The sequence below is a fragment of the Lissotriton vulgaris genome, chromosome 7, assembly GCF_964263255.1.
Source record: "Lissotriton vulgaris chromosome 7, aLisVul1.2, whole genome shotgun sequence".
Classification (NCBI taxonomy): domain Eukaryota; kingdom Metazoa; phylum Chordata; class Amphibia; order Caudata; family Salamandridae; genus Lissotriton; species Lissotriton vulgaris.
In genome coordinates, this window is record NC_141695.1 from 1,572,135,438 (window position 1) to 1,572,279,616 (window position 144,179).

The following is a 144,179-nucleotide window of genomic DNA, read 5'->3' on the forward strand; positions in this document are numbered from 1 at the left end:
ATATGCACGAAGTATACCTTGCACTCTAGCACCAGAGCGTTCCACACTGGAGGGGCTAATCCCAAATAGGGCGGGCGAGGGGCAGGTAAGGGGCCCCAGGGATGAAGAATAAACAGATCAATCAGGAATATGCCACTTCTGTAATTGCCTGGATACCAGCACAAGTCTTCAAACAAAAATGCCAAAGTGCCAAAAATGCAAGTCCTAGAACCCGTCTACCAAAGCGCTCTTCTCTGGAATCTGTTGGTCAGACGCATTCTCTGAACGACTATACATCATTCGCTAAACATTCCTCCATGTGGCAGTAACTAAGTAGGCAAAGGTTGGTTTGGTTCGCCATGAAATGGACAGATTTTGTAACATTAAATTGTGAAATGTTGTTTTACTCAATGAGTTTCCTCTGGAAATATTCCTGCAGAGTGTGCCAGTCCTTTCCATGGCCCATGTGCTGCAACCGACCTCAGCATATGAGCGATGTTTTGCTCACCCACACACAACACGTGAATACATCCCGGATAGGCCACACTGCAGTCAACACTCTACAAATCAAGGTCTTATCATGGTGTTGTGTCCTACCTGTCGACTGATGAGCTTTATTAAGTGTCTGAAGCGCTATATAATTATATACATTTTAATGTACTAGGTGTGGGCTGTGATCTCACCTCCTTCACTCTACTGGACCAGGTGTGACCTAATGAGCTTCTATTCCAAAATTTCAATCCAGGGATCACCATTTGTGACAACCCCAGAGCTCCATTTCCACTTCCTAGCTGACACCCCTGCGGGTAGATATCCTAAATGAACATGCACCGGTGGAATCTGAGCTACAATTATTCCCACTTGGACTGCTCTTCTACAAGGGAAGGAAAAGTTGGATGAAACCTGGAAGCCTGCAGCATTAAGGAGTGGCTTAGGGACCTCAAGTGTGTCATTCTGGAACCATGTAACCTCTTACTTATTAATGTATTCTTCCATAAACATGGTCGCAGTGAAATATGCTGAAATTGTTCCAGTTTAACTTTCCGACGCCTGGGCAGATTCATCAGCACCCACCCTTTGCCTGTTTTCTGTTCGGAGCAGCAACCTGAAGGCGGCGAGAGGGATTCTTATTTTCTCTTCCAGCTGGGTCCAAATGAAAGGCCTGATTTAAAGGGCCTACAGTGCTTCTTTTCTTCGAGTATGATCCTCGCTGGGTCCTACCTTGAGCCTAACACTTGGATGCCACACAGCTTGTTGTCATTTCGCAAGTACTTAAGAGAAGCTAATATAGGGAGGCAGGATTTGACTCTGCTGTACTCCTGTACATAGAGGTAAGCATGCACTGTAAGAATGTCAGATGTATTGGTTTGTATAAGAAGTTGCACAAATACAGAAAAAAAAATAAGTTCTAAACCAATGCCTTGCAGTTTGATGTAGTTTGAGGGTGGTTTATAGCTCACTGTGCTACATTACCAGTAAGTAACAAAAGTGCCTGTGTATCGAAACTGGAACCCTCTTACCTATCTAAATAAAATATAGATCTGTGACCTGCATGTTACACAGTGTGCAGTGCAGCATGTATTTTAACCCACCGTGCTAGCTTATGAGTCAAAGAGGCGATTACATAAAACACAGCTCTCTCGAGCAAGGGCAATAACCACCAGAGTCATCTTTAAAAATAATCATAACTATTATCGTTATTATCCACTGAAGTTTGCTGGACGTACACAGATCTGTGCAGCAGGTGATTTAACCCCACAAGATATCTTAAAAGCAGCATCTTTGGAAAATATTGAGTATAGCAGAAGAGATTTACTGTAAGGTTTGTTCTTATTGCTAATTTTTTGTGGCAGAGTTTTTTAAAAAATGAATGCCCGAGTTCACCGTCAGACTCTGTTTTTCAAGCTCCGCCCCTGGTGACTTCACCTACTTTCCTCTGACATACCTTGATCCTCAGTTTATGGGTTCCCGAAGTACATTTTTCCAGTTCAAGCACTGGTGGAACCGCGATTGTAACACGTACTTATATGCCTACTTCGGTGCGCTGTATAGCGACAACATGCTGTTTTACAGACACTTAAGTGTGTATTGACACCCTGTAGAGAGGCAGAGAAGGGACGTAGAGGTGCTGAGTAGAATAAGCAGGGCTTTAAGTGGGATGAAAACAACTGGAGGGTCTGTCAAAGGGGTATAGCCGATGTGATTAAGGACGTGCCTTAAAAACACACAAAATAAAATTCTGTGCTTAGCATAGTGTGCCGCCCAACTGGTATTTTGCTGCTTCTGTCACTGCATCCAGATATATAATACAAGTAACATTACACCTTCAGCGAGCCAGGACTTGGCTTTGCCAATGGTTATTAGTTGCATAAGATAAATAAGCAAGAACTATGGCTTCATTACATATAACATTGAAAATGCTTCCGTTCTGAAATGATGAGAAACTGAAAGAACGAAGTTACATCAAAGCCAGTGAAGGGTGGCACTGCTGCAGAGTTAAAATGTATTATTCTTCCTGAGGACGAGCTTCCAACCAGTAGGTTGGAAGCTCGTGCACACCGTTTCCGTCTTGTTCCATAAAGTGGGGTGTAGGTCAGTGATGAGCAGTCAGTTGCGTGAGGCATGCTGGGAAGAGTAAGTCCACACTTGTGACAGAAGTGAAACTGCAAGTCCCAGCATGCTAAGAGCTGCTGTCTGAGATAAAGCACCTTCAGTCCTTGACAATCCTTTGTGTCCTGCCTCGATGTCCAGGCTTCTTCTGGCTGGACCCTGCAACTGGATTACCGAGTGGCAATTAGTGGACTTTGAGTGGCTGGCGGCTTGTCGTACACCTGCAGTGCTGATGCAGTTAAAAGCAGTGGGAGAGGTGCTTATGAGGTATCTGTCCGTCGTCAATCCTGTTCATGTGCCCTATTGCGCGCATGCGTATCAGCATGCCAATTTCTTTCAATTTTCTCTCACTTCAGCAAGGCGTTCTACGGGGTGCACCCGCCAATAATGTCCGATATTAAAGTAAAAGAGCGAGCGCTGAATGGATGCACTTTTAAAAACAAATAACTAATGTAAATATGGCAAACCGCTAATAATGGTGCGCGGCTGCCATTAAAAGCGACAACAAAACACACAAGAGGATGGACGGAATGTTGCACAATGGCAAAACATTCACCATCAGTCACAGATCTGGGTTTAATCCATTGTTATTTTGCTCACCAAGCCACCCCAGTTCAGACATGGCAATATGCACATCAGTCTTGACCCTGTGCCTCATGGGAACAGTCCAGCCCGAACTGCCAAGCCATGCCTTCCCTGGACCGGAATCAAGCATCCTAGGACCGGTTTCTGGCTATCAGTCGTCTTCAACCAGGATAGCTTAACTCCAGTGGCGTAGTGAGCATGGGACCCACGTCTGAGGATATCCTTCCAACATCGGGTGAACAACAAAACACACAAGATGATGGACGGAATGTTGCACAATGGCAAAACATTCACCCCCAGTCACAGATCTGGATTTAATCCATTGTTATTTTGCTCACCAAGCCACCCCAGTTCAGACATGGCCATTGACTCCAGTGGCGTAGTGAGCACAGGACCCTCGTCTGGGCATTAAAAGCGAGGCACGGGTGCTCTTTAAAACAAGAAAATGTTGCGTTTGTGGCCGAGTGCTGTAAACTTGTCAGGGGTGAGTTCAAGGGGCTGGTAATGAGGCTCCTTCAGTTAAAAATGAGAGACAAAACTATTCTTGGCGTGCTAAACGAGTGGTGCGCGCACGCGCGCAACTGCAACCCATATGCTTTCAATTATCGCAGGCGCGATAATTGAACCCACGTGACAGCCTATTGGTGTCCATTACGCGCACCAAGCGCGTAACAGACACCAATAGGCCATGGGCGGAGCAATGCGCCCGTCTTTGGCCAATTGCATGCAGTCTTTTATAAAAAGACGCATGCAAAGGCCAATGGGGTAGCAGAAAAGGAAAAGCAGACGCACAAGCGTGTGCTTGTGCGATTCCTAGGTGACTGCTGAATCCCCCTTTTTCGATTATTAAATGCCTCGCACTGTGTGAAGTACTGCTGCGCAGTGCAACGCTAGGCACAAGACCTAAAAAGTTGGGTAATGCTCCTAAGATAAGAAATGTTCATCCCATGAACAAATCCATTTTGATGACGGATGCCAGCATTAAGGGTTTAGGTGCTGTATTGCCACACAGTGGACAGGGTCATGACAATGTTATTTAATTCTCACTCGCTGCCTCACAGGAGCCGAACTGCGCTATTCTGTTATAGAGAGGGAGGCATTAGGAGTTCATTGGGCTGTGAAAAAGTTGAAGAATCTGTTGTGGGGTAGCAAGTTTGAAATCAGGACTGATCATAAACCACTGTGAGATTTCTAAAAAGAAAGGTATTGATGCTGTATCCAGCAGAATCAACAGATGAGTGGTTGCACTCCAACGGCCACATGCATCATTGTTGCTGTTTGCGATTTCTTAATTGCGAAAATTAAGGAATCGCAATTAAGAAATCGCAAACGGTTATGCACCAAGAAATCGCAATTTTTTTGCGATTTCTTAAAATTCCTTAATTGCGATTCACAATTTGCGAATCGCAATTAAGGAATCCCTTCCCATTGATTACTATGGGCCTAGAGGCCCATAGGAATGAATGGGAAGTCATTCTGAATTTGCAATTAGCAATTTGCTAATCGCAAATTGAGAATGCAATTCCAAGGGTGCAGGGGGGGTCCAAAGGACCCCCCCCCGAACCCCTGAAATATAACTTTAAGTGCATTTTTTACACACACATGCCCCAAGGGCATGTGTGTTTATGTAAAAAGAAACTTTCAAAAATGCACTTTTGTGCATTTCTGAAAGTTTTCGCAAATTACCATGAAGGTGAACTTCATGGTAATTTACCTCTCCCTATTTGTGAATTCGCAAATTTAAAATGTTCTTGCATTGCATTTAAGAAATCGCAAATTGCGATTTCTTAAATGCAATTGAAATTTGTCAATTGCATTCGCAAACGGCCGAAATTCGCAATTCGCACTGTTTGCGAATGCAAATGACAAGGATGCATGTGCCCGCAAGAGTATAATTTTGAAGTCAAGTATTTGCCTGGAGTTGACAACAAGGTGGCGGACACTTTGTCTAGGTTGGTGGAGGTCGATGAGGAGCATAACTCCCATGTAGGTGAGGAAGATGAGGAGATGGTTTGTGAGATAAATGGTGGTGGCATTATAGAGGAAAGATGGCGTGATGCCAAACTATTTGACCGGGGGATAATGAGAGTGATAGAAATGTTGAAGATTCGTTTGAACATAAAACCTAAAGGGGGTGAAGAAACCAATGAGTTTTGGCACTTCAGGAATGAGTTATCAGAGAAGCACACAAGATTGGTTCTGCCGATATCCCTTAGAGAAGAACTTGTCAGTCTGGCTCCTGCAGGTCACCAAGGGATGTCTAAAACTGAAGAAAGGCTCAGGATAACATACTGGTGGCCGGTATGGATATGCATGTTTAGAGAGTTATAAGGTAATGTGTGCTATGTGCTTCGAGCGAAAAAGGGCAAAGCCAGATTACAATCCATGGTGATAAGAGATCGACCAAATGGGCACTGGAAGGAAGCTGCTCTTAATATTGTGGGGCCTGTTCGTGTTGCGGGCAGTGAAGTGTATGTTATGGTTCTTGTTGATCTGTATTCTAGGTGGCCCGAGTTTGCCTTCTCTAAGGGAATAGAAACCAAACATGTGATACGGTTTCTAAAGCAGTTGTTTGGCAGGGAAATTCATACCAGGTACCATGCTCACCTATAACAGGGGACAGTTGGTTTCAAGAGAAATGGGGCAATTTTTGTTTAAACATAGAGTGAGACACAAGAAGTGCTATGTACCACCCAGGAGCCAATGCATGGTGGAAGCTTCAACTGCATGTTGAAGGAGAGCACTGCTATGGGTAAGGATGCTGGTCTAGACTGGAGGGAAGAAGATATAAAGGAGGTGGAAGTGTACAGAGTGTCTCCTCCTGCCACCAAGGAAAGCCCCTTTTTGAACTCTTTAGGGGTAGGCAGGCCAATACCCTCTTGGCACGTGGGTCAATGATATAGTGTCTAGTTTTGGTGGTGGTGGTTAAGAGGATGATTAGATGCTGAAAGAGACCAAAAAGATTGAAACTCACAAGGCAGACTTTGAAATCTGTTAAGAATACAAACGTTAATGTAGGGGGCAGGGTCCTAGTCAACAAAATGTGCGTGAAATGAGGCTCTGTGGGTTTTCTCAAACCTATGAAGGTGACCAAGGTCTTTAACAATGCTGTTTAGACTGATGAATATCGAATATGGAACCTGAACAGAGAAGTGGTACTCCCAGTCAGTCGAAGAGCCCGGTCTTGAGGTCCTTCCTGAACATGTGCAGGGTTGGGGAACATCTGATGTTTACGGGGAGCTCGTTTCAGGTCTTGGCTGTGATGTAGGAGAAGGCTCTCCCACCTGCTCTATTTCTGCGGCTGCGGGGGACCTCTGCCAGGGCGAGGTCGGCGGAGCGGTGGTTCCTCTTGGGTACGTAGAAGGATAATCTCTCGTTGAGGTATTTGGGTCTGATATTGTTGAGGGATTTGTAGGCGTGGGTGAGGAGTTTGAAGGTCCCTCTTCTCGACGGGGAGCCAGTAGAGGTCTCGTAGGTGTTGGGTCATGTGTTTGTGCGGAGGACGAGCCTGGAAGCAGCGTTCTGGATGGTCTGCAGCCTGCGTAGGAGAGTTCTGTTGATTTTGTCGTACAGGGTGTTGCCGTAGTCCAGTCTGCTGGTTATGAGCGTGTGGGTGACAGTCTTTCTGCAGTCGGGGGGATCCATTTGAAGGTCTTGCGGAGGATGCGCAAACAGTTGAAGCTGGTGGAAGTGATGGCGTTGATCTGGCGGTTCATGGAGAGGGAGGAGTAGAAGATGATGCTGAGGTTTTTTTTGTGTGGTCAGTAGGAGTGGGTGGATTTCCGAAGGCGTAGGGCCACCAGGTGTTCTCCCAGGCGGAGGTGCAGGGTCTGAGGATGAGGCCCTCGGTCTTCTCTGAGTGGAGCTTCAAACAACTATCTTTCATCCAGGCTGCCACATTCTTCATTCCTTCCTGGAAGCAGAGTCTGGTGTCTTCGGGATTCTTCATGAGTGAGAGGATGAGCTGGGTGTCGTCGGCGTAGGATACAATGCTGAGACCATGCTGTCTTACAATGGCGGCGAGGGGGGCCATGTAAATGTTGAAGAGCGTGGGGCTGAGCAATGATCCTTGGGGTATTCCGTAGTTGATATTGGTGCGTTCGGAGAGAAAGGGAGGTAGTCTGATCCTCTGGGTACTACCAGAGAAAAAGGATCGGATCCAGTGTAGTACGGCTCCTTGTATCCCCACGTCATGAAGTTTGGCTGCGAGGGTGCGATGAGAAACATTGTTGAATGCTGTGGAGAGGTCTAGAAGGATGAGGGCCGCGTTGTGTCCGTCGTCGAGTAGTATGCGGATGTTGTAAGTGGTGGGAGGAGGGCGGTCTCTTTGCTGTAGTTGCTGCAGAATCTGGACTGGGAGGCGTCTAGGATGGAGTTCTCTTTGATGACGGTGGCAGCTGGGCGTTCAGAAGCCTCTTGGTGAATTTTCTTTTTTTTTTGCAGAGTTTTATATAGCGCGAACTTGACCCGAATGGAACCGGGTATCAGAGAGCTTTACAAAGCACCAGTTACGTTACATGAGGATACACATTAATTTTGTTAGGCACTGGGAGATTAAGTGAAATGCCCAGAATCACAGGAGGTTTTAGGGACATTACCGAGATTCAAAACCCATGTTCCCCAGGTCCGAGGTCGAGCGCCCTAGCCGTTAGGCCAACTCCTCTCTCCTCTCTCCTTTGGCCACGAAAGAGAGGAGAGAGATGGGCCTGTAGTTTAGATCAGTTGGGTCGACTGTGGGTTTCTTGAGGAGGGGTGTAACTTTCGCCCGCTTCTAGTCGTCTGGGAAGATGTCGGATGTGAAGGAGGCGTTGATGGTCAATCCAAGTTCGGATGCGGTGGCGGCGCCAGCCCTGTGGAATATGTGCGGTGGGCAGGGGTCCGTTGGGGCTCCTGAGTGGGTTTTCTTCATTGTAGCGGTGATGTGTTTGACTGTGGCGGGATTCCAGGTCATGATGGTCGGCTTATCGGCATATAACGGATGATTGAAAAACCAAGGAGGATCAAGTCGATTCCTTGCAAAATTCTCATTGGTAGTCAGTGTTGTTGTGCTAGAAATTATTGATGGTCCTGTTTAAACACTGCCTGGTGCTGGGCAGTGTGCAGCCAGCCAAAAAATTATAATACGTGGGCACAGGTAGCGCATAATTTCAATAACTTTATGCAAACAACGATATAAACATTACAGCCCATATTTTACCCACCCAACTGGAGAGGTTTTTCCTACACAAATGAAAACAAGCATTGGAAATGCAATAGGTCTCAGATTTATTTGAGTTTGAGCTAATGGCATTGTAAATGACAATGTCTTTTCGCCATGTGTTATGGAGTGTATGCATGTGGTGTGTAGTGGAATTATGTGGGTTGGATTGGAATTGTAGCAATGGTGGCAGGCTGCGCTTTAGATGAATATGTTTAAAAGTAAAGTGTGCCATACTGCGATTGCTACAATAGTTATATGTGGATGCGTTAACAATTGATGTGTGTAATGATGGCTGGTGGTGTGTGTGCCTATAGAAATTGTGCACTGATGTCTGGTGGTGTGTGTGCCTGGTGGAAGCGTGCACTGCCGGCTGGAGGTGTGTGTGCCTGGTGGAAGCGTGCACTGATGGCTGGTGGTGTGTGTGCCTGGTGAAAGCGTGAAATGACAGCTGGTGTTGTGTGTGTCTGGTGAAAGCATGCACTGATGGCTGGTGGTGTGTGTGTGTTCCTACACACTCACACACTGCTCACCCTACACACTCACACACTGCTCACCCTACACACTCACACACTGCTCACCCTACACACTCACACACTGCTCACCCTGCACGCTCACACAATGTTCACCCTGCACGCTCACACACTGCTCACCCTGCACGTTCACACACTGTTAACCCTGCACACACACACTGCTCACCCTGCACACTCACAAACTGCTCACCCTACATTATCACACACTGGCACTGCTCACCTTGTGCACTCACACAACGTTCACCCTGCACACTCACACACTGCTAACTCTGCACACTCACACACTGCCTGCCCAGCTGCCCAAACTAGTGCGGCAGACATCTAGCCACTGTAAGTTTTCCCTTTTTCCGCCACCTCCGCACTCCCTCACCACCCATTTCTTACCTTGCACTAGTTAGTCGACCTCCTGACTCACCCTTACACTATTGCTTTAACTGCCAATTATATTATTCCAATTGTCACATGATCTGCTCTGTACAGTGCTGTTTTAACTGTATTGTCATGTGAAAGACCATCCCCTTCGCTTCTTGGTGAATAATACTGCCTTTTCTCTAAAATTCAAGTGACTCCTTGTTTCTTCCTTTTTGTAATGCATATTGCATACATTATTGAAACTGTCTTTACATGATACCTGTTGGGAATTGTTTCTGCTTACATGTAACACGGCACAGGCACACATGGTCACTGGAGACACATCTTCTGGCCCTTTACGCAGCTACAGTGTAGTAAAAGCACTATGGGGCAGATTTACAAGCCGCTTGCGCCTCTTTTGCGCCACAGTTGCATCACTTTTGTGACGCAGCGGCAGCACAAAAGATGCGCCATGGTGCTGGGTATTAACAACGTGACGCATCTGAGAGATGCCTCACGTTGTAAAGCCCTGCGCCATCAGGAGGTGTTCCGGCGCAGGGGAGAGCGTTCCTGCGCAGGAATGCCTCCTAAAAGTGGCTGAGTGAAATCTACAAGATTTCACTCAGTCACTTTTAGGCCAATGCTGCGTCAAAACCCTGCACCTGCTTGAAGCAGGCGCAAGGCTTGACGCAGCATTGGGGAGATAGGCCCCCCAGAGCATTGCTGGATCTGTGTCGCGCTTGCGGCGCAGCTCCAGCAATGCGCTGCTTTTACGGCACAGATGCGTGACGCATCTGTGCCGTTTTTTCAACATGGTGCGCCGCATTGTAAATGCGGCGGACCATGGGTGGCGGAGCTGCGGCGCACAATAACTGGCGCATCCCTGGGGATGCGCCAGTTATTGTAAATCTGCCCCTATACATTTAGCCAACGAGGGAGCACTTACTGATTAGACAGTAGAAAGTACTCCAGTTGAGTAGAGGTATTGCACAAAACGGTGGCATCTTCGTGGACAAACACGCAGGGCCCCTGTTAGACTCGTTTTTTGTGCCCTTCTGCACTCTGTTAGACTCGTTTTTCCTTTGTTTTGCTGCCCACCTGCCCTCTATTAGACTCGATTTTCCCTTGCTTTTCTGCCCTTCTGCCCCCTGTTAGACTCGTTTTTTGTGCCCTTCTGCCCTCTGTTCGACTAATTTTTCCCTTGTTTTTCTGCCCTTCTGCCCTCTGTTAGACTCGTTTTCTGTGCCCTTCTGCCCTCTGTTATTCCCTTGTTTTTCTGCCCTTCTGCCCTCTGTTAGACTCGTTTTTTGTGCCCTTCTGCCCTCTGTTAGACTCGTTTTTGTGCCTTTCTGCCCCCTGTTAGACTCAATTTTTGTGCCCTTCTGCCCTCTGTTAGTCTCGTTTTTCCCTTCTTTTTCTGCCCTTCTGTCATTTGTTAGACTGTTTTTTTTGTGCCCTTCTGCCCTCTGTTAGACTCGTTTTTCCCTTGTTTTTCTGCCCTTCTGCTCTTTGTTAGACTGTTTTTTGTGCCTTTCTGCCCTCTGCATCACCACATCATCACTCAGCGCTACCCCAGCATCACTCAGCACCACCACATTATCACTCAGCACCACCACATTATCACTCAGCACCACCACAGCACCACTCAGCACCACCACAGCATCACTCAGCACCACCACATTATCACTCAGCATCACCATAGCACCACTCAGCACCACCACAGCACCACTCAGCACCACCACAGCATCACTCAGCACCACCACAGCACCACTAAGCGCCACCACAGCACCACTCAGCGCCACCACAGCATCACTCAGCGCCACCACAGCATCACTCAGGGCCACCACATTATCACTCAGCACCACCACAGCACCACTCAGCATCACCACAGCACCACTCAGCACCACCACATCACCACTCAGCGTCACCACATAATCACTCAGCACCACCACAGCATCACTCAGCACCACCACATTATCACTCAGCACAACCACAGCACCACTCAGCACCACCATAGCATCACTCAGCACCACCACAGTATCACTCAGCAACACCACAGCACCACTCAGCACCACTCCAGCACCACTCAGCACCACCCCAGCACCACTCAGCGCCACCCCAGCATCAATCAGCGCCACCCCAGCATCAATCTGCACCACCATTCACCAACAACTGGTTCAAATATGTTCTCTCAATGTTACAAGCTTTATTACAAATGTCACAAAAAGATGTTAATATTTCACTTCTGTTCTTGGATTTTCGTCACAATAAAATACACTGAACATAATCTTCACAAAACTTATTTACAAAAGTTTAAGCTATTGCCATTATAAATTAAAATCACTTTTATTTAAGTATTAAAAAAATTAAAAGCCATTGTAATTTGTAATATCAATACATTTAAGTCACGTAAATACAAAACATGTTGCATTACAAATGCTATAGGTGTCACATTTGCAAAAGTTATAACTATTGACATTTTAAATGACAAAGCTAATAATTTAGCTATTTTCAAAACCAACACATAAATAAAAAAAAATTGTCATTTACAAGACCAATAGCTCAAACGTTCCTAATGCGAGACCTATTGCATTGCAAATGCTTGTTTTTATATCTGTCAGGGCTTCCTGTTGAGGTTTAATTTTCGTGACAGGCGCCTCATTGCCTACTTGTAACTATTCTCTGACCCTGCTTCAAGGGTCAGAGCAGGGTCAGAGAATATTTGCAAGTAGGCAACGAGGCGCCAGGAAGTACTTACAGGCTTACAGCAGCAGGTGCCCAAGTTGAAGTTAATTTCTTTGTAACTCTTTTGTAAAAGGTTACAAAAAATTAGCTTTAACCTTTGCACCTGCTGCTGTAACCCTGTAAGTGCTTGGCTGAAAATTCGTCCCGCTGATTCGAGGATTTTACAGCGATTTCGCGAGATTCGCGGATCGCGAAATCGCGGAAAATCTGCAAATTCCGCGAGCGGAACAAATTTTCAGCCCATGCTTAATATTCAGTACCTCGGGCACCAAACTGGGGAAACAGGTAATTCCGGTTCAGACTGGGTTTCCCTCACAAAAATGTTTAACTAGGGGCATTTTAAACAGAGCCCTCCGCAAATCAATTACACACAGAAAACCCTGACCGGCTTACAGGGGGGGGAGGGGGGGGGGGGCAGGAGCAGAGCAAGAAACAATCTAGCAGAAAATTAACGAGGTTCAGATTCAAAAGCGCCTGATCTCAAAGAAACACTCAGGTCTCTTAGGGGAATTAAGGGGCCGGTATCTCTGGAAAACCTTGCGGGCCTTCGCTTGCCACTCGAGTCACTTCCAGGCCTGGGCTACTGGGGTATTTCGGGGTTACCGGTAATAAGGGTAGGCCTCGGGGGGAGGTTGGAGAGATAGGGCGCACCTAGAAAAACCAGAGACCGAGCACCGGAGTGGCCCAAAGCAGCAGACAAGGTTGCAGCGCGCAGAGCGGACATGTCGGGGACGGCGTGCGCGCGTGCCACTGCCAGCATATGTCTTCAATTATCGCGTCCGCGTCTGGCCGCGATAATTGAAGATATATGGCCTTTGGTGCGCGTAACAGACACCAATAAGCCATAGGCGGAGCTACGCGACTGCCCATGGCCTATTGCGTGTTCTGTTTTAAAAACACACGCACACAAAGGCCAATGAAAATGGACCTAGGAAATAACACGTACGAGCTGCGTGGAATTTCCAGGTCCATTTTTAAAAACCAGAGAAAAGGACTCTGGCTGCGCAACACTGCTGCCCAGTGTCCGCTAGGCCCGAAACCTAAAAAGTGGCACCTCTGAAGATACGCCGTGCCATCGATAAGCTGTAGGCCCCTGAGGGGGTCTGCAGTTCAGCTAATTCCGCCGCAGCGCCTCCCCTTAGACACACTCGCCGCTCCCCGGGATTCTCCCCTGGGACCTGCGTACATGCGCCCCGGCACATGCCTGCACTTACAGTATTGTTCTCTTAAAGTCACTTTAAGGAAGCGGAAGAATGCGGTCAAAAACCGGAGCCTGGGAAAGGGGGAGGGAGTGCGGAATGGAAAGAGGCAGGCTCTAGCGCTAGAGTGTAGCAGCCATGTTGGGAAAAAGACTACTGAGAAAGTCTTCGCACGAGCTGTGTCACAGAGAGCTTACAACCTTGCCCATAGAAAAACACTCCCCATCGAAAGAAGGTCTAACACACGCCCCTTAATCTGAAAAAGACAGGGAAACAACCAACATTTAAAAACAGGCCCCATAGAAAAACACGCCCCATAGAAAAACACGCGCCATAGAAAAACACGCCCCATAGAAAAGCTGCTTGTGCTCACACTGTCTGTAAGCCCCGTCCTTTTCAGACTGGGGTGTGTGTTTTTGACTGTTATTTTTACATTCCAGCCAATGGAGAAGAGGGTAGAAAGAAAATCAAAAACACGCCGCCCATTCGTAAAAGGACAGGGTTTACATCGAAAGAAGAACGTCACTGGGACCTCTTCTTCAATGGCTGGCCTCCGTTTAGGGGGCCAGCCAATGGAGAAGAGGGGCGGGGCTTAACCTCGCTACTCCAAAACCTGAAATCTCGCCAGCGAGACTGCGCATGTGTGCAGTCTACGCTAGCCGAGACCTAAAAACAGGCAAGTCAAGCATGACAACTGTGCAGCAAAGCCTGGAGTGCCATGATGACCGATTCTTGCCTAGAAGACCATGCCAGGTGAATGGTGGACATCCTAGAAATAAAGCGTATGGCGACCAGCACCGATTCCACAAGGAATTACATTTAAAAATCAAAGACAATGCAGGAGAAATTTGGCCAAATACAAAAGCCACGTCATCTTACATACACATACTCCTCTCTCAGTAAAGTGCCACACACGTATAGATGAGCATGTGATGGAGGACAGACAAAAACACAAACTTTAGCTATGCCAAATGTGGTCTGGGCGCAAAAATGTTATCCCGTTCAAGAAGAAATTCATTCATAGCGGGAACTTCGACACTCACACAGCTGCACATTACTTTACATACACGTCCTGGGTAACCTAGCGGTGCCACCTTGTGAGTATTATTTGATCACTCTCTCTGAAATAACAGACTGGATGGGCATCATTTTACACCAACAGCTACATTGGCTCACAGATAAAGACTTTATCTTTAGGCTCTATCACTTCTTCTTCAACATTTAACTAAACGCTATGTTTTGTTAAAGCATTTTTATAGCCACCATATTACCATGAGTTTAAGATTAATATGAAGCACAAGTATGACCGACAGCTTGCACAATAAATACAATGAATAAAGAAACAAAACCACCAGACACACCAACTACTCACCGTTGAGTGTTGCTTTTTCTAGGCTAGCTGCACCTAGATGTATGGTACTTCAAAACCTATTTCTGCACAGTATATCTGAAGTATTCCTGCTGCAAATATTACCCTGCTTGATATACAGGACTTGTACCACCGTTTTGCAGAGCTGCAAGGGGCAGACTTTACTATTGCTCATCTCGAGATCACTCTATCAACCTTCGGAAGGCTGAAAGGCCGAGTTGGAGAAGCTGCTATTTGCATTATCTTGCCTTGTACAGACATATTAATATTTATACAGGGCTGCCAAGACCCTTGGGTCGCCTACAGTGCTTTCTTGGTGGCTTGACTGCATTACTTGTAGATTGCTCAACAGCCTGGTAATGTTGTGGAGTGCTTTAATTTTTCTACCAGGTTCCCGAGCACATGGCTTCAAGTGTGTTGTTTAGACCCTAACCTGTACGATACTTGTTTGGGGATGTGTAAAAGGCATAGTGGAAGCATGGCACAGCATGTCAGAACAGACACCAATGCGCATGCAGGGACTCCCACTTTAGGGTGGACAGTACCAAATGTAGAGGCTGCCATCGATGTACATCAGTTGGGCCACTCGAGTACATGGAGGTCACACATTCGCATCGAAAAGACCCATCTCACTGACGGCGCAGTTAAATCACCACTTGGGAACTATTTAGAGCTTACGCAGGGCACTTGGGGGCGTTAATAAACCACAAAGGGAGCACTGAAGCTGGTAAATACCACAGGCCTGACAAACAAACTGCAGATGGTCCAGGAAACATACAGAAGACACATGTGGAGGCCAACATGAGTGCATGCAGCCAAGCTACTTGAATCTTTGCACCAAATACATGTCCTTGGTGACGCGCACAGTGGAGGGAAATACAAAGCATCAGCTTAAATGTGCAACAGGCCCAAAGATCACAGGAAAGACAGGATAAGCTGAAATAGTCCATGGATCTGCAGGAAGTGCCGCAGTGGCCAGAAAAGCAAACAACCAATTCTATGTGTTGGGCTAATGACAGCATCTCTCCGCTTCAGGATTGAGTACATTTCTACTGTTCTAAAATACTTACACACAGACTCGATGTGACCAAATGCCAGCTTGCTATCCACTGAAAAAAATTCGGAGACACACATGGCAATGAAAGGTTTGACAAAAGGAACACATTGTTACTCAGTAAGTCAAACATCCCTTACCAACCATGTGTAACACACTGCATTTTATGGAGTTTGATTAGGTTTTATTTGTCCCCAATTTACACATTCCGCAGAAAAACAAACAGGGATCCCTTTAACTGGATTAACTGTTCGAACAGAAAGAGAACAGGGACATCATCTCCTGTGGCTGATTAAAATAAATTACATTTTCTACAAATGCAATTTGTAAGATAAACCTTTAACAGCGGTTGGATATTTCCAGTGGCACTTGGCACCAACCTCAACTTATCTCAAAAGCCAGCTGATACTTTTTGAAGCAAATTAATTTTATACAGATAATGCCCATTTGTATTTTCACAATGAATGAGTGGGAGACAGAGGTTGCAATCATTGAAAAAAGTTTCATATACAAACTTTAAGTGCAGAAGATTATAAAGATTCAGCATTATACAAGACGTTAAACAACGAGCATCTGCCTTAAAGACATGCAATGAAAAAAAAAAATCAAAAAAGAAGTTAACTATGGCAATAACCACGTACAACCGGTCTTAAAACATCTTGTTGTATAATTCAATAGTAAACAGTGAACACAAGAAGACGGTCAGCAAAATACAAGAGTTCTGCCTTAGTATGCCTAAATATCGACCAGGGAACAATACTTCAGTGAAGTTCAAGATAAGACCGATAAACCTTTATATTTCAAAAACATGAACTCTCGAGAACGCGGCTCTCTACTCTTACTGTATATTTGCAAATTTAATCTGCGGCGAACAGACCCTTCTGCATTAGGTTCACAGTTGTACAACTTTATTTTTCCCCAGTAGCACAGTGCAACACTTAAGGTAGCAGATTATCGCTCTGAATTCCCACAAGCAAGCCCTTACCTTTAACCACGTACAGTGCTTCCGGATGCACAGACTACTTTCCGTCATGGTAATTTTCACACTAAATGCCCGCAGGGTGCTAACAGTGATTTCAATCGGTTTAGGACCCCACACTCCAAGCAGAGCCAGCAGCGACGGCCACCTCTGCCACTCTTCCAGGAAGCTGGCGGCTCTGATCACTTAGTTATTCGTTCAGCCCAGCCCCCTCCAGAAACCCTTGACCAAGCACTCTTGTCAACAACCCCACAGCCTCAGGAATGCAATCCCTGTCCGCAAACTTGTATGGGCACACACCTGGAATGGCTTGAATTTAAATCGGTTGGACACAGAAAGGCTACATCAAACCATACACTTTTACTATTTTAATACAGGTATTTGCATGTACATTTTAATTTTTTTTGTAAATCCTTCCGGTCTTGCTTTAGGACCAAGAGATCATTTGCATTTTTCCAACGACTTTACTTCTACCAATTATTGAGCTCCATTGCCCCTAGAGGGTAGCTCTTATTAACTTCTCCACGTTGCCTTATATTAACTAAAACAAGCGGCACTTCAGCCCATGGCCTATTGCGTGTTCTGTTTAAAAGTGCACGCACGCAAAGGCCAACGAAAATGGACCTAGGAAATAACACGTACGAGCTATGTGGAATTTCCAGGTCCATTTTCAAAACTCCTAGAAAAGGACTCTGGCTGCGCAGAACACACTAGGCTCAAGACCTAAAAAGCACGTCAACAATTTGTACAGGGAAACAGCCCAATCTGGCAACTGACAGGAATAGAAGTCAAACAGTTATATACACGGGATTGAGTTATGATTGGACAATAGTTGTTATGGAGACTCCTCCCCTATGGTTCATGGGATATGTAGTCTGTGTTTATTTTATTTTTTAAAATGTTCTTTAAAGGCTGCTGATTTCATAAAGTGAATATAGAAATGCATAAAGCTCGCTTCTGATCTTGACATAGTATTGAATGAACACATAAACCCAGAGTCTACTTGTATGAGGCAGAGACAAATTCATGCACAAAAGGAATGTAATTGCCAGGCGAGCGACGAACAGAGCACCGGGAGACATCTCAATTCTACGGCGGCCATGTTGTAAAGCTTTCCTCTTTTTAGTTATAGTAGCCAAGTACTCTAGTGCAGGAATTCGGATAAAAGTTTGATAAACGAAGTCCTATATTACTTGTTTTATTTACTTATACAATATATCGGAATTATACATTCTAGTCATAACTCAATAGCAACATATTTTAAACAGTTAATGTTTTTTACATTTTCGTATATATTGCTCTATCTCTGTTGTTTACCATGGTATGACTCATCCGGTAAATGTCGATAATGCTTAAACGGAAACCTGCACTGTCTGTCTCTAAAAAGTGTCCGTTTTGTACTTTCAAGCCTATCTGAAATTTCTTTCCGGTTGGAGCATACCAAAACGACGCTCACTTAAGGGAACCCCATTTTGCTTTTTGCCATCTGCAATTTTATTATAGAAACCAGTCTATTCTCCGTCCAAATGTCGCGTTTTTGGACATAATTTGGATTCTATGGAATAGGACAATGTTTCGATCGTAAAGGAACACCCCTCCGCACACGAAACGGATAGTTCAGTCTTGCAAAATGGCGGCCACCATGAAGAAAGTGAGTACCGGAGCGGAGCCCTGAATTACCGTATTTTGCATGTTTTTTTCCTCTTTTTCTTTGGACCTTTCTGCGGTTCTTCTCACACCCTATTTGTAATGGACAAGACATACTCGGAGAGATGTGGTTATTCTCACGCGCTTCTTCCGTAGTTGGGATGAGAGCATGGCCTCCCGAGCTCTCACAGAGCTGGGGAAAAAGTACTAATTCACGGGATTGATTGTTTGTTTCTAAAAGAGATCGAGAGCTCAGCAACACACCCTGGGTTCTCTTCTGTTAAATGTATTATTGAGTGTCATGTTTTAGTATGCATATGGGCAAATAATGGTTCCTTGTCTCCATGTGATGTTTACATGTCCGAGTACCAATGTATCACTTAGTGATCCACTATCAATGTTAAAGGGTGTTGCATCTGGTCTGATCCCATACGGGTAATTCAGGTTTTCACAAACGCGGTGCGTGTTATTGGTGGGACTGTTTGGAATCTTAACAGGGTGGAATTATGTAAAGGGAGAGTGGAAAGTCTGGATAATCTAAGCAACAATTTGTTTTTAGACGTGAAGGAAGTGGACTGCAGTAAGAATATGGAGTTGGTTGTGAATAACAATACTAAGGTTGCTCCCATGGATTTCAGAGTAAGACGCCCACCTGCAAAGTATCAAGATTATGTATTGACATAAAGAATAAAAGGGGGAAGGTGTGTTACATGTTTGTGAGCACTTTCTCATTCGTTCACGTGTTGTGTTACTGTTTGCATCTCATCTGCGTAGTGAGACTGACACGAATGTGACATGTATGTGGTGATCGTGTCACTTTCATATGTGGCAGCAGTGGTTGCAACGAGATAGTTCGGGGTGCATTTTCATATGTGGCGGCAGCAGCTACAACGAACTGGCTGGGCAGAAGGTGCAGGTTTGAAATCGACTAGGGGTATATATGGGGGAAGCCTTCAGTTGTTTGGCATTCAACTGCTCGATCTTACTTGTCAACGCACGCGGTCCATTTCATGAAATAAACCTACAATTGGTAAAAGGACATAGTCTAACCTGCGTGCTATTTTCACAAACTCCATAAGGATTACCCGCTTTCTTTACAGAAACGCCTCCAAAAATGCAATGCGACCCACAACCCTCCAAATAAGCACCGGGATGCTTCAAAACTAGTCCTGGCAAGTACCACGCATTTTAGTGTGGTAATCAGAATTACTGCACTGAAATGCATCGTCATGCATATGTGTAGTGTCTCAGAAGGTGTCTGAATGTTAAAAGCTGCCACTGCAGTAGAAGCTTTGCTCCATTAGGTGAAGCAGCATGAGCCTGGTGCCCTGCTGCAGCATGCAGTGCACAAATTGTGTGCTATCTGACCACAGCCTGCTGAATACGTTCTGAAGCATTGTAAACTAATTTATTGTTTGAGAGTCAGAGTCGGCACCCACCTCGCCGCAGCCTTGGGGTTGGCTGCATTCATCAGCCAAGTCTCACTCTCAGCTCAGCTGTGGCGCAGCCTCACGTGACTAGGCTGTCACAACAAACGGGCCCCGGACGGGCAATATCCAGCTAAGTGTACATTCCGGGCATGGCTGACTACTGATAAATAAAAGTTATGAGCAGCTGCTAATAGTGTGTGGCTGTTTATCAGCTGCTTATGTGATTCCAAAAACTCTTTTGTACAGAGAGTTTATTGGGTTAGGAGGCGGCAGTTCTCTGACTGTTTTCTGTGCCGTGCGCTCCACGTTCTGACTAAGTGACATGGCCCTTTCTGTAACTCTGGTATCAAGCGGGAAGCCGTGCCCATGGGCAACATTCCTCCTGCTTTATGCCACTTAGCCAGAGTGATGATGGGTATCTTCGTGTTGTGCATGAGGTGAGGCAAGCTGCTGTATGCATTTCATTTTGATAATCTATCTAGCTTAATCAGTCCCCCCACCACTGCAGGTGTGGAGAGGCAGACTGAAACTCAGACAGCTCCTTGGCGCAAGTCAATTTGCCAGGTGAGTGAGGAAACAAAATAAAAGGGAGAAGTGAGCAAGAGCCAAGCCGAGGGCCGTTTCTGGCTCTAGGAACCTGTGCACAAGCGGAGCATTTCAATTATTTGCCATGTAGATCATGCAGCAGTGTGCTATTCACAAACTGTGGGACTGGCCACACAACTGTTTTTCGGTAAGTGAGAGCACGCGAAAGGTGTGAAAATAATAAACAAACAGCCAAGTTCACTAAATTAGACGACAGTGGAAATAGGTCATTAGTTTGAGTGTCAATCAGTGACACTTCAACACAGAGTGGGGTGGAGTCAGCAGTCTCACAGACCCCCATCTCACTCTGTGATGACGTTGGGACTGCTGCCTTCCCTCAGGTCCAAGCCTCTAGGTACCTTCGAGGCACAGCTGGCTGCAGGTAAGTGTTTGTTTTCCTTTTAAACTGTTTGGTGCATGCATGTATGAATGTTTGGTAAAGAGTGTTGTGAATGGATGTGTTTGTGTGCGCATGTATGAGTGACTACCTTGTTTTGAGTGTTATGTGGATGTGTGTGTGTCCCATCCGCTCCCCTCCCTCCAAACTTTCTGGCCGCCACTGGAACTGGAGGTCAACAAAATGCTATTTTGGCCCCTCATGGCACCATCATGGGACAGTTCAGAGTATAGTGAAGAGACCCTTGAGTTGTTCTGCACTATGGAAGAGTTTGCAGATCTCAATAATGCTGCAGCAAAGCACACACATAAAAGGGTAAAAACGTTCTGCTCACCACACACAGATTCAGCAGTGCAAGCTTCCCTCATGATTTTACTGTGCACTTGTGTGTGATGTTATTTATTTGGTGGTGGACCGTTATGGTTGTTAGGGTAATTATGTGTGTCAAGTGAGATGGTGAGTGTTTGTTGTATTTGTCAAGTGTGGTGTGATAAATCTTTTTAACTTCTTGGCTAATCCTCTCTTAAACTCAGCAGCTAAACAAGTGATGCTACAGCCTCCTCTTAAATAGGTGCAATGTTTCTCACTGGTACTTACTTTCCTTTCTACCACAGGTTTGCGTCAGCTGACATATTACTTCAGATTTAGAGTGCGAAACAATAGAACTTAGCCATCAGTTCCAGTACACTATGCAGCATTAAACCTCCTGAGACACCCCCCAGTCAATGCTTAATTTGAGCCTGTGGTTGCAGAGGGGGCCCGCCAACACCAATTTTTGGGGGCCAGCACTTATTTTTCTTCATCATGACTTTGACCCAGAGCAAGAGAGGGAAAACATGCAAGGGGAAAGAAGGAGGATGATATTTTATCATTTTCCCACCTCTTCAATGCTTAATTTTGCTCATGAGAAAGTGTCACTCAGTCGGCGAATGTCACTCATAATTACATTTAAATTATGAAAATGTCACACATAAGCAATCTGTAACCATGGCAGCTATACCACCCCTACATAGTGTATCTAAAATCACAACGGGGGCTATGTACAAGGATGTGGCAGGGAGAGATGGTAGACCTCCTGGCTTAACGGCTCTCTCCCCGCCAATTCTGAAACGCAACGCTGCACCATATGTACAAGAATGTGGTGCAGCCTCATGTTTTACTCTGCAATGGCAAAACGTTTAGCAACTTAACGCCTACGCAGGCACCCTTGCACCGTAGTGCAAGGGTGTCTGCGTGCAAAGGAGGATTGTTTATGTGTAGGAAAGTGTCCCTTCCTGCAGAGAAACAATCCTAAAAGCCATTCTGTCACTGTCATGTGTGCTGCTTCGTGCAGCACACACGAAAGTCTAAATAAATTGTTTTTTTTTTAAAGGATTGTATATGTGCAGGAAGAGACATCTTCCTACACATAAACTACCCATGGCATTTTGCTTTTTCCATGTGTGCTGCACAAGGCAGCACACATGGAAAAAGCAAAAACGAGGTGAAATAATGCATTTCTCCTTGTTTCGGTAACTTAAGACTAGTTTTCCTGGTCTTAATTTTGGCGCTGTCTCCTATATATGCCACCCTTGTACATTGGGGGCAGCGTAAAAAACAATGGGTGTTGTGGTGGAACGCCCACTGCCCGCCCCTCTTACGCTAACAATAGCGTGAATGGGGGCCTTATTTACAAGGCAGCGTTAAGCCACATTAAGTGGTCTAGCACTGCCTTGTAAATAAGGCGCAGCCCCTACCACCACAAAAAGTTGGTAAAAGTGATGTTGTGGTGGCGATAAGGGCTTGTACATATGCCCCAATGTCCTTGAAAGAGAGCACTTGAATTTCGCAGTCCCACATGTGAATCGGTCATCCAAACACAGAATGTTTCCAATTTTGGAGTTGTAGCCTTGGTTTTGTTAAACAGGAGTACTAATCCCAGCATGCACCAAAGCAAATCTGGGACGAATGAGCTACTCACACATTGAACAGAGTATATTGAGAGTTCTGCCAGCGTGACAGTTTTATCACTCAGTTAATTGTAACAAACTATTTCCTAACACGAACCAAGTCCTCAACATTCACCTTTTGTTTACCCACACTACCTTTCCTATTCCTTAAATCATGTTTAATTTTAAACTTATATTCCTCTGTTCTGCGTCAAATCCCTACTAAATACAACTCAGCAGCCTTGTTCTTTTTCATCTTTAATCACCATGGTACTAACCTAGATCCTGGTTTGTGTTCCCTCAATAATTCAAAAAGACTTACGGACGTAACAGGATTGGGTGAAGTTCTATATGCTGAAACCAAAGATTGTAAATCACTTCTCCAATTGAGACCTCCTTTAATAGGCAATTGGATAGCTTCCTTAACCAAACGGTTTAACCGTTCCACTTGACTATTTGCTTTTGGATGGAACACTGCAATCCTTCTATGCCTCACACCACATCTCCCAAAGAAATCTTCCATGCATGTAGTGGTGAACTTAAGGTCATTGTCAGCAACTGTGTCTTGGGGAATACCCTCCCTAAAGAAGACTTCATCCAAAAATTCAATCACCCCTTTAGAAGTTACTTCTCTCACCATCTCGACTTCTGGCCACTAAGAGTAATCTTCAATTAATACAATACCAAAAGCCTCTTGTCTGGGTTAATCAGCAAAAGGACCAATAATATCAATACCTAACTTACACCACGGTGCATCAGGAAACTCAATAGGTTGAAGATCAGTACACAAAGCTCTGGCACACATATCACTGCAAGCACATTTACCATATAATCTCACTCTGCGTTCAACACAACTATTAATACCAGGCCACCAGAAACTCTCTTTAACCTGCCTTCTAGTGCTTGAAATGCCCATATGACCTTCATGAGCCCATTTGATAATTTCAAATTAAATGGAGGCACACATTTATCCCTCCTAGCAATAATACCATTTTCTTTTGCCAACTCTTCCCATACCTTGAAATGCCCCATGAAATCAGCATTCATTTTCCTTTCTTGAGAACATCCTTGTAAAATATAACGCAATACCAATATAAGTTAATCTTTTACCATTTCCTCCATCCGTTTTCCTTCTTGAACAATGGGAAGCATTCTACCAATCAAATGTATGTCTTTTAAAGTAAAAGCCACTTCACCATCTTCCTTGTCTACATCCTCATGCCCAGCAGAAGGGAACAGCAATCAAAACATGCTGTCAGCATGTACTTTACTTTTCCCATTCACGATTTCCAACTGACATTGAAAACGATGTAGTCTGGAGGCCAATCTTGCAGACATGGTGCGGCCTCCTCCTGGTTCAATCATGTGAACCAAAGGTTTATGGTCTGTCTTGATGATAAATTTAGTATCCCATAAACGGTTTCTGAAATCTTCAGCACCCCAAACACAGGCAAGCAACTTAATGCCCTGGAAGCGTATGCAACAATCCATTCCTTACCATTGTCTCTTTGCATTAACACAACACCCAGCCAACTGTTGCTAGCATCCACCAGTACCACACAGTGTTTGCCAACAATGAAAGGTTTCAAACCAGGAGCATTCACCTCAAATTCTTCCAAACGGGTAAATGCAATAGTCATCTCTTCAGTCCAGATACATTTTGCATTTCACATGAGCGCATGAAAATGCATTCACAAACATGTAACAGTTTTATTTTATACTGATGTCCTCTACACCAAACCCATAGACTTAGTTATAGATCTGTCAAGATATTGAACTTCTCCAGTCTATCATACTACCTTTACCACTTCCTGGAGGTAGCTGTGTCTGCTGACAATCTCTACGCTTGGAGTCTCAAGCGCATAATGGGAATAGCTTGGTAACGCAAATGGAAGACAAGTAGTAGCTTGGGCCCTGTGACACCAGTTGTAAAAAGCAGTATCCACCACAGATACTGCTCAGTAACCACTTAACTGATCCAGAGAAAAGGTCTAACAGTTACTTCCTGCCTTTCTTTTTCTGCAAAAGTTTAACGTAAATCAGACTCGGTGTTGAACTCTGAAACAAAAAATAAAACATTGACAAACACCACACCATAAAAGTTGTGGAGTTACTATGATGGGCAGATATCATCATCCTCACTACTAGGTGGTCGAGTGGGTCGTTGTAGCTGTGTATCCAGGGAGCTTGAGTAATAATCCAAACTGTGCTGTTAATAAACACTGTGTTAAGACTCTTCCCAAAATACCCTCTGCAATGGCATTTTCTTAATGAGTGCAGTTAGTGGGCTTCAGATTAGAACCCTTCTCCCCAGTTGTGGTGTAGTGGACAAGTATGAAACTGATAAAAGAAGACCTGTTTTTTAATTCTGGCCTATGCGTGTGGCTAAATTGTGTGATCTCTGCGTTTTTGTGTGTGTCAGGAATGAGAGTATTTATGACCAACAGTTGCTAGCAAGTATGTGCATGATAAGAAAATTGGTGTGGACCGGAAGACATTACAAATAGCCTTAGACCCCCACGTGAGGAGGAGTAATCAATTTGATTAATTTTACTGTATTTTAAAAAAGGATAGTGCATTTTGTGACTTTGTGAATTTATTGTAATCTTAATGTAAGTGCAAGAACAGAACTTGAGACTAAATAGTTTAACCCCTTCGAAGCTAATGACGAGCTGGGCTCGTCATGGCGCTTACCTGCCCTGCGCGGATGACAAGGCCAGCTCGTCATGAAATAAAGGAATAAAGCGATTCCCAGCGCAGGACGGGAAAACGCCTAGCAGCCAAGTGGTTAAGATATTTAATTACTCCGGGATAGCAGCGCAGGTGTGATATGTAAAGTGTAAGCCTTTTTCCATGTTAGAGAAATAACTCGTATATGAGTAAAAAACGTTTTGCGTCCTGCTCTGTGTTTATATATTTGGTGCTCGAATCCTCTATTGAACCTGTTTCAGAATTCTCATATAGTGCAGGCATAGGGATAATATGATTTACCAAAGTTGAAGATTTTAGTTAGGTAATTGAAACAGACTTGTGATGCAGTTCTGTTTTTGACAACATTTCAAGTTTATTGTTTCTATCAGCCTCACAATGGTTAAAACTACACATTAAAAGGGAAAACATTTACTACATGAATGGTTAAAACATATATAATACAATCGACTGAACTGCATGGTGACATCCAGTAAATAGCCATGGCTATCTATGCTCTCTGCAGCTGCGGGTCCATGTCATTATAAAAATATGCGCAACAATAGGTGGGGTAAATGCATGGAGAGCAAGCAGCCTTTCCATACAAAGCTCCTCTAAAATCAATCAACTAATGCATCAGTGCAAAACAGGGTTATAATAAAGTGCATGTGCAAAGGAGCAGTAGAGGAGAATACAATACAGGCAAATAGTTTATATCTTAATACAATATACATACAATCAAATAAAAAGACGCTCCACAATGAATTATCTGTTTTGTATAATACCTAGTGCAGTAAGCAACTCTCTGACGTGACCACGCAGCCAATAAATATTGTAATTGTATTTATATAGCACTTAATATCCCTGACGCAGCATCACATCACTTTACACCGGGCAGCATCCTGCTCTGGATCCCTAGGTTAATAGTTAAGTGTTCTTTGGTTACTGTTTAGTGTTGGAATTCATCTTGTGCCCTCAAAGCATGTGGTCGTTTCAGTTTTTTATGGTGGACCAAAGTAATAGTGGTTGGTTGCGATCATTAGTAAGGGGAAGGGACGGTGAGCTCAAGCACATGATTGATGGGATTAATACAGGAGTTAGAGGTGATTAGGTATTGTTAGACTGCAAAGGTATGGCTTTCAGTGGAAGGAGGAGAGATTGTGATCTTGTAAATGAGTTGTGGGAAATTTGCTAAGATGGGGATAAGTCAAAGGTGCATGTGTCAAGAGTAGATTGTGTTCAGACAGAGAAGGCTTGCAGAGGATGGTAGGGAAGTGGAGGTTATTGAAAAGAGAAGAAAAACTGACATGCGACAAACAGAAGTTTAATTAAAGGACAGTTTTTTAATACCGGATTTAAGGAATGTAGTGAATGTTTTATTCATGGTATCGATCTTTAATCAGTACTACAGTATCCTGCCTTACTCTACTGGGTCAGACTGCAAGGACTACATCCGCAGCTCATTAAAAACATTGTTTACATGGAATGAGCATGTGCTCCCCCCACAGCCATTATTGGAGGGTGCATCTTCCCGAGATCTTCAATATATTTCTACCTTTGTGTTTGTCACCAGCCTGACCCAATCCCAATCTAGCACGTGCCTGAGGTAATCCATCTTCGATATTGAGGTAAAACGAAGCTCTGCATAGAGTGGCAAGGGGGTGCCCAGCCCCAACCTCTGCAGGGCACATAAAAAGTTGTTCTCAGCCACTTGCAATGAGTGTAAGTTTGTATACTTCCGAAGCTCAGCCCCTTAGAGTGCTGCCGCCAGCTGCCTTTTGTTTATATATTTGCAGGATAATGCTAATACTTCTCGCACCTGCCTTATATCTGAGCTTCAAGACTGTCCGGCCATTTGTCTCAAGACTGTAGTTGCCTTCTGTATGTGGCTACCCCAGTGCAATTTCTCAGCAGACTGGATCCCGGATAGTCCTACTGCTTTACAGTCTCAATGGGCACAGCGCAAATCAAGGGTTTCTGCTTAACACTTGGGGATGGCCTCCGTGCCATACTCTTAGTTTTACTTTTGTTCATGATCAATGATTGCTTGTCGCAGTAATCCAAAAAACGCTTTAATAACCTGTAGATTAAATTTTTTTTGCGCCATCAGTACTGCTCCATCAGCAAATAATACCGCAATCCTCCTTCCAACTATAAAGGGGACATCTAGGAGTTCAGTCCTCAGCTTTGCCACTAGCCACTATTCCACGTTTTACTGAGCAGATGCTGTGAATAGCCTCCCCTGTGGTAATATCCAGTGTGTATTTTGGTGCTGACTGATCATTAGTCTACTGGCGAACTGATTTATTATTAGTAATTGGCTATTCTAAATAGTTAATACAAATGATTAGTTACAAAGCAGTCAGTTATTGTAAAGAAAGGTAAGCTAGGTTCCACTACTAATTGTAATGGGAAAGCTGTATGCCAGTTCTAAAAGAATACTACAGAATAATTCAGAGTGATAGAATGTCTTGTGCAGTCTTGCATGTTTAATATTTGTTTGCCATATTAAAAATGTCAATACTTTTGAGCAAATTAGATTGAGTCCTGCTTGGCAATCATTTTAAAGGCTCTCTGGGGGTCATTGAAAAGTTTAATTGATAACATTTTCTGACTCAAACATTCATTAAAATATTTAGTACTGCTCATTGGCTGGTTCAGTAATTACTTGCTCCTTGTTTGCATTTCAAAAGGTAAATGTAATTATAATGCTTATTGAGCTGCCTCTGTGCTGTAGGTCCACCCTCCCTTTTTACCTTGTGATAAAAGAATCTACCCCACCGTGTTCTGGGAACAAAAAAACACCTGTTCAGCCACTTAAGGCTTCCGAGTTCTCCTCTCATTGTCTCAACCTCCTGAGTTATTAGCATTTCCCAGTACACTAATTTACTGTGACCTTCAATAGAGATTTGCTTCTCGTTAAGCCACAAAAAGTGGTCCACTTGGTGTCCCGCACCTGCTGAGTGTGGAACTTGAGATAGACACAAACAAGCAGGACAAACCTGCAGAAAAATTGGATGGTTGGGCAACCTACTAATATTGCTCTGATTTGAAATAAATATAGCTAACCATTTAATACCACACAACAGGTAAAGGCTTATAACATGATGAATGACAAGCACTTGTCATATGGTAAGATAAGATCTCTGAAGTTGGTCCATGTCAAATGCCAACCTATTTGATCAATTATGACTCAAGTGCTTGTTTCTATCGAACAGTGAAAAATATTGTTTCGAAACGAGGAACAGGTAGTGCTTAGGTCTCGCCGTAGATCGAGCACACGTTGTGCTTGAAGTATACCAGTTTCACTTTTATGTGTGTGTGTGTTCCCGTGATAAGGTTCTTCGTGTGCGCCTTCAAAGAATGGGGGGCAGATCCCTTGTCGTGAGGGCAACCACGGCTTGGAATTCCTTGCCCTTTTCGTTGCGCTGCATTCAGTAGCTGGGGCAATTTAAGAAACAGCTCAAAACTTTTCTGTTTTAATTTCTTCTTAACTGGTACCTCTTTGGCTCGCGCTGGGACACTCCCAGAAGTAGCTACACGCGTTATAAAAACCCAATAACATAACATAACATAAGGCATGGACCAAGTGCACCTTCCTGTCCTTGGCAAGGTTCCTTCCACTGGCCACATGCTTTGGGGTGTGCTTTTCCTTCTACCACCCTCCCAGTATCTTTTGTTACCCTTCCCCCTCCTGATGTCCCTTGTGTTGCATTCCATTTCTGCCATCCGTTTTGCTGTCTTCTCCAGTTCTCCTGTTGTGCCTCGTCTAGCTGCCCCTCACGTTGTGCCTCATCTTGCTGCCCATTCACATTGTATTAAAGTTTGAGCTATTGGCATTAATAAATAATGCAACACCAATAGCTCAAATTTTAATAATGCGAGACCTATTGCATTGCAAATGTTTTTTTTTTTTTTTTAAACCTTCCACTTGCCTGCTGTAAAATTCTGGCGTGTATGCAACGCCCCACAAACCGAAACAAGGCTGCAGCACTATGAACCTACTGACTTCTACTGTTTGTTAACAAATAGAAAAGAGGAAGCAGCGCAGAGAGCAGACACGGCAGAAAGCAGGTCAGGAGCCAAACAAGCGCTCGCTCAAGGAAGAGAATATGACGAACTGGCATTTTAAAGGTTAATTCTTCGCAGAGCTCTGAGTACGGCTAACAGCTGTGTTGACGGAGTATGGACTGGGAGGAGAAGTTTGTGCTCCTTAGTAAACACTGCACTGTCTGCACGAGGCAGCTTATACCTTCTAATGTGGGAATGCAGCTCTCCAGTGGGGAAGGGCAAGGGGGAGGCGGAAGGTGCTCTAGGGTGTTGGGATTTTGTGTTCTTTCTTTCCTCATTCACATGGCGATTGAAAGAGTGCGTTTTCTCAGCCATGCTCCCATCTGCCGTGAGCACAAAGAAAGCCTGTATAATTCACCATGGCTTGTTAGCCGGAATTCCAACAAGAAAAGAAAAAAGAATTGACAAAGCCATTAGGTTTGAATTTCCCATTCCGTTTATAGCGCTGTCAAAAGCAAAACAAGAAATCTATTTCTTTACCTTTGGTATAATCGCTGCACAGTGCTTTACTTTTAATGTTAAAAGTAAAGCGCTGGTGCCGCGATTATACCAAAAGTAAAGCAATAGATGTTTTTTCTATTCCTTTCCTTTTGGTATAATTGCGGCACCCGTGATTTACTTATAACATTAAAAGTAAAGCGTGGGTGCTGCGATTATACCATAAGTAAAGAAATAGATGTTTTTTCTATTCCTTTACTGTTGGTATAATCGCGGCACCCGCGCTTTACTCATAACGTTAAAAGTAAAGCGCGGGTGCTGCGATTATACCAAAAGTAAAGAAATAGATGTTTTTTTCTATTTCTTTACCTTTGGTAAAGTAAAGCGCGGGTGCCACGTTTATTCAAGAAGTAAAGAAAAACAAGTGTCTGGGCCCGATCATTGCTCCTACCACGGCCTATTGGTGTCTATTACGCGCTTGGTGTGCGTAATAGACATCAATAGGCCGTGGGAGGAGCTATGCTCGCGCCTCGAGCCAATTGCGTGCAGTTTTTTACAATAAGACGCACACAAAGGCCAGTGGGGGAGCTCAAAAGGAAACGCACAAGCGTGTGAGATTCCTAGGTCAGTTCACATTCCCCGTTTTTCACCCACAAAATGGCTCGTGCTGCACAAGCACTGCTGCGCATTGCAACGCTAGGCGCGAGACCTAAAAAGTAGACCAGTTTATTTCTGGGTTCACTCAGCTTCCACATTTCCAAGTTTTCTAGGGTGCAAAAGAACCAGACTGGGGAAGCCCCTCATTAGGCCTTGTGAGTGTTTGGCATGCTAACATTAGTGCATGACTGAGAGCAGTATAGTACTAAATAGGGTGCATGACCTAGAGGATAGTCCTTGTTACTTTCAATACATATCGAAACAAGCACTGGCATAGCCAATAGGTCTCACTTTTGGGACCTTATAAGTGAATAGCCATGCAACACTTGATATTGTCTAATCTAGGATATTGTGCTGGATAACTAAACATTTATAATGTCCCAAAGGTGAGACCTAATGGGTATGCATTAGGGGGCCTTATAAGTGTTTAGGTAGAGATATTGACTTTGGCAATGTTTCTAAGCTGTGCTGTAGAGAAGTGTGGCTGCTGTGCAGCATGCTGAGCAGTTGTATTTAAAAATGTGTAAGAAGCACTGAGTGATGCTGTGCTGGCCCCCTGAGTGATGCTGTGCTGGCCCCCTGAGTGATGCTGTGCTGGCCCCCTGAGTGATGCTGTGTTGGCCCCCTGAGTGATGCTGTGTTGGCCCCCTGAGTGATGCTGTGCTGGCCCCCTGAGTGATGCTGTGCTGGCCCCCTGAGTGATGCTGTGCTGGCCCCCTGAGTGATGCTGTGCTGGCCCCCTGAGTGATGCTGTGCTGGCCCCCTGAGTGATGCTGTGCTGGCCCCCTGAGTGATGCTGTGCTGGCCCCCTGAGTGATGCTGTGCTGGCCCCCTGAGTGATGCTGTGCTGGCCCTGAGTGATGCTGTGCTGGCGCTGAGTGATGCTGTGGTGGGGTGAGAAGGCGGGTGTTGGGTTAGAAGGCGGGGTGTGGAGTGAGAGGGCAGTTTGGGGGTGCAAGAAGGAACCCTTGAACACCTCAAAACAGAACAAATTTCTGGAACACCTGCCCACCCATCTAGGGGGAAAGTGTCCATTTTAAAAGCAACGCAGTTACGTCCCCACCTGCCGGCTACTTACACTGGGGTCTGTAAATGCAGCTCAAACCCTCTTGTTCTTCATGGACCTCTTGGAGGACGACAACCTCTGTTGAGAATGTCTGTACTTCCAGGTCACGTGACAGCCAATCCCAATGCTGAACACGTTTTCAGAGTCGTCTGGGCCAGAGGAAGACTGGTAATATGTAAAATGTCTGGGGACTTGTAAACTGTCAGCACCTCAACTAATCGTTAGTGTGCTGATTCAGGTCCTAGTGCTCATTGGTCATGGCGTCTGCATGTGCCGCTGCGTTGGTTAGGCACTGCCAGGGCCGTCCTGGGATTAGACTGTTACTTGATGACTGCGCCAGGATGCGGCGGTGCCGGGTGGTAGAAGTGGTGGGAGGGTGTGGGTACGTGGTTCGTAGAGATGGTGAGATTAAGTGATGGTTCCACGAAAGTGAAGTTCGCATCATTTCAGCTAAATAAAAAATGAAGATACTTTCAAGAAGTCATCGTTGTTCCATGTGAACCCAGATGACCTTGAATTACCTAACCTGTAACAGTAATCCGAGGCACATACCCAGTGCTGAATAAGACCAGCCCGGGAGTTGTGAGCGCACGGGCGCTAAACTGAAATTTTAAAAAAACCACGAAAGTGGTGCATGCGAAAAGTAAAAAACAAGATAAAAGAATGAGGGGTAAAGGTGGTTTCGTGATAAAGAGGAAGGACGGACATGAGCAGAGTGGAGTCATACAAGACGCGCTCTGTGGTGGGGAGGTGGAAGGGCAAAGTGCAGGTGCAGAGTGTGAGAGGGAGGAAGGATGGACATGAAGGCCAGCAGAGTGACGCGATCTGTGGTGGAGGAGGGGGAGGTAATTGAAGCGCAAGCAAGCAAGGCGGAGAGAGGCATGCAAGTCTTAATGAGCCATGACAGAAACCCACATGGCGGCTGTGTGCGTAACCGCAAGCTTGAGGCCAGCAAAAGCATCTGGTAACACTTTGAAAACCCTCTTACTAAATGTCTGGCATAGCAGCGCATGCGCTGACTCAGGCAAGACCTAAAAACTATTGCTTTGGATCTTTACACCTGTCCAGGACTAAAAAAAATAATTAAAATGTTATTAGATCTGCAGGTCTAGTAACTTGAATATTCGACCTAACTGTAATATACTTGACCCATAAACCGGTTTCATTATGTCATCCTTGGCATATATTTTATTTTCCTGAGCCACCTTTGTTTTCATTATCACATATGAGAGCACCTTCCAGTATGTGAGTTCAGCATTCCTTCTGTGCAAAAACCCTTTTTCGTTTAATTTAATACACTTAACATTAGCTTCATGTAAAATAAGCATCTAACTCACATATAGGGTACATTTGACCCCTGACCTGCCTCTTAGTCCACTAATAGCATTTCCATCGTGGCAGGACTGTTCCTCAGTTCATCTTTAAAACTCACTTTAAATAAATATATTACTTAACAATTAGGTGGTAGTTCACTGTCATATACACACAGCACATTTTTCATTAAAATGGCCATAAACGTTCCCACTAACATGCAGTTGTACTTATAAAATAACAGTGTATCATCAATAATCTGTGGAAATTGGGTTTCAGCAAACATATTTGATTTGCACATCACCAAGTAAAGTGTTATGATTTGTTTTCATCCCATTAAAATATTTATTGATCAGACAGAATTACAACACATGGGCTTTCATAACGTTTTAAATGTATTTTGAAATGTTTGTACAGTTCACCTTTTTGCTATTTCAATGTGCTAGAATAAAACATGACATCCTACAGCATTTCATTTCATACGTTTTGCACAGCAAAATTCTCAGACTGTTCACTTTCCAAAATCCTCTAACTTTGCAGTCTGGGAAAGAAAAGTAATTGGGGATGTAGACTGACTTTTGACCTCTGCCTCTGAACATAGAATAAACGTGACAGGATAAAAACAAGATTTAAGGGCATCTCTAACATTCCTTCACTTTTTGAGTGAATACAACACCTAGTGTTAAGTCAGCTCACCAGCAGGGGTGAGTTGGCCCTAAATATAGCTTGCCCTGATAAAATCTGAATTGCCGTAATGAGTGGGTGAGTAGATTAGTCGAGCCTTGCTGGTCCTGATGTAAGCCAAATTACCCGATTTGGGCATATTGAGGATGAAACATGTAGATCTGACCTTTGATGCAGAGTACATATTTTGCTCTAATAGCGTCAAATTCCTGTTTGAAACTTTGTCTCGGGCCCAATAGTAGAAAAACGCGACTAGTGAAGTAGGGCACACCTAGGCAATTCTTAATGTAAGATACCGCTTTTCAGGTACCACATGAAATGCTCCCTTGGAATGACCAGTTTGATGCAGTCCATTACACTGCTGTATCTGAAGTAAGGGCTTCACGATGAAGTATGCCACTGAAATACAAGCATTGGAAATGCAATAGGTCTCGCGTTAGAAAAGTTGGAGCTATTGGTATTGTAAATGACAGTTATTTTATTTATGTGTTGGTTTTTAAAATAGCTAAATTGATAGCTTTGCCATTTACAATGCCAATAGTTATAACTTTCGCGAACGTGACACCTATAGCATTTGTAATGCAACATGTTTTGTATTTATGTGACTTAGATGTTTTGATATTACCAATTACAATGGCTTTTAATTTTTTCAAATAATTAATACTTAAATAAAAGTGATTGTAATTTATAAGGGCAATAGCTTAAACATTTGAAAATAACTTGTGTATTTTATTGTGATGAAAATTCAAGAACAGATGGTTTCTTATACGATACTATGTTTTGTTACGCTGTGCTATATTTAGTTGTGTTTTATTATGCTATGCTGTGTTTTGCTATGCTATGTTTTGTTGTGGTTTGGTATTTTTGTTATCTTATGTTATGTTTTGATTTGCTATACTAGGTTTAGTTTTGCCATTCTATGCTTTGTTTTGTTATGCTATGCTATGCTATGTTTTGTTATGCTTTGTTATGTGTTATGTTATGTTATGTTAGGGGTTTTTTGTAAAGCGCACGTACGCCCGTGGGCTTCATGGCGCCGTTTAACGGAAGGAACATAACATAACAAATCTACTGCGGATATGCTTGCTTATATAGCCAGGTCTTAAGAGAGAGCCTGAAAGTCAAAAGATCTGGGCTTTGCCTGAGAGTCAGCGGAAGAGAGTTCCACAAAACAGCAGCTAGGTGGTGAAAACAGCTACCATCCTGGCGTTTCCTGTTGTAATAAGGAACAATCAAGGGGTTCTTTATTGGAGGAGCGAAGATTCAAAGTGGGCTTGTATCTGGTGACCAGATGAGTGATGAACTGTGGCCCTGTCTCCTGTAAGCTCCTGAATATAATGCAGCTGGTCTTAAACATTATTCTTTGGGGGACAGGCAGCCAGTGTAGTTGTTCAAGGCCTGGCCTGATGGATTGCCACTTAGGCTGTTTAAGAAGCAGCCTAGCCGCCTGATTCTGCACTAACTGCAGTCGTTTAAGGAGACCGAGAGGAAGGCCCAGATAGATGCTGTTGGCAAAGTCCAGCCTAGAGAGAACCAAGGCGATGGTGACTTGAATAAGAGCTGAAAAAGTTAAGAACTGCGCTATTTTTTTAATCTTTCTTATCTGATAGAAGCTGGAAGAGACGACCGCGCCAACTTGGCCCCTCAGTGATGGGTCTGAGGTCAAAATGACTCCGAGACTTTTCACCGAAGAGGCGATGGGCGGCGGAGGTCCAAGACTAATAGGCCAAAAATGTGGGCCCCAACTGATACTGCTGGTCCCGGGGACAATTAGCTCGGTTTTCCCCGGGTTGAGCTTAAGATGGTTAAGGCTCATCCAGCGTTGTATCAGTTGCATTGTTGCTTGGAATTCGATGACAGAATCGGGTGCATTCAGGGGAAAGATAAGCTGCAAGTCATCAGCGTAGTTGTAAACTGTAACTTTAAATTGCTTTAGGAGATGCAGAAGGGGGCGCATGTAATGATTAAAAAGCAAAGGGGAAAGTGAGGACCCCTGTGGGACCCCGCATGTGGAAACAGTTCTAGAGGCGGTAAAAGGGCCCAGTCTAACCGACTGAGTGCGGTCCGAGATGAAAGAGGTTATCCACTCAAGAGCTGTGCCCCTAAGGCCGGCCTGCTCGACACGGTTGATTAAGATGGAAAAATCAACCGTGTCGAACGCGGCCGACAAGTCAAGTAAGACCAGGGCCTGGTGGATGCCCTTGTCTGCATTAGATCTTAATGCATTTTGGACGGCTAGAATGACCGTTTCCGTCGAATGACAGGGACGGAAACCTGCTTGGTTGGGTTCAAGATAGCCGCTGTCCTCTATAAATTTATAGAGACAGGTAGAGGTATATGCCTCCAGTAATTTTGACAAGTATGGGAGCAAGGAAATAGGCCTATAGTTGACCAGGACTTGTGGGTCTGCACCTGGCTTCTTCAGCAGAGGGATGAGTAGAGCCTGTTTAAATCGAGATGGTACCCTGCCGCTGATAAGAGAAGCATTTAGTGCGGGAAGAATACTCTGAGGTATGGCTAGGCCTATGTCCTTATATATGTGTGGGGGGCAAACATCGTCAGGAGAACCTGATTTAACTCGGTTAAAGAGTTCGGACAGCATTTTAGCGTCAATCGGTGGAAAAGCCTCCAGCGTAGAAGGGTTAAAAAAGGAATCCTCCAAAGGAAGTGGGACTGGAAAGTTGATTATGCATTGTTTTATGTCCAAAATTTTATTGATAAAGAAAGAATTTAAAGAGTCGCACCATGCTTGGGTTGGGATCACCGGGGGGACCGTTCTGTCGCTGTCGCAGAGCTCATTCACCATCTTAAAGATGTCTTTGGATTTATTTTGTGAGTGTGTGATGAGCTCAGAAAAGTAAGTTGTTTTCTGTGCCAGGATGGATTTCTGGTAGACCTTGCGAGCAGCACAGTAGGTCACCCTATCCTGTTGGGAATAGTTGGTCCTCCAGGTCGTTTCTTTCTTACGGACTTCTAATTTTTGCGCCTGAAGTTGTATGGTTAACCATCTGTGAGTATTACTAGCGCGAGACCGAGGGGGCTTGACCGTCTGCAGCCCCTCTGATCCAATGTGAGATAGATTCCTCCATGGCATCCGGATGTTCTGAAACCGGAGGTAAAGTTGCAAGTAGCGAGTCTAGAAACTCCGGGGAGCTAATGCTTTTCCATTTTCTTATTTTCCCCATTTTCTGAGGCTTCTGGACCTTATTACTACTGACCGTCAAGGCAAACTGTATTAGGTGGTGATCCGACCAGATACAAGGCTCCACAACCAGATTAGATAGAGTAAGGTTGTAGGACCAGATCTGGTCGAGGCTATGGCCTTTACGGTGAGTGGGGGAGTGGATATGCTGCTGTAGATTAATGTCAACAAGAAGATCTTTTAATTCCCCTGCCTGAGCATCCAAGTCCATAGCGTCAAACCAAAGATTAAAATCCCCTACTAGAAGGGTTTTGGAATAGGTAGTTACTAATGGGGCAAGTTGTTCCGCAAAGGCGGAGGGAAACATGGGCATGGAAGAGGGGGGACGGTAAATCAGAACAGTAAGGATGGCTCCGCAGTCCGTATCAATTTTAAAGACCATGTTTTCAACGCCAGGTAGGATAAGTGAAGGCAGCAACAGAGGTGTAAAAGATTTATTTTAAATAACTGCGACTCCGCCGCCTTTTTCTCCTGGCGGACGGTTGACTGAGTGAATGTGATAGTCGCCGGGGAGTGTGGCCAGGATGTCGGGAAAAGAGTCCTGGGTTAGCCAGGTTTCTGCCAGTAATAATAGATCGGGTTTTTGTTCTGTCAGTAATAAAAATAGATCTATTTGGTGTTGTACCATTGAACGTGTGTTTAAAAACAAGCAGTGAAGGTTTTTTTCAATAGTGGTAGTCACAATTTTATGAACTTGTGGGGCAGTATCCGGGAGTGGCTCAAGGTCCACAGGAGTACACTTAGCAATGCCATAAGAAATAGTACGTTTAAGCACATGTGCAGCTATGGTGGGGCATTAATGGTCAAGAGGTCTTAGGGCCATAAGTTGTAGGCCTGAGTAAGAGTATTTTTGGGCATGTTGACTGGCCCCTGGCTTCGGACGCTCGCCGCCGAGCGCAGACGAGCTTACCTTACGCGCACCTTCGGTAATGCTATCCTATGCTTTGTTATGCTAAGTTTTGGTATGCTATGCTATGTTTTGCTAGGCTATGTTTTGCTAGGCTATGTTTTGCTAGGCTATTTTTTGCTAGGCTATGTTTTGCTGTGCTATGTTTTGCTGTGCTATGTTTTGCTGTGCTATGTTTTGCTGTGCTATGTTTTGCTGTGCTATGTTTTGCTGTGCTATGTTTTGCTGTGCTATGTTTTGCTGTGCTATGTTTTGCTGTGCTATGTTTTGTTATGCTATGCTATGTTTTGTTATGCTATGCTTTGTTGCATTTTAATATGTTATACTTTGTTTTACTATGCTATGTTTTGTTATGCTATGCTATGCTTTGTTATGCTATGCTTTGTTATGCTATGCTTTGTTATGCTATGCTTTGTTATGCTATGCTAAGCTTTGTTTTGCTATGCTAAGCTTTGTTTTGCTATGCTAAGCTTTGTTTTGTTATGCTATGCTGTGCTGTGTTATGCTAAGCTATGTTGTATTGTGTTTTGTTATGCTATATTTTGCTATGCTTTGTTTTTTATGCTATGCTGTGTTTGGTTTTGTATGGCTGAGATACCCGCCACCCCCTCTCAACACAAATCCCCAAGGATGGGAAGACGGAAACGGTTCTGAACTTTTGGAAGGCGGGAGGGAGTTACCCTTCCCGGCCGTATTTATTAAAATATGAAACAAAATTAAAACATTAAAATAACAGTTTCATATCATGTACAATTTCATTTATACAGTACGATGTTCTTGGCTGACCTTAACACATCTCTAATACAAAGGTTCTCCTAGCCGATACTAAACATCCTGCAAATGCATTTCTGAACATTGAAATTGTACATCCTAACGTTACGGGCCAACGGCAAGGTCGTAACCCGTGTCAGATCCCCAATACCAATTCCCCCCTCACTTGTGAGGGGCGGTCGCACAGCGGACTGTACCTCTGTGCCCACTTCCAATTTCCCTTGCCTTAGCGGGGGCCCCCTGTTAACTCGACGCCATCTTAGTGGTCGTCCGAGGACTCGTGTGAGGTGTCTAGAAGGTAGCGTAGACCCCCCTCCCACCCCACACAACTTACCACACCTGCCGTCGCAGATGTCCGGGCCCTGGGAAATTGCGAGGAGGGGTCCGTAGCCCCTCCTCCCCAGTGAAGGGGCCTATGGCCGCCTTCCCTTTCTGCGTCCCATCCTTAGATGGGACCGCCTCCCGTTTGAGGGGCCAATGGCCGCCTCCCCCCGGGCGCTCCCATCCGTAATGGGTGACGCCCAAACCTCTAGGGATCTTCCAATTACTGCTCACCGATCATGACCTTACCGCCCGACCGGAAATAAATACGGCATTTTGAACTAAGCTAACGAAAAGGAAATTATTACATTTAAACGATTTCACATAGAACTCTACTGAGCATAACCATTAAAAATTAATCGCAAACATTTCTGCTAAGAAAACATGTTAAAAACGAAAATCATTCTTTATTACGCAACACATTATCAACTTTATTCCAAGACAACCTGTAAGAGAAACCAATTCACGTCAATCAATTTTATTCCAACAAATCGCTGTCAACAGGGGCTGGTGGGTGGGTCAAAATTGGCTCTTCGTTCCGTCTCGAGCTCACGTGCAACGAGGAGGTGCAGCTTCAGAGCACAGGAACAAGAGGATGCTTCCTTGGCTTGTCGCTCCTTTTATCCTTCTTCGGGCGGGCGTAGACCCTCCTCCAATCCGCCTCCCGGGCGTGGCTGGCGGTGTCGGTGTCTAGGACAACCCCTTCTTGGGCGGGAAAAGGCGCGCCCCAGCTACGCCGCTTCGGGCATACCAGCCGGGACACGCCTCCCGCCCAAAATGGTTTCCCGGGGAGATCGGGGTACTCCACCATACGTTCGGGGGGACCGAGTGGTCGCCCCTTTCCATATGGCTGAGATACCCGCCACCCCCTCTCAACACAAATCCCCAAGGATGGGAAGACGGAAACGGTTCTGAACTTTTGGAAGGCGGGAGGGAGTTACCCTTCCCGGCCGTATTTATTAAAATATGAAACAAAATTAAAACATTAAAATAACAGTTTCATATCATGTACAATTTCATTTATACAGTACGATGTTCTTGGCTGACCTTAACACATCTCTAATACAAAGGTTCTCCTAGCCGATACTAAACATCCTGCAAATGCATTTCTGAACATTGAAATTGTACATCCTAACGTTACGGGCCAACGGCAAGGTCGTAACCCGTGTCAGATCCCCAATACCAATTCCCCCCTCACTTGTGAGGGGCGGTCGCACAGCGGCCTGTACCTCTGTGCCCACTTCCAATTTCCCTTGCCTTAGCGGGGGCCCCCTGTTAACTCGACGCCATCTTAGTGGTCGTCCGAGGACTCGTGTGAGGTGTCTAGAAGGTAGCGTAGACCCCCCTCCCACCCCACACAACTTACCACACCTGCCGTCGCAGATGTCCGGGCCCCGGGAAATTCCGAGGAGGGGTCCGTAGCCCCTCCTCCCCAGTGAAGGGGCCTATGGCCGCCTTCCCTTTCGGCGTCCCATCCTTAGATGGGACCGCCTCCCGTTTGAGGGGCCAATGGCCGCCTCCCCCCGGGCGCTCCCATCCGTAATGGGTGACGCCCAAACCTCTAGGGATCTTCCAATTACTGCTCACCGATCATGACCTTACCGCCACAGGCCCGGATAGTTGACCGGCTATCCGGACCCCCCACAAAACTCCTACTTAAAGGTCATGGCTACAAATTCTTCAACCAAGCTATGAAGTCTCCTAAGAGTAAATCATTCCCCACCCGGGACAAATGAACCCCGTCCTCTAGATACATCTGATCCCCCCTGATACACCCATGCGGAATAGAATGCAATGTATTTGTACGAAACAATCTACCAAGTTTGTTATTTACTTTCTTCACAGAATGATTTAAAGCAGACACAGAATTAGCCCCCCGCCACACCTTCCGTGGGACCATGCAATTGTGCACCCAGGGACCCTTTTTGCCAACCAACTTACAGTGGATAATATCACCTCGAGAAGCACTCGCCGACCAATGGTCACCAAATCATTGCCCCCAAGATGCACTATGAGTATAGATGGCGGTGACCTCGTCCGCCCTAAGAAACCCTCCATAAAATCCTGAAACTGGTCAATACAGAGCCCGCCCCTTCCGTAGAAGGTCACCCTGTACCCGTATTCCCCAGCCATGTGAATCATGTCACCTGCTTTGAATACGTCTGCGGCACGCCTCACGTATGAGTGTCCCACGACCCACACCACTCTGTCCACAGCCGGTGTCCTTTGACCGCTGGTCCCCTGGTGTCGGGTCGACTGCACAGTCTGCCCCGCCTCGTAAGCTTGCGAAACTGTAAAACCAAACAAAAACAAGAAGCGTGAGTTCATATTAGCTTCACAACATGTGCAACAGCACGTACCGTTTATAACAGTTCGAGGACCAACGCCCCAACTGTTTTACTTTATCAACACTCAGACCCCTGGCTGTGGCCTCAGTAGCAGCCCCTATCCTGAAGGAATGGGTCCCAAACTCGCACGGGTTCAAGCCTGCGGCTGTAATTGCCATCGCAAGCACCCGTTGGAACTGAAACCTCGTCAGTGGGGTGGCGTCGGCGTGCCTCAGTAAGCTTCCCCCCCATGCTGCCGCCCTCTGCGCCAAATATTCCTCAACGCATGCTACCGGGCACATGGGTGATCCGGGAATCCGGTGGACTACTACACAATCCCCGTTCTCTCCCTGATCGGTCTTGGACCTGGCAAACGAGACTACCATTGTTTCCCCTTTAATTTGGATGTGCTCTCGGCACAGTCCCCCCCCCCCGTATCCTGCTTGTTCCTTGCTACCAGCTCGCTTACCCTCATAGCCCCATGGAATGCTAATGAAAAAGCGGCTCTAAATAGTACTGTCTCAGATTGAGATGAACATGTTGCAGGGAGTACTGACATCAACAGGGCCAACCTTTCCAGACCTATCGGGTGCCTGTCGTCCACTCTGCGACCCTCAAGGCGTTGCCACCCTCGCAGCGCCTTCTGAACCACAAAAGACGCTGTGGGGTCCTGGATACCATGGGCCCGTGCCATGAAAGAAATAGCGGCCCGGTGCCTCTGTGCCGTGGCTACTGATTTGCCTGCCTGATGTAAGGATAACAGAAACTTCAGGACATACTCCTCTTGGCCCCAAAGCTCCCCCCCAGCAGAACCCAAAAAGGACCAATAGGAACGGAACGCCCCTTCGTATGCCTTCCTTGTCCTGGGAGCTAGACTCTCTCCCACGAGGTCTTGTAGTCCGGGGCACCGAGAGACCAGAGAGCTTCGGGAAAAGGTGCCGCCACCGGGTCCGCTGAGGGTAGGAAACCCCAGAAGGCCTGCATACGGGAACGAGAAAGCGCATCAGCTGCCTGATTTAACACCCCTGGCACATGTCTTGCCCTAAAGTGGACGTTTAGTCTCATACACAGCAGGACAATTTCCTTCAGCAATCTCAAGATCCATCTGCAGCGGGCAGCCTGACTATTGATACACTCAACAACGGTCATATTATCAGACCAGAACACCACAGCGCGGTCACGAAACCCCTTAGGCCATGTGTTCAAGGCCACCAGAATAGGGAACAGCTCAAGAAATCCTATGTTACCTGTGAGCCCATTCTCGTGCCACCATGCCGGCCAGGTTTGTGCTGACCAATGATTACCAAAAATGGCGCCAAATCCAACACTCCCTGCCGAGTCCGTCCACAACCCCAACTCCTCCGAGGAGACCCCGGGTTTGCTCCACACGACCCGACCGTTGAAATCCGCCAGGAATGCCAACCATATGAGCATGTCCTGCCGAAACTCTGCCGAGAGCCTTGTGCGGTGGTGGCCTTCCTTAAGGCCAACCATGGCCTGCGCAATAGAGCGGGAAAATGGGCGCGCCATTGGGATCACTCTCAGGGCAAAATTTAGTTGACCCACAACCTGCTGTAACTGATGTAATCTCACTTTCGTCGCGCTAATACATGCTTTAAGCGATGCCTCAAATTTCGCCACCTTTTCCTTGGGCAAGCGGAAGCACCCCTCTTCGGAATCGAGCTCTATTCCAAGAAACTCGAGCGAAGTAGACGGCCCCACTGTCTTACCGGGTGTCAATGGCACGCCAAAGCGCCTCATGAGATCACAAAATGTATTCAAAGCTCGTGCACACTCTATGTCCCCAGCTGCCCCCAGGAACAGAAAATCATCAAGATAATGCATCACATGAGTAAACCCTGTTAATCTTGTGAAGGCCCATTGCAAAAAACAACTGAATCTTTCAAAATAAGCACAAGAGATGGAGCAACCCATTGGCATACATTTATCCATGTAATAGCGACCCTGAAACATGAAACCAAGGAGACGCTGATCCTCTGGGTGTACCGGGAGCAACCGGAACGCTGACTCGATATCTGATTTAGCCATCAGCGATCCGGGCCCTAGGCGATTCAAAATGGCGACGGCCTCATCGAAAGATGCGTACCGCACCGAACAAACCCCCGGGTCAATCGCATCGTTCACCGAAAGACCCCTTGGAGCTGACAAATTATGTATCAACCTGAATTCCCCCGGATCTTTTTTGGGGACTACACCCAGGGGTGAACAAACAAAATTAGCAACTGGCGGGTTGTCATATGGTCCAGCAACCCGACCTCGGGCCACCTCTTTACCAATCTTTGCTTGTACCACCGCCGCATTCTGCTGCACCGATAGTTGATTCTTACATTGTGCTTCACCCTGAAAATCCCCCGCCGGGATGCGGGAACCATATGAGAAACCATCTAGCAACACCCCAGCGGAGATATGATCTGGGTATTCGTTTAGCCAAGGGATCATTGCCATGACATCAACCGGGGTCGGTAGAGGCGCCCCCTGGACCATTTCAGACCTGTTTGGCGCTACCTCTACTCCCCGTATCACTAGCCTTGGCTCTGCACATATTCTCCGGATGGGAGGACTGCCCACACCCCGAACATTCATGCCTGAACTTACAAGAACCCTGTGGCCTAGTACATTTCCCTCTGTTAAAGCTCCAGCAGACCCCTTTTTTCCCTGTGCTGCCGCTATTCCTTGAGTTCCGGTCATTACTGGAACCCGCCCGGAAAGGGCGTCCCTGACGAATGGCGGGAAAACTCGGCCACCTCACCCCCCAATGCTGGTGACCTCCCCACGCCTGGCTTTTCCATATTTTGCCATGAAATGGAGTCAAAACAATCCCATGTCAGGGATGAATCATGTTCCTTGGATTTACGAAATATATTATCATAAGCAAACCATTGATTTCCTCCATAAGTTTCATAAAATCCCATGATACGTGTCTGATACACAGCCAATTCCCCCAACAAATCGGGCCTACGTTCCCCCATAATTGCAGTGAACATTCCGAACGATCTGCCCCAATTGCCTATCGATTCATCGACTCTAAAACCGGCCATCCTGGCTCGCCATACACTTGGATGTAGAAACTCTTTTTGGTTTTTTACATGCTCGATTTCGTAGTGATCGGTCAACAAGGAAAATATGTTTACATATTTGTCCGCCCATATCCTCTCTTTCACCTCCATCGGGATATGCTGCACAATTCTTTCCCTCCTTGAAGGTACCGATCCCTCCCCAACCATCGGCAATGGCTTACCTGAACCCGCCGCTGTAACTGTCGATCCCGCCGTACCAACGCCTGATCCTGGTTGACCCACGGGCGCCTGCGGGGAAACAAAAGGACAAGGTGCTTTTGCGGCCTCTCGGGATTGCCGCAACTGCCTCATCAATTGCTTGGCCTCACCGGCCGTGTCCCCTGGAGCAACGGAACCCACACTGTTACCGCCCAACCATGCCGCCAGCTGGGCGGCCAACTCCGGGGGCATGTCCCCCTCGTTCACAGGGGTAACTACAACAGGTATCGGCTGCCCCGCGTCGGGAACCGGCACAGGAGCCTCCACCGGTCTGGGAGGGCTCGCCGGGGGAGCCTCCGGAACTGGGACCTCGTCCTCATTTGCCCCGTTCCTGGCCCTCTTTCTTCTCCCGGCAGGGGCCGCCCCTGGGATGATTCTTTTCGGACGTCCTGTACCGTCCCTGGCCGCCATTTTCCTCTTCATCTCCGCCATGTCTTTCATCAGCATGCGGAGCATTTGGTCGGTGCTAACCTTCTTTGCGACCCTTTTGCCCGGCATTTTCTCACGTGGATGAAAGGTCCTGGACAAGACTTGTAGCGCTAGAAGAGAAAAAAGAGAAATTACAAATTTCAAAATTGGCTCTTCGTTCCGTCTCGAGCTCACGTGCAACGAGGAGGTGCAGCTTCAGAGCACAGGAACAAGAGGATGCTTCCTTGGCTTGTCGCTCCTTTTATCCTTCTTCGGGCGGGCGTAGACCCTCCTCCAATCCGCCTCCCGGGCGTGGCTGGCGGTGTCGGTGTCTAGGACAACCCCTTCTTGGGCGGGAAAAGGCGCGCCCCAGCTACGCCACTTCGGGCATACCAGCCGGGACACGCCTCCCGCCCAAAATGGTTTCCCGGGGAGATCGGGGTACTCCACCATACGTTCGGGGGGACCGAGTGGTCGCCCCTTTCCATTATGCTATGTTTTGTTATGCTATGTTATGTTTTGCTATCTTTTGTTGACTTTTGTTATGCTATACTATGCTTTGTATTACTATGCTGTTTTGCTATGCTTTATGCTATGCTATGCTTTGTTTTGTTATGCTATGCTTTGTTGTGTCTTGTCATGCTAGGTTTTGTTTTGCTATCCTATGCTTTGTTTTGTTATTCTATGCTATGTTTTGCTATCCTATGCTTTTTTTTGTTATGCTATGCTATGTTTTGTTATGCTATTCTGGTGAGGGTGTGTTAGGGTGTGTGAGGGTGAGGGGGTGTGAGGGTGAGGGGGTGTGAGGGTGAGTGATGGTGTGTGAGGGTGAGGGGGTGTGAGGGTGAGTGATGGTGTGTGAGGGGGTGTGACTGAGGGGGTGTGAGGGTGAGGGGGTGTGAGGGGGTATGAGGGTGAGGGGGTGTGAGGGGGGGTGAGGGGGTGTGAGGGTTGTGAGGGTGAGGGGGTGTGAGGGTTGTGGGGGTGAGGGGGTGTGAGGGTGAGGGGGTGTGAGGGTGAGAGATGGTATGTGAGGGTGAGGGGGTGTGAGGGTAAGGGGGTGACAGAGCACAAATCTGCAGTATTTTTGTGGCGGGCGCATTTTTTTGCCCACCTCAAAAATACAGTGTATTTAGAGGTTTTCGGCTGCAAATTGCTTTTTTGAGTCGTGGAATTTGCCACCCAAAGTCGCAAAATCCTGGGGGGTCTGATTACATTAAACAGATGACAAAAATGCAATTAATTTAGAAATGTATAAAAAATATATATATATATATATATATATATATATATATATATATATATATATACACACACACACACACACACACACAGACATTCGTTTTTAGTCAGTAGCAAAATACACACAGCGCAAGTAACTTTGTATTTGAATATTCCACACGTTCTATTTAGAAGATTATATTAGTATGGGGATGTATTTTATCAGCAATGTGCTAATTTACCTTAACTTTGCGCAACAATTATTTACTGATCAGCAAAAGAACAGCCTTATCCAGTCACCTCTAGTTTAAGTCAGGGGTGTGAAGTAGTTGCCTTGGGGTTTCTCTCTGCAGATTGCCCAGCTCTGGTCACTTGTCATGTCCTGCTTCAAAGCTTTTCCGCAAACAGACAGGAGATTAGGAAGTGGTTCCTGGCCTTTGTTCAACCCAGCAAAATTGCCCGTTAGTACCTTCGCATTCTCACCCACGATGCCCCCTACACTCATTGGCTCTCACTGCCAGAAGCCCTGCTGTGGGATTTTTTTACTTATTATTTTGCAGTTGTATATAGCGCGATCTCCACAAGAAGGTGCTCGAATCCTTTAAATGAGCACCAGTCACATAACACGAGGACGAATTGAGTTTTTCCTGTTGTTTAGGCACAGGGAAATTAAGCAATGTGTTCAGAATCACAGTATGTGCGTAAGTGTATGATTTTCTTTTTAAAACAAGCAACTTACTATCACAACTTTGCAATATTGTGTCTTTTGCTCAGCGCTGCGTGTAAACCTATACTTAAAGATCCTAAGACCGCTCAGTGAGGTTATGTTCCTGCTCCTGGGTACATCGGAGAAAAACATCAAGAAATTACAGGTTCTTCAAAATTCTGCAGCGCGCCTGGTGTTAAGGCTTCCCCGTAGAGCCCCTTCACGACCCTCTCTGGCAGCTCTCCATTGGTTACCTTTTAGCAAGAGGATTGTTTTTAAAGCTCTGCTATGGTGCCATAGGATAATCCATCACAGAGCACCGGCCTATATGTCGGATCTGGCATCCTTGTACGAACCCAACAGATCCCTCAGATCCAAAGGAATAGGTCTGCTCAGAACTGCCCGTCCCAAAAAAGCCAGAATGGGAGGCAGATCATTCCGCACTTTAGCGGCTAGGCACTGGAACCTCCTGCCCCCGGATACTAGGCTAGAGATTAATGAGGCCTCTTTTAGAAAGAAGTTGAAAACTTGCCTCTTTACTTTGTGATTGGGTCCTTCTCTCTCCTAACAATATGCTCTCTCCACAGCGCGGGGACACGCCGGGAGGCGTCACCAGGCGCTTTACAAACTCCATTAAACTAAACTAAACGTGGTCACCGCATGTGCAACTTGCAGTACACACTGACCTGCAACATTTGGTTCTGTGCCTGCTGGGAAACATCCGCATGTTAACACTTTGAATTCACTCAACTCGTTGAAGAGGTCAAAGTTGTTGAAGTAAATGCTACTGATTTGGATGCAAAAAATAACTTGGTTCTTTAGAATGCTCTGAAGAGTCCAGTGGACGCAAGCTCAGAGTTATCGGTAACTTCCTTTTGGGCCAGAACGCCACTCCTCTGATAGAAGCTGTGGCGGCAAAGAACTGCCCACCACCCACTTTGCATAAGTCCACTCTAAAGGGGGGCCAGGTTCTCGCGCATGAAAACTCAGCAACCTACAGGGTCAACATTCTGGGGCAGGCTTGGCATGGAAATCAGCCTGTTATGGTAACAAGGCATGACGGGATACTCTCACCAGTGTAGTATGTTGTGCCCACGACACTAGAACCAGCAAGACTCTAGGCTACACCGCTGCGGCTCCGCACTTCAAACATACCTGCTGCGTGTTTCACTCATTTGCTGATGTTGGAGTAGTAAATGTACCACGATCACTATTTAGGTTTCTAGTGTCGTATTATCAAGCTTCTGGCTTCCACTGAGGTGTAAATTGCTCTGGGGAGGGTGGGGCAGTACTTTCCTGAGGACAGAAGCCCAGGACGCAATTTTCTGGGTAAGGTTTATGGCACGGGTAAGAAAAAAAAAAAAGCACGGGGGAGGGGGTCGTGAATATATGTATGGGGATTGCCTTGTTAGCAAAGACCAACCAACCATGCACATCACAACCATTCAGCTACTGTTAAAAGGTGTAGTGGGGTCCCAGCACCGTCACACCAAGGTTATTTGAAGGACATGTGGTCACCTCGTGACAAGTTTCAGAACCCTAACAGTAACTTAAGGCGGAAAAGACATACCGTCTGGATACCAGTGTACTATAGGTGTAGCGGGCTCAAAGGATGAGGGGCGTGTCTATTTCACATACTGCGAGTGGAATATAGCGATTTAACATGACTTGTGATATTGGCAAGTTTTATGAGAGGGCGCTTTGCCTGGGTAAAAATCACTCTGGCAAACAATAAAAGAACTTGTTGCAACAGCGTTTGAAAACGGTCTGCTACGGACAGGTCGAACTTGAAAGAGTCGTATTGAAATATCTGCATAGGTATTTAGGTGAGAGAGAAAACAAGACTGAGGGCATTGCTGTGGGGAGGGGGGAGGAGAAATGCGACACGGCCGCAGCAGGCCTTTGAAGTCACTTCAAAGGTGTGGGAGGAGTGCGGCTGAGGCACAGCGCACGGTGGGGGAAGCTTGTGGGGCGGAGCGGGAAGAGCTACTGGGGAACAGATGGCTGGCGATTTGATGCTGTGCATGCGCATTTTAGGTCAATGCGCTTGCGCATTGACCTAAAAGCGCACAGGCACAGCGTCAAATCGCCAGTTAGTTAAAGTCTGTTTAAGCCTCTATAGTCTCATGCGTATTGAGAGGCGAGACCTAAAAAACCACATTGATTGAGAATCTTACCCAAAAAAACAATAGTTATCTTCTGAAACCCACTAAGGCAAAAGTCCCCACTAATATGTGTCCACTCCTTTTTCATTCGAGAAAGAGAGCCTATAGTCATTGCGGGTTTGAGAAGTTCAGTGCGTTAAAATGGATTTCTTTTTAGAGTATATTACGAAAAGTCATACTGATCTGATTTAATTGGGACGACCGTGAACTCCAGCAGCTCTACCTTGAACAACGAGTTAATTAGAGGACTGTGAAGCTCATAGGTGGTGTTATTTTAAGGACGATGAGAGCTGGACACTTAGTACTTCTGTGAAACTGCCTTGCCGAAAATGTGCATTGAAAAGAGTCTTACGTCCCTTTTGCTTGCAGTGGAAAAGCAAGTATGAACTATGTGCTATAGAAAAGAACTTGTTTCCACCTAAATGGGGAAGATCATGTTACGATCCATTGTTCACCCCTGCTTACCATCATTCCATTTCTGAAATCCCAGCTAGTCTGCCCTAAACCCCTCATAATCTCTAATACAAACGGCCAAGTCTCTTTTGTCCTTCCCCAGACCCTCCTTCCTCTCCCTCCCCCACCACTGGATGTCTGTTCTCTACTGCTCTATTCCCAGCTGGTGCTAACTTTCTGCCCCCTGCTTAGCCCACTGACAGATTCCCCGATTCACAGTCTTCGTTACTTCTGCTACTTCATATCTCTGTTGGACCCATTGAGCAGTAGCCCATTGACCTACATTCTCAGCCATCATACTGACCACTTTTGACCTCAAACACATTTTACTAAATGTACACTCAGTGGTAGTAAAGGACTCAAATTGTGTTCCGTGAAAGTGTTCCAAAGTGTTGACCTGTTTCCAGCAATTTTGTCTTCATTGAGATTCTATAAACCTAACCAGTCTCTTTTGATATTGGCCTACTGAGAAAGATGTATTTACAAAATCATTGTAATAGTCACGAGGTAGAACAGTCCAGTTGTTCCAGTCAGCAGATGATTGTATACATGAGAAGGCAGCTTAACTTTTTGGACACAGTCCGTTTGACGTGCTGTATGTTAAATGTTATAGACGCATTATTTTACAGTGGTTAAGAAAAGCAAATGATCTCACATTAGACATTTCCTCTTACCCCACTTGCAGGTTGCGGAAGATGTGAATGTAACATTTGAAGATCAACAGAAGATAAACAAATTTGCAAGGAATACAAGCAGACTGACCGAGTTAAAGGAAGAAATAGATGTCAGAAAGGTAGAGCATTAATTATGCTCTTTGTGTGTTTTTGAAAATGTTTTTCTTTTGTTACTTTGTTTGGAGGATGAAGATTGATGCTTACAATGCTCAGTCTGTGTCGATACTAAAGAATTACAAGTGGTCTTCGAGAGAGCCACAGGGTTTCTATTGTTGCATGGCTATTCATTTGTGTTTTTGTATCATGGTTTCGTAATAAACGACACATACCCAATTAGTTACCTCGCATGTCAACCAATGCATTTTTGCACTGTTTTTTTCAGTTTCATTTTTCATCTGATTTATATATTCAGTTCATTTATCGTGTAACATTATAGTTACTTGGCATAGAGATTTTACCAATAGCTAGCTTAGTATTGATACAGCGCCAATACCAATAGCTGATCAGGGATCAATACTAAACAACATCACACTACAATTCACCAAAATCCCCGATGCGCTGGGGTCAAATTATTCATTCTGACAATTCTTTCTCTTTATAAATTCAAATTAGACATTCTAATATCTAATCCTTTTAATATCAATCCTTTCGTCGATGGACCAATTAGTTGAATACTTGATGGCAATGATAAGTGCCGACTTTATAAACCCTTTAGTCAATAAAAGGGTCACAGACTCCCGGTAAACGCAATAAATGAATTTTTATCTCAAATATTAAAGGGTTAATGCTCAGTTGCTTTCGGTTACAGATTACAAACACTGAATCTCACGAAAGAATCCATTTTATAAAATTTGTTCAAACTCATTAAACAATTACTTTATGCAATGAAGGAGTGGATAGATTAAGAAATAAAAGTTCAGCTAAATATCTATGCCAGCCTAATATAACTAATGGAGGAATACATTTGCAAAGTAACGTTTTTATTTATTTGCAAAGTTTTTTATTGCGCTGGCTAGACCCGGAGGTATCAGAGCGCTTTACATGAGGATTAGCGAGTTACATAGTTATATCAGTTGGATCAGCGAGTTACCGGTTACGTAGTTACAACAGTTTGAATCAAAGAAACAGGGAGGAGGAGGGGGAGGGAAGGAGACACAAACAGGAGACGAGGAAGACCATGCCAGATCACCGACTGGGTAGGTGACGGCCAATGGGCCAGACTCCTCTATAGCTGCATATGATAGCTCCACCGGGCATCGGCCAAGGTTGCTCAGGCTCATCTAAATAATATATATATAGTAATTTGTTTACGGAGTGGAGCGGTGGAGAGACAAAAGTTTCAGACACAAAATACATTAATATTTAGATTCGAATAATGATTTAGGCTAAATACAAACCTATTGATCTGTAGGAATACCACCCCCTCGGCCTAGGGAATGGTGGGGGTTCCCTGAAACAGAATCGGGGAACAAAGGATAGAGGGACAGGAACAGGACAGGTCAGGAACAGCTAGGCCTCCCTCCAAACCAAAGGACAGCGACTCATCTCCCCCTCTTTCTTCCTGTCAGCCTAAGCTATAAAAACACACCCTAAAGGCACCCCAGTTATACCTTACAATTGACAAGTCCATCCCACTAAAGTTGCCAACTAACATCAACCTCGTACAGTGATTGGTGGGCTTGGGGGGTTGGCGTGGTCACACCACGGTGACTTCACCTTACATTCAACGAATTCATTGTTGAAACTGATTCTCGGAGTCTCACGCGCTCCACACAATATACATATTTTAACTATTTTTGTACAGAAATTAACAAAATTCGCAGTGTGCATCTCCGGTCCCACGCCTGTGAACAGCTTTTGGCAGTCGCTTGACATCTCGACCTTCATCCTCTCATGTCATCTGCGGTCCAATGCACGTCTTTTTTTCCTTAAGGCAGAACGAACTTGCTCCTAGTAGCACACCCCTCCCACCATGGCCAAGTTACACAAAATGGCGTCTTCACCCAGCACACTAAAGCAAACAAAAAATAAATGTATATTAATTATGTGATAACTAATCTTTCACTGTTTACCACCCACCTCACACTGTTTCCCTATTAATGTCACTTAGCATGAACGTTTTGCAAAAAGCGGCATTAATCCTTATTTTAAAGCAAGAAGCGATAAGCAAAATACTGAAGCATACACAGCCTATGCATGCAACTTGTTTAAACCAAAAATGTATTACATTATTATTTATTTATGTGTTAGTTCAGGCATGCGCAATGCAGTTCCCCCATGTTTATGTTGGGTGTACATTAGTTTTACTATTTCTGCTTGTTGTTAGTACGTATTATGGGGCTACTTAATTCGAGCAGATTTTGCTAAACCCTACTCCATCAGTATCTTTTTGCGACGTTTATGGTATGTGAATAAATGTTTGTCAAGTAACCAGCTTAGAACGGATATTGATTTACATATGTTCTCTAATTGGCAGAGGTTGAAGGCTGTACTCATTAATTGGCCTCGGATGAAAAGTGGTGCAGAAGAAGCAATGTAGAATGTTTTGTCTTTTGTCCATGTGACAGTCCTTCATATATCCCTAGGCTTCTTCCCTAAGACCCATTTCTCCCAACCACCACTACTCCCAGATACCACAATTCTCAAGGCCTCATCACCCTTATCTAAGCACAAAAATGCCCTGTCCATTGCCTTTCCTGATATAAAGCAAGGTATTGAGACATTGCGAAGATTGGGGCCACAGAGCACAGCTACGGTGAGTTAAATGCACCCAGAATGTGAGTGTTTACAGCTGATCGCCAGGGTTGGGCAAGGCAACACGCAAGAACTGGCAGAATGGATGAGGATTTGCAGATTGTAGTCGAGCGTGACTCAAGTATTGCAGAATTATCCATGATATAAAGATCCTAGTTCACAAAATGTTAAATTCCATGGGCTACCAAGTGCCATGATTGTACGGCAACTCCCTAATGTTGATGTGGCTTCTAAATATACAGGTTGAAGGGACAAGGTGGTCCCCAGCTAAAGCTATTTATTTCAAGATGTGTGCAGACCAACTGACGGTAGTAACCTCAACTGCCATCCTTCTTGTAGGTGTGCTAGGAGCCTCTGTGGTTGCTTGAATTTAATGCCTGTTATAGGTGAGTATGATTGGGAGAAAGATGACCCGACATTCACATTTCGCTCACTGTAGTGAACTGTTCCTGGATACCAGCTAATTCATTGAGGCAGGGTAATCACCAGTCGTTCTGTTCCATTAACCACCATCTCATGCTTTGAGGACCCCTATCCTAACCCAGTTACAGATACAGTTACTGGAGAGCATGAGGTAATGCACCCTGCCTGCTGTTACTTTTCTGTGCTTACAAAGGTACTTGAGGTTGTGGCATTCAAAAGATTTTTGAAGGGTGGAAATAAAGACAGCAGTAGTGACTAAGGTTAATGAGATAGGGAGAACCTTTCTCCATGCAATCCTTTGCAAAGTCCATAGACATGTTAGCCATCCAAAGATGCTCAGTCATTGTATCTGGGACCCTCCCTGCTAATTTGTGGTAATATTGACAGCTGGTTAAGATATCTTGAGTCTTATTTCGAGACCCCCTATCAGTCCTTTTTTCTTGCTGAGTCCAGCCAATAGTGCTAAGCAAATAAATGATGGACTGAATGCTGAATAAATCATACATTCACCCCCAGTCAAGAGATCTGGGTTAAATCCATCGTTCTTTTGCTCACCATGCCACCCCAGTTTAGACCCAGGCATATGCAAATTCGTCTTGACCCTGTGCCTCATGGGAACAGTCCCGACCGCACTGCCAAGCCAGGTCCTCCCTGGACCGGAAACAAGCATCCTGGGACCGGTTTCTGGGTATTACCCTTCATCAACCAGGCTAGCTTGAATCCAGTGGCACAGTGAGCAAAGGACCCACGGCTAGGTATACCCATCCCACTTAGGGTTAAAAGTGCTATGCAAATAAATGATGGACGGAATGCTGAATAAATCCTACATTCACCCCAGTCAAGAGATCTGGGTTAGATAGGGCTGTGGTTGGATAAATGTTACACCTGTTACTCAAGTTTGACTGCTTCTCCTCATAGACCTTAGATTATAGCAAGGAAACGCATAGTTTACCAGAGGAAGTTGAAAAGAAACTGGTGATGTTCAGGCACGTCATCGACAGTGCTGCCATGAACACTGACTAATCCTTGCAATAGAAGGCATGGTCCAAGTCTTGGAACTTTAAACCAGAGCCACTGTTTACAAAAAAATAATAACAATTGTTGATCCTCTATTCCTGGTCAAGAACCTGTTAAATCTTCCCACTGATTAAAAATCCCAGCAATTCAGCACTGACTCACTCTTGTCTGACTTGCTGCATACGATCCATTTGGTATTGCCCAACCCGTAGTTCTATTTCCAACTGTCAAAAGCTTTTCAGTGTTTTAAGCTATAACCATGAAAAAACAGTGGAGGGGAGGGAGAGTATCATAGAAGGATTCGTACTCCCAAGACAATGTTACAAAAACAAGAGGAATCCCCCTGATGGTATTTGCAAGTGTTCCTCACAATGGTATGGAGCACTTAGTGTTTTTTAAAATACCCCTCACTCACCAAAAGGACCCTTGGTGGCATGGTTCATCATATGGGTCTTCGCACCCCTCTACGGGATGCTGCGTGCTGCGACCTACGACTACGCGGGAGCATTTATAGTAGTAGACTATGTATGGTGCATATGAGGGTATTATTGTAAAGTGAGTGAGTGGTGGAATAGGTGAAAATAAATTAAAAAGTGCCTGGCTTGTGGGAACTTGAATAAACTTTAATTCTGGTACTGTTAAAAGAAGTGAAGTGCAAGGTGCTTATGTCATGATTATGTACATCACCTCATGTGTGCGTCGACATGTTTCGGAGACTGCGCTCCTTCTTCAGGACAGGGTGCACAACTTCCCCACCTTACTCACGTTTCAATATGTAAAAAAACAATGATGTGCATTTACATAAAAGTGACAAGAAATAGATAAATATGTGTAGGCATCGTAGGTTACAATGTACCTACAGCTTTATATCTCAAGATGCCGAATTGAATTCCCCTAGCAAGAAGCCTGTGGAAGAAGCCTGTGGATCGGTGGCTGCCGATTAAATAAAAGATAGAATTTACTATGAATCCAGCGTCCTGATGGATAGCCACTTCCATAATGTTGATCTAAATAAATTAGTAAAGACAGAAATATATCATACATATCAGCTTGAGTTTGCAAGGTAAGCATTGTAATGTAGTTTCGGTGAACAATTACTAAATAGCTGTAAAACAAATTTCACATTTGCAGTAAGTAGGTTCTCCCATTACAATGGCATATGGTATAACGTAATACATTTCAAGATTAATGGCTCCAAAGCATTAGTGGAAAACATATTAATATAACGTTTCTCTAACATGGGCTTCATCTTGTAATGGAGAGGCATCGTGCATGTGTTCATTTCAATTACATTACAAACTTAACCAATAGATGTATGTTGAGTGGTTATGCTGAGTTGGCAGTTTACTATGGTAAAATTAATCATTAAGTCCTGGTGCATAGGCCTCGGGCCATAAATGATATAGTTTGCCTTAATATTATTTTCGGTCTTTAAAAATGACAGTTAATTAACTGTTGTGTCATCTAGCCTGTTTACAGGCAGAAAATCCAAATAAAGCTATGCAGTTTCTCAGTAGGTATGGTTTGTGATCCTGCTGCAATTAGCAGAGTTTATGTATTATCCACCTACTGTTTAAAGTGAACTTACTTAGGTTATGCACAGTACTGTTTACAACCAAAAGTTACCACAGAGTGCTGAGGAGAGATGGGAAAGAGAGATTGATAGAGGTGAAAAGAGTAGACCTGGTCCAGAGAATGAGAGAGCAACCATGTGGATCAAGTGTACCTTCCCAAAAAAGCTAGATTCCCACGAAGTGGAGTTATAATTCATTTTCAGACATAGTTTTATGTCCTGCACAACTGGTAGATGAAATCTTGGAAATAGGAGGCAGCCACAAAATTCCTACGCTTTTCATACATTTGAGATACCATTGTTTCAAAGACAGGTGTGTTGTATAAGTAGAACCGTTGTTCTGTGTATGGACATGTTATTGTTTAACTTGGTTTCATGCCAGTAAAACCCAAATTATCTGTGCACTTTTGTTTTCTTTGAGTAGGATTATCAAATGTTAGAAATGCGGTTTCTGGTTGGCTAGGGTACGCCCCTGAACCAGGCAGGACCCACCACTCTAGTCATGGTAAGGGAGTTACACACACAAAAAAAACCCTGCTCACCCCCTTGGTTGCTTGGCCGAGCAGTCAAACTTATCCCAGAGTCAATGTTTAAAGCATTTGCAAAACGCCCACACCAGTGACACAATAGGCACACCAAAAAAGAGACTCCACACAAGGTAATATAAAAATATCCTTTGTATTAAACACCAAAACACATAGACCACAATCCCATAAATTAATTCTGGCTTTGCGCTTAAAAATCTTCGTAAATAAATGAGTGTTGTCAATTAGGCAAACGTAACATCACTTTCTGTGTACTGGAGCCAATACACGCACTTTGCAAAGATGTCACTTTGTAATTACATGCAGGTTGTCAGGCCAACAAAACTTCAATTCAAGAGAAGCACTAGAAGTCTTTGTAACTAGATGAATATGGGGCCCTGCAACCTAGATGGCTGTGTGTGTAAATTATTGGCCGGTTGCCACCGGCTCGACCATAAGTAGTGTGGCTCACTGGTTAGAGGCGGCAGACCCGAGAGCAGAGGACGGCCCGGGACCAGGGTTCGATTCCTGACGCGGCAGGTTTCTGGACCAGGGTCAGCGGACTCGATAATTCTCTCGCCTCGGTGCCCACTCTGATCAGCGATCACACTCGGCAACTCTGGGCACTAGCTTGCCTCATCTTCACTAACGGCCCCACCAGACCGCCGGGGATGCCTGGTCTCACCCTGGAGATACCCATTAAGGGACCATCTCTCAGGGAAGCCAGGAAGGGTTTCGCAGCGGTCGAAGCACGGAGGTACCCCTTCGGGAGTGATTCCTGCGCTATATAAGCACACAATTAATTAATTCATTAATAACAATGCAGCCTAGATGGAGGCTGGAGCAACTCGGGTTTGCCACAGAGTGCTATTACCAGCAGTTTGTGGCTTGATCGTGCAGCCTCTTTCTCTGCTCCCACTGGTGGCTTCTCCCGCTCTTGCAGCTCCGCGATGAGGGCTTGAAGATGCCAGGTTGAGGAGGGAAAGGCACTCACCCGGTCCCCTGGCTGGTAAAAGTAGATTCCTCGAGTCAGCACCCTGCTGAGCTAGGCTGCAGCGAGTCGCTGCTTCTCTTACTCGCGTCAGGAGGTTGCTAGGCAGACCCTAGTGCCCTGCGGCGTTTGTGGAGCAGCTGCATGGGGATCTCTGGTTTTCCTATGCAGTGAGAGTATATTGGCCCACGACTTGGGGCTCCAGGTGGTATACAGGATGGCGCACCATGCAGATTGCGCCTTCCTAACTGCACGCAACGGAGAGCCCACCGAGGTCTCGGAAAAAAACACACCGCACTGTGGTAGAGCCAGGCAAACAGTGCGCTGGCAAAAGTAAAGCCCACAGAGCACTTGCAAAGCACACAAAGCTCTGTGAAGGTACGGTTGTAGAGCACAGCACACAGAGCTCTACCAACGTAAAGTTTATAAGAGTACAGCACACAGAAACTTTGATGTCCCGGAGTTTCCCAGAACAGGAGGCCAGAACAAAGTTGGCCCTTGGGGAATTCTTTACATGCAGGATACTACAGCCGGGAAAAAATAGTCAGTCCCTTTCCTCCTCCGTCGACCGCAGCAGCTTCTGCAGGCCAACCCACCCCTCACACACAAAAGGCAGCGCTCCTCACACAGTCCTTCCGCTATTGTTCTTGGCTGGATTCTCTTGTTTCTTGAATTAATCTAAAGACCTGGGGTTTTAGGTCTAGTACTTATACCCCAAATTGTCTTTGTTCTCTTTGTGGCAGTCTTTGTTCTCTTTGTGGCAAGGGTCTCTGACCCCAGTCCAAACCAGCCTTGTCCTCCCTGGAGCAACATTTAAAGGCACAGCTATGTTGTTTTCAGTGAGAGAGGGCAAGTTGTTCTTTTGTCACTGTCGCCCATTCTTTAGGCATGCCACAGGAGCCTATTTTTCTGTGATGCGTAGGTGGGGTTGGGCGTGTGGTCTATTTCAATTATTTACTCTGACAAAGTAAAGCAGCTGTAGCGCAGTCGCCTTGGATGTGTGTGCAGGAAGAAAGCCTTATGTTTAACATGGCTGCCACCTTGGGAACATAATCTGTGTAGGTTTAAATACGGCACAGCACGATTTGCCTAGAGTGTTTTCAGCTTTGGGCAATGCTCATATCTATGACTAGGGGTGGGCGGCAGGGGCAGACTCCCCCACACAGCTGAATTGGAGTTTTTTGCCGGACTCCACGCTGCAAGAGGAGTTCAGAGTTGGCAAAACTCCTCAAACTCTGCTGGTGAAGCGGAGCTCACTACCTACCCTTATTAAGCACTCCATCAGAGTGGCTCCCTCGTGTACTCACCCCCCCCCCCCCCCATCCTCATTCTCTAAGTCCTTATTGCTGTGTTCCTACCTTCCCACTGTGAGGTGCCTTGTCCCCATTCTCCCTTCCATTGTTTCTAGTTCCAGACACCTCTGGCTGTGTCATAGCACTTCTCCCCCCCCCCCCCCCCCCACCCCCCCCCCTCCCATCCCCCCAATGCTACATGTTGCCTCACATCCCAGCCTGGCTTCTGCCAGCAATAGAAAACCAAAATGCTATGATCTGGCCAGCCATTGCTGCATCATAACCTTTTTTTCCTTTAACCTTAAGTCATGCTCCGCGCCGAGACACTCATGAGTAGCTGTGATTGAAGGCAATGGAACGCGTGCACGTTTTAGACTGGAAAGCCGTAGCAATAACAAAAGATCTTTTTGCCTATGCAGCGCATGCGCGCTGCGCAGATGAGACCTAAAAATTACTAAATGATGAATTAATGCTATCAGAAAATGTGATGCATTACACCACATACTTGCTTTTTCTTGCAGCATAATTTGGCCCTCCCCTGCTGCATAATTCCTGTGGCTTTGATTATAATAAGTTAAAGTGGCATTGCTGCAACAAAACACAATCCTGCCATTATATGCACGGACAGCTGTAAATAGTGTATACAATATAAAGCAAATCAACAAAATTATGCATCCAGACCCTAAATACTCCACACGTGCCACTTGATGTAACTTCTAAGACTAACACTAGATGATATTGTATTGACTCTAAATGTGAGGATTACCGCGTATCCAATTTTCTTTGGATATGGAAACAGGGCTATCCTTGTATGTTTTGAAATATAAGTTCACATGTTTTTAAATCTGTAAATAAACTTGAGGTTTTAGTTTGTCTGTCTGACAAAACCCCATGTAAAACATGTCCTTAGATATAGTAACTTGAATTTCTTACTAATAGGATTAAAGGGGAGGGGATGCACACCTTTCAGTTAATTGGTATCAAGCATCTCCAGGGACTTCATAAGGATTTTGGGGGCCCTGGTTCAAACGTATTTTGAAGACCCCTGTTCAGAACAGTTTTGACTTTATGATCCAATATGAGCTCTTTGATGCGCTCTTTGGCCTCACTGACAGTGCACAGGCACTCATCCACGCTCTAAATTTGTTTGTATCTAGTATTCCAGGATAGTGAAGTGCGTATCCAACAATGTTACACAGCAGCAGCTCACTAATATTACTGCAAATAATTTCAGTGATACCTACCCATTTATCATATGTGAGGTCCTGTTTTGATCTAAAAGATCTTGTTTTTGGATGTTACATCAATCATAAACAAAACATTTCTCTGCAAAATATCTGTAATTGACTTTCACACACCAGGCACATTAAAATAAATACATTAAAATGGTGTTTAAAAATTATTCAAGGTCATCAGGGCAAAACTTTGCAGAACAGAGCTGACAATATCAGGGGGTCCCTGAGAGGTCGGGGCCAGAGGCCACTTGGCCCATGCCTTAAAATGCCTCTTGAGTATTTGGTAGTAATAAACCCACATTATTCCAGTGATGGATTTATTAATACATGCACCCAGAGGGAACCTTAGAGGAACCCCCTGAAAACCTACCAACCTCCAGTGTGCTGGCTGACTGGTGTAGACCAGCCTGTCACTTCCGACAGGTTTTTTATCCCCTACAGGTGAGAGTCCATGTTCTCTGAAGCGGCGGAAACAGTGCCTGCTCTCGCCGGAGGTGTGTTCACTCCTCCAAGAAGGATGGCTAATAATCCGCATATCAAGACAGGAAGGCTTCAAAGGCCTCTTCAACCTTTGAAATGAAACCCCAGCTGTCCCCAGACCTGGAAGAGGCCACCCCCTGAGGCTCATTTGGCATCAGGACATGCAGGAAAATTAGCTTGCCAGGAGGCGTGTTCATTATCAAGCCAGTTCCACCGCTAGGATGAGCTACCTGATTTGAACATGAAAAATAGAATTCCGCCATCTTAGGTTTTGATGATATTGCGCTCACTGGTAACCCATTGAATACCACTTGTCATTCCCCTTAACTCCCCTAATTTGAGTATTTAGGTGGCACCCCTGATGTCAGGAACTGAGATTCGACTGACCCAGAAGGAGAGGACAAAGAAGACCAGCGAAAGCGAGAACTGAAGACTTGCTGTTGACTTTCGCCCAAACCCTGCCTGCCTGACTAATTTTGACAGCTGAACTTCTACCAAGAACCCTGGTAGACTGCTAGCACTTTGCAAAGTGCCAGGAATCTCCCTTGCGGTAGAGAAGCTACTCCCCTGCAGTCACTAAAACAGCAGAGTCCGGTTTACTGTGCTGCCGCTCTCTGCTTGTACTGATAAAGCAGCCACCCAGAAAGAAGTCACTGTACATCAGAAGGTCAGAGCCATCTCCTCACCAAGTGAGAAGACACCAGGACCAACCAGAGCCGCTCAGCACCAATACCTTTAGTACTGGACCTCTTGCAGCAACCAAGCCCTTTTAGAGTCCAGTCTGGACTCCAACAACACTGAGACCAAGCAGAGACCCACTTCCAGAGTGGCCCAACTGACCTGATTTTTATACCCTCAACTGGTGAGACCAACAATCGCAAGTCCTACGACGCACTAGCCCAGCCGACCTAAACCCCTCTGTACTCGAGCTCTCTGAGTTCTTGAAAACCGGCTGTGCCCCCCCTGCTCCCAGCATCCTTGTGAACTGAGCCCCCGTTGGGAGCTCCGAGACTTGTCCCCATCTGCAGCATGTTTGTAGGTGGCCCCTCTCTATCATTTGATGCAGCGCGTAAGGCTCCAAAATCAAACCGCACCTCTGCACCCGGATGCCCCAGAGCAGGTAAACTGTAACTGCTGGTGGGATTTTAGACCTTAACCCCCTCCAACCTTATGTCCTGAAGGAGACCCCCAGAAACCAACTCAAGTACCTGTATACCATATATGTCTCTTTCTCCCATAGGAAAACTTTACGCGTAAAGACGCATTTAAGTGAACATTTTACTTACCTGTGAAAGTTGATATTTTAAAAAGTACCTACTTGCATACAAAGTTCTTGGTATAAAAATACGAGCTTTTTACCTAAATTGGTCTAGATTTATGCTTTAAGTATGTGTCTCATTTATTGCCTCAGAGTATAGCAAATGCTTAGCACTACCTTCTGATAAGTCTAAACTGCTCAGCCACACTACCACAAAATAGAGCATTTTGTGTTATCATTTTTGCCTCTGTAAACCAATAAGGGTTGCTTGTACCTCGTTTTAGTTCACTATATATAGTCAATTTCCTACAACAACCATAAAAGAAACATATACTTCAGAAGAAGTTGAGGGCGTGCTGTGGGAGAATGGTATTCTTGTTCTACACTTAGCCATTCAGTGGAATGGCAGCTTCTGCTCCCAGAGTGCTCCCTGTTTTAGCTGGAGGCAGAGTGTGCTAGTAGCTCCATTGTTCTTACCTGCAGAAGAATGATGATTAACACCTTAGATGCGGCGTAAATATCCCTCCCCAGTGCTGCGCTGTCCATTGGAACTAGTGCTGAATGGACGTCCAATGGCCGTGCGCAGCACTGGGGAGGTAGTGCTGCCGTCGGCCAACGCCCCGACGCAGCACTTAAGAGGTTAACTATACCCTCTATTTAAGTACCCTCGCCGAATGGTAATACTAAGAGTGTGTGAGAGATCATCGTATTATGTGCAGACATATTTTCACAGCTGTACGTTGACATTAGTCATGCTAACAAAAGAGAGAACACAAATGTGCCACTCTTTGAAAAAGCTGGTTAGTTAGGTACAATGATTAGAGCAACAATCCAGCTTTTTACAAATCAGGCTTGGAAGGGAAGAAAATGGCAACATTTGCCGGCCTTCTATGTCCCTCTGTAATGGAAGCATTGCTAGTGTTCTGGAGCGATGTTATTAGAAACTCCTAGCTGTCCCCCTGTCCTCCCCATAGAGAAACATTAGAGGAAGAATAGAGGATTGCGAAGATTTTGGAGAGGCAAGTAATGCAGACTTGTTGTGAAGGAGCAATGCTGAAGTTTCCATATCCAATGGCTGACTCAAACGATTTATAAGGGATATTTACACATCTTAGCATACACATAACTAGGTAGTTCTGATAGCTGCCCTGATAGCTGTTCAGACAGAACTATCATGAGGGCACATATGTACATATTAGGAAGATACTAGACTAATAGGAAATATAAAGGTGTGCAATGAAACATGATTGTGTCTTTCTTAATGGTCATTTGGTTTTATAGTATAACATTTTGATACACACGATATATGGTATAATAAATGTGTATTGTGAAATATCAACAACTGTGTGTTTCTACTGTTTTTAGGGGCCAATGTAAGGATCCTTACCTATATTCAAAACTTCACCTGCAAATGGATTACTGTAATAGGGTTGTCTGACTCCTAATTCTCCTTATCTGAATGAGCATAACTCGTATAAAGAAGTGAGACCCAGTGATCCCTATTAAAGGAAAAGTTTTTAAAAATGTTGTTGATCCATTGTGTGAAAAGCTGTTGAAACCCTAGTAAGATGAGAATGAGACTGGTTTGTTGTGGGATTCCTGATGAGTAAAATCGGAGGTTTAAAGTAGAGTAGTTTCAGTGGAGTAATCAGGATTGAAACTTGATCGTAAAGCAAACATGGCAAGTGGTAAAGATAAGAACAGAGAAATTGGTACAAGTTAAAAAACCAATAGTCAAACAATGTTTTTAAGCAGAAAATAAAAATGGATTTATAGAAAGCTGGAAAGAAGCCGAATGTGAGAGAATCACTAAATTATATAGATAGCATGAAGACCAAATGTGGAGAACTTAATTCGCCACGGAGTATGGTAATGGATAAGTTGGGGAAGCCGTGCACGAGCATGAACAATAAAATGTGTTTGTAAGATACTGGATGAAATGAATCAAGGAATGACAAAGAAAAATATGATATGAAAAATAAGGCAGGGAAGGTGTGTCGATGGAGGGTTGCAGATGCTGCTAAAGTGATTGGAGGAACAGAAACAATGTATACCTGAATGTTTCTAGCCTTCTAAGCGTAAAGGGAGGAGTTTTAGGAAGAATAATGAAAAAGATCAGCTGAAGTAGGAGAAACTAGAATGTTTAACCCCTGCCATGCTCATGACGAGCTGAGCTCGTCATAACTGCCACAACCCTTGCACGCAGGGCTAATTCCCCTGCTGTGCTGAACGTTCCAAAGAAACAGGTGTGACCGTGACGAGCTCAGCTCGGCATGAGCAAAGCTCCACCGTGCTGCGTGACGAGCTAAGCTCGTCACGAGAACCGGGGCGCTGTGCGTGCCCCCCCAGCACAGCGGGGGAATCAGCCCTCCAGGCAAGGGGTTAAAGAAGAGAACAAATTGTTAGTGTGAGAATGTGGGTGTACTGCATGAAATGGCTGTGGAGCCTTATCTTGGAGTACACACACAGATACCACCTTGGGTCCAATCCGTATCATTTACTTAACCTTAGGTCAAATCTGGTTAGCTGTGGCTGCGAGCAGTAAGGCTTAGCAAAGGAACTTAGAAGCATTTAACAGCACCAAACATCGGAAAAAGAAAATCAAGCCAATAAAAAGACACAGCAACAATTTATAAATAAAGCTTATTTTTATGAATTTTTAGAGACATGGATCATTACAATCCAAGATTCCGGATATACAGATTTTAGAACTTTGTGTCACTTTTAAGTGCAACCACAAACAAGCATTGGCAAACAAAGTTTGGAAAGTTTTGCCGAGTTAGTGCGAGTACTCCGGCCCGGCTTGGACAACCAAATCCAGCAGGGGTATGGTCCGGGGGGGGGCCAGAAAGGATACTTTGTACAATTACCTGGCCACCAGATCATTTCTGAAGCATGTTGCAAACTTTACAGGACAACCGCCATAATCAATAGGGTGATCCTAATGCTGAGGGATGCGGGCTCAAAGATGCTCCTGATGCTATGCGATCGACGAGGGTGAAGTCTTGTCGAGTTCTCAGTACACAGGTTGTAGTGTAGTTACTATATTCCCAATAAGCTCTGCGCATTAGAATAATATGTCCTATAGATTTGACGTAGGACTGAGGTCGACTAGGTCTCTATCAAATATATTAAACTTAATTGTGAGTGCCAGCTAGCTCATAGGTCACTAGAAACTTTCTTGAATAAACAAGAAGGGATTAGTTTCTGACAACTGCATAAACATGACAACTTTGTTTCCCCAAGAATAAACGTATCTTCAGGGTCGTGGAAACAATAAATAGATATTTATTCAGTCAATCGTGCATGCTTCGTTTCATCAGAGGTGCAGAAAAATAGAGAGAGGGGCGTTTTCAATAAAAGGATTTATTGAACAGTCTTTTTTCTCATGCAAAATAAATTAACTGCTACAATCGTAAAACTGGCTGTCAAGTATAATGCGTACAACAAGAAGAGTATTATAAAATAATACTGTAAAAGCATGGTATGGGGGGACGTGGCCAAGATGGCGGCGTGAGCAGTCGGAAGACTCCAGAGCTCCCGCCGACGGCCTGCATAGCACCGGCTTCTGCCCGCCTTAGCATGCATCAACTGGTGGCTTGGGCGCCCTGGTCTGGGGAAGCTCCTGGGTGACTTTGGCGCCGTTGGAGGAAGCCGAGGCGAATTCCCGTGCCTCGGAAGCAGAGACACCCGTGCTGCAGCCTCGCATCGGGCTGAAGGTGCCGCTGGGAGCAAGGCACAGGGCCCGGAGGAGAGTTACGGCGATCACCTGACCCTGGTAAGGTGATGTGACCCCCGAAAAGAGGACTCCGGCTGCCGGAAGCGGAGGAGTCACGAGGTGCCCGGCGCCACTGACTGGGGCCTAGAGAGTAGTCCCGGAGAGTCGCCCGGGCCGCCATTTTGGACTCGGCGCGGCCCAGGCCTTCTGGCGTAAAGAAGAGGCGTCGGCAGAGACTCTTCCCTCTGGTGCCGGACAGGGCTTGCGAGCCGCCCTGAGTCCGCGACGGAGCTCCGGGACCCGAAAGACAGTGGCAGGTGAGCAGAGGGGGGCCCCCAGTGCGCCCGCATGGTGGAGGACGAGGGGAGCAGTCGATCTGGCCTTGGGGGGGCCCTCCCACGCCGCAGAGACAACCAGAGCCTGGCGATAGTGGTGTGGGTGCAGCGGTCCCAGGAGGGCGGCCTACGGGGTTGCTGGCTGGGTTAGGCGCTCTCTGCGAGCGTGAGTTTTGGGATCACTGGGGCACGTTTCCCATCGAGCAAGAGGGCAAACGGAGCCGCTTTGCGACTTGTGGTGTGGAGCCTGAGGAGCCAGAGGGGCCCGAATGAGCTGAGTCTACTGCGGCGAAGATGGAACGGCTGGGACGCTGGGCTCTGTGAGAAGAGGAGATCAGCAGAGAGTCCTGGTGGTTGACTGGGGGAGCTTGCTATAGAGTGAGGTGCACTACTCATGGAAGGGTAGCCTGAAACTCAGTGCTGTGGTGGCCTGCCCAAAGGCTCAGGGCAGGGCTGGGCTGCCTAGCCGCCTTGGTCGCTGTACAAGGAAACAAGACTTTGCAGGGGCTGTACAACCTGCGTCACTGAGCATGCTAGCGCACTGAAGACCTGACTGGAAGGGATCGTTAGCCAGTGATGCTACCGGAGTGGGTGATCGGCGTCTTCAGCTTCGCCCCTCTGCAGAGGGCATGTGGGCAGTTGCTGGATGACTTGTGGCCCGGTAGCGTGCGGCAGCCAGCCTAGTAGAACAGTGCAGATTGCGGCGGATCACTGTCTACGGAGGGCGCCGGAGCTGGAGGTGGACGATGTCCTCTACTAGGGGACGCAGGGATAAAACAGTGAAGGATCTCTTTGCCAAGGTTCAAGCGAACCAGCAACGTGACGCCATGGCATCTGCTTCGACACAGGCACCTTTGTAGCTGGGGGACGGCTGGGAACCCATCACCAAGGCCTTTTTAGAGTCCCTATTCACGTCACTGCAAGAACATATCCACAACCTGAAAGCGGAATTTGCAGGTGAAATCAATGAGGTGATATGGGATGTGGATGGTCTCGGAGACCGGGTGGCTGAATTGGAGACCAAAAGTGGCAATAAAGACTCTGAGCTCGCAACCCTGCAGCAAGAAATCATACGACTCCATGATCAACAGGTTGACCTTCAAACCCACATGGAGGATTTGGAGAACCGCTCGAGGCGCCATAATGTCCGCATCAGGAATGTGACAATGACTGATGAAACAAAAGATTGGTTTTGTTTTGCGACGGAATTGATCAACCACATCCTGGGGCGCCCGCTGGAGTCGGAGCTTCGCCTGGATAGGGCCCATCGCAAGGGACCTCCGCAAGCCTTGCCGGTGCTACCTCCAGATATCGTGGTCTGTTTTTAAGATTTCCTCACAAAGGAGGAGATTCTACTGAAAGCTAGACAAATGCACCCACTTTCGTTTCAGGGTCAATCACCACTACTGTTCCAAGATCTCTCGGCCCTTACATTGCAAAAACGCAGACTTTTTAAGCCTGTCACGGCTCACCTGCAGCGGCGGAACATTCCCTATAGCGGGGGCCACCCATTCCGCCTGGTCTTTAAACTGGACAACAAACTTTATCCGTTGCGATTGGTCATTGAGGCCTGTCGCCTGCCTGCCGAAGAAAGTGAGGGGCCGGGTCGCTGGCACGGCTTACTCCAGACCTCAATGGTGCCAGCAAGGCAGACGGCGTCGGGTGAAGAAACCCCCAGCGGCAGTGATTGCGGAAGGCCAGAAAGCCGCTGTGGAAGCGGTTGCTTCGGACAGTAGCCCGGCCCAGATCGGCTGATTCTACCCGAGTTTTACAGTTTGATGGCACTACTCACATGGTGTTTGGTCGTTGGCGGGAGGGAGGTCACTTGGATGTACATTGGAATACCTTGTTTCAATACCTTACCGATCATCCGGGGACGATGGACTATTTAGGTACCGGTTTCTTGTTTGGTTTTGGGGTTCTGTTCTTGGGGGAGAGGTTTGGTTCATTGTCCACCACATGCCTAGGCCTATGCTAGATTCCCACTCTTGGGCTCTAGTGACATGCTTCAAGGGCTGGGGTTTCCCTTCCTGCTTAAGAGCCTTTCCCGCTGGTTCCACACCCCTTAGGTTAGATGCCTTTCACGGAGCTTAAAATACTCACACTAAACGTGTGAGGGCTAAATAACCCAGTAAAGCGTAGGGCAGTTTTGCTATGTTTGGAGCAATCCCAGGCAGATATTTGCCTCCTGCAGGAGACGCATCTCTTGCCGAGGGATTGCCACAGTCTCAGGTACCGGAAGTTTACCCTTCAATTTTTATCCTCGAACTCCACCAAGACGGCGGGGGTGGCTGTACTAGTGGCACCGAAGTTTAGGGGTAAAGTCATACACAAATCAGTAAAGATCAGGGGGAGATTATGGTCTTATAGGTTTTCTCTAGGGGACACCTCGTTTACAGTGGGCTCCATTTATGGCCCTAATGAAGGCCAGGAGGGGTTTTTTCATTGGGCTCTCACAGAGGTAACGACCACAACGGACTGCCATATTGTGCTAGGGGGTGACTTGAATCTAGTGCTCGACAATGTCCTGGATAGGTCGTGTCAGTGCGCTTCCCAAACTGGTGCACTTTCTGCGGAAGGTCTGTCCCTTCTAGCTGTATTGGGATTCAGGGATCTCTAGCGTAGCTTCCACCCACAGGAGAGGGATTATTCTTACTACTCTAACACACATGAGACATATGCGCGCCTAGATTACCTGCTTGCATCCGCATCTACACATGCGCTCGCTACTAAGGTGGAGATGGGGGTAGCCTCACTCTCTGACCATGCCCCAGTGATTGTTGTCCTCTCCCTTCTGCGCTGCAGCGTGCGCGGTGGACTTGACGCTTCAGGGAGACGTTGCTACATCGGAAGGAGGTGACCACCCGGATACAGAGCGCCATCTCAGACTACTTCTCACATAATAGTAACACAGACACGCTTGCCACACAGTGGGCTGCCTTGAAGGCTGTCCTTCGGGGGGGAGTTCATTGTGATCTCTGCCACAGAGAACGCTGAGCGACAGTGCAAAAGGGATGACCTCACTCAGCGGACAAGGGAGCTAGAACAAATGCACCAGAGAACGGGAGCCCCTAGGATCTGGAGGCAGTTGAAGGCAGTTAGACAGCAGCTCGCAGCCCTCGACCAGGATCGGGCAGAATTCACGGCTCTGCAGTTACGTCATGCGGAATACCCTGGAAAGGGATAGGTGTGGGCACTTACTCGCGCATAAACTGCGGGAAGTGAGACAGCGACAGGCGGTTCAGGAGATCCTTTGGGAAGACGGTGGGCGGGTAACAGAGGATCAGGAGATCGCAGGTGCGTTCAGCGACTTCTATGCAGGTCTTTACTCCGCCGACCCTCCTGCGGACCAGGATGATGCTGCCTTTCTGACCTCTGTCCCTCTCTTGGCCCTTTTACAGGACCAGGCAGAACACTTGGAACGCGACATCCTGCCGAACGAGGTTATCTCGGCCATTTCCCGCCTTAAGATAGCGAAGTCCCCGGGTCCGGATGGCTTTCCGGTGAGCTTCAACAAGACATTCTGTGCTCAGGTTGCCCCTCTACTCACGTGCCATTTTAATTCCTTTTCGGAGCCGGGAGCGATTCCGGGGGACCTATTGGAGGCCTCCATAGCTGTCATACCTAAACCGGGGTGAGATTGATTGCTGTGTGGGGCATACCGCCCTATTTCTCTACTCAAAGTACATTTCAAACTATATACAGGGATTCTGGCATTCCGATTGGCTCCTCGTATGGGAAGCCTTGTTGATCCAGATCAAGTCGGGTTCATACCGGAACGCCAGACCTCCGATAATACTAAGCGGGCCTTCAACCTTCTTGAAAAAGCCACCCGCACAGACGGGGAATACATGATGCTGGCGATCGACGCCGAGAAGGCGTTCAACAGGGTCCATATGCCCTACTTGTAGAAGGTGCTGGGGAAGGTGGGACTGGGCCGCCCGCACAGACGGGGAATACATGATGCTGGCGATCGACGCCGAGAAGGCGTTCAACAGGGTCCATATGCCCTACTTGTAGAAGGTGCTGGGGAAGGTGGGACTGGGCCGGAAGTTCTGTACATGCGTGATGAACTGCTACAAATTCCCGAGGGCCACAGTACAGGTTAGCGGCTAAACATCCACCCGGTTTGCCATCGTGGGGGGTACGAGGCAGGGGTGTCCCTTGTCGCCTCTACTCTTCGCTCTTTGCATGGAGCCACTGGCGCAACTCATGAGTTGTGACCCACAAGTGGAAGGGATTACATTTGGGGCTATGTCCACACAATCAGCTTATATGCCAATGATGTCTTTATCTCGCTGTCTCATCCAAGGGATTCCCTACCTGCATGTCTTGCGGACCTGGAGTTATTTGGCCGTGTATCCGGGTTTAAGGTCAACATGAGCAAGTCGGTGGCCCTCGATCTGTCCCTGGAACAGCCTACACGGGCCTTGCTGCAGGCCTCGTTCCCCATCCAGTGGGCCACAGAAGCGGTTCCCTACTTGCGGATCCATCTGGCTCCTTCCCTGTTAATATCAATTATGCCCAGTTACAACAGAAGATTCGTCGAGAGCTGGGGCGGTAGAGATACTACCCATTGTCCTGGCTGGGCAGAGTTGCGGCAGTCAAGATGACTGTTCTTCCCCAGATCTTGTACCTTTTTTGCACAATTCCTCTCCGCCCACCTCTTGGCTGGATAAAACCGACACAGTCCGAGTTAGCACAGTTTATCTGGAACGGGAGGAAACCACGCCTGAAGCTGGTACTGGCAATGCTGCACCCGAACAGGGAGGAAGTTGAATGCCGGACCTGGCGGCGTATTTTCAGGCCACTCAGCTGCGCTTCTTGGTGGAGTGGAGTAGGTGGGAATCTGAAAAACATTGGTTTTTTCAGGACCAAGCCATTGCTGGCTGCGTTAGAGGTCTGGGACCAGACGAACGTAAGCCACGAACTCACGACTTTCCCGTCCCCACTTACTCCTATTGTGAACATCCCAGATTTTGCACCGGGGAGGGACTCTGTGGCCTATGCGAGGTGGAGACCTGCAGGGTGCCGGCACCTCTTTCATATGTATATGGTGGGGGCATTATTCCCTTTACCCAGTTTCGGCAAGAATTTGAGCTGTCAGAGTCGGAGATACTCCGATATCTGCAGGTGAGACACTGGGCGCTCAGTGAACAGGTACAGACCACTGCGGAGAGACACCTCACCTCTTACGAGCACTGGTTAATTACAAGCACAACATATAAACAATTGATCTCAGATCTTTATAAGCTGCTCCAGGGCAAACACATCCACACCTATATTGCTGGCAAGGCATGCTGGGAGAGGGAACTGGGCAGGACATTTAACCACAAAGAATGGAAAGGAATCTATTATATATCGCGGCACTCCGCGTACCACATGGGGCTTACAGACACACTTATGGAGGAAGTGACTTATTGGTACTATACGCCAGAGCTCCTCCACAAGATGGATCGTACTAAAGATGCACTGTGCTGGTGAGGCTGCGGACAGGTGGGCGCGTTGGTGCACCTACTCTGGGACTGCACCCAGCTCCAGGGATATTGGAAGCAGATACTTGATGAGGTGGACACCCACTTTGACACAGAGATCCCACGCTTCACATTGTATCTTCTGTTAAGACTCCCCAACCCCTTAACATATCCACTGAGTCCCGTAGAAGCCCCTTGATAGCAATTGCACTGGGATCAGCGACGCAGAATATACTCGCACACTGGCGCACCACACACGTTCCCACATTTCATGGGTGGCTATATGGGCGCCGGCGTTGCCTGTACTTGTGATTATTTGCATTGCAATCCTTTATTAAAAAAGATTGAATACTAAAAACATGGTATGGTTTTTAAGCCATAAAATACATACATAAATAACAAAAGCTAAAAGTACTCAACTGGTGCTTCTAAAATACGCCTACCCCAATGTACCTAACCTAGGTCTAGTAAGAGGGAAGAAGTAAGTGTGGTGTAGCGTAGGTTTAGTTTCTTTGCCAAGAACCTATCAAAGATTTCTCTTAGGGTCTAATCAGCTCCGTACATTGGTTTTAGAATGAAGGAGGCCTGGTATCTCTGTCTCAGGACTCTATTTCCCATCACCCCGCGAGGGGAGCTTGGAAACACTGGAGCTGGATTCTCAGCGAGAGAAAGGGCAGCTTCTCGATTAGTGCGTCAGCTGGAGGGTCGGCTTCCTTCGGCACTTGCTGTAGTGAGCTGCGTCGGGCAAGTAGATAGTCGAGCTGCTCCGAACCACTGTGTGTTTGCTAGGGCAAGTGTAGGCATATTTAAACCTTGAAGGTGCCTAGTTTGACGTAAAGTGAGGCATAATAACGTCATCCAAGAACCCCAAGGGAATGGTAGTTCTTTGAAAACTCCATGAGTTCTTGGACAAATCAATATTTAAGCAAGGGGATGTCCCTGACTGCTTAAGCCGATTTTTTATTTTTATTTTTTATTTTTTTTTTTTTTATTTTTATTTTTTTTCTCCAAGAAATCGTTGTGGCTTTTTGGAACGGGTGGAAGTAGCGTTGCCTGTATTTGAACAGCATGGACTGTGTCTAAATATGGTTATGATTTCTATGCCTATATTAGGGCAATGTGAATTGTACCTATATAAGGGCATAAATCGGGAAAATTTCACTCGGGTCCTAAAATGCCATACAACAAGATGAGTAGGGGCAACTATGTCCATAGATTTTGGAGTCCCACGAAGTTGTTTGTGCAGGGTTCCAAGGTCTGTCGATGCAGGCCTTGCACTTTTACAACACAACAGTCCCTGTGCCAATCTTTGGGGGAGGCTGGTGTCCCTCTTAGGTGGCTATTCCATCCTATGAGAGGAGGTGACACTTCTCTCTGAAGTATCTGCCTTTGTTCCCAGGCTTGGGAGTTGTTCAGAGATTCCCCCTGGTGGTAAGAAACCTGTCTATATGTCAGTGCCTTTGTGAGGCTTTGGACTACAGAGTGGCAACTTTTCAAAAGTTGCTTAACTTTAATAGTGACTTTAAGTCTGGCCTGGGCATCAGGTCAGATTTAATGTCCCAATAAATTTTTGATACCTTTCTTGACGCTGCTAGGTGGTCTCATTTAGGAGTTAGACGGGTTGGGGTACATCCGGTTAACCCTGTGTTAGCTGATGGTGCTCCTAACCTTTCCACAGCAGAACAACGATTTAGAAGTGCTAAGACATATTAAAAATGATAAATTTTACTTATGTGTACGAAGCTCCCTTCCATTGGGCTTCATTGGCCTTCCTTAGTGAAGACCTATGTATCTTCTTAAGGCAAGTGGTGGACATGCCATTTCGGGAAATGGCAAAGTTGAACTTGTAGTGCCACACACTGCCCCGTCAGTCTGTAGTGGCAGGCTGGGATCCATTTTGCCTCTGTCACATGCAGGGTTGCACAAACAGTGCTGCAGCCATGAGAGAACACTCTGCCTTACATGCCTTTTGGTACCTGGGTTCCATATACTAGGGGCTTATAAGTAAGTCAGTCCTTGCCAGAACACTAGTACTGATGTCTTGACAGCAGGCCTCCGCCCGCTTTCAAAGTAAACAAGCATTTACAAAGCAATGGTCTCGGCATTATTAAAGGTAGAGCTATTGGCATTGCTCATGACATTTTTTTAAATTTTTTTTTTTTTTTTTAAACATAAGCGGTATTGTCATTTACAATGGCAATAGGTGAGCATTAGAGAGTATTTGCGGACACAGAGCCACACACACACACACAGACAGAGCCGCGCTTAACATTCTCAGGACCGACCATAAAAAGCGTTGAGTACGTTACGCAGCAGCTAAGTAAGGAGAATTTGGGGCCAAGACTGGGGAAGGTATAAGGTGGATGGAAGACAATCCTCAAAATAGTCTACAAACCGCCCCACTTTTTAAAATCTTTCAGAAGCAGTACACGCTCCTCTCCACACCTCACCAAATCCACCCTGCCACCAACCCCGCAAAAAACACACTTGTAGCAGGTACAGCCCCTGGGAGACAAATGGAAAACAAGTAAATGACGTAGCATGCACGGGAGCTTACCAGTCATTCAATGGGTGAAAAAAGATCCGATTAATTCGGAAGTCGAAGAGCTTTTTCAACGGCGCTGCATAAAATGAAGGGTTCCTGCTTCGCTTTGTTGACTTTCACGAGACTCGGTCCCAGGTGAGTAATCGTTACAACTACGTATTCCTTTGAATCAACTGTTTCCACTTGAGACTTAATGACGAACAATCAACTTTATCCTTTCATATTTTATAATCTAATCTCCAGTTTCAATGCAGTTCAAATCTCAATGAAGTAATTAGTGTCAACCGCACAAAAACAAATGACAAAACACTCCATGATATGTAGCTGCAGTTCTTCCTGTGCTAAGTGCCTCCCAGAGGAAGCCACTTTCACAGAGAAGGGTAGCACCATGAATGATTCGTAAAACAACAGATTGCACCATGCCCCTCACTTCACCTGCGCTGCACCAACCGCAGAAACCCAGCAGCATAAGAAGCAAGTACGAAAGTGCCCGAAGTCCTATCCCTGGCATCTCCCTGCGCCGACGGTAGGCCCAAGCCTCGGTCTCCATTTTCATGGGTCCCGCCATAGCCTCCGCGACTTCAGCACAGCTAGTGTTGGTCCTCCTTTTCTACAGACTTCCGATTCCACCAATCGGAAAATAAATTCAATAGTACCCTCTGGGCCCGCCCCAGTTGCTGACAGACGCAAGGTGTCGCCAGTTCGAAAAAGGTTTTTTTTGTAATGACTCATTTCGGTTGATGACTGCAATCATGGAAATAGACAAAGGACAAACAAGGACACCGAATTGCGCCATCTTTCAGTTGCAAGACCTTATCGAACCAATTTTGGAAAACATAGAGTACATAAATTATTTAGATAGTTGAATTGTCATTATTCACATGACAATTGTGTTTAAATAGATACGAGGAATTCACATTGATTAAAAATGTTTATGCGTTATTTTATATGTGATTACTTCGACCGTCACAAGTTCTCAACGGGCGCCATGATGCTTTTATAAAGATGCGAAGCGGTATTCTCCGTCTGCCTGTGATGACTAAGACTGGAGTAGCTAATTATAAGTTGATTTCTGCAGGAAGCAAGAGCACGTGCTAATTTGTGGTTTCTGACTTCAAAGACAAATAAGCACTCGCCATTTTTTGAAGCTAAGCCCCGTCCTTTTCAGACTGAGCGGCATGTTTTTTAGGTTTGAGTGACTGATGATGTAACAGATAGAAAGAACCTAAAAAACACGCCCCCGAATCCGGAAAAGACGGGGCATAAATGGAGTGACGCCCCGCTCTTCCAATGTCTGGCCAGCATTTACGAGGCCAGCCAATGGAGAAGAGGGGCGGGTTCAAGCCCCCTACACTAAGAAACATAAAATCTCGGAGCTCCGCCCACTGCTTACGCAGTGCGACGGAGTCCTCGACCTAAAAAACTAGCAGCTAATAGTTCAAACTGGGAAAAAGATGGGGGAAACCTGTAAAAAACCATTTTTCCTTACAGTTAGGTTTGTCACAGTGGTTCGAGAGGAAAGACTGAAAGTAGACTGAAAATTGTTGTGCTGACTTCAATTTAGTGCTGCAGACTCCAGGAAGAAAAGGATGATGGCAGTACACCGCTTATCAATACAAATATGTAATGGTATCTCATGAGTTAGCACAACAATTTGTATTTACTAATTGCTGGTATACATTACATTTTATCACAGATGTTTCTATGGTTTATCATCTGGCACATTCGGTAACACTCTCATGTTCTGCTAAGCTGAATAGCTCCCTGGCAGACAGAGCATAATGTTAAAAACACCTTGAAATTTAAATATCTCTTCAGATGTTTAAATATTCCCCGTATTTTATTTTCTGCCATTGACTTTTGATGGGCTAGTTTTAGGCATAAGAGCTATTAAAATATTATTTCTCCTGACACTGTATTCAAAACTAGTCTAATATCCTCTTTAATGTTATTTTGGATTGAAATCATTTTCTTGTGAGTTAATGTACACCGCTTCATCCGTAATGTACCACTTATGTGAATTATGTGCATCGATTGCCTTTATTTTGTGCACATATTTCTTATGTACAATGTTCGCTAGTACAAATACATTCGGATTCCAGCTGCTGTGGAAAGTCTGTGCCAATTGCAATCCTTAATTTTACATAGGCCCACGGTTAAACCTATTTATTTTTTGTGTAGATTCAATGGATAATTCTGCTGTAAAATGCATCATTTAGTTTATTTCACCCACCTTATCTTGATAGAGAGGATGGCTAGATCGCACCCCCCCCAATAGCTTTATATGTTTGCCCGCTTAATGGAATATGATCCGCCCCCCTTCCCCAGCGCCTTGTGACCCTCACGGGTGAGTAGCACGCTTTATAAATGCCTGATTGATTGATGCTGATGTTTACTGGTCTCAAAGGGAAGCTGCCAACCCTACCACTTGCTTATGGAGAACGTTAGGTGTGTCTTAATCGAATGTTTGCTAGTTTTGATTTCTCCTCAAAATAAAAGGTTGCTCTAGTTTCAATTCCAGACAAGATCAAATTCTGGGGACTAACTGTTTAGCAGTGAGCATTGATACGAAGTGGTAACAGAACATAGGGAGGCCTTTTAAGGCAGAAGCTAGCAGTGTAGTGTCGCAGGGAAATTGCACTTTCTGTGGGCTGTTTTGATTTGCTTTTACAGCTAAAAATGTATCTGACAACTGTGTTTATTTTAAAACTGTCAAAACACAATTTTTAATGTGAAAATAGCGATTTAACAATCTAAATTCGAGCCTTGCTCCAAGCGACTCAAGTATCGTTGTACTCGTTTTTTGTCAGGTAGTAGTTTTTAGGTTGAAGCCTACTGTCTGGTTGTGAAAAGACTTCTTGTGAGCATTCTGAAAGCTTCGGAAGTGTGGTGGAAACAAATATTTTAATACGACCAAAACAAATCAGTACACTAGGTGATGCCATTTCCACACATTGTTTGTGTGCTGTATAGTTTTACTGATAAAGCTGTATGTGCAAATGTAATTGTCATTTCAATCGAAAATGTGTTTTCTGCAATGGCAGTGCACTACCACACCATGCACACTCCACACTACTCCACTCCACTCCACTCTACTCTACATTACTCCACTGTTAGAAATGGAATCCCCACCTGGCTGAGGGTCGCACCCCAGTCCAGTAGGAACCCCACTCCCACGTACAGGAAGGGAGGGGCCCTTCCCCAAATGACGCCTGCTCCCCTTGGGAGGATGGTAGCTAGGGCAGGCAGGCTTATTCTCTAGTTAGCGGGCCAAGTATTTTGGATTGCACGTGGTAGTCGAGGAGACACACGACAACATAGACACGACACAGAGTTCTAGTAAAAATATAGGTTTCTTTATACAACTCTCTCAGTAGGTGAATAACCATACAATCCGCACAGTACCTCCGATAAGGCCGTGATTCTAGTCTCAGGGTTCGTGGCGCACCAGCGGTGCCGCCATGGAGTATGCTTCGTACTCCGGGTTCTGTCAAAGTTCGGGGAGCACTAGCAGGGCGGGCAGGAGTACACTGGGTACTCGGGTGGAGTTCTCACTGTTCGGGACGCACCCTACGTTGCTGCTGGTCAGTACAGGTGGAAGGCGGGCGTGAGCCATGACAGTGTCTGCCGGGCTCGGGTGATGGTGGAAACTCGGAGCCGCGACAGCAGGGCTCGGGTGATGGTAAAAACTTGGAGCCGTGACAGCGTCCGCAGGGCTTGGGTGATGGTGAAAGCTGAGAGTCGCGACAGCGTCAGCAGGGCTCTTGTGGATAGCAAGGTCTTGGAGCCGCGATAGCGTCAGCAGGGCTCTTGGTGATAGCGAAGACTTGGAGCCGCGACAGCGTCCGCAGGGCTCAGGTGAAGGCGAAGGCTTGGGGCCACGACAGCGTCAGCAGGGCTCGTGTGGATAGCGAGGTCTTGGAGCCGCGACAGCGTCAGCAGGGCTCTTGGTGCTAGCGAAGACTTGGAGCCGCGTCAGCAGGGCTCAGGTGATGGCAAAGGCTTGGGGCCGCGACAGCGGCAGCAGGGCTCTTGGCGATGGGCACACTTGTCGTGCCTTAGGAGGGCTCCCGGGGGTACCTCTTCGGAGGTTCCCCTAGCAGATCTGATTCTCTAGTTCCGGTGTCCTTCTTTTATCCCTCAAAATGTCTTTGATCTCCTTTCATGTAGGCCGGGGCTTTCCCTCCTTTAGGCCCGGTTGGGGGTGGCTCCCGTCCTGGGCCACCTCCTCCTTTGAAGCAGGAAGGCAGGGTCGTCAGCCGCCCAGCAGGAAGCGGCGCCAGCATTGTGGGGGCCAGGACGCAGCCCCGAAACTACTCCTCCACTCTAATCTAAAGGGCAGACAGCAGATACCAGATGGCGGAGTTTCCCCAGGCCCTGTCACTGTCTCCAGACAGGGAATACACATCCTAGCAGTATCGTCCAGCTAGATTGCCTGGAAGATAGTCCCAGTTCAGAAGTCCTATTTCTAGACCTAGGAGGTGGAGAGCACTCTTCCTAAAGATTGTATCTCGTAATTCTGAATTTAGGGGTGTCCGTCTCATATTCCTCCTATGTTCCCCGGGTCAGATAAATAATAAGGGGAATGGATCGAAAAGCTACTAAAACAAGATTGCTGCCAACTACTACGAGGTCATGCCACCCGCACCTGAGCAGGCCAGGTCCAACATCCACTCTACATCACTCCACTCCACGCCCCTCCTCAACACAACACACCCCACTAAATGACCCTCCGCTCTACTGCCGCCTCCAAGCTACAGCCCCCTTCCATTCTTCCTCCCCCTCTCCACTCTACCGACCCACCCTCCACTCTACCGCCCCCCTCCACTCTACCGCCCCCCTCCACTCTACCGCCCCCCCTCCACTCTACTGCCCCCCTAAACTCTACCGCCCCCTAAACTCTACCGCCCCCTCCACTCTACGCCCCTTAACTTTGACACTATCTACACCACTCAACTCTGCACCACTCCATTTGCGCCACTCGACTCTTCAAACAACACTCTACTATGCGACACTCCACTATGACACTGTATTACACTCCACTACATGCCAGTATATGCTACTCTGTTCTACACCACTTCACTCTTGGCTATACCATGTCAATCCACTCTACTCCACGCTTTTCTTCGATACTCTATGCCACTCCACTCTGTGGCACTTTGTTCCACTCTCCGACATGCCCCTAACCTTTAGCAATGCTGAACATCAGGCACGCTGGTGTATAACATGTCTAAACCCCATTGTCAAAGCCAATAGCTCTTTCATAGGCGAGACCTATTGGCTTTGCCAGGCAATGTATTTTTTTTTTTTTTTACTATTCAATAGTACTTAGAATGAAATCTAGAAACGCAGTACAAATTGTAGATGTCTTGTGTATATCTTCAGAAATATTTGTCATGACCAAATCTTTAATCCATAGAAGATCAATTTGTGCTTTCCTCCAATCGCAAACTGTGTTATAGTCTACTTATTCATTGGGACAAAAATAAATAATGTACTCTTGTAACTCCATAACTTGGAAATCTCGAACAGCAAGTACTAGAGTGCAGTTCTCATCTTGTATTTAATGAATTGCATGGCAACATATTAAAGCATCAGCTTGGCTCACCTAAAGCTATAGTTTGATAACAAAGTATAGTTTAATTATTCGATAATTTGTAAGTGAAGTTTTACAAGTAGTAGCAAGTCTGTGTAAAAGGGTGGCATTAAAAAAACTTCCAAATGGCACAAATAGAGAATTTAATCAAGAGTGTTAAAGAATTCAATTCCTCGATGATGACCAAAGCCTCTGTACATAGACAAATTCTGGCACCTTATAGACTAGAACACAACCCACAATATTTGGCAATTTTAGTCAGCCATGCCCATGTTTAAATACGAAAGGCCACAGTTGACACACTTCCTATATCCATACGACGTTCCTCATCGTTTGTCCTAATATTTTGAATATTATCACAGCAGACCACCTAGGCCGAACAATAAGGAGTAAACTGGATGGCAGAAAAAGTGTTAACTATTTGCTTCTGATCTCTCAATCATGGTTATAGTGACTGAAATGTATTCTCAATGTAGTTCAGGTTTTCAAATCAATACCATGATCGGACTAGCATTCCTTAGTTACACAAAAGTAGAGTCAACATATTTTGTATTGACATTTATCAATAACTGAAATATTAAGCAATAGAACATATAAATGAAAGTGGTTCGTGAGAGCCCAAAACATTCATATGCAAGCACGATCATTTACAGATATTAGCAGTTCAATACGATTTGCACTAAGACTTTGTAAGTTGCGGGATAAAAAAAACGTAAATAGTCAGCTGCAAGAATGGTTCAATTTAACTAGGCAAGGAACGAGGGGCTACTCTTACACTCCTGAACTTTTGCTTCCTCCTCAAGTCAATGCTTTAGTGAAAAGTATTGACCTCGAGCTGTCCTTTCTAGGAACAAATTGTTCATGAACTCCAAACGAATCACAGAGTGGAGCTGTGATGTGCTGTGTTCATGGCAGCCTAGATTAACATAAAATTGTTTACGCTGGCCTCCCCATGAACCTCATTGTCAGGCTCCGAAGAGTACAGACTGTGAAGCCAGAATGAGCCTATTACACTACAAGAAACACCACTTCAAAATCGCCGTGAAAGCGCTTCGCTGGCTCTCTGTTGACGCTAGGATCAAATTCAAGGATTTGTGCTCTTTCCACAAGTATACTGTGGCAAAGGCCCAAAATATCAAAGAAACTAGCTCCCCATTATAGTCATGCCAGGGATCTTCAGCATTGGCACAGCTGTGACACCAATGATCAACAAAAGGGCAAACTATTGAGGCAACATCCTAGTAATTTAAGGACCTGGACTGTGGAGCAATCCGTGCCTTAATCTGAGTCCAGATTCCAATCGCAAGCAATGGAAAGAGTTCTGTAGCCAAGTATTTTTAGGCTTGCTTCAGAATTTTCACCGATCAGAGGCCACAATTGAATAACATTGGCTAATATTAATAACTGCCATCTGATGGGGCTTCAGGTGTCTCTCCTTCTTGATTGTATACATTGTACACCATCCTACGAGATCTGTAGTAACAGGACATCTGCATGTAGTGCTAAGCAAACCTACTAAATAAGTCCACTCAAATAGTAGAACTGGTTAAGGTCCAAGAGATACAGTCTTTGGGAGCATATCCTGAAGTCGAGTACATTTATAGCTGATTTAAGGCCACTACTAGATTTAATGGGTGTCATATGTGCGTATAAATTAGATTGTTCACAGTCCTGTTTCAGCTATTTGCTTTATCAGTGTAAGAAGCTAGCTCTAAATATACTATACCAAAGTAAGGTATAGTGTCCACAGAGTCCAGTGGATCCCTAGAGGTTTACAGAGGCTTAACACTATGGCTGCTAAGGCAATTCCTCTCCTGTGCTGGAAATTGCCATTTTGCTGGTGTCATGACGAGCTCAGCTCTTCATGAGCACAACTCCAGGCTACCTCATGACGAGCTGAGCTCGTCATGAGCATGGAAGGGGTTAAGTAGATATTACCAAAACACTGTGTTTGTGTTAGTGTGGTCGAGCAGTTAGGCTTTTCATAGGGTATTGTGAATTTGTTTGTTGTACATACTTATCCAAGACAGTAACATGCACTCATAGACTAACTCCAGACCAATGTTTTTCAAAAAATATTACTTTAGTTACTGTTATTGCAGGAACCAAGTCAAACTCAGTTACAGTTAAGTAGACTTGTCTGGGACTCGGTAATACTTTCAACATGTAGTAGAAATGCTTCATAATCTTGGAAATACTTTTGTACTTGTCAATCGGAAACAGTAACGCTGGGTACTTGAAAAAGATAGTCGTACGCAACAGATAGAATGCAATGCAATCCTAAGGAAGAAAGCAGTGTTATGCATCAGAAATTAAGTGCACAACTTACTTTGCAAGTTTTTAGGGGTTTCAGCCGACACTGGGCAAGGGTCCGTTTATGTCCGAGACTGGGGGCACCCAGAGAGGTATGGAGTTCAGTATCTATGCAGTGGAGATGAATGGGATTCAAGTAGGCCACCAATGCCGGTACCATCGAAGTAGTCATCAGCAAGTCACTTTAGATTGAAGGAAGGCACCATCAGCCCAGCAGTTGCGGTCTTGGGGCTGGAGATGCACAGGGAATGCAGGAGTTCTACCGATGTTGGGCTGCCTCAGAGAGACCACAATCGAGCAGGTGTGGCAGGAGGGGCCGAGAGGGCCACTTAAAGTAAGGTGAAGGCTATTGAGAACGAGGTTGTTAACAGCTTGGATATTTGAGCCGGGAGGATCCCTCGGGGGAGTGGTGGCTGTCCAGCTGCGGTGCTTTCCTCTGGCAGGGCAGAGTCGTGTCGACCCTCTTCCGCTGTGGTCTTGGTGTTCCTTTGCAGTATTGAGTTGCGTTGACACCAGTGTTGGTCGTCAGCTACTGTGTTTTTTGTGCCGGCGGGCTCTAGGGACTAGAGCCTGCAACCTAAAGGGAATTTCTTGGAGATAATGTTGAAGGCTGAAGGGTCTCCAGGGATTCTCTGAAGCCTTGCAGGGTTTCTGGAAGGGCAGTAGGTCCAGTTGTCGAACCTGCTACAAGTGGCGAGGTTCTTGCAGAGTTCTGTCTGCAGCAGTTCAGTTCCTGGTCTGGCAGCAGGCTTGTTCCGTCTTATTCATTGGTCCGTCAAATCTGAGGACCAAAGTTCAGGGGAGCCCCTAAATACTGAACCTAACAGCATTACTTAGGTCAGGGTCAGTAACCAATGGCTACTGTACCCTGGGGTGACTTACACCCCTTCTGTGCCTCTCTCTATGGGGAGGGGGACACACCCTTGTCCTTAATAGGCCTTATTTTCCAATTCAAGATGGATAATTTCTAAGAGAGGGGTTCAACTCAGCTTCTGGCGACCCTAGAGGTGTGCCAGGTTAAGGTGGACACTCCTATTTTGACTACTAATTTTCCCGCCTGTCCTGCCACCAAAAGTGGGGCCTGGACAGGGGGCCGGGCATCTCAACTCGTTAGAGCTGCCCAAATCAGCACATCACAAGGTGAGAGCCTTTGACGCTCACCGCCAAGTGTTTATTGATCCTGCCAGGGGAGGTGATGAATGCAAATATAACAATTGATGGACAGAATGCAGAACAATGTCATACATTCACCCCAGTACAGAGATCTGGGCCTAAATCCATTGTTTTCTTGCTCACCATACCATTCCAATTTGAACCCAGCCATATGCAAATCAGTCTTGACCCTGCACCCAATGGGAGCAGTCCAGCCCGAACTGCCAGGCCAGGTCCTCCCTGGACTGGAAACAAGCATCCTAGGACCGGTTTGCGTTGCAGGGGGAGGTGTGAAGCGCCTCCACCCAGCGCAGACTTTGTTTCTGACCCCCAAGAGCACAAAGGCTCTCACTCCATGAGGTCAAAAACCTGTCTTGTGGTAGCTGGCTGGTGGGGACCAGTCAGCCAATACACTAGAAGTTGGTTGTTTTTCAGGCGGCATGTCTAAGATGCCTTCTGAGTCCATTTTATAATAAATCCAACACTGGCATTAGTGTGGGTTTCTTATGCTGAGACGTTTGTTACCAAACTACTCAGTTTTCAGCAAAGCCATCATTGAGCTGTGGGGTTCGTAATGACAAACTCCCAGCCCGTGCACTCAATATGGCTTCACTGCACTTACAATGTCTGTGAATGGCACAGACAATGTAGGAGCATATTGCTCTTGCAGCTGTGCCCTCGCCTGTGGGATGGCGCACCCTGTCTTAGGGCTGTAAGGCCTGCTAGAGGGCTGACTTACCCAGGACAGAGTCCATGTTGGTGGGCATGGCACACAGGGATGTGTGCCATGTCGACTGTTCAGTTTGGTCGGCAGCAACACACGTAGCCGTAATAGCAGTGTTTTGGTGTTAAGGTGAGGGGTCTCTCAGGGTGGCATAATACATGTTGCAGCCCTGAGGGACCCTCTCTAGTCACAAGGCCCTTGGTAACAGGGTTGCCCTTTATAAGGGACTTACATGTGGCCCTTAGGTGGCCAAATTGTGGAAACAAAGGTAACGTTTTGGGAAAGGACACAAGTTCTGGGGCCTGGTTAGCAGGGTCCCAGCAGACACTCAATCAAGTTAGCATCGGGTGTCTGGTAAAATATTTGGCGGTAACCATCCAAATGGGGCACTTTCCTACAATCGGCTACTAGTAACTCCAACCTTTTAAGCCATCTACAAGCTAAAAGTATATTGTAAAATTACGACACAAACACTTTGGCTCTTATTAAGAGTTTAGTGGTAAATACTCAAAAACTTGCTCATAAGGTAAATACAGATACCATGGATCTTGGTAAATAATAAGTGTTAAATAACCGTGATTATGAGGGTTTACCAAACACCATGTAATCGTTTTTTAGCATGTTTTAAATACCGCATATATGCTATTTAGTGAATGAAGTAAATACCAATGTGGTAAATACTTCACATGATACATAGCACAATAACAAAACATTAAAAACCTTGAATTTCTAGGTACTTAAGTAAGTTGCCATCTACAAGCACTAAAGCATGTCAACTGATGGTATTTGTTCACTTCGGACGTACTTCAAGCTGTGGAAAGAACCACTTATGACCATTTTCAACATGTCTGGAGTGGAATGCAAGAAAGAAGGTCTCTGGATCAGACAATTCTAGTTAACACTCATGAGAGTATTAATGGAATTACATGTTGTTGTTAAAAAGTTTACTTGGATGAGAATCATTATTGTTGTGTAAAGTGGCAGATGTAATCTGTTACACTTATTTTTCCTCATCGTTTAGGCAAATGTCCACAGGAGTTCCCCAGGGTTCTACGTTGAGCCCTCTGCTTTTTAATATCTATTTGACTCCCTCGCCTTTAAAGCAACAATTCCATGGAATTCCCTCCCCGCGGAACTACAGCTTATTCAGGACTTCAGACTCTTTAAAAAACAACTTAAAAATTTCCTTTTCAATCACCCGATTTAAAAACCGCCCAGGACACTCATGAATATTTGTGCGCGATATAAATTCACTATAACATAACATAACATATTGATCCGTGTATATGGCATAGTGGCTATAACAACTCTGTAATGGATCTGCTGACATGTATGGATATTGGGCTACAACAAACATAATGCACTGTAATCTTGATGGTGAAAGGTTGATTTGCCTGCCCAGTACCTTAAGGCTTATATGTTACCACAGTATAACGAATGTTGCTTCCGTCAGCATCCTAACATTTTTGGTTTCCTACAGAGCACCTAACACACCAGTTCGGTGTACACAGATCCACATCATATAGCATTTTTACATAAATAGTGTGTTTCATTTTATGCTTTAAACACACTTGTTACTGTCTACCAAATTCCACCACGTGTACATGAGTGCAGCCAATTGACCCTAGGATATCAGGAAATCCTGCTGCAGCACGTATGTTTGCTTTGCTGACATTAGCTGTGTGGGTATCAAGGGGGAACTGTGTATGCTACTCATTCTCTGCAAAAAGTCCAACACTTAGCAGAGTATTTTGCAATAGGGTGATTGAAAAATGCCACACACCAATCCTACTGTCTACTGTGGGGTGGCTGTTGCTTAACATTTTTGTGCTTCTAGCTTTTTCAGGAAGGGAAGGGGGGTGGCAGTAGATCCCTAACTTCATCCCTAACGTGGGCTGCAGGGTATCCGAAATGTTAAAAATTAGTTTTGTGTGGTGCCCGTATCAAGCCGTTTATTCTCTGGATCTCAAACTAACCATTGTTTGAGTTCTAGCCTTACTCTGTCAATCCCGACTCTCTTCCTGCATTGGTGCATCATTTGCAGTCCCTTATTGATGGCCTGGTTTCCATCCTCATGCTGCATGGTTTGTTGAAGCAGAATGTTGACCAGCATTGCATGATATAGCGGGCTAGCAGTCATGGTGGGATACTGTGGAATGGAACGAAGTGTGAGCTGCTGCAATCAACCTGTGAGAGCTTCACCTGTCAATGGCCATTAATGTAAGTCTGGCCCAGTGTGCAGGTGTCTGTTTTTTCTTGTTTTAAATAAAAATATTTTCAGCTGAAACAGTGGATATACTGGTTTTTAATTTATTTATTTAATTTATTTTGAAAGTTTTATAGAGCGCGAACAAGATCCTGACTGATATCAGAGCGCGATACAATCAATAAATGTTACTTGTACAGTAAATAAGAGCAAATCCAAATATATGTACAAAGCATATTGTAAAAACAGCATAGTTGGATGCAAAATCAAGTCTGTCTTGTGGTTTGGAGCGCGTGTGCATCTAGTCACAGGGTTTCAATAGACCATACTTCTGTGAATTTGGCCACGAGGATGGATTTTACTTCCTTTTTAAAAGAGGTAGTGGACGGGTTGTCTGGTTTCTGGGGGCAAGGCATTCCAAATTCTGGGTGCCATCCCAGAGAAGGATCTGTTATAAGTTTTTTCTTATTGAATTTTTGTGGTTTCAGTAGTAATTTTTGTGCATTTCTTGAGGATCTGATCCCACCGAGATCGTCGGTGTCTGTGCCAAGTAGCTGGGTGTCTTGTGATTCATGGCTCTGTGCGTCATGCATGCAATTTTCAGCTGAATTCTCGCCTCCAGGGGTAACTAGTTCAGGGATTGTAGGTCCGGGGAGATGTGGGAGCTACGTTTAGACCCAGTTATGAGTCTTGCTGCTGCGTTGATTGAAGCTCTTAGTAGTGCAGTTGATGCTTTGGGTAGGCCGCAGAGAGAGAGACATGCGTATTCCACTCTGGTATAACCAGAGCCTGTACTGATTGCTTGAAGTCATTGTGTGGTAGAAAGGGTTTCAGTTTCCTCAGTGTGTTTATCTGGAAGTTTGATCCCTTTATAGCACTCCTAATATGTTTTTGCATGTTGAGGTTACTGTCTTCGCGGAGTCCACGATGGTAGGTTGAGCGTTGAACGCCGTAATATGTTCCATTTTTGCATTTTGGGGATTTGGGCCGGTGGAGCTATTAGAAGGAATTCAGTCTTTAGGGCATTCAGTTTGAGATGATTTTCTGCCAGCCTTGTTTGGGTATTCCTAAGCGCTGTATTAAGTAGTTTGACGTCCTCTAGGGTGTGGATCTTGAGGTATAGTTGTGTGTCGTATGCAAACATGTGATATTGCACGTTAGAGGTTGGTACAATTTCGGTGAGAGGTTCCAAGAAGAGATTAAACAATGTTGGGGATAGTGCGGACCCTTGCAGGACTCCCAAAGATACTGGGACGGGCTTGGACAGGGTGTTATTGACTTTGAATTGTTGTTTCCGGTTTTGGAGAAATGAAGTAAACCAACTTAGCACTGCCCCTGATATACCCATTCTGTGTTTCTTGAGGTCTAACAGTTTCTCATGCTTGACCGTATAAAAGGCAGAGGAGAGGTCTAGTAAGATGAGTAAACGGGATCCATTTTGATCAAGTATTTGCAGTGCATCGTCAATTATGTGTCATGGCAGATTCCGTGCTACGGCCTGCACGGAAACCTGATTGGTGTTTGTTGAGGAGGTCAATGTGATCAATATGCTTAGTCAGCTGTAGATACACACATTTTTCCAGAAGCTTGGCTAAGGTAGGGATATTGGAGATAGGGCGATAGTTGTTTAGGTCAGTGGGTTCTGCCGTGGGCTTCTTTAGAATAGGTGATACCTGGCCTACTTTGAGGGTATCTGGGATACAACCTTGTTGAAGTGAACTGTTTATGATCTTGGAACAGAGAGGTAGAAGTAGTGGAGTTAGGTCTTTGACTGCGTTTGCCGGAAGCGGGTCAGAGAAGTGGCTGGCGGGGATCAGTGCACTAAGTATTTTGCCTATGGCATCTTTGGAGTAGAAGGTAAATGATGACCAGTCTGCGTTGTTTTTTAGGTTGGGCTTTGATGTGAGTTGGCATGGCGCAGTTAGGAGTGCTGGAGGGGTTTGTGTATGCGGCCTCGCATATAAGGTTAGATCATTTAAGAGGTCGTTCTTGATGGTATAAGTCTTCAAGGTGAAGAAGGTGGTGAATTCTTCACAGTTTGGCTGCGGGCATTCTATATCTTGTGGACGTTGAGGTGCCTCCTTAGATTGGGGTTTGATCAGTTCAAAGAGTTTTTTGGTACGATTTCTTGCCTGGTCAAGTTGTTGGCTATAAAAGTCGGCTTTGGTACGCTTGATCTTTCGGTAATAAGCGTTTCTTTTTGTTCTGAGGAACTTGAGGTAGTTGGTGGACGGTATTGATATCCAGGCACGTTCCGACGTTCTGAGCGAACGCCTGTCCTCGTTCAGTATGCCATTGTACCGTGGTTTAGAATCTTTTATAGAGACTCTTTTTAGTTAAAGAGGTGCTACCTCATTTATTATCAATGCCATGGCCGAGAGATAGTGGTTGGTGAGATCATGTACTTTGGAAGATCCTGCGGGGGCAACAGTAGGTTGTAACAGGAGGAAGGCAAGGTGTTTGGGTTGAGTTTTTTCAGGTCTCTTTTCCACACTTCTGGTCTTGTGGATTGGGCTGAGTTCAGTTTCACGAGATTATTAAGTCCAGGATCGAACCTTTGTCGTGTGTTGGGATGTTGCCGAATTGTCTAGGTCAACTAGGAAATTCTTGAGTCTGTTCACTGCTGTATCGTTACGATCATCCCAATGGAGATTGGGTTGGTCTTTGAATTTTTCTGTTGCATTACAGCTTTTGTGTCATGATCTTTTACCACCTGCTTTTGACTGGTGGTATATATATATTTTTTTTAATTTTTGAAAACCTTTATTTGTAAACAAGGTGTACACAGCTATTCAGCCGAACATCCCGGAGGCACGGCAGCAGGATTAGAGACCAGAACTATTGCAGCACACACAATTTTGCGCAGGATGAGTGAGGTTAATTTTAAATTTTACAACAGGATAGTTACCGTTTGAAGAAATGAATTTCAATATAATAACAAAAAGAGCAGAAAACAAGAAAGAAGGGTGGGATCAGTCACAGAATCTAAATCATATATCTATCGGCATCTTTAAGGGGGGCCAATCAGTATACGCGTGCAATCAAACACTAAGCACACCCGGCCATCGCCCGTATACGGAGAGGCTAATGAAAAACATTCATGGGCGGAACCCACGGTCAAACGTCGAGAATATGAAATCAGGTAATGCACTGCACCGATCCCAGAACCAAGAAAGAAGGGAAAGGAACAGAGAGTCCAGTTAAACTAATGAAGAAAAAAGGGCCATAGAAACAAGAAACAGAAAAACAATAATACCCCAACCCCCCTCCCCCCACCCTGCACCCCTGCAAATGGCTACGGCCTACCCCCCTAGCAGCGTGCCTGTCGCCCAGCATCCAAAACCCCGAAATATAGCGAGAAAAGGGAAATATAAAAAGATAGAAAAAGGAAAAGATAGGAGAAAGAAAAAAGACGGAGGAGGAGAAAAAATCACATTTGCCCTCTGTCCCCTTACCCCCCCCCCCTGCGGCGCACGGTCCCAGTTCTAAGTATAGCAATTACGTAAGCAAGTTATTGAAAATAAAGCCCAGGGAAGGCGTCCGACACCGCCCCACCACCCGCAAGCAACAAAATGGCGGATCCCCCGAACTTCACGCACCCCCAAAGTCGAGATCTACAGCGTTCTCACCCTTGACCCCTCCGAATGTTCACAATGAGTTCAGCCAACTGCACTAGAACGTATCTAGGAAAAATCAAAGTTCCCGCCAGTCTGTGGACCTGCATAAGGAGTCCGATCAAGCACCTCAGTCCGTCATGATCCGCCACCGCCATGACACTTGCCGTTTTCCAGCCAAAGTACGACCATGTCGATCTCAAACTCAGGGCAAAGTCAAAACAATCGAGTGATGTTCGCAGCATCCGCCAGGTCGTATTAGCCGTAGGCTCAGGAGAAGAGAAGACTACAAACACATCAGTGGACGGATGCGTCGATAATGGCGGGCGTCTCTCTGAGACAACAGGTCCATTAGCACACAGTGTTCCAGGCGATAATTGCAAGGTTTCGACATTAAGGGAGTCTCGTTTGGTAAGTACCGGGAATAGCGTAGACATAGCAGCCAGCTCAAAGGCACCAGGCTGGTCAGGGTCCTCGCACGATCGGGCAGTTTCAGTGACATCCGCGATCGACTTCTGGTGGGTAGAGACCATGAAGGATCGCAGCTCCTTAATGGCGGCCATCACGGTCCTCAAAGACGGCTCTTCATTACCCCGCACCGCCTCCACACGGTCAGCTCCAGACATTTGAGTCCACTTCGGAGCGCCCGATTCCCCCGGGGACCGAAGTGCGGGTCGGGCAGGCGGGGATTGGAGGCTCACTTCCGAACAATGACGGGGCTTCTCGGGCGGGGGCACCAGCCCGGCGAGGGGGCCAGCCGCCGGGAAGGGGACCCCCGACCTCTCAGCCACCTTCAGGATACGTACACCTCCGCAGTGTGCACAGGACCGCAGGCACCTCACCAATATAGGGATGGGAAACACTCCAGGTCAAGCATCCGGACCACGTCTGGGGCACCCAACCGCCGCTGCTGCCCAGTAACCCGGCTGGGTCAGTAATCGAGGTCCCGGCTTACAGGCAACTCTGGGCCAAGATCTTTCACACGGCACAATTCCGCCGATCCGGGTGGGAAAGTTCTCGGGACCACACCGCCAGTATCAGCAAAGATTACCCTGCACTGTGGTGAGGCGCAAAAGCAGGATACATGACAGGATCTTCAAGCAACAGGCGGAGGTCGACGGAGCCGAGAGCTTATGCGGCCATCTTCGTTCGTCGCTAGGCTCCTCCTCCGACTGGTGGTATTTTAACGTGTTATTTTCTACAGGTTTTTAAAGACCTCTCGTACTTGTAATTAGGTGCTGTTCACCATGTGTTATTTTCCGCATGTGGTAAATATGGCATGCGTTAAGCGCATGCCTTAAATAGTGCACATAGACTACAGACATGCAGTGTTTAGCATCTGCCACAGTTTCTCTATCTCACTAACCCCTCTTTCCTTTTCCTTCTCTCCATACTCCAATCAACCTGCACCTTCCCTCTGCCATAACCTTAATTTATTCCCCTAGTGTTCTCCTTTTGTCTCTTCCTGTCTGCTCATTCACCCCAACTTTCCTCTTTCCTTCCGTGTGATTCTGTTCTCCACATATTCCACCCTACTGTCTTCACCTCACGTCTTCATTGGTCATTTCACTCCCTTCTGCCTGTTCATAAATCTGTCCTTTAGAATATCACAAGGTAAGTGAGGTATGTGAAGATCTGTTGTCCTATAATGTTAACAATGTGTTTTTGTTTGCGTCTTTGAATGAAATGAAATAATTTCCTATGGACAGCAGCCTCCTTTCTTAAGCAAATATGAATTTTAAAAAGGGGTGATCGTCATACCTCTAGTTACACTGTTTCTGTTAACAACAATTTTCGTTTTCATACGATTGCAAGTTTTAAGGCCCTTGCTGGATAACTGCCCCAGTGCCGCTCAGCCTACCTCAGAAGACCCTCTTTATGCCTAAGGTCTCCCTTCTGGCACTTCGCCCTCTCTGACCCAACTAATGAAGACATAACTTTTGTTTTAGTTAAATATACTTCATAGTAGTTTGCTTTAAATAAATCGTGGGCTATTCCTGAGTATTCTTGAAGTCGTCTTTTTTTTTTTTGTATGTTTGAAAAGAAAAATGTATTAAAAAGATCTGCATATTCGTTGGGAAATGAGATACAAAAGATACTTATTATTCATAGAAATATAAACTGTTAAATACAAGAAAAGTGAAATGAATGGAAAGAGAAAAGAGGAAGAGAGAAAAGAAAAAAGAGAGAGTGACAATGTACACATACCATCATGAAAAAAAGCTTAATAATTATATAACAACAATGAAAAAATCCATACATTAAGAACAGTATCAGTATATAGAGCCAAATGCATGGAGGTTTAGGGATTTCTTCAAGTCAAGAATTATAAGGATGTGCCTTACAAGCATAACAATTTAGAAAACTGTGTTCGAGGCAACCATAAGCGATCTCTTTTAACAGCAAGAGTAAGTGGGTGAACATATGCTCTATCTAGTCTACGATTGGAACAGATTCCATACCACCATGCCTGAAAATATATTTTTTAAACATCTTTTCATGTTTTCGTAATCTGTTGGAAAGCAACTGCAAGGAGTAAATCAATACTGTTAACAGCTTTGGAATGATTTACCCAATCATCAGTAAAACTTGCAATACAAATATTGGTAAAAGTAAACTAAGTGTGTTGGCAAAAAATGATATTAATCTACTGCCAAACTAGTGACCAAAACTTTAAAATGTATGGGCCTTCAAATACCATATGCCTGAGATCTGCCTGGGTAGGGGAAAATGGCCATCTTGCAGATGGAGTAATAGGGTCAATTTTATGTAATGTAGTAGGTGTAATTAAGTCTATTATAGATAAAAAATAAAGTCTGAGTAGCGTTAGCTGCTCTAGAGGATTTCTTTATTTTATTCCAGATCTTGTTCCAAATTGAGGTTGAAAATGTAGTCTTTAAATAGGTTTCTCAAAAAAGGTTTCACCTCTGTTTTATCTCTAATTTTTGATGGAGCTATCAAATGTTTATATAATCGAGATGCAGAGGGAGATGTGTACAAAATGGTGTTGATAATGGATATTGGGGACGAAGGAATGGGATTTTGGAGAAAATGATTATATGAAGACTTAATTTCTCGAATTAAAGATATGTACTTGCTTGATATGTCAGAGGAAAAGAAAAACTAAATTGAGCTACCGGAAAGGGAATACAAACCTCCATTCTGAAAAAAGCTGATGAACCCATTTGAGAACCTTTACATGCCATTCTTTCCAGAAAATAGTTTTATTATGTATCTTCATAAAAGCAATATGCAAAATTGATGACTGTAAAAATATTTATTTAGAATTTCTATAAGAGAAATATATATATATATGTTGTAAAACCTTACATGTTTTCTTAAAAAGCGGAAGAGTTAATAATGAAGGTTTAAACGTAAAGGACAAAAATTCCATAAAGGGAATGGGATGAAAAAACGTCAGTCAACAGGGGAAGTGAAAAGAGTCGTCCTCCTGTAACAAAAAATAAATGTGTTTAAGGAAAATGGATATGTGTATGAAAATCTGGAAAATTAGACATCACTCCCCATGTGTTTAGGTATTTTGAGACATTGAAGGTTATTAATTTTATTATAAGAATTGAGATAAAATGGAGTATGGTTTCCTATATTGGGAATGGGGGATATTTACAGGCATATTCGAAAGATAAAATAATATTATAGGAACTAACATAATTTTTATAGTGTCCAAACCACCCCATCAGGACAAGAATAAGGGACTCCAGTGGGATGTAAATGAGTTTAATTCAGTATGCAATGCTTTAAAATTTAAAGATATAGTTTCTCTAATGGAATTGGTAAACCACAATGTAAGATATTTAATTTTATCAGGATTTCAATGAAAGGAAGGAGACACAAAATCTGCATGAAAAAATCCATTCAAGTGAAGAATTTCACACTTGGCACTTCAATTTATAACCAGAAACAGATGCGAAATTATCAACCTCTAATAAAAAAAGCTAGTAAAGACGTCTGATCATCATACAGAAAACCCAAAATATTAGGATTTGAACTTTTTTTATTAAAAAAAAACTATGTTAGGAATTGAAGGAGGGGAAATAAATTATAGATAATTAAGAACATCTTAGTAATTGGGTTGAGATTCCGGAGTATAGTCCGACAGAAATGAGTAAATTCGAAAAGTATATCTTATTTTTTATGAAAAATATTATTGGTAGATGTTAAAAGTGAATCAATTTTAGTACGCTCTTTATTAGTCTTAAGATAAATTGCAAGAAGATTCCCTGCTTTGTTCTGTCTGCCATAATATTTGGCACTAGATTTAAGGAGATATGAATTTGCACTTTACGTTGGAAGTTCATTAAATGTAGAATTAGCTTTAACTAACTCATCGAGAGCAGATTTGAAATTATAAAATGAATGTTCTAAGTGCTTAATATGTAAGGTGAGTGATTTTAAATTTGAGGATGATCTATAATTCTGGGCCACAAAAGAATTAATTATCTCTAGAAGCAGCTTTAAAGGTATCCCAAACAGTTTGAGGGGAAATGCCAGGGGTTTCATTTTCCAGAAAGAAATAGTTAGCAAACTGCTCAAAGCGTTGTGTAAACTTGAAATCCATAAGGAGAGCGGTATTAAATCTCCCCATTTTAATACCGGGAGTAGGTGGAAGTAGATCTAAATCCATGGCGACTAGGGCGTGATCCGAATTAATACCGAACCTATATCTGAATGTGTGAGATGTTGAGCAAGTGCTATAGAAATAAATAGATAATCTATTCGAGATTGGGAAAGATGAGCAGGAGAAAAAGTATGCTCTTGGAGAGTTGGTTTATATAATCTCCATGCATCAACAAGAATTTTTTGAAGTATTGTAGATTTAAATTGGGAATGTACATGTGAAGGAATAAATTGTGCCTCATAATAGGATCAAAAACTGTGTTACAATCACCACTTCCACTCTTACTACTAAATATTCAATATCATACGCCATCAATTTAGAGAACACTCGAGGCAAATAAGATGTCTGGATTAGTAGTTGCATATAAGTCAACAATCGTTATGGGGATTTTATCAACAAACTGAAACCCATCTACCCACACTATCAGTTAGCAGACATCATGATTTTTATATAAGGAGTTGGCAAGGGGCTTGCATACATGTGTTGCATCGAATTAAAATACTTTATCCTAAATGTATGAACCTACTTTCATGCATGCATGTAACATTTGCAACACTCATTTAACTATCTGAACCTTTTAGACCTGCTGCTATTTTAATTTTTTGGAAAGAAGTAAATCATTCTGCGAAAAGTGATTTCCACTCAGTGTGTATGTTTTCTTCTTATTTGTACTTGCAGAAACAACTTCAGAATCTGGAGGATGCTTGTGATGACCTCATGATGCTAGGTGATGACTGTTCAGTGATTCCGTATCAAATCGGCGACGTCTTCATTAGCCATGGCGAGGAGGAGACACAGGAAATGTTGGAGGCAGCTAAGGTTTGTTAGCACGTTAGCGTGGGCACTATGATCGGTATTCCTTTAGTGCACTTGATATCTAACCAAAGGAAACCGACTGTTGTGATGAAAAGGCCCTCCCCCCCCCAACTCTAACTTGGGGAAAAAAAACCTTTGAAGTATCTTCTGAAATGAAGTATAACATGTTGTAGGCTGTAGTTTTGTAATAGTGCCTAAACATTTTGAACACCCATTGCCAGTGATAATGGAGGAAATGTGGGGATGCGTGGGTTGCTTGGACTTCAACATTAGGCCACAAATGTAGTTTTCACATATACAGTTCACAGTATAGATAAGTTGTGCAACTAGGAAAACATCTCATTTGAGTTTTAAACTTTAATCCACTTCGTTAAACCACAATTAAAGTGCTTTGAATGTTACATTAGGTTGCAGCACACCATAAAGTGTCTGGCAATCTCTCAGACGAGGCTTGTTTGAGACCTGTCCCTAAAGACACCCCTAATAACTTAGTATGTCACATTTATCTGACCCGTTAGAATAATAGTTACTTGCCATATGCTTAGCTACCAAGTTATTCATAGGGTGGGCTTGATTAATGCTACCTCAGTCTCCATTCGTAGTATATACTGTAAAATACGACTCACTATTAGAACAGGAATGTTTCCAGCATGACCTATGGGCCGAGCCCTTTATGGATTGACCAGAATGCATGTGAAACTGGTAATCCGACTTGTTGTCTTAGCTAGCCTGTCCATGGTAAAGACAAGATGCAGACCCTATACTGTGACCTGGAGAGGCACACCATTCATTCCATAGTTTGATGACTAGGGACTACTAGTCTTGTCCTCAGTTGTGACCTAAAGAAGTGGTGACAGTGTACAGATTTTGGATGATAAAAATTCCTTAGCAGACCTTGTTTCTGTTTTAAGAGAGAGTGCGACCTACTGGTCAAACCTTGATAAAGTCCCAGTCTCACCCTTGCACTGACTTTGCATGTACATACGAATGCATTTATGAATGATAGACGTGTAGCATATGTATGAAAGCAAGACTGTTTAGGGCGAGTGTCTGAGTGCTGGGACAAATAGGATCCACTTTGTACGCATGACTCGAGATGAAAAATGCATAAGGTTTCCCAAATGGTGGAGGTCTATTGTCTGCATTCCTGATACTGCCTGGTTAAGACTTGGATCCTGAAGTGGAGGAGAATGAAGCCAAGGCTGTCCTTGGAAAATCTGTCTGGACTTTTTAACAACGGATTGCTAGCTTGATTTTCCTTCAGCACTTCAATTTGGTGCGAGTAAGCAGATTTGTTGTTAAAGTAGGGATGTTTCCAGACCGGGCCTGCCCTTTAGTTTTTTCTATGAGTGCTACCTCCAGTAGGCTGAAAGCAAGCTGCAGAGCCCAAGGAATTACCCATGTTTTGGATACTCCTTCAGAAGCCAGTATCATCACTGCCTGCTCTCAGACTTATCAACTTGAAAAAAGTCCGCCCTGCAGCCATATATATAGTAATGTAATAGTGTGAGGATTGTGGTGCATTATGTGGTATGGTTGTGCGACTTTACCATGTAATACACTCTCAAAGCTGTCTTGGGTCCAGTAAGATTCGTTTGTAAAAACTTTATCTCAACTTAGGGTAACTGTGGCTTTGAGCAGCCAGGCTTAAGCACAGGAAGTGGTGTAAAGCGACAACGAAACGAAAGTCATGCAACACAAAAGAAATCCAACACCAATTTCAAAAAATTGAATATATTTTTATGAATGTTCAGAAACCAAAATGGGCAAAATCCACTGCTGGGTACTGGAGACAATGGGTTTTAAAGAAAACGTAAATCTCAGCTCTTTAGTCCAATGTGCAAACAAGCATTGGTAACCGTAAAGTTCTGAAACTTTTGAAAGGGTTGAAAGAGCTGTGCTATGCTACACTAGGCTTAGTTAGGCAACCAATTCTGACAGAGAGACCTTCAGGGAGGTCAAGAAGGAGTATTTGGATAGTTATCAGGTCACAAAAACTGGTCTCAAGTCCATTTTCACACTTTACTTTAAGAGGAGCATCAACATCAATAAATGGTCCAGATGCTGGATGCTGTGCAGTGGACAGGAGTGTACTGGATGTTATTCCTTGGTCCATGGGTAAGGTGGGGCGACTTTGGCCACAGCGCTCAGTGTCTCTGAAAGTTCTCTTTGAGTCTGTAGATGGCAAGCTGCAGCTGGGCTACCAATCTCCATACACAGCGGGTGCAGTAGTTTTCTTTGGTGAAGGCTGGTGTCCATCTGTGTCGACCAATCATGATTCATACAGTGCTTCCAGGTCCAGCAGATTTAAGAGCAACTTTTAGCTGTTCTGGATTGGTCTCTTGGATTGCCCAAAACCGAGGAATGTGTCTACTGAGATGCCGGAGTGGGCTTCTTCAGCTTTGGCCCTAGTGCCAGCTCCAGGGGGTCAGCCGACTGACCCTGTGAGTCACTTCTTTCATATGGGGCTCTGGGGGACTTTTCCATGAGCCACAAGACTCTTGCACAGTGCTAATTTTGCTAGCCCAATAGGCAGAAGGCGCAGTCTCTCTTGCCAGGACATGTAAGTTGGGCAGTCCTTTTTCAGTCCTCTCTCAAGTTCCATTGTGATCTGAGGTTCAGGGTGCCAGGGATGCCTTATTTATGCCCAGAAGGTTCCCTAGGGGTATAGTGTGGTCACTAAAGACTACCAGGATTCTTCCCACTAGTGAAAACTTCGGATATGTGTGTCATCTAGCAATCCCAGAGTGCACTATTCTGCTCACTGTCAAGATGTCTGAAACTTTCCTTGGATATTAGGAGCTTGGTAGCCCACCCTAGGAGTGTGGCTACCTGTGAACTATATGCTTCCAGGAAAACTGGTTTGGCCACCAGTCACCCTTCTCTTTCCCGCCTCCAGTCTGCCTACCTCAAACAAGCATTTGCCATGCAACGGTCTCACCTTTGCCAAAGTTAGAGCTATTGGCATTGTAAATGACAAATTTTTATTTATGTGTTGGTTTTGAAAACAGATAAATAAATAGCATTCTCATTTACAATGTCAATAGCTTAATCTCTCGCAATGCAAAACCTATTGCATTTGCACCCACACACACACACACAGAGCCACACACAGAGAGCCACACACAGAGAGCCACACACAGAGAGCCACACACAGAGAGCCACACACAGAGAGCCACACACAGAGAGCCACACACAGAGAGCCACACACTGAGAGCCACACACAGAGAGCCACACAAAGAGAGCCACACAAAGAGAGCCACACACAGAGAGCCACACACAGAGAGCCCCCCACACACACAGAGCCCCCCCACACACACAGAGCCCCCCACACACACAGAGCCCCCCCCCACACACAGAGCCCCCCCACACACACAGCCCCCCACACACACAGAGCCCCCCCACACACACAGAGCCCCCCACACACAGAGCCCCCCCATACACAGAGCCCCCCCATACACAGAGCCCCCCACACACAGAGCCCCCCACACACAGAGCTCACCCACACACAGGGCCCCCCACACACAGGGCCCCCCACACACAGAGCCCCCCACACACAGAGCCCCCCCACACACAGAGCCCCCCCACACACAGAGCCCCCCCCACACACAGAGCCCCCCCACACACAGAGCCCCCCCACACACAGAGCCCCCCCAAACACACAGAGCCCCCCCAAACACACAGAGCCCCCCACACACAGAGCCCCCCCACACACAGGGCCCCCCACACACAGAGCCCCCCACACACAGAGCCCCCCACACACAGAGCCCCCCACACACACAGAGCCCACACACACACAGAGCCCCCCACACACAGAGCGCCCCCACACACAGAGCGCCCCCACACACAGAGCGCCCCCACACACAGAGCGCCCCCACACACAGAGCCCCCCACACACAGAGCCCCCCCACACACAGAGCCCCCCCACACACAGAGCCCCCCCCCACACAGAGCCCCCCCACACACAGAGCCCCCCCACACACAGAGCCCCCCCACACACAGAGCCCCCCCACACAGAGCCCCCCCCACACAGAGCCCCCCCCCCACACAGAGCCCCCCCACACACACAGAGCCCCCCCACACACACAGAGCCCCCCCACACACACAGAGCCCCCCCCACACACACAGAGCCCCCCCCCCACACACACAGAGCCCCCCCCACACACACAGAGCCCCCCCACACACACACAGTGCCCCCCCACACACACACAGAGCCCCCCCACGCACACAGCCCCCCCACGCACACAGCCCCCCCCACACACAGCCCCCCCCACACACACAGCCCCCCCCACACACACAGAGCCCCCACACACACAGAGCCCCCAAACACAGAGCCCCACCCACACACACAGAGCCCCACCCACACACACAGAGCCCCCCCCCACACACACAGAGCCCCCCCCCCACACACACACAGAGCCCCCCACACATAGTCCACCCACACACACAGAGCCCACCCACACACACAGAGCCCACCCACACACACAGAGCCCCCCCCACACACAGAGCCCCCCCCACACACAGAGCCCCCCCCACACACAGAGCCCCCCCCCACACACAGAGCCCCCCCCACACACAGAGCCCCCCCACACACAGAGCCCCCCCCACACACAGAGCCCCCCCCACACACAGAGCCCCCCCCACACACAGAGCCCCCCCCACACACACAGCCCCCCCCACACACACAGCCCTCCCCACACACACAGCCCTCCCCACACACACAGCCCCCCCACACACACAGAGCCCCCCTCACACACACACCGCCCCCACCCCCCCAAATGCCTAAGCATAGCCCGCCATAAAAGATTTGAGACCTCAGGATTATTAAAATTAACTAAGGGTGTCTGAAACCTTCTCCGTATGACAACATTGTCCGTAATGGCCAACAAGGTCTACATAACATTTTGCATTGTAGCTCCTTCCTGTACAAACACGGTCTTATGGTCAAATTTGCCCCCAAATCCTATTAGGACCTTCTGTTTGTCTTGTTCCTAATTTTAACTTCCCTACTTTCATTTAGGTAAATCTAGGACCTATAGAAGGGGGCATGGCCAAGCGGCATTGGAGTAAGCCGCACTCCCTCGGCGCTCCCCCTCGAGATTTCCTATCCACTGCCATCCTGCAGACACAGAGGCCTGGTGGGGGTGGGGGGGGGGGGCTGCTGATGCCAACTATATGCCCCTTTCATCCTCCCCTGCACTGTATGACGACCCATAGGGAGACAATCGGGTCCCACTTAAGTCTTTGGCGCCATGGGTGCGGAGTTCCGATCCTTACGGTACCTGTGGCGACTGCCAGGTGGAGTACCTAACAACCAGAGCGTCCTGGAGGCTGTCGCCACGGTCCCAAGCCTGCCCCCTGCAGAGTCCTGACCTGAGTGCCGGTGCGTCATGGAAACTGCGGGGAGATGGGCCACTACGAGAGTGAACAGGGGGCTTGAAACGCTGCGACCATAGGCCTCTCAGCACCTGGTTCTGAGGTGCTCGGGCTGTGACTGCCGGACCCCTCCCCAACAGTGAAGATTGGCCTAGTACCTGCCTGTGCAGTACAGAGGCATGCAGCGCCTGACAATCGACCATGCCAGGTAATGCGAGGACTGTACTTGCTCGGCCCAAGCTGCCTTTCACTCGTTAGCCGGGCCCGCCGTAAAGTATGCCCTGAAGGGTAAATGGGGCAACAATTGATGGTGCATGTATGATTGCATTAGCAACCAAGAGTGGAGTCGGCCCCAGCACTTCTCAAGACAACAGCTGAGGAGCACGGAGAGGAGCGCTTGCTATCATATGACCCTGAGGGCTCTGGCTAATAGTGGACGGTGGTGAGACCGCTGCGGGAGGGAGGAGGCACGGACAGTGGGCGGGCGGGCGGGAGGGAGAAGGCACGGACAACGGGAGGGAGGGCGGGGGATAAACAAGACGAGATAGGCTCGGATGAACTTAAGAGTTCATAGATAGGTTGGACAGCATCGAACACGGACAGTGGGCGGGCGGTAGGAAGGAGGCACGGACAGTGGGCGGGCGGGAGGGAGAACTTCGAGAAGGCACGGACGGCGAGAGGGAGGGTGTATAGGGAGTGTTTCCTTGAAGCATCGAGGCACTGAGGAAATAGGGAGAGGCAGAGCGGTAGGATCTGTAAGCGACATTGGACAGCATCGAACACGGACAGTGGGCGGGCGGGCGGGAGAAGGCACAGACAACGGGACGGCGAGAGGGAGGGTGTGGGGGGCGGGACTTAAAAAAAGACACGGAAACGCCCCTGAATCGCGTCGTGACAGGGGAAACCGTGATGGACAACCATGTCTTCCAATGGCTAGCCTCCATTTATGGAGCTAGCCAATGGAAGAGCAGGCGGGACAAAGCCCCCGTACTGTTCTAACATTAGATTTCGCCTGCGCGAACGCTGCTGCGCAGCGAACGCCAGGCGAAACCTAAAAAGGGGCAGCCATACGTGAGTGTTGTCACCATTTGTCAACCAAAGGCAACTTAGTCTTTGAAGCTCTTCTTTTGGGCCAACATCCTAAGTGGCTTCCTGTAAGGGGGAGGTAACACCTCCCCCTGCAGCAAGCTTCTATTGTCCCTGAGCCTCAAAGTCATTCACCCCCTCCCGCCAGAGGGCAAAAGGCTGCCTGATGGCCAGCAGCTGTGCAAGGCCGCTGGGCAACAGAATGGCAACTTAGTAAAAGTTTCCTTTCCTTAAAAATGATATTAAATTGGACTTTGCCATCAGGTTGGGTTTAATGCCACTATTAATTTGATAGCTTGAGCAGCATCAGTCTAAACCTTAGGGGGTGAGGCATTTCTCACCCCAAACTGTTTTTTAAAACCTTAGACAGCGTATTATCATCCTTGGTCTGGAAAACAAGTATGAAAGTGGGACCCAAACCTCTTTGTTCCACTTCCAAGCTGCTTCCCTGACCAAGGAAAAGGTACTCCACAGAATACTCAAAACACTGCAGTGAGACCAGGGCTTGTTTCTGATGGCTACATCTGCCAGTGGATTCCTCACCTTGTGACTATCCCCTTGCGTCAGCAATATTCGAAAATAATTTTTGTAGCTTCTTGCCAACGTGGACGACGTCACAGAAGCACGGCACGCGCGCGGCTCCGCTGCCGTCACCGACTTCATAATAGGCCCACGTCGGCGTGATGACATCAGTTCCCTTTTTTCCGCGTCGTCGAAGCTAATGGTTTTCGAGGGATCCTCTGTAGCGTTGATAGTAACTTTGTTACTATTGTAGTTTTTATGTGTCTTTTCCAGTGTTACTGTCTCCTGTCGTGATGTCGACTAAGAAGACTGGTTTCAAACCGTGCGGTGAAAGCGGGAAGCTAATGTCAATCACGGACTTGAATGATGACTGCATATGGTGCCTGAGTTCGGATCACGACATCCAAGGTTGTCATTCCTGTAAGAAGATGAATCCGAAAGCCCTTCGTGAACGTGAGGCAAAGCTCCTGGGTGCCAAATTTAAAGGGTAAATAGGCCAAGAAGAGTTCAAGGTCGCTATCGAGGCGGTCGAGGTCCCGTTCGAGGTCGGCTTCGAAGTCGTCATCGGGGCATGCTTCCAGATCAACAAAGAAGAAACATAAGAAGAGAAAGCTTGGTTCAAGGCACCATTCAATAAAGGAGTCGGATTCGAGAGCAAAGTCGCCTAGTAGACTGCATCGAAAGGATGTGGTATCTCCTTCTCCCGAACGGGATCCGGAAGGTGAGGCCTTGCCCTTGGAGTCGCTGGAGCATTCACCGGCTCAGGGGTCGAATCACTCTCCGGCTCCGTCTTGGTCTCCAGTTCAGGAGGAGGAAGAGGTTCCCGTTCCTCAGGGCTCGACGACTCTGGCTCACCAACCCGAGGGACAAGAGGAGTCGATTCCCGTGCAGCCTCCTCGAGAGCAGCCGGTCGGTTCATATCCTCGTTTTCTGGGTCCAGGTCAAGACCCTTCGCAGTTCTTAAATGCCATCTATGGTGTTTATGCGAGAGCCATGTACCCCTCTGGAGCATGGGCTGGTCTCTTGGGTCCGTTGGCATACAATTTGGGAGTCCCCAAGCTTATGCTCCAGCGCCGTTTTTGCCGTTTATGCCGGCACCGACACTGCATTGGCATCTCTCGGCGCCGCCGAAGTCATCGACGCCGTTTCCTGCGTCACCGGCTCCGGACCGACCTCAAGATCTTCGGCATGGTCTTCCGACTCGGAGTTCGGCTCCGGCTCCGCGTTAGACGCCGGCTCCGGCTCCTTCTAGTCGAATCCAGATCAGACGACGTCGCTCCGGAAAGAGAGGTCGAGGCATGAAGCCCAGCGCCTTTTGGAGGAGCAGAGGTGTAGGGAAGCTGAGTTTGAAGAGGGTGAGCTTCAAGAATCTGAGGATTATTTTGATGATTTAAGGGAGGCAAGCGGACTAGAACGGTCCACTGATTAGGATTTAGCCTCGGTGTCGGATGCCCCTTCTAAAGATGTGGCTTTTTGTCCTCTCATCCTTTGCCAGAGAGCTTAGTGGTACAGGCGGCCTGCTCTAAAAGATCTACATGTGCTTTTCCCCAGGTACCTGGTGATAAGGATCCAAAAAAGCAGGACCAATCTGCGAAGAAAGTTTTTTCATCAGCAAGTATGGCCCTCAAATCTACGAATGCCACTTGCCTCCTGGGTCGTTATATCCATGCCTTAATGGATACTGTAAAGCAATTGACCCCTAAACTTCCTGAAGAGGACAGACAAATGTTTAATGAGGTGCTTGCAGACACTCAGGCTGCTGCTCTGCAGGTCATACAGAGCGGAATGGGCACAGCGGATTCAGTGGCTAGGGTCATGGGGTCTTCGATTGCCACAAGAAGAGCTGCCTGGTTGAAGACTTCCGAGTTCTCTGCAGATGTTCAGGCTGCTTTAATGGATTTGCCCTATGATGGCTCAGGCCTTTTTGGTAAAAAGGCTGATGCTGCATTGGAGAGGTTCAAAATCAGTAGGGCAACAGCCAGGTCTTTGGGGTTGCAAACTTGTGAGCAAAAGGTATAGGGGCTTTGGAAGATCTTCTTTTCGTCCCTACAAGCAGTCACAACAGCAGCAGCAGCAACAGCAAAATCTGTTGTATAAATCCTACAGGGGCAGGCAAAAAGCTCGTCCTCGGGGACGTCCGGCGTCCTCCTCCTCTTCCTCTACCCACCCACCTCCTACAACAGCAAAGCAGCCCTAGATCCGCCATTCCGGATCATGCGGGTCCTGTGGGGGGCCGGCTTACCTATTTTCTGTGGGATTGGGAATCGGTTACATCAGACCTTTTGGGTTCTCAATCTCGTAGAGAATGGGTATGCTCTTCCCTTTCGGGAATTTCCCCCAAATTACCCTCCTTGCCAAGGTTTTTGCTCGCAGGACCACCTACTTCTCCTACATGAGGAAGGCCTGCCTCTGTTAAGAAAAAGTGCGATAGAGGTGGTTCCGGAGCAGGAAAGGGGTCAGGGATGCTACTCCCGGTATTTCCTGATCTACAAGAAGGATGGCAGACTTCGTCCAATCCTGGATCTCAGGATCTTGAACCTTTACCTGAAGCAGGAGAAGTTCAAGATGCTCACTCTTGCATAGGTTTTTCAAGCGCTGCTGCAAGAAAACTGGATGGTGTTGATCGACTTGCAGGATGCATATTTCCACATCCCCATTCTGAAGTAGCACAGGAAGTATCTCCGTTTCACGGTGGGTTCGCAACATTACCAGTTTGCGGTCCTTCCGTTTGGTCTTACTACTGCACCTAGAGTTTTCACCAAGATGATGGCTGTGAGGGATACCGATATTCCCTTATTTGGACGATTGGTTGATCAAAGCGGAATCTCTAGAGAAGGTGCTCCATCATCTGCTGGTTGCAACTCAGTTGTTGTACAGGTTGGGTTTTACGATAAATGTACCAAAATCTCACCTGGTGCCCTACCAGCGCAACCTGTAGGTGCAGTACTGGATACAACTGTATGTCGAGCATTTCTTCCTCCACAAAGAATTTGTGACGTACAGGTTATGATTCCTTTATTTCCCAATGGAGCGGTCGTTCCTTGCCTGAAGGTCCTTCGTCTGCTCGTTCTGATAGCTTCTTGCATTCTGTTGGTCAACCATGCACGCTGGCACATGAGGGCGCTCCAGTGGTGCCTCCGCAGGCAGTGGTATCAGCACAACGGAGATGTCAGGGAGTCAGTCAGGGTCTCCAGAGAAGCTGTGGCGGATCTGTCTTGGTGGAGCGTGGAAGGCAATCTGTCTCAAGGAAAGCCTTTTCAGCTACCTCCATCGGTGGCCACAGTGATAACGGATTCATCCACTCTAGGGTGGGCTGCTCATCTGGGGGATCTGGAGGTGAAGGGTCTTTGGTCTCCAGAGGAAAGGTTGCTTCACATCGACCTTCTAGAATTACAGGCGATATGTTTGGGACTCAAGGCTTTCCTTCCTTCCCTTTGCGGTCAGTCGGTGCAAGTCCTGACGGACAATACTACTGCGATGTGGTATGTCAACAAGCAGGGAGGAGTAGGGTCGCATTGCCTCTGCAGAGAGGCTCTGCGCCTATGGTCCTGGGTTAGAGGCCATCAGATTTGTCTGATGGCAAATCATCTGGCCGGGGTTCTGAACGTGCGTGCAGACAGTCTCAGTCGGCAATTCTCGGCCTACCACGAGTGGAGGCTTCACCCGGAGGTGGTTCGTCACGTCTTTCGGATGTGGGGAACTCCTCGGGTGGACCTGTTTGCTCCTCAAGAGAATGCTCACTGCCCGTCGTTCTGCAGTCTCCAGTTTCCGATGCAAGGAGCACTGGGGGACGCGTTTCAGTTGAGTTTGGGTTCGCAACTCCTTCACGCGTTTCCTCCCATACCCTTGATTCCTCGGGTTCTGAGGAAGATTCGCCAAGACCGGGCCCAAGTTATATTGATCGCCCCGGATTGGCCAAGAAGGGTAAGGTACACAGATCTTCTCCACCTCTCCTCATGCCCGCTGCTCCGTCTCCCTCTCAGGGCAGACCTCCTCTCTCAGATGGTGGGGCAGGTTCTACACCCCTACCCCCACCTCCAGACCTTACACCTTCATGCCTGGAGATTGAACGGGGCAACCTGAATTCCTTTTCTCTCCCAAATGATTTGGTGGATGTCATTTTGTCGGCCAGGCGTGATTCCACCAAGTCTATCTACTCTTATAGATGGACTAAGTTCTCTTCTTGGTGTGGAGAGAAGTCCATGACCCTTTGAAGGCTAAATTGGCTGATATTCTTCAATTTGCATTCTCTTTGGCGCAGGAGGGTTTTGTTGTGGCTACGGTTAAGGGTTATGCTTCGGCTCTGTCTGCCGGATCAGCCATCCTTATTTAAATCTCCTGTGGTCTTGAGATTTCTAAAGGGCCTCATGAATACATTTCCTCCTACTCCCTTTATTGTCCCTTTATTGTGCCTCAATGGGACTTGAACCTTGTGCTTACTTTTTTAATGGGTTCAGCTTTTGAACCTTTGCACAGGTGTCCCTTGAGACTGTTGTCTATTAAAACTGTCTTTCTGATTGCGATTACCTCCGCAAGGAGGGTAAGTGAGCTTCAAGCTCTTAGTTCGAAGCCCCCATTCTTGACCATTCATGCTGAACGAATGGTTCTCAGAACCAGGGCTGCTTTTCTGCCTAAGGTGGTAACTCTTTTCCATCTGGGGCAGTCTATTACCCTTCCTACCTTCTATCCTCCCCCTCACCCTTCCAAGGAGGAGGAGAGACTTCATCATGTGGACCCTAAGAGGGCAGTGAGTTTCTACCTGGACAGAACTAGAGTTCAGAGTGGATGACCAGCTCTTCGTTGGTTTTGTTGGTGCCAGAAGAGGCAAGGCGGTGCACAATCGCACACTGTCAAGATGGATTGTCTTGTGCATCAAGATATGCTACTCTCTAGTGGGTAAGGAACCTCCGGAAGGTTTAAGAGCCCATTCTACTATTGCAAGATCAGCTACATCTGCTTTGTCTAGGGGTGTGCCAGTAGAGGACATTTGTAGAGCAGCAACTTGGGCCTCCCTCCACACTTTCGCGTAGCATTACTGCTTGGATTCCGAAGTGAGGAGGGACGGACACTTTGCGCTTTCTGTCCTCCAGGATTTTCTGGTATAGGAGAGTGGACACCCTCCTCCGGGAGAGGGGACTGCTGTGGGACTCTATTCACAAGGTGAAAAAACCACTGGCAGATGTATCCATCAGAAGAACAAGTTACTTACCTTCGGTAACGTTTTTTCTGGTGATTACAGTATCTGCCTGTGGATTCCTCACTGACCCACCCGCCTCCCCGTTGTCTACTCTTCTATGCCTATGCCTATGTTAATGGCAATGTTTTTTATGCTTATGTGTTATTTTCAAAAGAAGTGTGTTATTCGTCTTGATTTGCTACATTGCCTTCACACTGTGTGTGTTATCTTGACAATTATGTACTGTGTATACTGTGTATATATCTACTGTTATCGGTCCGTCCGTGTGCCTCGAAGGCACAGAAAAAAGGGGGGAACTGATGTCATCACGCCGACGTAGGCCTATTATGGAGTCGGTGACGTCAGCGGAGCCGCGCGCGATGCCGTGCTTCTGTGACGTCGTCGGTACGAAGCTACAAAAAGAATTTCTGAATGTTGCTGATGCAAGGGGATATTCACAAGGTGAGGAATCCACAGGCAGATACTGTATCCACCAGAAAAAGCGTTACCGAAGCTAAGTAACTTGTTTGTCTGCATGACAGTCCGCATCCCAGCGATTAGTGGGAGTCACCTGATGTCAGCTATGCTTACAAGATAGTTTCTCCATGCTTCACTGGAAGACAGCGTATGAAATTAAGATGATTTGCAATCCAGTGGGGATTGTAAAGTTACTCTGCACTTGCTGCATTCTACATATCTTGACGCTGCACGTACCGCAGACCCTGTATTTCATCAAACCTTCGTGGCAAGCTAACAAATGAATCTAGTACGGATCAGAAATATACTTTGCACTTGCTGCAGTCCATATATCTAACACTGCACTCACTGTAAACTCTGCAATTAAATCAAACCTTCATGGCAACAAAAAATATGGGAATCCCTTTGGGGGTCACCCCGTTTTTAGGATACTGGACATACGTCTATGGATACCTTTTGATCCATGATGTGAGCTCATTCCTGAGCTGGAGGAGCATTTCTTTTCCCAAAGGCCATCTTTCATCTAGACTATTCACGTTTATTTAGTCCTGAGGATGAATTTTGTAACAAACGATCTTCATCAGTCTTGTGAGAACCCAGTTAGCTATTTGCTAGTTGATTGCATCTAGCAAATTGTAACATGTGAGAACCCTTTTCTTATTTGCAAAATGATTCGCCCAAAGCCGCCGTAGTCTGAATGTGATGAGAAGACAACACACTGTTCACACTCAGTTGCTAATGCTCTACAAGAATCCATTTCTATTATATATTTGCCAGGTTTCAATTTTTTTAATATTTCTGCCATGACGTAAGTAATTAGTAAATAGTCCTATTATGCATAAAGTTAATGCCAGAAGACAGTTTAAATATTGACTAATCCTACCAAACACTGCTCTTGTTGTCACCCGGGAGAAATCTAATCTAGAAGTTTCTTTTTGCAAATTTTAATTACATTTGAGCCAGATCTAAATACAGTACTAAGAGGATCTGGGTGTATTATATGCTATGGGTGTGGGGCTTTATCGAGGAGTACACTCGCAGATACAGTCTTGAGTCCAGACAAAAACGTTTGTTTAACCTTTAGCTCAACCCTGTGTAGTTGTGGCTGCAAGCAGTAAGGTTTAGCAAAGGAACTTGGTGTGAAGCATTTAACAACACCAAACAATGAAATAAATAAAATCTCGCACCAATAAAAAGACACAACAATTATTTATAAAAATGTAGCATCTTTTTATGAATGTTTAGAGACTTTGATCATCAAAATTTACCAAAGGGTTCCGGAGATAGAGATTTTAGAACTTTTTATCACTTTTAAATTCAACCATAAACGAGCATTGGCAAACCTAAAGTTTGATAACTTTTGAAAAGTTTGGAAAAGTTATTGCGAGTATTCTAGCCCGCCTTGGGTGACCAAATCCAGTGGGATTAAGTCTATGGGGCCAGAAAGGATACTTTAGACTGTTACCTGGCCACCAGAGCATTTTTGAAGCACATTCCAGACTTTACAGGATAACTGCCATAGAAGTCAATTGAGTGGTCCTGATGCTGAAGGTTGCGTGTCGAAAGTGCTTAAAAGGATGCTTTGATTGTGGTGTGGTCATCGGCGGTGTCTCAAGGTTAGTTCCTCGGTCCACAGTAATGTAGGACGGCTTTGACCACATAGGTTGTGGGCCCCTCGAAGTGCTCTACGTTGCAGTAGCTGGACAGCCTATGCTGCACTATTGATCATGCTACCCCGTGGTTGGATGAAAACTCTTTGGTGGGTGGTGGTGTCTCTTGTGAACTTCAAATGCGAACTTGGACATCACTCCCGGGTCTGCCAGGTGCGGGTGCAGGTTTTGGCTATTTCAAATTTGTCCTCTGTTGTGCCCGGCGACTGGTAGCAGCAAAACTTCTGTAGTGGCTACCACTTTGCTCATTTGAGCTCTTTCAGCTCTTGTTGTCCTAGAGCTGCTCCCAGGAGATAAGCAACATGATCTGCTGAGTCACAGGTCCTGGAGAGGCTGGGAAATCAACTTATCCTGGAGTCAGGAGCTACAGGCACTGTCCCAGTCTTGCTAGCACAAAAGTGCAACAGGGGCAGTCCTCTTGATGGTGCAACCTTTCTTTGTGTGGTTCAAGGACAGCAGGCCAGTCCTTCTTTGCCCCCCCCTTCTTCTCCAATGTGAACTGAGGGGCAGGGTGCAATGGGTGCTCTATCTATCCCAGGAGAGTTCTCAAGGGGACCATGCAGTCACTAGCCAATGGGCTACTGGCGGCCTTCCTCTCTAGTAACGAAGTTCCTGTGATGTGTGGCATCTGGCTATCCTAGAGTGTCCCATTGTTGCTCCCTTCAAGATGGCGTAACCCTTCCTCTGTCATCAGGAGCAGGTTATTCCACCCTACAGATGTAGCTATCAGTGGGCTACATGCTCACGGAAAACCAGTTTGGACACAGGTTTCCTTCCTTTAGCTCTGTATTCTAATTGTCTGCAGTAACAAAAGGTATCCTGTTCAGGGATGTCAAAAGCGGCTTTCACGGACAGCTTCACCTTTGAAGCCTGCATTTTTGGCGAACACTCTTGTGGCCATCCTGAAAGTGGAGGTAATGCCTCACTCTGTGGCAACTGCTTTTGCTCCTGGGCCACACCCTTTTCCCCAGGTGGTCAGAAGCTAGTCTATGTGTCAGTTCCTCTGTGAAGTCACTGTACTAGCTAGAGTGCAGAGTGGCAACTTTCTAAAAGTTGTTTAACTTTATTAGTAACTTTGAATATTTCATGGGCATCAGGTCGGATTTACTATCCCATTTGATTTGATATCTCACTTGACCCTGCTAGGTTGCCCCATTCATGAGTTAGATGGGTTGACGTGCTAACCGTTTTACCCTGTGTTAGCCAACAGGGCTCCTAACCTGTCCAAAGCAAAACAACATATTGGAGGTGTTACTGCTAAGAGATATAGAAAATCATATGGCTTAGTTAGTAACATATAGCTCCCTGCCATAGGACTCTATAGGCCTTCTTTAGGGGAGGCGTATCCATATTACTTAAGGGAAGTGGTGGCTTTGCCATTAAGTGCAATGGCAAAATCGAACTGGCAGTGTCGCACACTGTTCTGTCAGTCTGCAGTGGAAGACTGGAGTCCATTTTGTCTCTGTCCCATTCAAGGTGACAAACAGTGCTGCACCCCTGGGTGAAAACTCTGCCTTACATTACATACCCTTGGTTTCTTGGATACCATATACTAGGGACTTACAACTGAGTCAGTCCTTGCCAATTGTATGTAGCCAATTAACATACCTTTTGTAATGGGTCAGAACACTGGCACTGAGGTCTGGAAAGTAGGCCTCGGTGCACTTTGAAGTCGAAAAACCAGCCGCTAACAGTCCAAATGGGGCCAAAAGTGGGAGGAACCTTCACAGAAAACCATTTTCCTTACAAGTCTATCTTGTGTAAGTGGCTAAAATCAAACTGTAATTCTAAAATCCAAATAATATAATGTTCCAGGTATATGAGCTGTAGATCATATGCGTTCACATAGATCGCCATCTGGTGTTGGGCCCGGATGTTTGCACTTTGTTTTTCTTCGAAGAAAGCTTTGTAGTCACAAGGTAGTTGACTCCTCCTTTTGGTGATAGTGCGCATGGGCATCGACTCCATCCTTGGATTGTTTTTTTCCGCCATCGGGCTCAGATTTGTATTGCTGCGCTCTGGTTCGGTATCGTTTTCGAACCCTTTCGATCCGCAGTCCTCACCTTCAACGGTATTGTCTTTCGATCGCAGTATCCCACTGGACGCGCATCGTAGAACTTGAAAAACTTTTTGATCGGGAACTTTGAAGCGGGCCGTCGGGCCTACCTGTGTAGACCACGCCAGCAGTCGATGGAACAGACTCCATTTAAACTATGTCCTGGGTCTTGTGCGAAGTTCCCACGCACCACCCTGCACCAGGTCTGCAACCTGTGCTTATCCCCGGAACACGACGAGGACTTCGAAGCGTGTCAATCGTTCTGATCGAAAAAGACTCTATGTGACCGTTGGGCTCGACGCCATGAAATGCAAAGAGACAGCAGCTCAGTACCGGGCATCTTGGAGAAGATTCAGAGGTTCCCCATAGAGGCCAACGAAGAAGAACCGGTCTCCAAAGCCGACTCCGACATGGAGGAAGACCAGAACATCATCCCTGGTCAACATACCTTTAGTACAAATCCCCATGTGACCACACAACCCAAAAAGACTAAGGCTCCGACATCGCCTCAGATCTCTGGCTCAGTTCGACATCGACAAAAAGTTTCTAATGCCCCGCCCTCCGGCCCGGCTACGAAACATAAGGACAAGCCTTCCGGCTCAGCCTCGACCCTGCCCCATTCCAGTACAGAAGCACCACCTTTGGTACCGAAGCATAAGCCGCCTCATGTGCCACTCCCTACAGCGCCAGCAGAGAAGACACCTTTGGCACCGCAGGCCTCAGAGCCGAAAAAAGCTCCGGAGCCGAAATCGTCTATGCTGAAATCCTTGGCACTTAAAAGCTCGGAGCCGTCAACCTCCGCACGAAACACTAGAGGCCGAAACATCCCACTCCGAGAGATTCGGATTCTAAACATAAAAAGTAAGCATTCAGACTCGGAATCTTCGGCGCACAAAGACCCTCATAAATTTTCCACGCTGAAGCCCATTTCTAAGGAGAAAGACACTCCTTCCAAGGAACTTCCATCCGAAGATGCTGTTTAGGACACAAAACATAAAAGACTCTTTATCAATCCCAAAACTGGACCCCGTACAGCCACTCTTCCAAAAAAACTGAAGCTAAATCTCTCAAAGGACTGTCCTATCCCTCTGGAAAAGAAGAACATGGGTACTAACCCTTCTCCCCCTTACATACCTCCTTCTCCTCAGCCTAACCCACATCTACTAATCACACCATCAAATTCACCACCACCCCCATTTTCACCTGAACCACAGAATGATGAACATGGGGATGGGGATGGGGATGGGGAGGGGGACGAGGATCAGGACAGACCACACGACATTCCACATGACATTGATACATGGGAAAATTACAATAAAGACTCTAATCACAATAATGACCCTCACCTGTATCCCTCCAGACCCTCCCCACATAACATAGGCTTTGTTCAGCTTATTAACCGGGCTGCCCAATACGGGGTGGAGCTACACTCAGCAAATCCACTCAGATTTTCTTGTGGAGATATTCACGCATTCACAGAAATCCACTAATACTTTGCCCATACTCAAGAACATGATAAAACATGTAGATAAGGTTTTTAAGGACCCAGTCAGATCCAGAATACTGACTCCTAGAGTGGATAAAAAGTACAAGCCTGCTCCTACAGACCCTGTATGTATTAGGGAACAGTTGCCCTTAGACTAACTTGTCGTATCTAACCCCGCAAAATAGCTAATTCCCAAACTACAGGCGATGCCCCTCCTCCTGATAAGGAGTCTAAATTAATAGATGCCTCAGGCAAACGAGTGGCCTCACAGGCCTAACCATTGGCGAATCGGCAATGCTCATGCCCGGTTTAGCATGTTATGACAGAGCTCACTATGATGAGTTTGAAAACCTCATCCAACACTTGCCTTATGATACAAGACAAAGGCTAACTACCTTATTCAAGAAGAGAAGCTTATCACCAATACTTCCATAAAATGCGCACTGGATGCAGCAGACACAGCGTGTTGTGCCATCAACACCAGCATATTACTGCGCAGGCATGCTTGGTTTCGAATCTCTGGATTCAAGCAGGAGGTCCAATCCATACTCAATCAGCCCTTTGATAAAGAGCATCTTTTTGGGTCAACACTTCACTTGAAAAGATGAAAAAGGATTTTCTAGGTTGAGCAAAACACACTCTTAAAGGGGTTTGAGTCTCTGCAGTTTGCTCCCGGCGTACTCCTCCGAATGGCTGGTGCCTGCCCCTCCGCTTCTCCTTTGACTTTGCCCTCTTTAATTTCCTTGTCGGCTGCAGCTGGAAAATACCAGGTTGTGCTCCAATCGGAGTTGATGTGACGGGTGTGCTCTGCTGCTTCGTGAGCGCGCGTTCTCTCTTTGATCACGCTAACTTTTTTTCCCGCAGGTGAATTAATCTGCCTACAATGTATACAGCCCCGATCCCTCCATTGCTTAGACCTTGTTAGATTTGTTTTTCCTTCATGACATTTCCACCTACCAGCTCTCGCAGACCCGACTCTACTCTGTATCATACCGAAGTCCCTTCCACAGGTCTGTTCACGCACCTTCTGCCCTGTTGTATCCACAAGATCCCTGTGAGCACTCCTGCGGCTCCACAGCTATGTACCCTCAGCAGCACACTCTTCCGAAACCAGGCATCTGTACCACGTGTGCTCTCCACAGGGAGTCGTTCTTCGACACTCACACTTCAAACTTTGTAACACTAACTGTCTTGCAGCCTCCACACTCTGCTGTACACCCTCAGAGTAACATACAGTACTTCCTACGAAATATTATTTTCCTTAACCCCTTCACTGCGGCGGCTATTCCGTCGCAGTGCTACTGTTAGCCAAGATCTTCTGGTGTTAATTACATTTGATAATGCAATTATCGCATTGGACTTTTACCTACTCTCTTCCTGTGTCAGTTGGATAGCTACGGTTTTATTTGTTAGTTAAAATCATATTAAAAAGGACCCATCGCTACTCCTGCTTGTGTGCTTTGACCTGCTTTCGGCATATTGTGGGATCCCACCTGTAGGCATTGAAAGCCCCAGAGATCTCTAGTCTCCCTGCTTTTGGCTATTCTCCTTCCCACCTATCTGTCTGTTCTAGCCCACCACATAAGTGAGTTTGAATCCAATAGTTTTCAATACGTTTGAATAAGCTCTAATAGTAATTGGGGAAATCTCAAGGGGTAAATGTGCAAGTCATGGTGCTGCTTTTTCTATTTTTTTCCGGGTATATAACAAAGAACAGTGATTCCATTTACAAGGATAGCATTTAGAATTTCAGTGTTTGCTTAAAAATGCATATTTAACCTGTCATGAGTTATTTTCTTTATAGTGAATGTAAAATTAGTACATGAATTAATTAATTTAAGAAATGGACAAAGACCTCTCCATAATTGATTAAATCAATATTTTCATCAAGTATAATTTTCACGGAGGCACAAGTTGCGAAGTGGCCGTCTGGGTGCAGGGAGGGCCCGTGAATGAATACTGCTGCGGAGATATCAATAAACCAGCCCCAGAGCTGTACACAAATGCATTAAAATTGACAACTCTTACAGCTATCGGATTTCTGAGATCTATTGGGTTTGCCAATGCTTGGTTTATATGTTTTACTACCAAACTAGTGGATGGGGGCTCATTGTCCTTCTTGCACATGGCAATCATGCTACTCCACTGGTTTCCAAATCCTTTTTGGCTATTGTATGAAATCGTGGCATCTACTTTTTCACCTATCTGTGTTTTGCTAGTCTAATGTTGAGAATAACTAGCACTTTTAAAGGGTAGGATAATGCACAATTTCCCAGTAGTCCATCTTCGTAATGTTTTCTTTTGCCTTAGGGTAGTGTGCACCTTCACGATTGTCCATCTTCATAATGTTCTAATTTTTCTTTTCCCTTATTTTCAGAAAAATTTGCAAGAAGAAATTGATGCTTTAGAATCTAGAGTGGAGTCTATCCATGTCGTGCTGTCGGATCTGAAAGTACAACTTTATGCAAAGTTTGGAAACAACATAAACCTGGAAGCAGACGATAGTTGAACATTTATTTTCCCGGAATTTCCTGCCTAGCGATATGTTGAATCTTCCTAATTGAGTTACATACTGAAAAAACATGCACTGCTGGACTTCTGAGCCAACAACAAGGCTGGACGAGTTCCTGATTTGGCACAACAACAAAAAAAGGCGTTCACCACAATGCTGTAACTTCAAACCTTGGCAGTGTTAATAGTCTTAGGCTTCTTTTCAAACGAGTAATTCCTCGCTGACCTTTGTAAAAAAGATAAATATTGTCAATCTTTTTTTCTCAGCTCACATGTTTACTTTTTGACACCATCATCACGATTATCACTACTGCATGGTGATTAAACTCACAATTAAAATTTGAATCTTGCCCTCCATGTAAGTCTAAGGGTTCTTTTCCAGTGCATTCGTTTGGACAAACAGTTCAGACCAATATTTCAAATAGTGGATGACTTCTTTATTTCATGCCAGTTTACGTTTCAATCTTATTTATTTTTGGCAGAATGTCCACTGTTTTCGTTGGGAAAGCTGTAAAAATAGCTGCGAAAATAAACACATTGTGTATATCCTGCTCATGGAGCAAAACAAAAATAAAATTGGCAAAGGAGTGTTTTTTTCGTTTACTTGTGAACTGTGTATTATTAATGGCAGCATACGTGCCTAACCCTTGGTGCAAAAACATTTTGTGTGGGCTGTCTTGTTCCTCAGCTCTCCTGTTTACCTACCTTTCTCTACTGTGGAGTGATGTGCCTCCTTAGTCACCAAACGTTTGCTCCGCCCCTAAGCCTTCCAACCCCCTCCCCTCTAACCCCTTTACCCTCTTTTCAAGGGCATACAGAAGACCTTCGCCTGGAACCAGAACTCCTGCCCTGGTATATGGAATTCCTCTTCCACCAATCCTCCTCTTGGCCCCTGCTCTTTTTAGGTCTCGTAGGGAGCCCTATTGGGGTTAAACCCTAAAGCTAAACCAGGCGGATTTTGCCGAGTGCATGTGTGTCCGTTCACACGCTTTCCATTTGCTTCCCGAGCCGCCTGCCTGCTTCACACTTCAAAGGAATGCGACCCCCGCTCGCGCAATGCCGAGAGCCAGCGCTGCCCTCCCACTCGCTCACTCCCCTTCTCCCCCGCCCCCCACCCCGTCCGACTTGTACTTTCTTGTTATAATTTCAATTCATTCATTCATGTTTTTTCGCTATTGTAATTCATGACATGTACGTACTTTGCTTTATGCTATACTAATCAGTTAAAAAACCCACATTTCTGTGTAGTTAAATAATTTTAGAAAGCAAGTGGAAGTCTTTTAAATGACCACGTTGATTAGAATCCCCTGCTGTCTCGTCAGAAATATAATTTGAAAGATGCTTTTGCCGCCAATTTATCAATAACCCCAAAAATGAATGAAACACATTTATTTGGCTTTTAAGTCATCTTTCCTTGTATCAGTTCCACATTTCTTTTTACTTTTGCAGTATTTATTGCTACCAGTAACAATGATCGGGGGAGTGTTGTAAATAACGCTTCACACCACATAGGCGCTATTCTGAGCACAGAAGCAAGAAATATTTTTCCACGAACATTTGGAATTAGAAGTGGGCAGTTTAAACGTCATGCCTCTCACTCTAAGACCTCAGCTGAGAGAGTCCAAGGGTTTGCAAAGCGGCCTTTGGATTCTTTCTGAAGAGGAAGCCGAGCCACTACAAACAAGAAGTGCATGTGGTCTCATGAATGCGCTTCTATCCGCCTGCCTTCCGGGAGCTTCACACACTTCAAAGGCTCCGCTCCCGCCCCCCGCCTGCACTTCGCACTCTCCGACTTCCCCTCCCACCTCCCACGGCCGCTCTTCCCATTCACGTGCTCGTTACCATTTGCTCCTGAGCCGCATTTCTCCTAATCCCCCCCCCCCCCCCCCCCCCAATGCCAGGAGCTTGTTTTGTAAATATGCGTTGAAAGCAGGGGTGGACGGATAGACAACCAGCATATATCCTGCTGGCTGGAACCCTTTGAACCCACGGGGGAAGGCTCTACCCTGCATACATATGACGCTATCGCTGTATTCTTCAACACACAAAACAGTTCAGACACTCTTTGTCACTGCTGTTCTTTACAATGCTGCCCTTATTTGTTTGAAACCAGACCCGGACCCCCAACCGCACACATAGCGCCCACAAATCTTAAGAGGCGCTCAGACCACCAGTCCAGTAATAGCGCCAGAGGTACTTGAGGCTGGGGGTGAGTTTGCATGACATTTTATTTATTTCCCTGTGCGCTTTGTTGGCATTAAGTGCAAACTTCTAGTTTCACAGAGCACTGTATAGACTGGATCGCTTCTGGGTGCTATATTTAAATGTAATGCTCTGAAGGATGTCCCAATGACAACACAGGAAATGAAATTGATATAAAGTAATTGCAGATCACACGCTTTTCAGGTTGGGCAGGTCCAGCCCCTTTAGATTCATTTCACGCTTTGCATCATGGTATTCGTAGTCTCTCAATTGTCATTCATTCATGCTCAGCACTGTAACTTTTCACAAACATATGTTGATTTTTCTTTAAGCTTTGTAAAAAAAAGCATTACTCAGTGTAGACAAGGGCACAGATCAAAGGGCAAGGGATAGAATTGCCTCTCGAGGGGCGCACGCACCACCGCACAGGAGGCAAGGCTCCGACGGACCATGTTAATATGCCTGAAAGCGTGGGAGCTACCCCGACAAATCAGCTCATTCAACATTTAAAAGTGCTCGGCCCCCGTTGTGGGATTCATTTCACGCAAGGCATTATGGGACTTGTGGTTTTTATAAATTCAATTCATTCATTCATGTTTTTTCGCCATTGTAATTCACAACATGTACGTACTTTGCTTTATGCTATACTAATCAGTTAAAAAACCCACACACTTCCTGCAGCAGATGAGCCAAGAAGTGAGGGGAGGCAGAGCCTCGCAGCATCCCTCCCTGCTCCAGGCACCAGGGCCCCCTCCTGGAATTGGAGCCTCCCATATCCTCTGCTGCGTCAGCCCCCAGGGACGCTAAACTCCCATTGCTGCACCCCCCCACATCCATACTCCTTCTTTCACCTCTGCTGAGATTTCATACAGGGGTTATAACTCCTGCTATAGGCTCCTGCTATTGCTTTGCCCACAAGTATGTATTTACTCTACCCCTCCCCTGTGAAGTCATGACTCTCTTGCCCCTTCCATTGCAAAATGCTGATTTTAGCCCCAAATACAATTGGTCCCATATGCCTTCCTTTAAACTGCTGTATTTCCAGATCGTGCTGCTACATTTAACTACACTTAACCCAACAACAGTTCATGTAACTTTAATATTTTTATAACTTTTCAAACTTGTTTTTTGAGTGACATCGCACTGGAAAAATGTCCAATGTCAACCTTGCGCTTGTCTTTCTTTTTTGCGATGTCACTCAAAGTTCATGTTAAGATAGAAAAGTTTGAGTGACATTGCACTAAAAATGTCAAATTTCAACGGGACATCGCAATGAAAATGTCAAATTCAACCTCACGCTTGTTGAGAAAGCACTTTTCAAAAGTCAGTCATGCGCTTCCTTCAACTTTCATTCACCCATCATTCATCCACCCATCCACCGCTCTCCATACTTCCACACTTTCATCCATCCATTCATCCACCCACCATTTCAACCGTCCATCCATACAGCCTTCCACACTTTCATCCACCCATCATTCATCCACCCTTTCTCCATTCATCCACCCACCCTTTCTCCATTCATCCACCCTTTCTCCATTCATCCACCCTTTCATCCATCCATTCACATACTCACCATTTCAACCGTCCATCCATTCAGCCTTCCACACTTTCATCCACCCATCCTTCATCCAGCAACCCATTCTTCATTCATCCACCCTTTCATCCATCCATTCATCCACCCACTGTTTCACCCGCCCATCCATTCAGCCTTCCACACTTTCGAATATAAACGTTTGAGTGACATCGCACTGAAAATGTGAAATTTCAACTGACATCGCACTGAAAATGTCAATTTTCAACCTCGCGCTTGTTGAGAAAGCACTTTTCAAAAGTGAAGTCATGCGCTTCCTTCCACTTTCATTCACCCATCATTCATCCATCCACCCACCCACTCTCCATACATCCACACTTTCATCCACCCACCATTTCAACCGCCCATCCATACAGCCTTCCACACTTTCATCCACCCATCATTCATCCACCCACTCTCCATTCATCCATTCACCCACTCACCATTTCACCCGTCCACCCTCCGACTACACCCTCCAACTCCACCATCCAACTACATCCTCCAACTCAACACTCCAAATCCACACTACAACTCCTTCCTCCAACTACAAATCCACCCTCCAAAAACACCATCCAACTCCACCCTCCAACTCCAACCTCCAAATACACCCTGCAACTACAACTCCAGCCTCCAAAACCACCCTTCAAATCCACCGCAAAATACAACTACGGACTCAACTCCACCCTCAAAATTCAATTCCACCCTCCAACTCCACCCTCCAACTCCACCATCAAACTACACCATCAAACTACACCATCCAAATCAAAATCATACATCCAAATCCACCCTCCAAATCCACCCTCCACCATCCAACTCCACCCTCCAACTACACCCTCCAACTCAAACTCCACCCTCCAAATCATCCCACCAACTCCACCCTCCAACTCCTCCCTCCAACACAACCCCTTAACGCCACAGCACCACTCAATGCCACAGCACGACTCAATACCACAACACTACTCAGCGCACAGCATCCCTCAATGCCACAGCATCCCGCAGCGCCACAGCATTTCTCAATGCCACAGCATCACACAATGCCACAGCATCACTCAACGCAACAGCATCACTCAACGCAACAGCATCACTCAGCGTCACTGAATACCACAGCGCCACTGAATGCCACAGCACCACTGAATGCCACAGCACCACTGAATGCCACAGCACCACTGAATGCCACAGCACCACTGAATGCCACAGCACCACTCATCGCCACAGCACCACTCATCGCCACAGCACCACTCATCGCCACAGCACCACTCATCGCCACAGCACCACTCATCGCCACAGCACCACTCATCGCCACAGCACCACTCATCGCCACAGCACCACTCATCGCCACAGCACCACTCATCGCCACAGCACCACTCATCGCCACAGCACCACTCATTGCCACAGCACCACTCATTGCCACAGCACCACTCATTGCCACAGCACCACTCATCGCCACTGAATCACTACGCACCACTAAATGCCACAGCACCCCACAACGCCACAGCACCACTCAGTGCCACATCACCACTCAACGTGCACACCACTTAGGGCACAGCATCCCTCAACACCACAGCATCAATCAACGTCACAGCATTACTCAACGCCACAGCATCACTCAATGCCACAGCATCACTCAGAACCACTTAACGCCACAACACCACTAAATGCCACAGCATCACTCAGTACCACTGAAGGCCACAGCATCACTCAGCACCACTGAACACCACAGCATCACTCTGCGCAACCATTCAACAACAACTGGTTCTAATATGTTCTCTCAATGTTTCAAGCTTTATTACAAATGTCACAAAAAGATTTTAATATTTCACTTCATCACAATAAAATACACTGAACATAATCTTCCCAAAAGTTATTTACAAAAGTTTAAGTTATTGCCATTATAAATTACAATAACTTTTATCTAAGTATTAATTATTAAAAAAAATAAAAGCCATTGTTATTTGTAATATTAATACATCTAAGTCATGGAAATACAACTCATATTGGATTACACACGTTTGGGAAAGTTAAAACTATTGGCATTGTAAATGACAAAGCTATTAATTTCGCTATTTTCAAAACCAACACATAAATTAAAATGGTGTCATTTACAATACCAATACCTCAAACTTTCCTAATGTGAGACCTATTGCATTGCAAATGCTTGTTTTATCTTGCTAATTCGATTGCTTTCAAGGCATTATCCTTTACCAAATCCCACAATGTTTTTGTTTTTGCTCCCAGCTTGTTCAGATTGTTACCATGATCACTGTGTGGCTGTCTGTATTTAGTCATGTCTGTCGGAAGTCCCTCTGTCGCTAATGAGTGTACCCTTGAGGGCATTTACCATAGCAAGAGATTTCCTTTTGTCACTCCTAGTTCCGCTGTAAAAAACACTTAACCTAGCAAGCATTCACCTAAATCTGACACCAGTTTGATTTCATTTCAGAACATGCATGTGGATTGCTCCTCTCTTGCTCTTGAGTACTCCTAAATAAACTATCTCAAATTTTTCTCCTGTGCATGCCTTTGAGCTACTTTCTCCTGGGCTATTTCCTGCATGCATATGGACTGCTCACCTCTTGCTCCTGGGTGGACTACATAAATCACACTATGGCTGCATGTATCTAGTGTGCATTTCAGTTTTGTCTGTGTCGCTCCTTGGTGGAATCTTCTGTAATATACCATAGCTGTCTGTATGCAGTGCATGCCTTTGCGATTGCCCTCTGTCCAATAGTATGTTCCATGGTTATGTTTTTCTGTACATGCTTATAAATTTGTCTTCTCTGACCCTTTGGTTGACTATGTAGGTACTTGTGATAGTTGTCTTTATCCTTTGCACGATTGCTGTTTTCATCTATTGCTTCTTATGGGACACTTCAGGTAATTTGCAAAGGTATCCGTGTGGGTTTTTGCCAAAGTACCCTTGTGGGTTGATCCTCTGTCATTCCTGCATGGACTCTTCAGATCGTTTGCCATGTTTGCTTGTATCCAGGGCATGTCTGGGGGTTCCCTCAATTGTTTTTTGGTGGACTCATTTGAACATTTACTGTATCTACCTGTAAGCCAGTGTGTTCTGTTGGTTGCATCTCTGAAGCTCATGTCTAGTGAAGAACCATACGCTTTTCCTGGAATGGTAGGTAATACCACCTGGGGTGCTGTCTCTTGCAATATTTTCTTTTACTTTATGCATAAGTGCAGGTAAAGTGATTTCAGTGAAAGGAGGAGTCTGTTCTGCTGATCCTAAAGCATGCTCTCTAAACTTGCCACATAGGCCATACTGCCAACCCACACCCTTACCAATACTTCTCTATAAATATCTGTTTGGTTCTTCCTTCGCATTCCATCTATACATTCTTATACTCTGCTACATAAGTCACAATAGGAGCATCACATTGTTCAGTATCACACAGCACAACATGCCACACAGACCAGACTGTAATGCAACAGGTTTAAACAAAGTAGTCCTTAAATATATAGCATGACACCGGTCTAACAATGCTTTTCGCTGTATCTTAGGGTAAGATACTCTGTGTAAACTCAGCTACAATATATTGTTGCACATCTACATACTTCATCTTACTCGCAGTATAATATGGTGTATTTTTATACATCACTTGCTACCTCCGATTTATATGCTTTTTGAATTATAGCGGTTACTACGTCCTAACTAAAGAGTACTCCTCATCCTTCATTCCACGATGAAAGGCTGTCGTCAATGGTATTTAGAATTATGCCCTTGAAACTATGAAATGGTCTCTGCAAAGTTAGCTATCTAGGCTATCTTAATCACTTATTGGCATATGTATGATAAGGTCCCAACACTGAAACATAATAAGGATATTCCAAGCCTCTGAGAAGATCCATTACTGTATAGTCAAACAAAGCTCTGAAAGTGAGTTGTTGCTTTAAAATGTATCTAGTTGAGGTTACATTAGCCCACAGCTGCCAGGCAATCACAGTCTCTTCCTTCCTTAACCCGTTAACCGCGGTGGTAATTCCGCCGCGGTGCGGGCGTTTTCGTGCGCAGGTGGAATGCCGTCGCCCAATGGCCGACAGCAGCACTGGGGAGGTAGTGCTGCCGTCGGCCATTGGCCGACGGCAGCAGGGAAAGGGTTAACGGACTGAGCTACGCTAATGTGTGCGGTTTCTTGCTCCGACTTGCAGTTTGCACGTTGGGTGACGAGCAAGAATGGTGAAGAGTGCAGGATTGTGATTCTAGACGCCTACCTATAATTGCAGATTTCTTATTTAGAAGTGTAGGCAAGAAGTGGATGGTTCTACATACCATTAGCCCACATGTCCAAAAGGAGAGCAGGTCATAAAAGTTCTGTTGCCTAATCCCACTCCCCAAGTAAGCTCTAGTCTCATACCCCTGCCCCCCCCCCCCCCCCAGATGACACAGCTATTCATATAACTGAGATTTGACCATCCCACTATCATAGCCCCTTCCTTGAAACAGACTACCTTACTCCTCCAAAACATTCTACTGGTGTTTAGTGGCGGCTGGTAGGTAATGGTTATGGTGGTGAGGGTTATAAAAAAAAAGGGGGGGGGGGAAAGAAGACCTATCTGCTGGTCACCAGCTGCCACCTCTCATCCATCGTCCCTGTTTTCCTGGCAGCACCTAGTCTCACAGACTCCCCTAGCCAATCATGACACTGCTGTCACCAGCATGACAGCATCATTGTGATTGTTCTGGGTGGCCTGCTTCGGCGCTCAGACAAGGCGTGGAAGCCTGTGCATGTTCTCCAACGAGGCTGTGTAATACAGCCGGATGGATAACACGCTAAGGGGGCGTGATGGTTTGGCCAGACCAAGAAGGCTAGCCAAACAGTCATGCACACTTATGGTGCTCTTCCTCCCTCTGACGGGAGTTGAATCCAGCCCTAATCTGGCATCATACTAAAAATAAAATGATAATAATGTTCTGTTGTTATAATTTTCTTTTCCTTTGCACTGCATAGAGAGTTCTGGCCCCACCCTGATTTATCTCTTCATGGTGGACCTTTCTACGACATTGGCAGAAGCATATTGTGCATCCAACAATTCATGACGAAGAGGTCCAGTGAAACTTCTATTTTACTTGACAATGAGCAAACAGGAGCTGTTACCATGTTAATTGTCTCACAATACAGAAGGATTGAACAAATGCAGACCAATACAATGCCGTTTGAAACAATGGTGACCATATTAAACCTTCGTATATTGTGCAACTGGCTGGATGAGGTGCAACATACATGAGCTGATGGCAATACTTTCTTTCACTGGACACAGATCACGTGTTGGATTCATTTGACTGGGTTTATCTCCGCCAGACATGTAGGGCTTTAGGATTCAAACCCAACTTTCTTGTAAATGGGTGGCGCTTTTGTACAAGGCACCAAAGGCTGAAGTAATGGTCAGTGGAGTCATATCAGCCCCATTCTCTGGGGTGGCAAACTAGGCATGGCTGTCTGCTCGCCCCTATTCTCTTTGCCCTATGCATTGAGCTCTTGGCATGTTGAGTCATACTGCATGCAGATGTTACTGGATTCCCTGATATTATTGGGCAACTAGCAAAAAACCTCACTCTATGTGGACAACCTTCTGCTGTACCTTAACATAGTACATAATATGTGTATTTGTAAAGCACACGTTCACCCAGAAGGGCATCATGGTGCTGAATAACAGATGTTTATTGTTACCTAACTCAATGCTACTCATTTTATCGACCTCGGAAGGATGAGTGGACCCACAGGGATTTAAACCTGTGGCCATTAAGTCAAACGCCGCCCCCTACAGTGGACGCATTATTTCACTAAGCCATCAGGCCCAGAGTCATACAAACTAAGCAGTAGCCATTCCATCGGCTTTCGCTGTACTCTTGTCTTTTTCTTGAGATAATACATCGTTATTATGTGCTCTGGGCACCTGGGAACAGCTGAGCGACACTTATTACAATCGGAAAATCACAAGGGATGAATTCCAATATTTAGGGATTTGTGTAACACCCAACATACTACAATTCTTAGAGAGTAACTTAGAGGTGTTCCTTCGAGAGTATCAGACGGATGTAGAGAGGTGAAGAAAGTGTCTGCTGTTCCTAATGGGTAGTGTAGCAACATTTAAAATGGTCACACTACCAAAACTGCTGTATTTATTACAAAATACCCAATTTATAATGCCATCCATACTTTGATAAGGTTGACAGGATTACCCGTTCCATGTTATGGGATTGGAGCGCGCCCCAAATTGCACTGCAATCTCTGCGGAGATCGGTATACAGTGGGGGATAGCAGTCTCGAATATCATGGCGTAATGGTGGACTTTTTGGCTACAAACGGTCAATGAATGGGGTTTTCTCAGAGAGAGCACTACGCAACGAGACTGAAAATAACAATTGTATCTGAAACTCTCCTCCCCAGAAGATTTCACTCTACTCTACTTTGCTTAACACTTGAAACTGGCTCACTGATAACCATCTCATGCTCAACATTTACAAAACTGAAGTCCTCCTTATCACTCCTCCTATTCACACTCCCAGGATCGACCTCTGGATGAAGTATCTAACAGCCTTCAACTTTTCTCCTCACATTGAGTCAGCTAAATCGCTTGGAATCACACTAGACAAACACTTGAGTATGCAGTCAGTCAAAAAGCTTTTATCGGTTGAAAACCATATAAAAGACGTAAATATCACATCATATACAACAACAATACTATATACAAATAAATTAATAGTTTTAAAAATTAATAAAAGACCTTCAAAAAGGAGCGTGCTGAATTAATAAGCAAACATTGGTGTCTCTATCACTAAAAGAAAGTGCAGTCTGACCTACCACGCAAAATAAATAGAAAGGGGCCACCCATGTTATAGCCTATTAAGACCCTTTAGTGTTACACACATTCTAAACCACATCGACAAAAGAAATTTTGAAGTGGCGAGGACAAACATAAAGGACGTACCTGATTTGAAGAGTCTAAAGGCCTCTCTATAGTCCCTTATGCCTCTAGACCGACAACACTGGATTAACCATTTAGTTCTTGCCCTAGTGTAAGAGGGGCAGAAGAGCAGAACGTGAAGATCTGTCTCTCTGCTAGCCTCACATCCTGGGCAAGAACTTGCAGGGGATGGAGTTTTTAACCACTTATCAGTGGTTTCCCTTAAAGGGAGTGTGCCATGCCTAAACGGGAGGTAAAGTTTCTTAGCCAGAGGTGGCTGGATTTGGTCTAAGAATCTTTCAAAAGAAGGGTGGGTCTTAATCTCCAGAAAGGTATTGGTGAGCCTGCCCAGGGACGGGTTTGATGATAGAAGAGCCCTGCCATGTTCTTTCAGCGCTATGCTCAGGGCTTTACTAGAGAGCGAGACACAGGCCTCCTCGGGGAGGGACCACAGGTCCCCCCTGCCCAGGTTCTGTACGCGGCTACGGATGTACTTCAGCCATGGGATCCTACCCACACCCCCTCTGGCTAACAAGTCCCGCAGGTCTTCCCTGTAACACTCAAGTTCAGGGGTGGCCCAAAGCCGTCTCCAATATAGCAGGGGGCGATTTGAGACAACCTCGAGTATCGGCGCCAAACCTAAGTCCAACCTCAAGGGGACGAGGGGAGTGCTCTGTGGAAGGCGTAAAAGGCGTCTGATAAAACTGTTCTCGGTGAGGGAAAGAGGGGTCACGCTTGCATGCCCCCAGAGTTCTGCACAATAGAGTGCACCACCTCTTGCCTGCACCTTGTAGATGTCCACAGGCGGTCCCGTGAGTTTATGGGAAGATTCGCTATTGGCTTTTAAAATCCCACCCGATGACTGGGCGAATTTCAGATTGGCTTTATCGATCTGCGAGCCCCAATTCATTTTGTCATTAAGGGTAACCCCCAGATATTCGAAGGTTGAAACTCTTATCAAGGGTCGTTCCCTCCAGGTGTGGGTGGGGGCAATTCAGGTGAAGCGAGTTGTACACCATGTATTTCATTTTGGCGAAATTGATTTCCAAATTCCTCAATTTACAGAATCTGGAAAATGCTTCCAATGTGCGCTGGATACCCCCCAGTGTTTTAGACAGTAGGAGGGTATCATCGGCTTAATTAGCGTCTGGATTTTCCGGCCAGCTAGTATGGTCTAGTCCAAATTGTTCACCCCCAATAGATGGGCAATAAGACCGTTGAGGAATAGAGAAAAGAGCGTTGGCGCAAGTACACATCCTTGCCTGACTCCCTTTTCAACTGGGAAAGGGGAAGTCAATGCCCCCCCCTTCCCTAACCTCACCCTTGCATGCCTACCTGTATGCAGCCGCTTAAAAAAGCTCACACAGATAAGCTGGTGCGCCCATCTCGTTTAGGATGACCCAAAGCTTGTCCCTCTGGACCAGGTCGAAAGCCGATCGAAGGTCCACAAATATCAAGTACAGACTGCCACCCCCCAGAATAACAGTCTTCCAATGGACCAGCTGGAGTCAAAAAAGCTGGTCCATCGTCGACACCCCCGCCCTGAATCCGGCCTGCAGGGAGGACAGGACGTTGTTATCGTCCATCCAACACTGCAACCTGGTCAGGAGGACTCAGGCAAAAAGCTTCTGGAGGACGTCAATGAGACTTATCGGCCGGTAGTCGGCCGGGTCCAGGGGAGAAGCTTTCTTAAATATGGGTATGATTTTGGTGCCTAACCAAGTAGGCGGAATATCCATACCCTGCATGATGGCATTTAAAAGAGTGCAGATGTAGGGTGCCTATACTCCATTCTCAGTCCGATACAGGTCCCCAGGGATTTTATCCAACCCTGGGGCCTTTCCCGACGTCAAAACTCCTGATTGCTGCCTTAATTTCCATGATCGTGAAGGGATAGCCATCAAGGGCCCTGCCCATCACGACGGGTGAATCAGAGACTGTTTCGGCCACACTGGGGGACGCCAGTACCTTCGGAGAGTCTAATGCATACAGGGGCTTGTAGTGGGCGAGCCACACCTCCTCACTAAGATTGGGGACGATGGCAGAGGCGCCAGAGGCCGAGCCACCGCGGACCAAGTTCCAAAATAGCCTGAAGTCGCGGGCCTCTAGGGCTTCTCTAATTTTCTCCCAGTTATCGGCTTCCCATTCTGCCTTAGCCACACAGAGTATGCAGGATCATAGCAATGCCACCAAGAGAGCGAAGTACCAGAGGAGTGTACTAAGGAAATTCTTACCCTTCCTACCACAGGACGACTTTAAGCTGGCGGTCCAAGCTCTTGTATTGCCGAGGCTAGTCTAAGAAAGCTCCACTCTTTGCAGTCTTAACTAAATACAATTTGGCCCCTCTAAGGGCCTCCTTTAATGCGACGGCCAGATTGAAATCTGGTACAAAAAGAAATGATCACAAATCCTCATCCCTAAAAACCCTAAACTGGCTGCTGTACGAAGTAAGAATACAGCTAATGATTGCTTGCATGACTCATAAAGCCCTACATTTCAAGACCACAGTATAACTGGCACAGATGCTTAGAGATATCGGGAGGATGCAGTCCATCACGAAGTGCAAGTTCACTGATACTGAAACCAGAGATTTTTCACAAAAGGAGTACGAGCCACAGAGCCTTCTCAGGCATCGCCCCGAAGATATGGAACTCTCTGCCACTGGATGTCCATCAAATCTACCGTTTCATCAAAAAAAGAAGTGAAAACAATACTAATAAACAAGTTTCCACCCTAAGATACTTTAGGTTCTATTGTTTACTTACCTGCTCAATATTTCAATACCCTGAATGACCTCTACATTGATGTGCAACCATGAACTCCAGCTTTACCATGCTATTCCCAAATATGTAACAAATGTCTTTTCTTACAACTCTATCCTACCTACCCAATAGTGTGAAGCGCTCTGATACCCTCTGTGATCTTCCTCACGCTAAACAAAACTTTATGAAATAAATGAACCTAGAAAACCACACCTGCATTAATTATCTATGGTAAGCACTATAGGAGATGAAGCCTGCTAGTGCCCACTCAAGTGACCTAAATATCTGGTTTGGCAGGGAAAGGTGATAAAGTGAACACAATTGTGGAAGGGACACACATTGGAAACAATTCTGAAAACTGTCTGGGTTCCGTCAATCGGATGATAAAATCATCTCCTCGTTGGGGTAAGTGATGTTCTCAGGGGATAAAATCCTTTGAAATCCGACAAACAATATATAAACTGAGGCCGGCTCAGAAATAAAAGTATGTACAGTTGCAACATGCACTATGAGTTGCGATGTTCGACTGCGAAAAGGTTATGGATTGCAGTTCTCTAGAGAGTAGATTGCTATAAAAGGAGAGCACTTTTAGGGCAGTGTAACAAATATATATCACCATCTTTAACAATAAACCTGATACACTCAAAAACTCTGATGCATGGAAGATCGATATTAGCCACTGGAAGATGTTTATTGGGATGCACCATAGAGAGGTAGCGATCAAGTTTAGACTGAGTTTAGTTCAATGAAAAATCCTACGTTGGACTTGGCCCTTTTGGCAGGTTCACCCCTAAACTTTTTGCTTTTAAATATGCCCTGGTGTTAGTTGTTATTGGCTTCTGCGCACTTTAACACTGTGTCCCAGTGTAAACTGCGTGCGCAGTCTGAGTGCGTGTGGTGAGACTGGCCTGCCCTCCCATAGGAATGCATGGGGATATGTGTGTCCATGGTAGTTCCTGATGTGTGGGGAGTGCAAGGGCGAGTTTGATATGTGCGAACCCCTGAGATTAAATGCTGCACGACGGTGTGCGCAGATTTAATGTGACTAGTGTAGAAGTGCCACTTCTAGAAGTTGGCATTGCTGTGTGCAGTGAATGTGGATTGCTTGTCTGGTTTGTGATTGACAGGAGCTGGCTGGTGTGCTTGGCTCCAGGAGTCCGGATGGGTCTGCCCGGTGGTGAATCGGGAGATCTGCATGGGGATGGGAGGGAGGAGTTGCACCTGGGACCTGAATAGGGCTGTGCCTTCCCTCCACAATGCTGGCTCCGCCCCCTGTGGTGCTTCTGATGTCCCTAGCCTGTCCTGTGAATGGGGAGGGGCTGAGCACAACAAAGTGCTCCAGTTGCATCTGGTTCTCCCCCTGCCCTACAGCCTGAGACAAAGGAAAATGGTGTAAAAGAAGGGGCTATGACCCTATGAAAAATATTCACTCTTGTTACTGACTTGAGGTGGCCTGCTGCTGGGCGCCAGGAGGAACCGCCACCGGGAACGGCCTCCCTGCTGGAAGGCCCTGTGAGCTGGCCTTTGGGCCCGGCCTTTCCCCCCCTGCATTCCTAAAAGAACTTTTCCCTGGACTTTGGGGGACTTGCAATCCTAGCGCCTTGAAAGCGCTTAATTTTTGGGTGCAAAGCGCTTCATTGTCCTGAGGAGCGCTGTGAGGACTGCTGCGGGCCTGCAGCGTGAAGCTGCACCGCGTGGGATCCCTGCATTCTGGACGATTTCGCTGCGGGTGCCCACCCTGCATATTTGCCGTATTTTAGATCCCTAGCGGCAGCCCACCCCGCCGGGGCCCTTGTGCCATTGTTATTTTATATATACCCCTAGCGGGTGCCCACCCCGCCAGGGACTTTGCTTTTTAACGGGTGCCTACCCCGTACTGTGCTGCATCACCCCTGCAGCCGTGGAAACCCCGGAATTCAGGCAACCCTCGCTGTGACGTGGGCGGGGCTTGACCTAGATGTGCTTGACCAGGAAGCAGCTGGAGCCTACTCCGCGCTCCTGCGTGTGTCCCAGGAAGCGCCGCTTTGAAGGACCCAGGCGGGAGCCCACACCGCTCTGTGACGTGCTAACCGGAGGAAGGAGGCAGCTTGTCTGGAAGCGGGGCTCCCGTGACCACGGTGAGAGCCACGTGTGCCTCAAACACCGCCCAGCCTGCCTCGGAGACTCAAGGCATGGAGGAGTGCTGAAGGGCTGGCGGGGCTCCTGTGTGGAGAATAGAGCACCGCCTGCCGGCAGAGAAGTGCCCAGACCGGTGAGAAAAGGAGACAGCTTCCTGAGCAGGGCTCCCATGTGTGGTGAGAGCCCTGCAGGTTCCAGAGGAGACGGCCCGGCCAGAGAGCAGCAGGAGGAGTCCTGCAAAACGTGGTGAGTGGGGCTCTGTGTGAGGCGGTTGGGGGGTGTGTCGAGGAACACCTTTGGTGCCCGCCCCCGTGACCTGTTGCCCATTTCTCCGTTCCGCTGGACAGTGGGCAGCGGCAACGTTTGAGAGCATATTTCTTTGGGAGCCCATTGTTTCTAGAAGTCCCAAGGAGGACTTGGGGGCCATGCCCAGTTAAAAGTCCCAGTGGAGACATCTAAAAGCCCCCGCGAGGCCCAGAGGCACTGTAGTGCCAGAGCTTGTTTGTTTGGCCAATTCTACAGCTGCCTCGCCTGGCAGAGGGCAGCTGCAACGTTGCGCAGTCTCCTACAGGGGCACAGTGAATACCCGTGCCCCTCTTGGTGATCTCTACAGCTGCCCAGCAAGTAGTGGTACAAAAGGGGGTGGTGATGGACGGAGCATCTGAACCAATCAAACACTCACACCTAGTCAACAGATCTGGGTTTAATCCATCACCGTTCTTTAGCCCACTCTGCAACCCCAGTTCAGACATGGCCATATACAAATCAGTCTGACCCTGTGCTTCATGGGAACAGTCCTGCCCGAACTGCCAAGCCATGCCTTCCCTGGACCGGAAACAAGCTTCCTAGGACCGGTTTCTGGCATTACAGCCATCTTCAGCCAGGCTTGCTTGAATCCAGTGGCAAAGTGAGCAAGTGACTCACGTCTGAGCATACTCTGCAGACTTATGGCGAACAAAGCGGTACAAAAGAGGGTGGGGATGTACGGAGCATCTGAACCAATCAAACACTCACACGCAGTCAACAGAGCTGGGTTTACTCCATCACCGTTCTTTAGCCCACTCTGCCACCCCAGTTCAGACATGGCCATATGCAAATCAGTCTGATCCTGTGCCTCATGGGAACAGTCCAGCCCGAACTGCCAAGCCATGCCTTCCCTGGACCGGAAACAAGCTTCCTAGGACCAGTTTCTGGCATTACAGCCGTCTTCAGCCAGGCTTGCTTGAATCCAGTGGCATATGGCCATGTCTCAACTGGGGTGGCAGAGTGGGCTAAAGAACGGTGATGGATTAAACCCAGATCTGTTGACTGGGTGTGAGTGTTTGATTGGTTCAGATGCTCAGTCCATCACCACCCCCTTTTGTACAGCAAGTAAGTAGTGGGCAGCTGCCACATTTAGGCCTGTTCTTTTCCTTTTGCTGCGTGCGCAGCCAGCCCGGACATTCTGGACATTGGGCATTTGAGCCCCTGTGGAAGGGCGGTTGGCCTGGGGGACAGTCCTCATGTGTGGTGCCCTCGCTTGGGGTACCCTGGTTAGGCCTACTGTGATTTATGCGTAATGTGCAATGCCTTTATGCCTGTGATACCTCTAACTGTATTTTATGATTAGGAGGTTGTCTTGCCTAGTATAGTTTATGCTGATCAGTTTATGTTTCCTTACGTGACCTATGCCTATGGTGATTAGTATTGTGTAGTGTGTACCTACCTTTGACCAGATTACTGGTTGTGTCCTACAATTGTTATTTTGTGCTACAATTATTCTATGTTCTAGAAGTGCTATTTCTACTAAGTTCTGATTCTGACAGTGGCCCACGTGGCCCTGTCTGGTGTAAATAATCCCCTGTAAACACTGCCCAGTGCCAGTTGAAACAGTATAATTGTGTGATTATGATCTAATGTGTTTATGGTAATACAAAGGCTATTTTTATATATAACCTTGTGTGGAGTTCCTTTTTGTGGTGTGCCTATTGTGTTGCTGCTGTGTGTGTGTGTTGCGCAAACTCCTTACACTTTGCCTCCGGGATAAGCCTTACTGCTCATGCCAAGCTGCCAAGGGGGTGAGCAGGGGTTATCTTGGCGTGTAACTCCTTTGCTCCTTTGTCCTGACTAGAGTGGTGGTTTCTGCCTGGCTTTGGCGCAAGCCTCAGCCAACCAGAAATCCCATTTCTAACACCTACATAGTATTTATACAACAGGAATAGGCTATTTAAAATGGTCAGGGCTTGGAGCTTTGTCTGGCACGATGTAATGCAGCTGAGGGCACATTCATACATCATATTGGAGTTTCAAAAACCACCCTCAACCCTCCACAACCCAATTTGTTAGTATTGGAGCATCATTCCCAAGGATCTAGAAGCATTAATTGATATAGATATCCAGTTAACACCTCCATTTATCTTGTTACCTATTCTATGCAATGTCGTTCATACATGGTCAAACCTGTTATTTTGTAACTTGGGCTTCATGGTAGCCACTAGAGACATTGCCATGGAAGCAGAAAGAGAGGTCTATATTGGACGGGGTTGCCCAGGGAAGTTTAAAAAAATCTGGGGTGGCTGGAAAGAACTCAGTGGATTAGCGTGGGAGAGCTAAGTAGCAAAGTGCAATAACTTGGGTTCACCGAACCAATCCGTTGATGGAGTGGATCAGTAGATGATTATGATGTCCAAAGGTAAAGTTTCCAGAAGCACTGATAAAGGGGGGGACGAGAAAGTGAAAGAAGTGGGGGGCAATTAAGGTCCAAATGACAGCTGGAAGAACAACCTGAAAGGATTGTACTCGGCTGGAGGCTTACTCTTGCATATCAAACCGCAAGACCACATCTCCCCTTCCTTGAAAGCCTTGCATTGGTTACCGGTTGCCAGAAGATCCACGTTCAAGCTGCTCTGTATCACCCACATAGCGATACATGCAATTGGACCTCTCTTCATCAGTAATAAAATCGCCAACCCCATTCAACAAAAGAACCTCTGCTCTAGAGTGGGAACTCGCCTCAAAATCCCAAGATACAAGAAAAAAAACATGGGTGGCACATCCTTCTCTGTTCAAGCAGCCAAACTATGGTACCCTTACCCCCCCCCCCCCCCCCCCCCCAAACATAAGATCCACGGACAACCACCTTACCTTAAGAAAACTACTCAAGGATTGGCTCTTCTCCACAGAAGCACCATACGCAAACAGAAATATACAGCATATCCCTCTGTATATAAATATATATATATTTGTACAATAGATAAGTACCTGTATATGTGTGTTGCTTTGTATAAACATGTAGAATAATTATGTTAAAAAAATCATTTTTAAGTACAACAATTGAAAACCAGAGTTTTTCTAATGAATTTTTAATCTAAATATACTTAATTCCTTTATGCATCTATATACCTTCCATGTACTTGGATCTTTATATGTATTACTTTTTTCCTAAAAAAGCATTTTCAATGCATTACCCTATTTCTCACTCTATATCTCTCTCAATATCTTTAATTTATATATACTCACTTCATTTGTGCATCTATATACTTTCTATGTACTTATGGATCTTTATATCTATTACTTTCTTCTAATTCAGCATATCCAATGCACTACCCTATTTCCCACCCTCTGCCTCTCTCAATATATCTTCTTCCTCAACTCTGACTCATCTCAAACCTCTTTCTACTACTCCTTCCAATGCATTACCCTATTTCTCACCCTATACCTCTATCAATATATCCTCTACATCCACTCTCATTCATTCCAAACCCATGCCACTACTATGATCCCCAAAGTAACCCTTTCTAGACTGTCCTACTCTAGCCTTCCTTGCATCATCTGACACCTCTTTTACTATACCTATCCCCCAAAACAAGCCTTTCTAAACTCTTACCTCTGACTCTTCCACTCCACATCCCTGTTACTCATCCCAAGCCTCCTCGTACTGCTATGACCTCCAAAATAAAATAAAAAAAGTTTAAATCATTCTCTCTTCTATCTCTCCACTATCTTTTTCAATCAAAAGAACAGACTAACATGTCCTCTTCTCAAATTTAATATTTTACTAAACTAATTCAACAATCCTTTATGGGTTCCAGAGTAGCGTGCTGCTCGCCAAAAAAGTGCTTATACATCTCATCGGGGGTAACAAGCGCTATATAAATGCATACCTTTTTCCCTCTTCTATCCCTCTCAATCCAAATAACTGACTAACATATCCACCACCATCCACCACTTAAATTACTTTCATATTTAACTATACTAATTCAACACTCATTTATGGGTTCCAGTGTAGCATGCCACTCGCCAAAATAAGCTCTTCAGCACCCGATCAGGGGTAACAAGTGCTATATAAATGCAAGCCTTTTTAGGTCTCGCCTAGGCAGGGCGCATGCGCTACTCTAGGAGATGACCTTTAGAAATCTGTCAGCTCTTTTCCTCACACTCGTGCTTGTGGCGGCATCCACCTTGAGGGAGCGAGCAGCGGCACGCAGGGGCCATATGTTTTCAACTAGCATGAGCACGACCGCCTGCGCTTGTTTCCATTTGCCGGCTTGCGTTTTCTTTCACTTTTGTTGCTGGCTTGACATCCTGGTGCTTTCACCCAAGCGGCTGCACTTGGTGTGTTTTCTGCCATCAGTTCCGCCGCATTCCACCTCATGGCCTTCTCTCGCACATCATTGCTTTCGCTTCTCTGTCCATTCTCTCCCCCACCAAACCCTGCCTGAACTCCCATTCCCACAGTTGCCGTGAGTCTCTTATTCAGCCTATGCAAGTTAGGCAAAGTAAGCATCTGTTGGTTTTGTCTGTGCCATAAATAAATTACAGCCTCCAAATGTCTAATGCCTAGTGCATGCTTCACCTTTTCTCAAGCAGCGGCTGCTGCGGCTGACACAGCAGGGTGCGCGCTTTGCTCACACTGCCTGCTCAGGAACTCGCTGGAGCTCTCACTTTTATTTAAATGGTATAAGCATTTCCCTGGCTCAGCACATCGCCTGTGAGATTATGTTACTCCAGGCATGCACAGAGCGGCTTAGCAGCAACACAGTAAACTTTAAAGTGGGGGGTGAGTTGAATGTATTTGAGAGGGGTGCACTGTGCAACTATGGAGCTTTTCGATGCTTGCTCTCGTTAAAGCACTATCAATGCTATAAGTCAGCTTAAGATTGTGTGATTCTGGACACTTCACTAATCGTCCCAAGCCTTCAAAAGAAAATGAATGTGAACGTGTGTAATCTAACTGGTTCTCGTGCATATCGCTCAGATAGCTCCAGGTCGAACTTGCGCTATTCAAAACTGCGAAAGGCACCAAAGAATTCGTTTGATCTTCTTAATGGTGTGATCTGCACGCTGGGACTTTTTCTCCCCACTGCTATCTCTAATCTGGACATCTTTGTTTTAGTCATCAAAACAATGGAGCAGATGCGGGGCACTCCGAATATTACATAATTTTCACTCACACACACTGTACGCTGCACAAAGCCTGCAATTACATTAAGCGTTGTGTTGTTCCACCTTTGGTTTCTACTTATAAGACCTCTCAGGACAACAGGGCTTTGCTTATAAGCTTTTCAATGCTTGCTTTCTTTAAAACGCTATTGGTGCTATTAGTCTCGGCGTCAGCTTAAGATCCTGTGATTCTGGACACATCACGTAATCTTTGTGTGCCTTAAAAAAAAAGAACGTGACCATGTGAAATGTAACTGGCGCTCAAGTATAGTGCTCCGATACATTCAGGTCAAATTTGCGCTATACAAAACTGTGAAAGGAACTAAAGGTTTTGTTTGTTCTTGTTAATGGTGGGACCTGCGTACAGGGACTTTTTCTTCCCACTGCCATTTCTACTTTGGACATCTGTGTTAGGGTCGTCGTCACAAAGGAGCAGAAGTGGGACACTCTGAAGATTACATAATTCTCACCCACAGTACACTGCACAAAGCCGCCATTACATCAAGCACTGTTGTGTTTTTACACGTTTGTTTTATACTGATAAAACCTCTCAGGATAACAGTCTTAGCTTATAAACAAACGCAGCTTTTCAATGCTTGCTCTCTCTATTATACAAGACAGAGGACCCTAGTTATTTAGGATCATGTAAATGATAGACATATACTGGATAGTATATAACCTCTGTCCAGCCGGACAGGAATTTATTAGTTAAATATTTTGTAATAGTTCAAGTATTTCAACACTTGTACAAAAGTGGGCACAACCTGTGACCCACAGGAGACAAGACAAAACAAGTGACAGGAATTTATGTAAAAGCGCACAAGGCGGTCTGTACTATTATTCAGTATGACAGACTAGGATTCATTTTTAGCAAACCATTGTTAAAGGCATTTTTTGATTTCATAACAACATATGGTGCTTCTAAGGTCGACGACGTTTCGATGCAATTCAGAGATACATGCATCATCTTCAGGACAAAACAATTAAGTCATGTTTGTCCTGAGACTATTTACATTATTACATAGCCTCTATGGCAATTTTACATAATATCGAGCGAAAAAGGGAGTGAAATTTGGGAGAAAAAAACATAAACAAAAAGATTTCATTAGACACTACTAGGCATGACTGCATTTCATATTCAGGTTTCATCAAACTATCACACGATGAAAAACTATTTTGTGCTATTGTGAACATTGCAAGTGACTAGGTGATGATTAAAAACATTAGTGAAAGCTGTTCTTCATGTTTTCTGAAACATGCGTGCCACCTGGAAATGATGACTGAGAGTTTCTGGTGTTCGACGCAAGAATAGTTGTGCTAATTATTTAAAAATACGAGAAGAGGAACTTTCAACGGCACAGTGCGGAGAGACCGTGAATATTTGTGATAAAAAAGAGTGAGAGGAGGAAGACTTGCCGGCGCGGTGATCACAGAACGGCGCAGTGAACTGTTGGGATGGTGGAGGGGAGGTGGAGTTTAAAAGCAAAAGGGGTATTTCACACTATGAGTAAGGCAATACCTGGTGGAGCTGAGCCGAATAGCGGTATTACGGTCAATTAGACGCGAGAAAATTACATTGCATCTGTGAGGGCGGGAGAATGGAGATCGTTAAGTGTACTAGTCACGTATGATAGCTAGTTGTGCTCGTGAAGGTGCGATAGAATTACTCACTTTTAGTCGGTCAGCACGGGAAAATTACCGGAAACTAAGAGATTGAGGCAAGGGGAGGGATAATCAGCAGGGTAGTGGGTTAGGGTAGAACAGGTAGGTCTAAGACCGAGTTGGGACTTACTAGGTAATGTTGGTTCCTAGGTCGGGAGCGTGGCGGTGCGGGGCTTCCACATGGGATTCTGGGAAAACAAGAGAATTAAATAAATAAAGAACCCGGGGTTGGGTTATAGGCGCGGAGGTGCGGTGGGGGAAGAATCCGGCACCCTAGGGTACTTACTTTGAGAGGTCTTGCTCGATGGCAGGACAGATGGGGTTCTGGCGGTGATCGCTGCGGGGAGGTGGGAGGGACAGGGTATAAGAGTGCTAAAAATAGAGGAGGGGCTTAGTGGAAGATGTTCGTAAGGGAGCGGCCATTTTAGAATGGTGAATTGGACTCATAGTCCGTGACAGAAGGTGCTCTGTGTGAATAGGTGACATATGGTGATACATACATAAGTAATTTTTTTTAAAACATCATGCTATGAGGCAGTTGTTCAATTTCGATTGAGTTCATCTGAGGGGACCTCAGAGAGAGGTCCTACTTTGAAAAATGTTTTATAGTAAAGAAGTCCAATCCTCAATCCTGTTCAGCCCTTTTCGTATACTGTCTGTTTTCAGGATCCAATGCAACTCTTCTTTATTCAGGATTTGGGAAATGTCTGCTCCTCGTGGGGGGGCTTTGATCTGTGTGATGACAGTCCAAGTAAAGTCATTTTCCGAGTGTCCTTTTTCCATAAAATGTTCTACAAGGGACGCATTGGCGGTTTGGCAGCGGATTCTGCTTCTGTGTTGTCCTATTCGCAGTTTAATCTTCTGGCTTGTCTGTCCTATATATATCGACATACACGGACATACAATCGCATAAATTACATTGTTAGAATTACAATTTGTAAAGTGGTGTCTATCATAATTAATTGTGCAATAGGGGAAGGTCTTGCCTTCAATAGTCGAATCACAGGAGACACACTGACCGCATTTAGCGTGACCTTTGAGGGCAGGTAAATTCCACATATCATTAAGCGTAGTTCTTGTGTCAGCTTGAGGGAGTTAAACTGCGAATAGGACAACACAGAAGCAGAATCCGCTGCCAAACCGCCAATGCGCCCCTTGTAGAACATTTTATGGAAAAAGGACACTCGGAAAATGACTTTACTTGGACCTTCACGAGCACAACTAGCTATCATACGTGACTAGTACACTTAATGATCTCCATTCTCCCGCCCTCACAGATGCAATGTAATTTTCTCGCGTCTTATTGACCGTAATACCGCTATTCGGCTCAGCTCCACCAGGTATTGCCTTGCTCATAGTGTGAAATACCCCTTTTGCTTTTAAACTCCACCTCCCCTCCACCATCCCAACAGTTCACTGCGCCGTTCTGTGATCACCGCGCCGGCAAGTCTTCCTCCTCTCACTCTTTTTTATCACAAATATTCACGGTCTCTCCGCACTGCGCCGTTGAAAGTTCCTCTTCTCGTATTTTTAAATAATTAGCACAACTATTCTTGCGTCGAACACCAGAAACTCTCAGTCATCCTTTCCAGGTGGCACGCATGTTTCAGAAAACACGAAGAACAGCTTTCACTAATGTTTTTAATCATCACCTAGTCACTTGCAATGTTCACAATAGCACAAAATAGTTTTTCATTGTGTGATAGTTTGATGAAACCTGAATATGAAATGCAGTCATGCCTAGTAGTGTCCTAATGAAATCTTTTTGTTTATGTTTTTTTCTCCCAAATTTCACTCCCTTTTTCGCTCGATATTATGTAAAATTGCCCTAGAGGCTATGTAATAATGTAAATAGTTTCAAGACAAACATGACTTAATTGTTTTGTCCTGAAGATGATGCATGTATCTCTGAATTGCATCGAAACGTCGTCGACCTTAGAAGCACCATATGTTGTTATGAAATCAAAAAATGCCTTTAACAATGGTTTGCTAAAAATGAATCCTAGTCTGTCATACTGAATAATAGTACAGACCGCCTTGTGCGCTTTTACATAAATTCCTGTCACTTGTTTTTTCTTGTCTCCTGTGGGTCACAGGTTGTGCCCACTTTTGTATAAGTGTTGAAATACTTGAACTATTACAAAATATGTAACTAATAAATTCCTGTCCGGTTATATACTATCCAGTATACGTCTATCATTTACATGATCCTAAATAACTAGGGTCCTCTGTCTTGTATAATAGATTACTGCCCAAGGACCCTAGTGCTATTCCTTTTGGGTTTTCCCTTGTCTTGTAAAAACAACACTCTCTAAAACACTATCAGTTCTTTTAGTCTCTGCGTCAGCTTACCATTCTGTGTTTCTGGACATTCACGTAATCTTCCCATGCCTTTAATAGAAAATGAATGTAACTGGTGTTCATGTAGAGAGCCTCCAGTTCCTTCAGGTCGAGTTTACACTATACAAAACTGCAACAAAGAAAAAAAGCATTTGCATAGCCAATAGGTCTCGCCCTTGGGACCTTATAAGTATTTAGTTATGCAGCACAATATCCTTGGTGCAACCAAATCAACTGTTGCATGGCTAAACACTCATAAGGTCCCAAAGGCGAGACCTATTGGCTATGCCAATGCTTGATCCCTCTTCCATCCCTCCGCTATACTTCTGAATCCAAATAACTGACTAACCTATCTACCACTCAAATTACTTTCATGTTTCACTATACTAATTTAACACTAATCCTTTATGGGTTCCGGAGTAGCATGCTACTCTGAAAAATCGCTTCAACGCCTCGTCAGGGGTAGAAAGCGTTATATAAATGCAATTGCAATGCAATGCAATATCACCGCTCTGAAACTTGGAAGCATGACTTTTTCCAATCTCCTCGACGCAGATGACCTGGTCCTAATAAGCCGACCACCAATCAGACAAGAGCACCTATAGGACACTACTCGAGAATACTCGCATGCAAACACTCTACAAAATCAACTTAAGCAAAACAAAAACCGTGACAATAAATTACACCAAAAAGAAGAAACTGCATTGGCATCAAGACATTCATCGCCTTGACATAGGAACAGAATACAAATGCCTCAGAATCTTACTAGATAGTAAAGTCTCCTATAAGCCACAGATGGAGGGCCTGCTGCAGGAAGATACCACAACGACAATATCCATGATCCCCCTAAAAAAGCACTATCAGGCCTGACCTTAGACCCTCTACTCCAGCTCCTTCCGGCAAAGCTAGTTCCAATGTTAGCTGACACAAGTGAGCCAATGCAAGGGAGTGAAGCTATTTTTCTGGATAAAATCATTGCTGGCGCTTAATGAACGATCTTGTACCTCCCCAGCACAAATATGGGTAGAATTCGGCCTACATAAACAGATCATGGCCAGAAGGGGGGGGGGGGGTTTCATCAAAATCTAGCATAAGATCAGGGGAGCAGAGGAAGGCACACTGAATTCACACCTCTGTGCTGAACTGACATCCTGGGAAAAGTCTCCAGCCAGAGAGTACCTTCATGACTCCCTACTGAAGCTAGGCCTGACTAATATATGAGGGTAAACATCCTTTACGAGGCGACTTTTACCACGCAGTGCCTTTACAACTAAAGGTTTTTCATTGCAAGTCATTACAACGAATTGCGCTGGGGGGCGCTGTAGGATAGGTAATAATTGAATTTACTATCCAACACCTTCCCTACTATCCACGGGGACTGGAGTTGGAATAGTAAATCAAACTATTCACTATCCAGCACCCCCCAACGCAAGTCGTTGTAACGACTTGCGTTGAAAAACCTGCGTTGTAAAGGCATGCGTGGTAACAACGTACATCCATATATGAGAGACCCTTGCAACTCACTCGAGCTTCAAAAAAGCAGTAACTTAAGTCACAAAAATAATATCTTTAATCGAACTTGTGCAAAAAGGACACACAGATGGTATGTCCTCAACGACTACACAGTCATCAAAACAAAACCATATCTGAGCACGGGATTCAACTTAACGATAAAGGAGAAATTTGTAAGACATCGCCTGGGCATACTTGTAATTTTCCCTCACCTCTCTGGAAAAAGAATCCTGGAGACCACATTTGCTGCCTTTGCAGCAATGGTAGTGAGGATCTTGTACACAGAATCAGAATCTGCATCTTCCAATGCCTACTGGATATACGTCGCTCAATGCTCCATCACATTTCCAACCAAAACGAAATGAGGTCTTGCAGGCAGACAGTGAAGTCTTGCTTTGATCCAATGGCCACCCAACCAAACTGCTGCTTCACAAGATTCCTCAACGCAGCAGAAAGGAGATTTCCTCCTTTAAACGAAACAGCGGGTGAGTAAAACAACTACTGGGCTACATACAACTTGACTCCTATCGTCCGCTCTCCTTAAATTAACAAAGTCAGGCTGCTATAATTATTTCAGAATCATCTAGAATGACGCTACTTAATGCAATATGTACATAGCACTTTTGCCCAATAAATCACACAAGGCTGGCAAAACCGTCAAACCACCCAAGCAAGCATTAACTACGAGACGTACAAATATCCATCTAAGGAACTATTGTGCTCAGTAAACTTTGCACTACTTAAGGTCACGTCTGATACTTAACCACCCGAAAGCTGGAGCCTTTTCGACCTCCGCTCATGACCGGGATGGTTAAGAACAACATCAGCGATCTATGACTGCTAACCTCTACCCGAGAACAGGGCGCAAATATGTTTTTGATGCACTTTGTCATCACCCGATATTACTAGATGACCTCATGCAGGATTCCTGATAAAATCAGCTTCCACACTTCTGAGCCATCTACTTGAAAGTACAAAGGCTAACCTCAAGCAGTATGTTTTTTATGACGGTTTTAATCCCTTTTTTTATTGATTACTTCTTTCGTGTTGTATAAATAAATTTGTAAAATGATACTTGTATGCAATGGTTTTTATTAATCATGTATAATAAAATGACTTCTTGTTACAGTGAGCAGTGGGGCGACGCTCCTCCGCCTTAGCGGAGGAGCCACTACTGCTGGTGCTGAGAAAACCATCTGTGGAAATCAGCCAACCACAGAGGATATGGAGCTCTTATCTGCTCAGTTCCTCTAAGTCCTCCACCAAAATCTAGCTGTAGATTTCCCTACAGTGACTTTTCTGGCAGTCAGTTCCAGGGTAAATTTGAACTAAATTATTCCGCAAGAGTAGATTTTCCATATAATTAAAGACATGCTACGCGTGCATTAAAATTCAATCTCTACTGGACAGTTTCTATAGCTCAAACAAAAAGGCGTTTTTTTAGCACAAATGTTTCTAATGGAAAGTCTGAGTGCTGAAGGTGGTGGACCTCTTACAAGTGCACCTACAGTGTCCAGAGTCTGGCTATTGTCGGCAGACTCAAATATACCTGCGAATTGCACGCATCACCATACCTTTCATTTTTCAATTTATGTTCACAACATTGACAGAAACGGGGTTTTCCACACTTATTGTGACTCACCACTTCCAAATTTGTCCCAAGCACTTTGTAATCATGCTTTGATTGTTGTTTTTCATCTTGTGTTTCCTAGGCAAGCATATTTTGGCAAATTATTGGTGGTACAATTGTGCTAATAGTCTTGTGTTGTTCGTGTGGCGGTGGATCTTGTCTTGTGTGTGGTTGTGCCCATGTTATGTAGTTTGACGATTGTTACTAATGCTGCATGGCTTGTGCTTACTTTGTGATGTTGGTTCGGTTGTGCTAGCAGAATATTTGTATGCTCACCTTGCATATTTTTTGGTTGTGCTGACTGCCATGTGATGCTTGTGGTCATGTACTACGGGCACAGCCACTGAACAACTCTGTAGATTGAGATTCCACAAGGTAGGGCCCAGACTTTGCACAATCTTCTTGACAGGGAATCAGACAATATATCTATGATGACAGGAACGACTATGTTCTAAAAAAAGATGAGGAAAACCGATATGAAGCACTTCAGGATGCCAGTTGGCTGGGCACTTACCTAGATACTAGCCTTATGTTCCCCATTGGCTTCTACCATGGAGGAAAGCACCTCCATCAGAGGTTCTGGACTTAAAACTACCAGTCATGGAAGTTAAGACTAATGTACTGCCGTAAGTATTGCAACCCGGTCAGTCGCTCACAGAGCCAGGTTCGTCATTTAACAAGAACCTCACAAACACTCTTTCGGGCATTTGGTCAAAGCCTTGTTCAGGTCTGCCCTTTAACCAGCAGGTTGCTCGTCTCCATCGCCCTGCGCTAATCGACCCAACTTTCTTACTTAACCCTCAACGCCAAAGTATCTGGTGGGGCAGGAGTTCACCAGCAAATCTTATCCAAGTGCATTCCAGACTAGTTTGCCGGATCGTGCATCAAAGAAATAAGTTGAAACATTTCAAGCCTATGGAAACACAATTAGGGAGAAGAGAAGGGTAAAGCACTGTACGTCCCTTCGCATAGCATCTAACACATCATAAATGTATAGTTGCAATTATAATTAAAAAAACTGATTTGCTGTGTAATTAATGCTCTGAGATTATTG

General features: G+C 45.8%; 1 protein-coding gene across 1 annotated transcript; it reads left to right on the forward strand.

Annotated features, from left to right (window-relative positions):
• The first annotated feature begins 17,976 nt into the window (after positions 1 to 17,976).
• Positions 17,977 to 115,585, forward strand: PFDN4 (prefoldin subunit 4). The gene is made up of 4 exons (XM_086932482.1): positions 17,977 to 18,252; positions 49,966 to 50,073; positions 94,496 to 94,636; positions 114,860 to 115,585. The coding sequence occupies exons 1-4, from the start codon at positions 18,232 to 18,234 to the stop codon at positions 114,989 to 114,991; spliced, it is 402 nt and encodes a 133-aa protein (XP_086788608.1). The 5' UTR covers positions 17,977 to 18,231; the 3' UTR covers positions 114,992 to 115,585.
• The last annotated feature ends 28,594 nt before the right edge of the window (positions 115,586 to 144,179 follow it).

Bases quoted from the DNA above. Each gene is read 5' to 3' on its own strand.
- PFDN4 (XM_086932482.1), top strand. From the start codon at position 18,232: ATGGCGGCCACCATGAAGAAA. The intron at 18,253-49,965 runs GTGAGTACCGGA...CCCCACTTGCAG, and splicing joins TGGCGGCCACCATGAAGAAA to GTTGCGGAAGATGTGAATGT. The intron at 94,637-114,859 runs GTTTGTTAGCAC...CCTTATTTTCAG, and splicing joins AAATGTTGGAGGCAGCTAAG to AAAAATTTGCAAGAAGAAAT.